Source organism: Homalodisca vitripennis, chromosome 2 (assembly GCF_021130785.1).
Source record: "Homalodisca vitripennis isolate AUS2020 chromosome 2, UT_GWSS_2.1, whole genome shotgun sequence".
In the NCBI taxonomy this organism is placed as follows: Eukaryota; Metazoa; Arthropoda; class Insecta; order Hemiptera; family Cicadellidae; genus Homalodisca; species Homalodisca vitripennis.
The window spans coordinates 51,404,683-51,526,578 of NC_060208.1; the positions used below are offsets into that span (position 1 = coordinate 51,404,683).

At 32.3% G+C, this 121,896-nt stretch overlaps 4 protein-coding genes and 1 long non-coding RNA gene across 5 annotated transcripts; 3 read left to right on the forward strand and 2 right to left on the reverse strand.

The window, feature by feature from the left end:
• Positions 1-5,946: 5,946 nt before the first annotated feature.
• Positions 5,947-30,595, forward strand: LOC124353928. The gene is made up of 3 exons (XM_046803990.1): positions 5,947-6,098; positions 28,322-28,618; positions 29,897-30,595. Exons 2-3 carry the CDS (start codon positions 28,323-28,325, stop codon positions 30,099-30,101), a joined length of 501 nt encoding a protein of 166 aa, XP_046659946.1. The 5' UTR covers positions 5,947-6,098; position 28,322; the 3' UTR covers positions 30,102-30,595.
• On the reverse strand, positions 30,153-32,796 carry LOC124353929. Its single transcript, XR_006921645.1, has 2 exons — positions 31,353-32,796; positions 30,153-31,269 (listed from the first exon to the last, which is right to left on the reverse strand). It is a non-coding gene; the product is annotated as an uncharacterized LOC124353929 (long non-coding RNA).
• Positions 32,797-61,828: 29,032 nt separating this feature from the next.
• On the reverse strand, positions 61,829-84,029 carry LOC124353930 (zinc finger protein 208-like). The gene is made up of 4 exons (XM_046803991.1): positions 83,204-84,029; positions 81,974-82,090; positions 80,942-81,082; positions 61,829-76,818 (listed from the first exon to the last, which is right to left on the reverse strand). The coding sequence occupies exons 1-4, from the start codon at positions 83,918-83,920 to the stop codon at positions 71,449-71,451; spliced, it is 6,345 nt and encodes a 2,114-aa protein (XP_046659947.1). The 5' UTR covers positions 83,921-84,029; the 3' UTR covers positions 61,829-71,448.
• A 3,347-nt stretch (positions 84,030-87,376) lies between these two features.
• On the forward strand, positions 87,377-97,267 carry LOC124355623 (evolutionarily conserved signaling intermediate in Toll pathway, mitochondrial). Its single transcript, XM_046806785.1, has 5 exons — positions 87,377-87,505; positions 93,697-93,898; positions 94,045-94,052; positions 94,866-95,073; positions 96,934-97,267. The coding sequence occupies exons 1-5, from the start codon at positions 87,377-87,379 to the stop codon at positions 97,233-97,235; spliced, it is 849 nt and encodes a 282-aa protein (XP_046662741.1). The 3' UTR covers positions 97,236-97,267.
• A 13,861-nt stretch (positions 97,268-111,128) lies between these two features.
• On the forward strand, positions 111,129-121,657 carry LOC124353931 (dynein light chain 1, cytoplasmic). The gene is made up of 3 exons (XM_046803992.1): positions 111,129-111,336; positions 119,069-119,186; positions 120,883-121,657. The coding sequence occupies exons 2-3, from the start codon at positions 119,079-119,081 to the stop codon at positions 121,042-121,044; spliced, it is 270 nt and encodes an 89-aa protein (XP_046659948.1). The 5' UTR covers positions 111,129-111,336; positions 119,069-119,078; the 3' UTR covers positions 121,045-121,657.
• The last annotated feature ends 239 nt before the right edge of the window (positions 121,658-121,896 follow it).

A 121,896-nucleotide genomic window follows, 5' to 3' on the forward strand; every position in this document is an offset into this window, starting at 1 on the left:
GCTTTTAAAGTCCCTGTAGCTCGGCAGAAAAATGTGTGGGAAGCCACAGGTAAGTGACTACAAAGATATAAATTGACTTCAAAGAATCGAATTTATTCAGTTCTACCCATCGACATAATCAATATTCTCGGCTGGCGTTTAAAGCGATTCGCTGCTTTTTAACTAAGTTATTCCTGTCTAAAGAAGTTTAATACCGTTACACGAATGAATACCTTAACCTTGAATGGACGGGAAGGGCGAGGCGGTACTTGACTGCTGACATTTCTCTGCTCCCCACCGCTTGACGCCAGTTATTACAATTGCATAGGATTCTTTATTGTATAAGAAAGGTTTTCATGTAAGGAATCTCAAATTGATTAAAGATAAAGTACCACATTGAAAATATATAACGAACTCTGTTTTTATTTACTCAATCAATGGAAGAAAACAGTGCGTCCAATTCTTCCAGTAATTTGTCGTAAATAAATAATCGACAATGATCAGTAGTACAAAGTGGTGTAACATTTTATAGTACAACTATTGATATCAAACAATGAAATGACGTAATTACAAGGTAGGAGTTAGTACGTCATATATCACGTGGCACGAAACAGACGTCACTGAGTATATAACAACAAGTGTTAATATGACACAAGTTAAAATGTGATATGATTGTACTCAATTCGTTAAAGAAATGTATTTATTCTGCGATTTTCTCGTTACCATCATGGTTACTCATAAGACAAATGTAAAGAAAGATGTTCACTAACGATCAGCCAAATGTCATAGAATGACATGCTCCATCATCGAATCCGGTGTTGCCCATGCAGAATTAAATGTTTATGCAACGGGTCAAGTCTGTAGGCCAGTTCGTTCTCGGGATACCGCCTAGAGAAACAGAACGAAAAGAACTTTTCAGCCCCTTGAGTGGTTGGCTTCGCTAACTCCCAGCCTATAAATAAATCACCTACTTTATACAGATGTTTTAGAGTAATGAGTTTACCTACACTGTGTGCCAAAAATATATTATTAATTATATTAATAATATATTTTGTAAATAATTTTTTGTATGCATATACTGAATTTTATTCTTCATATTTTGTTTTTTCAGGTACGGTACATTTAAAGAAGTTGAAATCATTATTTCTTATACGTTGTGGGATATTTGGGATATTTAAAATCAAAAGAAACAAACGCAATTGACATCAATTTTAAATTGATGGAAAAGTCTATATTACGTGCACAATAGCATTACTATAAAAAACACAAATTTACAATTCAAAGTTTTCGGAGGTATGAAACATAGTAGGTTACAATTACTTCTTCATCTAGGTTCACAACGTGATCAATTTTAAAACCAGTAGAAAAATCTATAGAAAGATCAAAATAAAATTTGGAGTCGAAATAGCATACCTATTAGGCAATTTCCAGTATTGGTTAATTGTTACTGAATGTATAATTCTATATATAGAACTTTTTTAAACTGGAGTGCCTCTAACATATATAAAAAGGTCACATATTCACCATAAGTCGTGGCTTTTTGTAGTTTTTTAACAATCCCTCAGAAAAAGGAGATTTTGTCATTTTCATATTGTGTGTTCTTAACTCTTGTTAATCGTTCAAACCTTAGCAGGAATGTGTTTACTGTTGTATTTTAAATCCTCGTAAATCCTCTCAAACGACCCTACAATTGGTCCAATGAAACCCCCAATTTGGAAGAATGTTAGCGCGGATAGTTTTACAAGTGTGACTGTGCCAATGCTGAAGAACACAAGTAGGGGACAGTATACAGTTACAGTTAGCAGCGAAAGTGTAATACAGCCGCAGGATCTGTCAGGCGGGCTACCGAAGTGGTTGCCCTTGGCTGGGCGTGGTTGTGGTTACGGGGCGGCCCTGAACTTCCCTAGCTTATGTAAATCGCTCGACATCGCCACAGTAGGCTGCAACGGGGTTTCTAATTGCAGAACAAAAAGTCTACAATGTCCCCAGCTTTGTTTTATCCACTGCTTTTGTATACTTAAATAATCCTCTTGCTAGCTTTAGAGCAACGATAATGTACATCGTAAGTATTTAATTGTGTGTAAAATGAATGTTAATTTTGGGAGCTACAGTACTACCAGCTCATCCACTGACTCTTGGAAACTGCTGTTAACTAAGACCAAAGCGACCAGACAAATCAAGACACTCAGTTTCATGAGAGCTCCGAACCACTGCAGTATTGGTCTGATAATATTGCTTATTAGCGGGACTTCAACATCCTTGAAGGAACCCAGACATGCCACTCATCACCGGCTGTGTTTGTAATAAACGAAGAACAACACGAAGGTCAGAACTGACCCAAGATTTGTGGCATGGTCCCTGGGGTGAGTAAGGCACTGGAATTGGGTTTATTTCTTGTGTCACGATCTAAACACCCCTTGTAAATATGTTCAAGTAATTTTTAAATGGTAAGGAAGAAAAATTTTATTTGAAATATAACCACAATACTTCAGGTTTGGCCACATTCCTCAAACAAACTACACATGAAAAAACGATAATTTTCTCTATAATTCATCTTTAAAATAAAACTATTATATTATACTGTAACTGTTAACTAATTATGAAAAATGAATAGTTCTTGTAATGAAAAATTTCTTGTTTGCTGAAACGTTTAATACATTTATTTCGATTGTATTTATGTAGAAATAAAACGTTTTGATATAAGTTTAAAATAGTAACGATCAAATGTAATAATATGCCAGTAGTAAGTCAGTTTGTATTAATATTTTTTTTATCTACCATAATCATTATGTTTTTTTATTTTTTATTTCTTTTTTATCTGATGTGAACAGTAAAATTACAATTTTTTTACAGATAGCGGACTCTCTATGTACATAATATGCTCAGAATCTCAAAATTTCTACTGTATGTAAACCAGAAATATCAGTAAAAGTATTGTACTAAGTAGTAAAAGCTTTAACACTTGGTTAGCGTGGTCTACAATCAGACTTCCATCGCAGCTTCAGAATTGAATCATTCATGGAAGTATGATTATTTTTGGGATGATAATGACCCTTAGGCGAAAAATTGGAAACAGTCTGTAAGGAAGGGTGTTTAAAATGGTATCGTTAAACGATCTAGTTTTAGCGTAAATTTAGTCTCCAGCACCACAAGGAAAGTTTGGTCTCCATTTATGTCACAAGCATGTATTTCTTTAACACAAAGATACCACTAGTTCCTCGTATGGCTACTTAATGATAACACAAGCATCGAAAATAAAAATCGTTAAATTTATGATTATGGGCATTGCACACTTCTTGATGCAGACTAAGCTATGAACAGATTTATCAATACACCAGTACGGTCGCAATATAAACAACCTGTCACCTCTTATGTCACAATGTTCACTTCTTCACACAGAATGATATCCTACGTAATCAACTGATTCGGTTTCCTGTAGATGTACTATGGCACTCACTAGAATACTAGTATGAAAGTTCTTCAGCGAATAACAAAATCAATACATCAGTACGGTCGCAATATAAACAACCTGTCACCTCTTATGTCACAATGTTCACTTCTTCACGAAGAATGATATCCTACGTAATCAACTGATTCGGTTTCCTGTAGATGTACTATGGCACTCACTAGAATACTAGTATGAAAGTTCTTCAGCGAATAACAAAATCAAGGGTTTTTTTATCTATTCGAACTCTTGGATATGGCGTCTTAGTCACCGCTTAGCCCACTCTCTGAAAATAAATTCATTGTTTAGGACTCATTTTTCCTGTCGTTAGACTTTTTTTGGAAGGGGGGAAGGTTACATAAAGGTCAAGTCAATAGAGATATAAGAATTTTGTTCAAAAAGCCACTGTAAGAAAGCATCATGGGGCATTTTCAGACTTTGGAAACATAGTTTCACCAGTTGAATGACATCTCAAGCTTATACTCGAATCTCTTGACGTTTTGGCGTCTTTGGATCAGTTCTAATTAAAGAAAATATAATTATATATTTGTTCAATTTTTATTTTACGAAAGTATAAATTTAATTTAGAAACGTAGCTTCTATTTTACACTCTCGCTCCACCTAATTCTAACAAAAACTAACGATTCAAAGCTTATTAATTAATCTGTAAAACAGTTTACATTATTAAATAACATCCCCGTGGAATGTAAAAGTTCTCTGTGATTCAAAATGGAGTGCTATGTCCTACTCTGACTGGTAGTTTCCCTCTGTGAGTTAAATCATTAAAATTGACTTAAACTTACTAATCTATAACGGAATATCTGTTTAACGCTCGGTGTATATTATTAACACACAATGTTATTACAAAATTTTTACTGTAAACAATATCCGAACAATGGAGAATTTAGAACGAACTCATATAATGTGTGTGCTTGAAAATGCTATACCTAAACATGAATTCTATACTATCTCCGCTTAACCATTAATTGCAATTCAAAGGTACACTATAACGACCAGAGGCATGCATCCATCTGCTGCCGCTACAATGTGACTGAAAAGAAGCCCAACTAAGTAAATACCAAGATGTGGAACAATATACCGCAAGAGGTAGAGGTAACTTCAAAATGATCAGTTCTCTTCACTGCCAGAAGTCCCTAACTGGAGATTTCCTCAACCGAGATCAACTAGGTTTTCAACCGAATTAAAAATTAACAACCGTCAATAATTCTACTGATGGGTTGCCGTGGTTCAGTAAAAGGATAGGTGACTGAGAGCCACGATACTTTAATATTTATGGAATAGAATTACATTATTCAACATCTCATAATTGATAGCTCCATAAAATTTGTATGTATACATAAAAGAAAATTACTAAAAGTATTACTTACATATAAAAGTGCTATTTTTTACTAGTTCAACTTTTACACGGAAAGAGAAGAACAATGAGTACTACTTACAAAATGTGTAAATATTATACATCACGTAAGTTAGTACAGAAGCATAAAAAGGTGTGCGCACAAAATTTCCAAATTTTATGTCTATGTTTTTTTTATTAATAAAAGCATCACCAAACTTTCTCATTTATATCACTATTTAAATTTTCAATTTATATTTTAGGGGAAGTTCAAAGAAATTTGCTCAAGAACTTCCGTCCGGACCTTTCATTAATACTTCATGCATCAGTTACGACTGAACATTTTGTATAAAGAACATTAGTATAAAGAACATTTTTAACAGGTTTCCGTTTTGAAAACCCCAAAGTAGGTCAACTCCTACAAATAAAACCATCCAAACGCCAGTTCATTAACTGAATCTGGCCTATTAGTGAATTTCGTCCCAAGAATTTGTCAAAGAAATGTATGTGCCAAAGTTTTGAAAATCTATTTAAATGTTGATCTATAAATGAAAAGCGTGTACTTCAAAAAGCGCACTCTCTGATACTGAGATTGGAATGTATTTAAGATCTCGTAGTAAAACGACTTATCATGGAACTACCACTTTCCCGAAATTATTTATCACTACGACTTCATTACGAAAGTTCATTTCCATAAGTGGAATTTGAAAAATAAGCCAAAGTGAAAGTCAGGATGTATTTTTAGTGAAATAATCATTTGATTAAAACAAGTATAAGTAGTTGTGTTTCATTAAAAAAAAAACCCAAAAAGTCCTGGTATTCCTCATTCTCGAACAATTTTTGTCATTGAAGGCGGGTTAAGTCACAACAACCTCGTACATTGCAGCATTTTTAACTTAGCAAACAAACAAAATGCAACAAACTATGCCTGGTGACTTAGGTAATGCTCAATTCAAGGAGTAAACCACACAGCTGGTAATTTTCCCCGCTCTACTTCGTCTGTGCGGACAGTCATGGTGGATTTCAGTGTTTGGCAACGCCTACAAAACACGCGTCGCCACAACAGGCACCGGTCAGCGCATTCGCATTCGAAAGTAAAAGTAATCGTTCTAAATCTGAACAGCTGATTTGGATCTGTTGCGCCGCGCCCGCGACTGCTACGTGGCGGGAGAAGTTGTCAGCTGTCTGCGCGCGCTGCTGGCGGTACTAGCTGTGGGGAGGACGACCACCGCGGACCCTCGGAGTCAGTCGTGCCTCGTCCTTCGTCCTGGAAGGTCGTCCTACGGGATGGTATAGATTGCCTGGCATCCTGCTATACAGGTAATACATTCTTTTAAATATTATACTTCAATTTAAAAAGTGTATTTGTTATATATTGTCAAATTATTTGAATAACATGAATAATCAACAGTGGCATATAATTGTCGATACTCAAGTTAAAAACATTTTTAACAGTCACTTCTTGGTCTTATATATACACAATTTACAAATATTACATATTCTAAATAATGATGAAGTTCACAAGTATTCAGTGTAACGTTTTTATTGTGTTTCTACACTCTTGCTCAGCTTTTTAAGTGCGAAAAGAAAAAAGCGAACTTTCCACGCACTCGTAATTAATTGTGAAGACCGGTTTAAAATTGGAGAATTATATCTCTATAAATGGTAATCCTGCTAAGCCTTACATTGCAAGTGTAACATTTGCCTTGACTAACGAATATTTATAATTAACAAATTAATCAAAAATATAGTATAACCAATCTCTGAAGAAACAAATAGGGCCTTATAAAGTAAATGTAGCTCCATTTTAGATTTTTTAAATATAAATTTTTCGATACCCAAGATATATATTTATTACTTTTAGAGCGTATATCTGACGTAACATTAAAATAGGTACTTCCATGTGTTTAATATGATATCAAAATACTCGTAAATCAATCTGCGGAACCTTCATATCAAAACAATACATTATTATTTATGATATGACGTAAAAACAGACTGGTATCTCAATGTTTATAATATTATGTCAAAACAAACACTGTTTATATATATATATATATATATATATATATATATATATATATATATATATATATTAATCTCCATAATTTGACATAACGAAATAAACTATCATAACATAATGGTTTATTTCATTACAATTAATATGGCATTACTGTGGCACAAATATTAAATTGTTTCAAATATTTAATTTTATTAATTGATTAAATTACGTTGGGTTGCTAAAAGTTAACTTATTTCTTTTTAATATCAGTATAAGCATTACCATTTCAGGCCTGGTTTAAAACAACAGCGAGGAATAAAACTTTGCTCTGAAATAAATTTAGTATGATCAAACTAAAAATACAATAAAAATCAGGTACTAATACAATAAATAAGAACATTATTTTATTTAGAGGCAATACCATAATTTTAGCTCATTTAGTGTTTGTAATATATATAATATATATAAATATATATATATATATATATATATATATATATATATATATATAGGATAACCAAACTCAAGTTTCTCTCTGGCTTTTTAATAACGGGGAGAATATCTTGACATATTATGAGAAAGAAGGCGCTTTGAAGTGATTTAGCTACCGGCAAGAAGTAGAAATTGCGTTTCAGCGTTAAAGGCGCTCGTATTCTCGGTTCGAGCTAGTTTATTAGGCCTATACCTGTACTCGTATCTTCCTTTGTAGGTGAGTTTGTTATGTTTCATTGGCGCATTCAGGATTTGAGTTTTGGGAGGTCTCAAACCGTTCTTACCCATACAATGTAATGAATAACATAAAGTCACTAATTAATACATATACTTTCCCTAACATCTGGAGTACGGGTCTCTTCGAAAATGCCCCCTTGTCACGTTCTAAAAGCCCCCAGACGTAAGTAAAAACCTTAAACACTTTAAGTATGGGATACTAACACATTTTACACAGTACAATATCTACATACGTCTCCGATATTCGTAATAACGCGCTTATAATAAAATTATTAATTAGTATCCTGTGTAAAGTGGAAGGAGCAAGATTATTATTTTACATCACGTAAAGAGGATTTACCTATTCGACTACTCAACGTCTCTTATAGCGGAGCTAACTAGACTTCTATTTAACCTCGTACAAAGGTGTGATAACTGGTCTGTTATTTAACAGTCATGTAAAGAGGAGATACCTAGTCGACTGTTCAATGTCTCTTATAGCGGAGCTAGCTAGACTTCTATTTAACCTCGTACAAAGGTGTGATAACTGGTCTGTTATTTAACAGTCATGTAAAGAGGAGGTACCTAGTCGACTGTTCAACGTCTCTTATAGCGGAGCTAGCTAGACTTTTATTTAACTTCGTACAAAGATGAGACAACTGGACTGTTATTTAACATCATGTAAAGAGGAGATAACTAGTCGACTATTCAACGTCTCTTATAGCGAAGCTAGCAAGACTTTTATTTGACCTCGTACAAAGATGAGACAACTGGACTGTTATTTAACATATTGTAAAGAGGAGGTAACTAGTCGACTATTCAACGTCTCTTATAGCGGAGCTAGCTAGACTTTTATTTAACTTCGTACAAAGATGAGACAACTGGACTGTTATTTAACATCATGTAAAGAGGAGGTAACTAGTCGACTATTCAACGTCTCTTATAGTGGAGCTAGCTAGACTTTTATTTAACTTCGTACAAAGATGAGACAACTGGACTGTTATTTAACATCATGTAAAGAGGAGGTATCTAGTCGACTATTCAACGTCTCTTATAGCGGAGCTAGCTAGACTTTTATTTCACTTCGTACAAAGATTACATAACTTGGCTGTTATTTAACATCAGAGCATAGACTAGTATAATATGGAAGGTAAAACACTGTTTTGGCTCAGGTCAATCTTTTTATGAAATTTAAAATTTACACATTTTCCCTCGACTACGAATTTTAGGCATTTTAAGTAGTATACTGGTCATTTTGACACTAACCCACACAAAATGCTGAAAATGTGGATATGATTATTTACAATACTAGTACGTATGGAAAAGTGGCAATAAACATAAATTAACTTCCAATCCATGTTGTAACATCCTCCGCAATATACTATATTTACTGTGGAATGTATCTCTTGCAACAAATGCTCTTGCACTTTCACGACAAGTTTCCTAACCACAAGTCACAATTATTTAATTAATTAGTGTTAGAAACCTTCTCTAAACTGTTGTTATTATCCATCCTTCAAGAACACCACGTGTATAGACCACTTGATATTAAAAATTTGATTAATAAGGTTAAGTAAAGTCATTAAAAATATTTAATTTTTGTGCTCTATTCAGTTCCAAAACCACTCAGAATTCAAGGTATCGCTGATCTCATGCAGCCAAGATTTCAGTACATCGCCTATGTAGAATGTGCCAGGTTTACTATATATTTCCACTTGGACTGTGTGGCTGTTTCCATCACCTTGGACATTGTAATTGGTCTGTGCCAAACCACCCTTAATCTTTAAGTGAGGTTGTAAACTCTGCTTGAAAAGGAATCTAACTTAAGATTCTTAGTTTACATTCTCGCCTACTGTGACAAGTGCTGATGAATTGCTCATAGTGCACTACAGCACGATACAGAATTGATTGAGATTTACAGCTTTAAATAATTGGCTGTACTATATTCTGAAAAAATACTGTATTTTTTACTAAACATTAATGTTTTCTAGTACATTCATATTACAATCATCCAGAAAAAAGAAACAAAAGCAATCTAAGAGAATGATCAAAGAGCTGGACCTGATTTCTCCTTATGATCAGTAAATAGCAAATGAATTAAGGAATACAGTGACCAGACCTCGTAGTCACAATATTCCAAACGTAACCTCTTAGTAGCTGGATTATAGAATCCCACCACAAAGGCTGTCTACCCGCCAAGGAAGAGCTGAACCAAACATAGGGAGTGCCTGATCACGGGCCGAGAACAAGAAAACCGATAGCGTAGGTTGGGATTACATCCATGCAGACAACCAGACGGCTAACGGATAAGAGCAGACTGAGTATCATTATTCAGCGTAGGGCCAAGGACAGGCACACCCACCGGTGACCGGTAACTCTACCAAGGGCGACCGGTCACCTTTTTGCGACCTAAGACGTGGGCAGGTCACTTATCTCGGCTTATAGGGCGTGAGGGTGGGGGAAAGTTGTCCATTTTAAGGCAATGTCGTCAATCGTCTGGAAACGCAGTTTCAGGACAGATTTGGCGTGCCACAAGGAATAACTCTCAGATCTACATTCTTCCCACATTCATTTTATTGAAAGATAAAATTACGTAACATCACATTTTTGTGTATACACAGAAATATAATACACAGAAATATATCAATATAATATAAATAGATTCTGGTAACCCGTGGAGTAACGTATAATGTTCCTTTGCCATTGTTACAAAGCACATCATATGTAGTAGTTATCTAACTGGGTTCAGCAAGACGAAATTCTATAAAAATAGGTTTTTAAAACTCACCCGGGGATATTTTTTAAACTACTCTTTTACCCTTGGAGGAATGTTGTATCCTCCAGACCTCCTGAAAACGAGCGGATTCGCTCCCTCTCTTTGACAACGAATGGTTGGATCTGCCCTTAGTTAGTTAAAGATAAAGAGCCGTAACACATTTTTCCTCGATATTGCAAAAATACTTTTAAATCAGCTCAGTATATCGTGAGAGATAATTGATGATTAATCATGGATTGTTTTGTAGGTATCCAACGCATTTAAAAACATTACATTCTATCAGCGTGCGATTAAAATACTATTACAACATATTATTGTGTATTATAATGTTTTTATTTTATATTTTTCAGTTATTATTATTTCGTCACGGATCACCATGAACCACAATCCTAAATTTTTTAGTTAAATACTGCGCAGCGTAAGGAAACTAAGGAATGGTCGCCTAAATATATAAAATTATTCACATCCCGGATCAAGGTACAGCGTCGTTGCCTCACGATATTTGTTGGTAGCATAGTACATTGTTCATTGTTTTAAATATGCATGAGGTTATTTACTAACAAGATATCTTACATTTATTAATATCCCAATTTCGGCCCCTATGACTAGCTTTGAATATGAAGTGGAGCATTTGGTTGTAAAGATTATAAATATCTCTCAAATTTGTTTCTTGAACACCTTCCCGAAACTTGGATGAGTTGTGTAAATGTCGATATATTCCATTTATAAGTGTTTTTATAAGCCATACAGTTTTCATTTGTTTTTTGTCAGAATCAAATCGATTATTTCTCAAATCGACGACCAGATATTTGTAAATAGCAGCAGTCATTTTTGAAAGTACTATTAGATTTTTATTATTGTCATTTCGTGTTCTTATTATGTCACGCTATAAAACGACTTGCAGTTTTTTCTCATTTCTTATAGACAGAATGTGGAAAAATAACTGTGTCTAACTAGATAATAAAAATAACTATTTATGTGCCCATTCAGTGTTTTACTGTTGTAACTTATTAAGGGTAGGTTCATTAAACTTGCCGCAAAAGGTTGAACATTTTATTGTGAGGTATTTTGTTGCGTAATCGTGAGTTCATAAAAACGTCGATTCGTTTCGCGTAAACCTTTAGCAAATGAACTGTGTCCTGTTAGTATTGCACACGCCCTACTACTAGTGGCAGTCTTATTGTATTAGTACAGAAATATATGGATATTGGATGTTGTTTGTGCACTCAATTACGCTATTTAGTATGAATGTTGATTTTACCTCCAGTACACCTTCCTCTTAATACTCTCTGACGCTGTCACAGACTTGACTCCTGGAGTCTAGAATCATGCACATCTGAAAAGATTAAAAAAAACTCGGTGACTAAGAACCTCAAAACGAACTCTTTTCATCACTTCGGCATCAGAGACACTTAGACAACGAAATATAGTGTGGTTTAGAGGTTTCCTCATCAGGTGAACAATTGAGCAACCGAATTTGCTACACGTAACGTAGCTATGGTGGGAAGGGTTTTTTTATTGCGAATTTTTAGTTTAGTTCAAGATCACCTTCGTCTTGGATCACCTTTGGCTAGGAGTGCCAAAAATGTCACAGTTGAGAGTTATCAGTGGTTTGTTGGTCCTGGCTTGTGCAAGGGTATCTTGAAAGTGGTCGTGCCCCCTTATGCACTGACTGATTTCGTTGGAACAAGTACCGTTGTAGTTTTAATAAAATCGGTCAAATAGTTTGTATCAAGTACATGTTTTATAATTATACGAGGTTTTTTTTGTTTAACTTTAAATATTTTCAACAGACGCTATTTTGTTAGTATTAAAGAAAATAACACAATTATGTTTTTTTTTTTCTTTTATCTATTCAAACTTATGTGTCACGTTTGGCTTCCTTAGCTTAAATAGTTCTAGAGATATTAACTTTTGTATAAAAATACAAAATGGCGGCTAGCGGCTAAACGACACATTTTTCGACATTTTCTGCTTGAAATGATGAATACTATCACCCACAGAAGTTTGTGACACCCTTTTGTGAACACCCTTAATATAATTTCTCTAAAACCTCCGCCAGGATTGTCTCCTGAGTAGCGAGAGTGATGTAAAATTTTTAAAGTTCGGTCTTCTGTTGGCAAATACATGCGGTTTACATAGTCTGTGAACCGAAAGTCAAATTTTATGTTGTTTAAGCACACAACTGAGGGCTTCGTGCCGCGCTTGTTTTGGTGGAGACGATATGAAACGGAAAGACACAATGCTAACATTAAACTATACATTTTTATGTCGTGTATTTTTAGCTTGGCACACTTTAAACGGATATTCAACCTCATAAATAAAAAGTTAAATCAGCATTAGACAACGAGATAAAGATATAAGTTACCATTTGGCTGTTATGGCGAATTTCTCCAGTTGACATACGATGATATTACTATAATGTAATTGTCTGACGTCATGTTGTAAGATCTATCATTTCATAGTGTTAATGTACAATAAAAATGTAACAAAATAATCAATGCTAAGTATTATGCAAAACTAAAATGTATTACCTATAAAAATGTATTATGGTATGTGTAACCCTTTTAACAACCTCCGATTCCGAACTCAACCAAAACTAGCGGGGCTGACGATTGATTTCTGCCTTAGGGAAAGTTTATGGATTTCACAAAAACCAGGTTGTGTGTTTATACAATGCAAATTGGCTCTGGTCCCGGTCTAGTAACCCAGACGACTGAGATATCGTGCAGGCGGGCGGACACGTTTCCATCTCAATTTGTAGACGTTTTCATTTTTTAAACAATCCTTTCTTCACTCAGTAGGCGCTTCTCTCTCCTGGTATGGCATACAAGGTACCATTTATCATATACGTGGGAGAAGCAACGTGGGTTTCGTGAATCAGTGAGTCGTTGCTCACGGATCTCTCCGCGTGGGAGGAATCTGTAAAAGGAGCGAAGGGGACAAATAAAAAATACAACGGAGCTATCCTTCAGAGGAAATTCCTCCTTAGTCTTGTTCGCGACTCCCCGCAGCAAGATGAGCTGCCGAGGGGTCGTCATCGTAGGTACCCCTATGATCGGGAGGTTAAATAAATGTTGAGCGATCTTGCTCCCTAGAACAGATTTTACATACTTTTCAAGAGAATATACTTGTATACTTGTGTGTTTCTCTACAGGCCTTTAAAAAAAATCCAGCCACATTCGTTTTTCGAGAAATTCAATTAAGAGATGTTCAATTAAGTATTTATATACAAAAATCCAATTATTGTACATTTTTCGTTTGGCTTCGTTATTATATAAATTTGAGGAAAGTTAATTAATTTTGAGTCTAAAGTGTCTGTCTAGCTGAAATAATTTAAAATAAAATTTAAATCATAAAATACAATTGGGGATTCTATCCCATGGAACCCAGCAACTTAACTTGAGTCATTGGCCCTACATTAAAACAAATAAAGATAGGGGTGTAATTTAATTTCATTCGATTCCGAACAGCTGCTCTTCTTCCATAATCCAAAAAATCCAAGGCATATTCTCTGCATTTAAAAGATTATTAGTATACAAGTCAAGTGATATAAAAAACAATTAATTATTGTTCTTGTGGTGTAAAAACTGTTTAAACTTTAGATTCTCTTCTACATTATACATAACTGATTTTAGTATACATAATAGCCTCTTTTATATTTAGTATTTTCACTCCGAATTAGCTGATAAAATTAGGGGTATAATTTAAGGAGAGTAAATAAAATACTTTTTGACGTGACAACGTCTTAAATTAGGTTGCGGCTCGGAGTCACTCATGAAAAAGTGTAACGCCCGGTAACGTTACGATGCCCGTCCAGTGGGTCCGCCGCACGGGATCCGCACGGGATAAAGCAGATAACTGTGGGTCCGCCGCACGGGATAAAGCAGATAACTATGTTTATTCGTGAAAATGTGGAGTGCTTAGATTCGTCATTTACAACAACTACAACAATAAAGGTAAATAATTGTACACTGATATTTCATTATCGTAAACTATGATTGATTGATTAATTGTTAGATTGACACAAAAGTTGAGAAACTGAGTTTATAGGTTATGTCATACTATTGACAAATGTTGATAGTGTTAAGTAAATTATTAGTTTAAATCACTCTGCAATCAATCGTAATTCAGTCGATTGAGAAGAAACAGCGCGTATTGCTAGTCAAACATTTAAAATAACAAATTATAACCTCTAACCTGTCATAACAGTGCGACCAAACAAACGAACTAAACCGACCAATCACCACGCGCGGAGTTAGAATTTAACTGTGTTTAGCAAGAATTTCAAATTCCAATTTTAGTAAATGTTTTATTCAACTTTACCATTTACAATAACAAATTTTAATTAATTTCAAATTATGTACAATGTTTTAGTAAACAAAATATATTTCTATAGTTAAAATTTGTGCAATTCTTATTTTCATTCAATTCCTTGTTCCTATTGTGCAATTTAATAATATTCATATCAATAAATATTCTACCGAGAAAAAGACGTTGTCACGTAAAATCTTCGCCCGTAAAACCGACTTTACAGGCAACCATAATTTTTTTACTTCTTGAAATTGGTGTAAACGTTATGGTTGATACTTGGGCCTGTTCATATAAACTATGTTGTGAGAAATGTTTAAAATGTATAGTATATGACTTCGTTTGGCTATTCTGTCGTGATGAGCTCTGTTTTTAAATTTAAAACACAACATTTTATATCAACACCGAGGATCGAAGTTGTAATTTCTCAGTTACACAGTCTCAGCATTACGCCCAGGATAAGGAAAGGTCAAAGGAGCGAGAACTCTGAAATTATGCCTTATATGGTATGCCTGCGAGTTACTAATTGAGGGGTCATGCGTTCGTTTCCCGGGAAGGTCAATACATTTTGCAATTGGGCTTGGACCTTCTCTCAAAAATGTTTAGTAATCAATTACAATGCCAATGGCGTGGAAAGAAATTCCCATTAAAAAGCACAGAGAAATGTGGAAATACTTTGAACATTATATGGAATATTTCCCCATGGACTAAAGTCTTCTTGGTTTGACACTCAAAACTGGATAATTATGTCAAAACTCGATTTCGTCCGTTCAATTTTGGGGTTTTAAAGAAAATAATTAAATATGTACAAATCTGTAAAAATGTAATCCTCTATGTTTAGTTTTGATTCTTTCTCTACATATTCCTTTACAAATCTCAAAATAATGGTTTAGTATAGTATTGTCGTTAGATATAAAATGGTGTATCAAACGATGAGTTCTTTATAGAAGTATTTAGCTTCCTTTTTATGTTCAGAAGGAAATTCATACAACAAAAAGTTCGTTTGAAAAATACTATTCGTGACACGTTGCAGCTTATATCGTTTATACCTCTCTATCCAAAACTTTATTTTTCTAGTTAGTTCTATGATAAAACACGTGCATGAAGTTATGCAGTATATTCTGTCAATTATACCCAAACATTTCATATGTTCACCATATCTTACAATGTTTTTCAAGTTTTATTTTTTAAAGCGTAATTTTTCTTGTTTTGATACGACGATGTAACTTAAGGATTGTTGCTATGAGTATTTAAGATTTCCATTGTCCTTCACGGACTTTTTTCCTGAAAAGATTAAATACCATCACTCGCATAAAAGGTTAAATTTCCAGCCTTTATTTGATGTGTAAAACTTCATTTTTCTCTGTATAGGTCTAATTAAGTTCAATTTATACCTCTATGGCTGCATGAGGTCACTCTGACAGCGCTTACCTAACACCTACGTGTTACGTCACAGCCGTAGGAGAAAGGTACCGCTCTGCACTTAACTTTCATATCTCCTTCATGTCCACAGCCTCTCGAGTTGATGCCATGGAACAGCCAAGACATGTCGTTCAGTGATCTCAGTCGTACCGTAATACAGTGGAAACTTAAAGGATCAGTAAACAGTGCAATAATTAAATTTATGCAAGTTTTATTATTACTGTCCTCCCAGGAATGCCAAGGAAACAAGGGAAAAGTTCGAAATATCAATAAAATGAACGAACTATCTCACTCTTACTTCGTTATAGATGTTCGATCCATCATCATCCGAGAACGCTGGAAGTGTGTTGTTCATATATACCATCGAGATGTCATAAACCAGTATTGAAGACTGACGTTCTTCCTTCGTTTGTGTTTAGAAAAAACCCTTATCAATAACAAAATTCTTTGTCGATTGGCAATTTGGTGGGTATTTTAAAATTTTTAATGCAAACGTGTATTTTCTGCACGAATTCATTATATAAATAAAATAGAAAATACTCGAATGTTTCGTTTTCCTTTCTTATTGGATATAAAAGGGTTTGGTATGTAGCGATGGCACAATAATTTGGCACATGTTAATGCGACGTTTGGCTTAACACATCATTCAAAGGTATTAACATAAACATTTTTTTTTCATTCAACAAATAAAACAAAAACTTAATTTAACTCGTAACAGACCACGACTCTATTAAATACGAATTTGTAGCGAACGCGCAAACCACCCTTTTACAAATTATTAAAATATTTATCGAAATGTTGGATTTAATTTTGCAGTCCGAAAGACGTGTGCTGGTATACATTGCATGGCAACCTGATACTACCAATATTCGAGTAAGTGTCAGCCTTTACCAAGGGCTTTGATAACCTAAGTGCTTTTCGCAAAAAAGTGTCAGAGGCATATTCTTCCCACTCGAGCAGAATTCTATCACAAAATCTACAACTCATAATTAATCGCAAATCTATATTTTAAATTAACTTTCGTTTCCTAAAGGCATTTCAAACTAACTAACTTAATTTTGTTTAAATAGATAATTAGTTTAGCATTTTAAAGTTTAATTTTGCATAGTTCTCTATTGTACTTACTTCAGTGGAACTTACTAAATATTTTACTTAAATAATGAAACCTTATTTGCGATAGTTAACTAAAATTCGCGAAGTATACACGTTTTGAACGCAAATTGTTTCTTATATTATCAGGTTCAGTCCGACAAAATAAAGAGGTCAGACGATAAAATCATGAAGAAACACTCTGTTAACATTACGACACTACGCCACTACCCGGGCGCCTCTTATGCTCGCCCCCATTACATCATGTTTTGTTAACTAGTCAAGTTGCTGACGCAGAGTTACGATGTTTTGTCTTCCTCTATGTAATTAAGTAGACTTTTTTAACTAACAAATGTTATTTATCCGCTTTCAAAAAGTGCTAAATAATTATTATATTCATACACGTACAGATTATGTCTTGTATGCGGACCATTAACACATGTGACTAGAGTGTTATGACGTGTGTACATTACATATAGCATAGCATACACATTGTGTTGTTCTTTTATTCATAAGCAACATAAGACTAAGCAGATCCTTACACATTGACTTAATTTTCACAAGTGATGGTTTTCTGTGTCTCGAATTACAAACTGCTGTGGCTCGATCTCTCTATCTTTTGAAGTGGTTTTGAAGAAAGCCTTGCAAAATTTAAAATATGAAGAATGAATGCTTGGATTGTACCGCTGTTTATCTCAATAGTAAATTTGTGCATCATCATCCATTCAAGAAACCATAAAAAGTATCCGCTATTCATTCACTTAAGAATGTGAAAATCTCCTTTCTTAAAAATGATAGGTGATTAATAAATAAACATTCCTTTGATTTCTCTTTTATCGTACAACATTATTTCTTAATAAATTTGCATAAAGATGTTATTTAACAGTAAATGATTAAACTTGAAAATGAGAAAACTAGTTTCATTGAAACGTAATATACAAAAGTATGCGAAGTTAGGCTACTATGTGAAGTGCGTCTAGCAATACGTAGTTGTATCAATATATACCAAAACCTTCATTTATTGGATTTAAAACTTCATTGAAATAGTATCGTGTGCAAATTAACGAAATATTCAACATCTGCGAGATGTGGGGATGTCCCCTCGCGAATCCTGTGAGATAGGTGCTAATCCATTAAAAACATTAAACTGATTAGAAGTATATGGCATCCATCATTACAGCTGTGAACAATAATTTGTTTCCAGTTTCGAGTTTTGATTCCTTGGTTTTCCAATGACGACAACCCCAATATTGTTAGCTGTAATGCCGCTACTACAGCTTGCGGAAAATATATTTAGAACAGCAAATCCAAACTGATTTAACATATGAGTATAGTTACGATATTTTATATTTGTGTGGATCTCTATATCAGTTTATTTACTCACCTCACAATCGGTTTACATGCTATCCCATTTTGGTGTCTTAGGACCATTTTTGTATGTCTATCTTAGCACATCTATATATATAAAAATGAAACTGTTCGTGTGTAACAGCATCACTCACAAACGGCTGGACGGATTCGCCTAATTTTTTTTTTAATTTGTTCGTCTTGATCTGTAGAAGGTTATAGGATACTTTTTATCCCTTTCCCGATTCAGGATTCCGCCCCACTGGTTACAGAAATACCCGTAAGAAATGCATTGCAGCAAACATATGTTATTAAGTGAAAGAGTCTTTTCAAATTTTTAATCAGCTGTTCTTTGTAAACATATATAATGCGACAAAAAATATATTTATATATAAATTTCTTTACACTTATAGTTTTAAAGCATAGAGAGTAAGCTTAAGAGAAACGACAAATTTTGTTTAAACTGTTTCTGCAATCATAATATATAAAAATGAATGTTTGTGTGTTTGTCCTTTATAGACTCAGAAACTATTGGACCGATCACTATGAAAATTTGTATTTTTCTATGTAGAAGGTTTATACGCAATGCCCATTGATGTAACTAACCACCAGGCTGTACTGCAAGATATAAAAGTTATCAAAGCGCCTGCACATTATAAACTGCAATTACAACACAGTAGTTACGTATATTAAAATATCCAAACACTATTTGAAGGCAAAGAAATATACGGGCAAAGCTTAAGAGACGCGTGCGAAGCCGCGGGAAACAGCTAGTATTAAATATTTTTAACAGAACGTTATTTAAAATCAATGGACGGGCAAACGAATCCCACTCACAACATTTATACATTCTTAATCCACGTTGGCGTATTTGACTTTACTCCGTTATATTTTTCTGCACAGATCGAGGTTACTCAATTCGTCCAACAGGAATGATCTCTGACATTCTGAACCAGTGTCGACCTTCGCCGTTATTGTGTCTGTCCGTCCGTCTGTCTGAGCAACGTGTGTTAACCGTTACCAAGGTCAAACGTGAATGCTGTAGACCTTGACTGAGGATCGGGCGGTCTGAAACCACTCGTTCAATTTCTAGTAATGACGGAGTATTTATTTTGCTACCCGATCCATTTGACATTTGAATAACTGCTCAGATTTCTTAAAAAAACATTACGACGAGAAGCATATGTGGTAACTTCATATTATAGTACGGAACAATATAATTAGTGTTTATAGCCAAATGTTGAAATAAATAAATTTATGTTAATTTATCAATAGATTATGTACGTTTTAAAGTGTTTATGTTTGCATTATTAAAGCTTTATATAAATGTAGGCTAACACTGCACCGGACGAATGACCATATTTTATACGGTCACAATATTAGTCCTTAATGAATGTTGAAACTTTTAGTAAAGAGACATTTCATTGCAAGACTGGCCGTTTTGATTTATTATTTATTAATAATGGAAAAATATATATAATATATCAATTATCAATTTTAATACTAGTATTATCGCAAGAAACTAATCTTCTATACTCATGCAAAGTTTAAACACTATATCTCATCTCTCAGAGAATGAAAAACAAATTTTTCGACAACCCAGGCCTATTATCCTGTTATAATACTTCACAACTGTTACAACTGCTTTTCCACAGCTCTACTCGTCTTTGGTATCTGGGAGTCGTAAAGTTTTCTTTAAATATGGTTTAAGAGTTACGCTTTTCAAATTATTCAATTGCTAATGTTATCCTTTTTATCGGAAATCACGAATAGTACTTATGTGCCAGAACAAATTTTACTCTCACCGATGCTTCAAATATTTGAGTGTATTTTGAATAGTACATTTTTTAAAGCAAGTTTTTAACCACCTGTATATTTTGAAATACGCTATGACTTACTTTTAATGCTATACTGAGTGACAAATTCTCTTCATAAATTTATAACTTTTCAAGCCCCTTCATTATTACAAGAGTTCACAGCTAGTTCCCAACCTAATTACCCAATAGATAATCCATTTTTAAATTGGCGATGAATTCTAAAATTGTACAATTGTGTTTAATCACGACTTTTTAAACATTTATTTTTATGTAATGTAGATCAAAAATATAACTTAAAATTTCTTTTGGAACAAAATTATCTGGGTAGTTTATTGTTATAGATTTGCAAATGGTTTTGAAAGCACCAACAGAGCTCGTTGGGTCTATAATCATCGAACAATGGTTGTTTTCCCTCTCTAGTTTCTCTGTATCCGTGATGTCTCCGGTTGTTGAAATGACGAGAGAAAGAAAAGAGGTCTCTCCAGGGACAATAGTCGAACTCCGCCTTGACATTAAAGCTGCAAATATGTCTTTACCCGCGCGATTAACTAACCGGCTTACAGTCGGTAACGGCGATCGCCAGTAAATCATCACCCACAGTATCATTAATATCCTGTAAAACATTATTGTAGAGAGATAATCTTATATGATTAGATATGTTTGTTTTGTACTACGCATACGCCTATACACTATTTCTGACTATAGGCTTTTCATATAGGAATACTTTCATCCAAATCATCAACCAAGTTTGACAAAGATTGATTTGGCAAGCAGAAGGAAACTCTCTGACCAATGCAGTTATTAGCATACTTTAGTAATACCGCTTAACCAATAAAGTTGAAACAATCATTGTTAGAATATAAATTGATATTAATAATATCAAGTAATATTGATATTAACGAAGGCTCTGTTCTATAAATAAGAACTTCATATGCAAGTAAAGTTCTTCCTTTAGAACCTCGTAGTGTTTTAAGTCTCTGAAAGTCATAATTATACATGAATCAAGGACGAAAACTGTTGTTGAAACTGTTGACAATTTCAAAGTAGCAATTACTCTGTCACGCAATTAGATAATGAACAGTTTAAATCTCAGTGAATTGCAAAATAAGTACCATACGGAAAAGGCTTTCAACTTTGTCTGGAAGTTGAATCGCTTTGCAATAAATAAAGCATTAAGGATTTGAAATAAATTAAACTCTAAACAATGGACAATTTTCTGCTCTGAAACTCAACTTTTACCTCACCATAATGATCTAAAGCAATTCTGTAATATTGCTTTACAGTACAAATATTATCGATGCAACGAATAATTCTTGTTATCGATACAACAATTTAAATACTATTCCGGCGTATTAACCGGTTAATGTCATACTATCGATGTTGAACAGTACAATAACGTTGAAAATATTATTTTTGGCTGCCTCTTAGAAGGGTATCTACTGGGCCCATATATCCCGTATTACACATCACTATTCCAGTTGAAAGTGGTGCCAACCAGTCGAGTAGAGAGAGTAATCAGGTCAATAACGACACTCGACACAATAAATGGGCCACTTTGTATGCAGGGGAGTTCGGGAGTACTCAAGCTGACAATAACAGAGGTTGAGTTTCAACAGGCTGTGACCTTCACGTGTTTGCTGTTGTCTAGCTCGGAATCATAATCGAGACTGATCCAGCATAGTGGAGGTTTTATAATGAATACTGATTATAAGAGATGTAATTCTTGTAGAAATATTCAACTGGAAGAATTCCGAAAACTTATTTGGTAAAATATATTCTAACAAGGTTCATTTTCCGCCATTTAAACGGTGCAGTCATTTATAGGAACACCAGACATGCGGATATCGTGAATTAGTCATTTATAGGAACACTATACATGCGGATATCGTGAATTAGTCATTTACAGAAACACTAGACATGCGGATATCGTGAATTAGTCATTTACAGAAACACTAGACATGCGGATATCGTGAATTAGTCATTTACAGAAACATCAGACATGCGGATATCGTGAATTAGTCATTTATAGGAACACTAGACATGCGGATATCGTGAATTAGTCATTTACAGAAACACTAGACGTGCGGATATCGTGAATTCAGTGCCGAACAGTTGCTACAATTGTAAAAAATAGATCTATACAAGTAAATAATTTTGTTTCAGAAATGCATAAGTGCTTCAATTACATTTTAAACTGTGTAGGTAGTGTTAATACATTTTTATTGGCATGAAAAATGTCATGCTTGGAGTTACAAAAATCTATAATTAAAATACTACAACAAAACTAGGTGTTTTATTATAGCACCCTATAGTTGGTTGTTAAAGCACGCTAAAGGTCCAGCGATAACGATTACGTCATTAACTATCATCAAAGCTAATGAACTAGTTAGTCCACCAGTTTTACCACGACCAGTGTCTTTATGTAAGTGCATTTTCTAGTTCACTAGTGTTGCGCGACTAAAGACAAGCGCCTAAGGTCACTTGTGTAGGAAGTTAATTAAAGTGAGTGCGTGTTTCGCCAGTTATAGTACATTATTTTTTTCACTTGGTTCAAGTTATAGTAAATATTTTGCATTCCAATTTATTTCTTAAATATACGATCCTGTTATACAACTATAAATAAAAACTAATAACTTTTATATAATTAAATGGCACCCAGTGTTCATGTATCTGTGTTATTTATATTTTCTGATATTAAAAAAAATATATCACATACGAATCATAATTATAAAGATCCATTAAAATAATTATACCCTTACATCTTAAACACGAATCAAATCATCCAATGTGTGAAACGCGCTAAAAACGTGCAGTTACTATTAGTCATGTACAAAGTCAAGTCAGACCAACGAATTATAATAATGGAACGCGCTCTGGGCCGGAGAAACCGAGCCGAAATCCTGGGCTGCGTTCCGAGTCTGCAGGCGCTGGAAATGGGCAAGAACTAACTCCGCCCATATGGCAGGCATTATAGTAATGATCTAATATCACTTTAAAACGCCTTGTAGACTTAATACAATTGTTAGATACTACAATTTATTTATTATTACAAATGTTAGTAGCTGCTTTTTACCGTGGATTTTTATTTTCTGTTAAAAAAACTGATTTTTGTGCAATATCAAAATAACTGAGATTTTGACTTTTATTTTTCTTACAAAGTCGGAAACAAATATTACAGGCATTAAAATATTACCCAGATGAAAAAAAAACAACTTTTTATTGACAGTATTTTATTTCAAAATAAACTACAAAAAATTTACAAACATGACACACTTAATCTACGTGTTAGAAAATAAAATTATTTTGACCAATATTTTTGCCTTATTTCTAAGTTGGTTTCTTTTTTAATGTCAAAAGTTTTTGTTTTTTCGATGTGATGAGATATTATTAAAAAAAAATAGTTTAGTCACAGTTTTAATTCAAAGTAACTCGTGGCTTCCTGTCAATTTAGAAGTGGTCGCATTTGTTTGAGATAACTAGAGTAAATAATAATATTTTACAATTTTCAATACCGTACATCATCACTTGATCTACTTAATTTACCCTTAGATTTAAAATCAATAAAAAGTTAATGTGTTCTAAGATCAGCATCATTGGCATGGAGTACAGAACTTGGTGAGTTCTTGCCCACTTTAAGCGCCTGCAAATCCATGGATACACCAGTAACGCACAGCTGTGTGCGACCGGAAAACACAACATGCTGCTTATGGGCAGTGCGCGTTCCAGTAGTATAGTTCGTTGAGTCAGACATGGCGACGTGAGTAAATAACGAGTGCATCGAGATACAGGAGGCGGTTGCAACTCGTGAGCTCTACGGCCTTGTCTACAGTTAGACCACTTTCACCGTCCCTAGAAGGCAGTGGCAGCTGTGCGCTTACAACATCGCCTAATTGCTGTGGCTATGGCTGTAGTGCAGATTCGAGACCTCACATAACCTAACTGTTTCGGTCTATTGATTAGGACTATTTTTGCTAGTTTCAACTATAAATAAATTGTATTATAATAAATAAATAATGTAATAACCTTAACAGATTTATTGGTTGATTCTTATTTTAATACACATAAATGATTTACACATCGGTTTCGGTTTCTACAGTATAACGATGGACAGTATTTTGGCGTTTCTAAATGCCTTACTATTTTAGTTTGTTAAAAAAAATGTATAAATTACGTATTTAACAAATAAAAGAATTTTATATTTTTATAATGGTGCCAAAAAACTAAAGTGGCCAATGCCAACACTGAAATTCGCTCTCGAAAATAACTGGATTCAAGGTGGTCACAAGACTACGCAGGGCATGCTCATCATTATATTCACGATTAATTTCTAACAACCCGTTTGCTATAAAATATTTAAGTATTCTTAGTATGAAAATATTGTAAGGAAACATTTTCTATATCTCAAGTTTTTTATATAACAAGTGCAAATATAAAATTGTTTTGGAATTAAATAAGTTAAATAAACAGATTTTATGTAGTGTAAATTTGATATGTTAATTACAAAACATGTTTTAATTCCTCTTAATATGTAATTAAATGATAAATATAGGATCATAAAACGCATCATGTAACAATTTCTGAGTTCAGTGCAAAAATTTGAATTATTCTGAGAGTTCAAAACACGGCCCTCGTAAATGAAGCCTGAGACCTCATACTTTTGTATTATCTTAGAGGATAAACATTCATGCATAAAATACGTTCATTGACAACCTTGCACACGATTAGATAACCTGATCATCGCACACAGACAAAAAACTACACATGACCCTCCTTATAAGACGTGTGTTCAAACAATGCCTGCAAAAATTGGAATTGGCGCAAGTCAGAACAGGTTCTTGCCGACTAGAACCCGATACCCGTGGCGTGGCGAGACTTGTGTAGCTGTGGCCTCGCTTGCGCAATAACCAGTCCCGCCACTCTGGCAGAGGGCGGATTTATGAAAGCGGACATCACATTTGGTAGTCTCACATTATAACGTTATCTAAGGTCTGGTCTACTGTAACACTGTGTTATCCAGCTGAGACAGTCTGAGTGACACCATGTGCAGGATAGCGTAAAGAGATTTAAAATGGATTAAGTGGATTTATAACGTGTAGTAATTGAATGTTACCTAAAAACGACTGGTTAAAGTATTTAATCTAAATAAATACAGTGGTAATAAAGCTTGTAATAAAAATTGTAGTGAAAATTGCTTACTATGATGAGCTGAAATAATTTTGTTAGGATCTCTTTAATATGTAACTATAAGATCGGTTATTGTACCTAAAGTTTTCCTAATATCTATATTTTCTGAATGTAAGCCTATTCAAACTTATTTTAGTTTTCTTTCGCTTGCAGTAGTATTATTGTTTAAATCGTGCCCAATCAATGTAAACCAAGCGGCAGTGGTAGAAATTGAAAAAATGTTAAAATAAAGCAAATTTGAGTTATAACGTTTATTAATGAAATTCTTCCTGTCATTTTCGTCCTAATTTATGTGAACTGTGTAGAATAAATACTGTAGCACGCCAATGGAACTATTTTAAATTAAAGTGTACTGCCCAAATTAAGGTACCAGTGACGATTTTAAAATTAGATATAGACTGAAAAAAGAAATAGAGGGGGCGGAATACCTCTATTCAAATCCTTTTAGACTCTCTTTTAGAAATCTGACAATAACTCTCGTTGTATCTATATACTGCAGACCAACATTTTCTCGACGAAATCTGATTTCGTTATAGCTCTATACATAGGCTACGAAATTAGGTAACCATTGGCATCTATACTCTATAGTATCCAAGATATTTAACAAAACTAGATTAAGAACATCTGGCCTCACTGATCGTTTATACCTTATTTTTATGATAGCGATTAATGTTTGGGCTCTTTTATATAGATATTTTAAGGTTGTTGTGTAAACATACATTTCTTATCTTATTATGTCTCTTTAATAGTACAAATAAACCCTAAATGAGAAAGTACAAGTTGGTTATTCGTCGATAAGAAGGGTCTAAGGAAGTGTATCCATGCTACAACGGAGTTCAATCAAAACCGACAAACAATTGTCGCTAAACACGTGGGAACAGGCGACGTGACATACTAGCAAAACGTGATGCGAATATCTTGTGCAAGAAATATTAAAACTGTCTCCTCCCTCGCAAGGTAGTGGAAGACACTTCAACGAAAGTGCAGCAACAAAACAACAACAGCACGCCACGCACCATTATCAGCGACGAAAGCGATCACGGCCGTCGTAAAAAGCCGAAACGCAAGAACGGGCGTGTTCTGTCTTGCAGGATCCGGCCACCGCTTTCTCCAGAACGGACCAGTTCGAGCGTGGCGGCGCGCGGCGTGGCGGCGCGGCGTGCCACGAGCAACCAGATCATAACTTCCTGTTAATTCCCTCATCAGACAAACCTTTCACCACTTCCACAGACAATCATGACAACTTTCTTTGAAGTCGTGACCCAGCGCATTGTGGCGGGCGGCGCTGTCAATTACCTACATGGCCTCTTGCCACCCTCAAATTCCACTTATGGGTTGTCTATTCCTCCTTGGGGCAATATTCGGTTGACAACAAGTCTCTGGAACAACAGGCACTATATTGTAGTACACAATCAACATATAATTATTTTGTCTCCTTCAAATTTCGTGAGATTCTTTGTACTTACCTTAAAATTGTCAAAAATGTTCTTATAACTGCATCATCCCGTTTTATCTAGCAATACGTTTGTTTATATATTTTTTCATAAACTTGTATTTAAAATCGTTGTCATTGCATTCTTATTTTACATGACTGTTGTAGTAGGTGAAAAAGCCACAACAACGCGTGTTCTATGCTGAGGGCAAAAAACTAAAACAATTATTTCAAACCATTTTAAAACTGTGGTATCAAATTTCAGGGGAATAAAAAACACACGAGAAAACACTTTCACGGAAGAGACAGAAATTTTGTCTTAATTTATTAACATAACTAAGTGCATAGTTGTATTAATCCAGTATAAATTAGGAAAATTAAGCTATGATTCATATCTAAAAAGTATCTAAAGTAAAAATTTATCTTTGTACTTATTTTCTTTACTAAACCTTTTTCTTTTTTCCAGTAATTTGGTATGTTATCTTACGATTTTTGTTTTTCTTCTTTTTGTTTTGTTTTCGTAGGTAACCTTGATATTAAAAATGTCCAAACAACTTGGATTTTGAAGTAATTGCAAACCTATTTGTCCTCAGTTAAGGCTGACTTTAATTCTGTAACTTTTATTAATAATTTTAATTTTTAAGAGTTTATAAATGTTAAGCACAACATTTTGATGACCTTAAACAGTTTTATGACATATATTGTCAGAATTTTTGTTTATTCGGTATAAAATATGCTAAAAAATTTGTCTGTATAAGTTAGAAATATCCTCTACATTCTTCTGTCAGGACACTTAAAAATATTCTGTTGTTTATTTCATCCACTATTGAAATAACACTTGATAATAAGTGGATGATCGATAATAAGAATTTGATATTTTCTATTCAACTACCCTGATACAGCTATCCGAACTGCAACTTAATATAAATATTCATCATCCAAATAAGTTCAATGTAATTCTCTATTAGTCGTTTGAATAGTATAATGTTCATTAGTAATACTTGTTACAATATTATCATTATAGCAGAGCTGTACTATTTGTGTGAGACTTAAAAGAAAAATGAACGATCTATACTAAAGAAAATGTAGGGTGAAGAGCGAAAAGAATATTTTTACTGTGAATCAAAGCATCCGAATATAAATTATTCTTTTATATATTTTGTATTAAACATTACAAACATGTTCTCCAATGTTTATGTCTATATTTTAGTTATATTAAATTATTTTAGGTAACATGTTTAGGGTATTCACGGTATCCGTGTTTTAGTGCGGTATAATGGCGTATCATAGTTGAAAAGGTGTAGGCCTAATTACGCATTGGATCAAACCCAATTGTTTTCCACATTGTTTTCTCCAAGCACTATAGTTCGAGTAAAGAAAGTTGAATTACAGTGGAACAGTTTCATTCCGAACTAAAGGATAGAACTAGGTCAGTTACAATTAACCTTGTTCCAGGATGACATCTCTCGTGACGGTCGCGCTGATGGCGGCCGCTGTGATGGCTGCTACGCCGGACGAGCCTAGGGGCGTTATAGGGGCCCGTAAGCTTGCCACCGCCGTCGACTGTAGCGGGGCGGTAGCCTTCTCTGGGGGCGGGCTGCGCGGCATCCTCCCAGGCGGTCAAGTCAGCTATCAGAGGGTCCTGAACGACCGTGGGGTCGGTTGGAGCTTGGAGACAGGGGAGTTCACGTGTCACTGCCCGGGACTGTACCAGTTCGCCTTCGCCGGCTACGGGGAAAAGCCTAACACCAGGTAAGCTAACCGTCTTATAATAAAGTAAACACGACCCGTGTTCTCATTTAAAATGGTTTGGACACGGGAATGCAATGTTTTTCGAACTTAAAAATTGCAAAAATGGTCATACGACATACCGTTTCAAAGCTTTTATTACGATCTTTCAAAAAATGGACACTCGCAAATGTAAGTACAAAAGGAAATACTAGAAAAAGAAACAATTTATAAAAAGAAATCTTTGCCATATGGACAAGGCTTACCATTTTCAAACATGCTTACCATATTTTTCAGCTATGTTTTTCAAACATGTTTACCAAATTGTTCAGTTCTAAGACCTTCAAAATTATATAGTACACCATGACCTTTTTTGTCATTTGAAGTTTTCGAGATTCGAAGCTATGACCCTAAGTTTCGGTTACAGCAGTATTTTAAGTGCAACAAAAACAATTGTTCGAAATTCGCCATATGAGATTTATTAGGGTTACAGTGTGTTTCATCGCTTTATGTCAAACGGTTCAATCATAGGAGATTGTGGCCAACTGGTCTTAAATGTATTTGCAGTCGAGTTTGCTACGCCAGTTATTCTTAAGTTTTGTTCAGAAAGTAAAGTACGATATACTTGTGTTGCATCTCTGAATGGCAGTATATTTTGAGTTTATGATGTTTTGAAAAAACTGTTGGCCTAAAATAATCATTCATATCCCCCCATGAGATGATCCCTCACATTGTTAACCAACAACTACGAAAACTTTTCTCTTATCGTGTATGTATATATTCTGAATTACTAGCCATTGTAAACAACAATACTTTCCACCATAACCTCAACAAACATTTTCATATCAGCTGTTAACTATAATAGAAAACAGCTGTTTTAAATTAAAACTTTGCCTCCGTGTAGAGTAAGCATTTAATTGTTGTTTAGTCCTCCTCCGTAGACTAATGGTTATAGTCTCGGCTATCTAACTGAGAGATCACGGGTTCAAATCCCGGGGAGGGCCAATCATGTATAGACACGAAACACTGTGTGTACTCTGAAAATAAGCCAGTGTACATCGAAGCCGACATAGCTAAGCTGAGGCTTAAAAGAGAAGGAAAAAATTTTGTTTAGAGGGAATAAAATGGTAAAATTTCAATAACATTATAATTTAGAAAAACTCTTCTATAGCACCATTGAAGCTAAACGGCCCATTATTGAGTGAATTCAAGGATCTAAATTGAGTCTTGTGAATTAACAGATCATCTTAAAACTACCCAATGTATACAGCATCGAACAATTGGATTGTCAATTATGTACAGACTGATGCTGAAGAAGAGGGAGGCGAACACTACGGAATGGGTCGACGTCGTCGCTGCAGGAGGTCCAGCTGCTGGAGGAGGCTCCAGCGTTGCCCTCTTGGACCTGGAGGTCGGAGACCACACCGCCGTCTGGCTTCTAGAGGGAACTCTCCTTTCAGACACCACATCCACGAGTTTCAGCGGATACAGGATCATCAAGAAATAGAGTCAGGAGTCCCTCAGGGTTAACTCTCAGCATCTGTTCTTTTTCCAACAATAGACATCACCGAATGCGATCGGAAAAGGAACAGCTCCGTGGGTGGACTCCATCAACGTGATATTAAACTATTGCTTTGTACATTACAACGTACGACTTACTTGCATGGCTATGTCTAGTAACAACCTGTGCCATCTTGTCACCCACTACCCAGTACAAATAACGTCCACCTTTCCAATAGTAACAATAGCCGTAGATGCGGTGTTCTGTATCAGCTGTGATGTGTATTAACCTAGTCAGTGTGTATCGGCGAGCCCGGGCCGCCGTCTTGTGTACCGAGAGTGACTCATGGGTAAGATGTGTATCTCCTATCAGAACATTGCATGCGGGCATGGCGCTGGCTGTAGAATCTCTGCTTGTTGGTGCCAGCACAGAGCTCCCTTTTTCTTGTAAAAACTTTATTGTGTGCCTGTACTTTTCCGATTAAACTTTGTCAACACAGACTGTACTGTTGTTTTCACTAACAAGCGGGCTTCCCTTCTCACCCCTCGCCAGGTTTGGGATCTTCCACTCTTGTAGTGCTTTCTAGTCTTCCGACCACGCTTCACTTCGCTCTGCGGCGCTGGGCGGCGGCGACAACCGAGAGCTTTCTACAGGTCGAGAACGAAAGCGTCCAATGAGACGTGTAAGAATCTATTAGGCTGTGAAACCTACTGTTCCAGGTGACACGGTGACTGCTGGTTACCGGGATCTCCACGGTAGGTGAGGTAATGGGCGATCTGGTTCATTAGCTAGTTCCTTTTCGACATCTCCATGGTCATTGAGTGGTAAGCCTCAATAACACTGGCTTACTTTCCATTGATGCTGTGAAAGAAAGTCACTGACTTTCTAGACGAATTTGCTCAAAAAAAGACTTATTTTATTTCCCACAACTAAATATCTAAGTATGAAGAAAACATTAACTAATAACAAAATTAATCACCATCGGCTGAATTGCCAACTAAAGAATCTCCGCCTTGGATTTGCAGCTCCTGGATCCTCCTCGTGTACAGTTCAAGAGTACTTCTGGCTTTCTATTTGCATGTTAAGTAATTGTTTATCTTGAGTAAAATTCTCTCCTAAACGTTGATTTAGTGGAATTTAGATGCCTCGAATCTGCCTTTTCTAAATAGTTTACCTTAAATTTGCCTTATAATTCTGAGCCATCGTTGATTTAGTGGAATTTAAATGCCTCGAATCTGCCTTTTCTAAATAGTTTACCTTAAATTTGCCTTATAATTCTGAGCCATCGTTTTAGTCCGCAGTTCTTTTATAATTTACTAAATTTTGATTAGCCTACATTTCGCAAGTTTGAATCCAAACAAAGAGTCAAATTTTACATAGATGTGCAATACATTATTCATTGTGTTCACGAGTGCTTTTGTTATTTACAACTCTGACGTTACAAATACCATAATTATCGCATGGTTCAATAGTAACTTATAACGAAACTATTTTTTCTGTCCATAGCTTCGAGTAATCTATAAAAATCTATCACACATTCTAAGTATATTTAATCTGATTGAAGACATGTAAAATTACAAAAATGTTTTTCTAAAAAGATATATTTTGATATCGTAATTTTACTGATCTCCTCCCTTTTCATGAACTGATCGTCTTGCAGATTTGAGGCAAATGGCATGTCTTGCATGTTCCATGTGTAATGTGTAATTTGTTTCTGCTACTTTATATGTGCAACGGACTTTCATTCCATCTCTGTATACAGTGTATATTGTTTAATCTGTTATTAAATTTATACCAGCAACAATAGTTGTACATTATAACTACTCGTAAACTACGTAATTTATATAGACTTTAATAATAGTTATTAGTATTGATAGTTTTAAACCTTACCTGTATGGTTGTTGACTTTTGACCACTGTATGAACTTTCCACATGATTTCTGCATGTCAGATAAACCGTAAATAAAAAGGAACATTTTTTCATTAGTTGATTCGTTAGTCGATAGTCTTTCATATTGAGCCAAGTTTTGTTCAAGTAAAATCGGCGTTAAAGAAATAACAATTTTCTATTTCGGCTAGAACCTAAACACGAATGTCTGTAAATTCTCTGGTTTATAATGTTGGAGGCGTCAGTGTTTCTCGACGCAGTTATCGGCTCTGACCACGTGACACCAGTTATGCAACCGGTTCAGCAACAGTGAACATGTTAATACGGTACGCGCTTGATGCAGACGGTGCAACCTTCGCGAGAAAGGGCACTTACTTACTCGTATACTGTGTTAAATGTCAGAGCACAGCGCAAGCCACGTCCTGGTTACATTCCGCTAATTTTTTTACTGCCAACAAAAATCCCCGTTAAAATTTTAACAAACAACGATCACTTCCACTTCGGATTAATGACGGTCTTATTTGTTTAATGTTAACAGATTTAATTAAAACTACTTTTAAAGTACAATTTATTATAATTCAATCTTATTCTCATTTTTTCACCACCAGTTAGTTACTTTTCATCCATTAACAATGGTTGCTCTACACTTAAGCTTTACAAAATCATAGAATTTAAGAGTTTGATTGTTTAGTATCTTTATTTATATAAAGATTACTATTTAATGTTTCAAGATTTGATAAGGTCATGTTTACATGATAAACTTATTCTTTACGAAACATTTAGAATATAAATATGTAATGTGTATCATACCGATTTTTAAGATAAATCTTCAACATAGATTTCAGGAAAATTTTGTTAAATTTATATACATACATACATAAACAGCATGACTGCACATACATCAATATATTTTCTTTAATACTCACATTTATATAACTAAATAAATATCTAAATAATAAATCAGAGCATCTTAAAAATCTCTAAATTTTGCATGGAATTATTTGCATCTAATTAGGTTATTTTACTCTGGTTTTCTGCACTTGCCCTGCTTCAGTATGTTTGTTGCAATACATAATACACCTACACAATACACACACATTCCTAAAAACTGTTTTTTTTTAATCTTGCGCAATAAACAATTTTATTAGAGCACGTCTTTTTAAATCACAGCTTATTTTTAAAAGATCTTTTATCATAATCTTTTTTTGCTAACTTGTTATTTTTATGCATGTCATCTAACATCTTATTTATCTCTTTTCAAACTATTTGCCTTATGAAAATGATAAATTCTTTATTTTTTCTCTATGCATGAAAATTATTTTCTGCTCACTATGCCCTATTATAACAGTTTGATGTCAATGTTGTACAACTATGAACATTTATCTTCCTGCATTGCACTTTTTTATACTTTCTATTATTTTAACTATCACGAATTAAGTATCATTTCAATTGCATACTTTATTTTTTATTTGCACACAATATGAGTATTATACTTCCACCTATGAAAGATACTTCTGAGGGTTACTTGTTTCAAAATCTTATATGAAATTGATTATACTATTCTTGTTTGAATATCCAAATATTATTCTTTAAGTGGCTTATTTTCCATATTATTACGTTTTATATCTTTATAATCTTCTTCCAATTATCTGCTGACAACTAAATTTTTAAATAATTAAAACTAACATTTATATCTTCCTTTCTCTCAGGGTCTTTTTTTCTTTTCAAGCTCTTTTTTTCTATCTTCTCCTGCATTCTGCAGTCTATAAACCATACTTTTCCTGTGAAATATTCATTTGTACATGCAGATTATGTGTCATTTCTGGTTTCCTGATGTACCCTTTCTCCTCTTTTTTCTTTATTATATATTCTAATTTTCACTAATCAAAATACAAGTGAATTTAGAGAACTTATATAGGTACCTTAATTGAATATAAGTAGGCTAATATATGTTCACGAAAACTTGCAATCTTTTCTTTAGATATGTAAATAGATCTATTGAAATTACAGTTAACTGCTTCTCTTGCCTAGATCAACCTATCACATCTACAGTATTTTTCACTTTTTATATCTACTTGAGGTGTCTATATATCTATGAACGTCTTGCTCTTCTTCTCAAATCAAATGTATTTCTTTTCTCTTATACTATTACAAATTCAGCGTTTAAATTAGTAAAAGACTTATTACTGAATGGATTAATCTTTTTTCAATTACCCTTTATTAAACATCTTATGTTTATTATTTCTTAAGCATGGATCTCAATGTTATAAATATGTTACTTCCACTTTTTATAATACTATCTTAAGGTATCTCTAAAATTCTTCTTTACATGCTTATACTAATCAGTTAGGATCTTCTATTGTTTCCTAAATGTATTTTATATAAATTATCTGCAATTACCTTAAACATGAAATGAATTTGGTATGAGAATACTTTCACAAACACATTTTTCATTGTTAGGTAGCGTTGATTTTCTTTATTTATTGTTGTAAGTATTTATATATATATATATAATTTCAATAAACATTGAATCACAAAGGTTTATATATATATATATATATATATATAAATTTATAAATTCGAAAACATTGTGTTTTCCAAAAGTGTTTAATATACAAGCTGAAATACTAGTGAATAAGGTTTTAATGAAATTCCATTTCGATAGTCAGAAAGTCTAAGATTTTATATATATACAAGTTTGTAAATCTATATATGCTACTGGTATTCTTCTTGATATGCATGCGTGTATGACATGAAAACTATTTATTATTTTCAACAGTTCACTGGTTATATTTACCTTCTTTTTATTTTCCCTTTTTAACTTCTGATTATTTTGATTCTTATGTAGCTATGCCCTTTGTGTTTAAAGTATTTTGTGAATATTTTCAAACTTGAAAAGACTATATATACTATACTTTGTAATCTTATATTCAATTTTTAATAATGCTATTTTTAGGAATATATTATACAAGAGCCTTCTTTTCAACATGCACACAAACCCACATACCCTAATGAGTATCTTTTTTAATCTATTTCAGTGGATGTCTCATGCTTCAATCAATGTTTTGCATGTTTAATAAATAATACTTAATTTTTTTCAATATCTATTCTTTCACTATTGAAAGCATGTATTAATTAATTTGTCAGTTATAATTTCAAAACTCCTATCCAAACTTCTTAATAATGCTACTCAAGTAACCCCTAAATAACTGTTTTTCATATGCACGCATCTTCAAATCGCACCTTAATATTCTTCCTGAAAATTTTTGCATGACTATTTTTAATCAATTTTGCATGTTTTGTCCTATAATTTTGTTCTTTTTCTTAAATGTATTATCTTCTCTCTTATAACTTAAGCATGTTCATTCTACTACATTTTATTCTAAATTCTATTAATCTTTTTAAAATTTTTTAAACGTAAATATATGTTTAAATATCCTGAACAGAATGTTTTACTTTTACGTGCACAACTGCATCTCTACAACTACTGTATGTCTTCTCAAATTACTCAATTTTAATTGAGGATTCATGATGTAATTTCATAGTCATAAGTATATGACCTTCCTAGTAATTAGATGTAAAGTGTTTAAATATATGAGATTAATTTCTACCATGATAAGCAGAAATCAATTAAGCAATCACACCTACTATATGCTTTTCATTGTCGGGATCTATAAATTGTTGTTTTATTTATTTTCATAAAATCCACATTTGTGCATGATTGCTAATGTTAGACCATATATTTTGTATGCTTATTCATTATTTTCTGTCATTTTACTGTCCATTCTAATATTTTTTTAGGAAGATTCTATAAATTTCTTATTATTAATTTTATAAAAGCTCTTGCCTCAGAAAAAGTTTGAGAAATAGTTTTACTGTAGATTTTTAAATCCCTACCTCAAAGAGACTTCTTTTCAAGACCTACACACCTCTAATACTTCCAGTTTCCAACTGCAAAATCCTTCTCCTTCATTTGCCTAAAATGATTATGCATGTAATCATTATTCCAAGCAATCTTTTACATGATTAATTCACACATCTTTTGCTTATTTTTTATGTATTTTATACTTTATTGTCTATTCTGTTGCTGTGCAAGCATACTCTTTCTCAATCTTTCTTATTTATACATTTATGCCAACTTTAAACCTTCACGATTATCACGAAAATAATGTTACATCTGATCTATGATCAACACTACATGTGTTGAAATTGACAATTTTTTTTATTAGGCTAAGTTATATATACAATTTTTATTTTATTTCCATTCCTTTGTAATGCAAGCATGCACTGAATGTATATTTCTTACTATTAAATTGTAAGCAACTTTAATCTCCAAAACTTATAAAGTCTTAACATCATATCAGATTTTTAAACAGTGATACACCCAAATTTCCAACAAGATTTTTAAGTAAGATAATTATCCATCTGTTTGTGTCATTCTTCAATCAAAAACAACATTTACAAATTTAATATATGTTTCAACTACTTTTTATACACTACATGTTCTACTTTCTTTTCCATATCAGTACAATGTGCTCTTTGTGCAGCTTTCTTACTTATAATTAATGTATAAACACTAACATTCTTAACAATCAAGTAAATTTTCAATTTTGTTACATATCAAAGCAACATTATATCTTAAACCTGTCTCAATAACTTCTCTTAAGTTTGTACTACCTATCCTTTCTTCCAATAAAAATGTCTTATGCATGAAATAACTGTTTGAAAACTCTTTTCTATTCTTCACCTTTTTTATTTTAAATAACTATTTAATACTACAGTACATTATTTCAACAAAGTCCTCAATACAAAAAATTATAAATACATATGTAGCTTATGATACCGTTCAACACCCTTTATTCAATTCTGTGTTATGTGTTATATCTATTCTTACTTTTCTTCAAACACAAAAGGTCTAATGCATGTAAGAACTGTATGTAAACCTTTTTCCATCCTTCACCACTCTATACTTTCTACTCTTTTAATTTTTAAGCACGCTCTTTTGGAATTTTACTCTGTTACAATATTATTAAACTGTTCTTATACATCTAATAACTTTTTGAATCATCTTTTCATACCTTCACCAACCATCATTCTATATTTTAGACTCTTCCTTTAATTGCTAACCAACCTTATTTATTGGATCCTTGAAGAATTTTAGGCCGAAATTTTTCTAACACACATTTTATTAATATGATAACTGACATACTGACTCAGTAGGGAGCAGCCCTGTCTCCCTCAGTAACAATGGCTGGGGAGGGGGTGGGAAGCTTACATCTGATGGAGGAGCACCAGGGATACGGAATAAATCTGAATATATTTAAACTTGAATTAATGAAATAGGTTTTTCAAAGTCAAAAATTAATTGTTAAATTGTTGAAAATAGGATTGATGTTATATGAATATTGTTTATGTTTTTAGGGCTCTGAGAGTTAGAGTTCTATTCCCCTTACTCCCCATTAGTTACAGCACTGCACAGTATATATCATTAATGAATGTGTTGCTTTTTGCATTCTTCTATATATTCCTTTATTCCAATACAATGTTTGTATGCATGTAATAAGCCTTAAAATCCCTGTTCTTATCAATACAATCTTTTTTCATTTTACCCTTTACTTAACTCCTAAGCATGTTCTGTCAGCATTTTCCTTATCTTACAAAAATTAAGTGTATTCATAATTTTTGTCTGCTAACTAAACAATTTTAATTTATATTTCTCTTAAGCACAATTGTATTATTTTTTTCTAAACGTTGTCATGCATGCAATAACTGTTTTCAAAACCAATTCTATCTATCTATTTCTTTCTTCCAACAAAATATTTTTATGCATGTAAAAGAACTACACTTCTTTAACTCCTAAGCATGTTCTATCAGCATGTTCTTCATTTAAAAACAATGATATATATCCATAATTTTTGTTTGATAACTAACAATGTATTTTCTCTAGTGCCTTTTTTATTAAGTATTATGTTATAATTGCATGTAATGGCTGTTTGCAAAACAATTTCTATCATTCACCTTTCTTTATTTGTTAACTCTATTTAATTCACTGCTAAGCATGCAGCTTGTCTTATCTTAAAACAGTTCAGAAAATGTGCAATATTTGAACATTACTATATCAAATTTTTCTTATACCACCTCTTAATAAGTACACACTTTCCAGCACGCTCATCAAAATATTCTTATGAATGTAATAACTCACTTTTCCACACACAAAAACAACACTTACATATCTAATAAATTTATTGGCTACATGTTCTTCTTTCCTTTCCTTATAAGTACAAGCATGCTCTTTGTGCATCTTATTCACCTATAAATGTAAAAACAATGATTATCATTAACAATCATGTAAACTTCTAATTTATTTTTGTACACATCAATCTATTCTTTCCTTGCATTAAAAATTCTTATGCATGTAATAACTGTTTAAAAATATATTCTGTGCTTTACTGTCGTACATTATTTACTCTACCATTAATTTCTAAGCATTTACTATTGTAATTTAACTATTTTTAGAACAGCTATATAAATATGTATGTTTTTAATTATTTGAATAGCTCTTTATAAAAATTGTTATAAATTATATTGTTTTAAGTTTCTATTCTTCTATGTACCCCATAAAAAGATCTTATAATCTTTTGAATCACTTATTCTATCATTCATCATTCAACATTGTGTACTCTTCCTTTAATTGCTAAGCATACAATTTCCTCCACATCCCCCTTAGTTACGCTTATTAGTGCTGTATAGACCAGTAATGGTGTTAAGTTTTACATTCTTCTATCTATCTTTCCTTCCCACAAAATATTCTTATGCATGTAACAAACCTGAAAATTTTTCTATCACCATGGTTTATATTTACTCTTTATTTAACTCCTAAACATTTCTTTCAGCATTTTCAGCAATATCTATCTCTTCACCCTTTTTTCTTAAAAATTTTTCTCATGCATGTAATAACTGTTGCAAAACCAATTCTTCTATCAATTTCTTTCTTTCAACAAAAATTCTTATGCATGTAATAACAGTGAAAAACTTCTATCAACAGCTTTACATCTTACCGTTCATTTAACTTCTTGAACTTTCTGTCACCATTCTTTTCATTTTACTCTTCATTTAAGTCCAAGTATGTTCTGTCAGCATTTTCCTCATTTAAAAAAATTACGTATATTCATAACTTTTGTCTGATAATTATACAATGCATTTTCAAATTTCGATCAAATCCTTTTCATTAATTATTGTGTTAATCTATCTACCCATACTTTTGTTCTAAACAGATGTACACATGCATGTAATAACTGTTTACAAAACAAATTCTTCTACCTATTTCTTTCATCCAACACAATATTTTTAAGCATATAATAACTGTGAAAAGCTACTCTTCATTTAACTCCTTAGCATGTTCTGTCTTTATTTTCCTCATCTTAAAACAATTAAGTGTATTCATAATTTTTGTCTCCTATTCAAACAATGTTATTTGCAACATTTCGCTTAACCACCTTTGTATCAAGTATTATGTTATATCTATCCATCCATTCTTTTCTTCTAATCTATTTCTTTTTTCTAACAAAATATTTGTATGCATGTAATAACTGAAAACTTCTCTAACACCATCCTTATCATTTTACTCTTTAATTTAACTCCTAAGTATGTTCTTTCAGCATTTTCCTCATTAAAAACAATTGAGTATATTCATAATGTTTGTTTGATAACTAAACAATGTAAGTTTAAAGTTTAAACTAAAAATAAAATTATTATTATGTATTGTATATACCAATCTCTTCACCCTTTTCTTCTAAAAAATGTTCTCATGCATGTAATAACTGTTTGCCAAACCAATTCTTCTATATATAAGCATTTTCCTCATTTAAAAATATTTGAGTATATTCATAATGTTTGTCTGATAACTAAAAGACGTTATTTTAAATTCCTCAAAAATACCTTTTTATTAAGTATTATGTTACATCTAATTACTAACCACTTTATTCTAAAAGAAAAAGTTTTCATGTATGTAATAACTCTTTGTGCAACTATTTGTACTCTTCACTTTTCATTATTTTTGCTCTTCATTTAATTAAGTGTTAAATATGCAACTCACAAAATCAAATTCTTACTATCCAGCATGTTTTTCAGCAAAATATTGTTATGAATTTAATAACTAATTTTCCCACCAAAACAATACTTACACATCTAATAAATGTATCAGCTACTTGATAAGTATTGCATGTCCTCTTGCCCTGTCCTCATCAATACAACCATGCTCTTTGTGTATGTTTCTCACTTATAAATGTATAAACATTAACATCCTTAACAATCAAGAAAACTCCTAATTATTTTTACCTATTAGAGCACTGACATCTCAAACTTCTCTAAATTCTTTTTATAAGATCAAACACATCTATCTATCCAATCCTTCTAATAAAAAATTAGTATTCACGTAACTGTTTGAAATATCATTTGAGCATTTTTCTCAATTAAAATTATTTTTATAGATATCTAGATTTCCTCAAACATTTGACCAATGCTATACCAAAACCCATTCATTGTAGATGCCTTTTATTAGGTTTTGTATTTTTCTACTTATCTATCCCTTTCTTCCGAATAAATGATTTCTATACATTAAAAACTGTAAAAAAACTTATCTATCTTTCACATTCCTATATTATTTACTCTGCATTGAATTTTTAATAATTCTATTTCAGAGTTATCCTTATTTTAATTGGGCAATATAAATAGATATTTCTCAGTTATTTTACGAGTTCTATATAAAAATTTATCGACATATTGTTGTAAGCTTTATATTATTCTATCTCTAAAAAGAAAACTTTTATACGCATCTTAAAAACTTTTCAAACACCTTTTTTACTATTCACCATTTAATATGTTTTAATCTTCCATTAACTCTGAGCATTCTATTTTGTCAGAACAGCAATAAAACCGTTGAGTTTTGCATTCTTCTATCTATTCCTTCTTTCCATCAAAATATCCTTATTAATAACTATAAAAAACTTTTTTATTGTGATGCTTTACATTTTACTCTTCATTTAACTCCTACCTCATCTAACTGTCCTCCCTTTCTTCTAAAACAAATGTTCTCATGCATGTAATAACCAGTGAAAAACCTCTCTATTGTGATACTTTAAATTTTACTTTTAATGTAACCCCTATCTCATCTATCTATCCTCCCTTTCTTCTAAAAAAATGTTCACATAAATAACCTGTGGAAAACTTCTATAGTGATGTTTTAGTTATTACTCTTCATCGAACTAATACATAATATATCTACCCTCCCTTTTTTCTACAAAAATGTTCTCATGCATGCCATAACCTGTAAAAACTTTACTATCGTGATACTTTACAATTTACTCTTTATTTAACTCCCATCTCATTTATCTATCCTCTCTATTCTAAAAATATGTTCTCATGCATCTAATATCTGTGAAAAACTTTTCTATCGTGATGCTCTACATTTTACTCTTCATTTAACTCTTATCTCAACTATCTATCAATCTCTTTCTTCTAAAATAATGTTCACATTCATGTGATAAACGTGAAAAACTTTTCTATTGTGATGCTCTACATTTCACTTTGCACTTAACTCCTATCTCATGTCTCTATCCTCTCTTGTATTCTAAACATATGTTCTCATGCATGTAATAACTGTGAAAATTTCTCTATCGTCATGTCCTACATTCTATTCTTCATTTAATTTCTATCTCAACTATCTATCAATCTCTTTCTTCTAAAAAAATGTTCAAATGCATGTAATAACTGTGAAAATGTTCTACCTTGCTGCTCTACATTTTACTCATAACTTAACTCCTATCTCAATTATCTCCCCCACTTGTATTCTAAAAATATTGTTCTCATGCATGTAATAAATGTGAATATTTTCTATCGTGATGCTCTACATTTCACTCTTCACTTAACTCCTATCTCATCTCTCTATCCTCTCTTGTACTCTAAACATATGTTCTCATGCATGTAATAACTATGAAAATTTCTCTATCGTCATGTCCTACATTCTATTCTTCATTTATATTCTATCTCAACTATCAATCTCTTTCTTCTAAAAAAAGGAATGTTCAAATGAATGTAATAACAGAGAGTGAAAACATTTTCTACCTTGCTGCTCTACATTTTACTTTTCATTTAACTCCTATCTCACCTATCTATCTTCTCCTGTATTCTAAAAGTATGTTCTCATGCATGTAATAACTGTGAAAACTTTTCAATTCTGTTGCTCTACATTTTACTCTTCATTTACTCCTATCTCATATATTTACCCTTCTTTTTTCTACAAAAATGTTCTCATGCATGTAATAACTGTGAAAAACTTTTCTATCATGATGCTCTAAATTTTACTCTTCATTTATCTCCTATCTCATCTACCTATCCTCTCTTGTATTCTAAAACTATTTTCTCATGCGTATAACAACTGTGAAATCTTTCTATCGTGATGCTCTACATTTTACTCTTAATTTATCTCCTGTCTCATCTATCTATTCTCCCTTTCTTATAAAAATGGGTTCTCATGCATGTAATAACTGTGAAAACTTTTCTATCATGATGCTGTACATTTTATTCTTTATATAACTCCTATCTCATCTATCTATCAATCTCTTTCTTCTAATATAATGTTCACATGGATGTAATAAATGTAAAAATTTTTTCTATCGTGATGCACTACATTGTATTCTCTTATATCCTATCTATACTCCCTTTCTTCTAAAAAAATGTTCTCATGCATGTAATAACCTCTGAAAAACCTCTCTGTTGTGATATTTTACATTTTACTCTTAATTTATCTCCTATCTAATCTATCTATTCCCCCTTTCTTATAAAAATAGGTTGTCATGCATGTTATAACTGTGAAAACTTTTCTATCGTGATGCTCTACATTTTACTCTTCATTTAACTCCTATCTCAACTATATCAATCTCTTTCTTCTAAAATAATGTTCACATTCATGTGATAAACGTGAAAAAATTTCCTATCGTGATGCTCTACATTTCACTCTTCACTTAACTCCTATCTCATCTCTCTATCCTCTCTTGTGTTCTAAACATATGTTCTCATGCATGTAATAACTGTGAAAATTTCTCTAACGTTATGTCCTACATTCTATTCTTCATTTAATTTCTATCTCAACTATCTATCAATCTCTCTCTTCTAAAAAAATGTTCAAATGCATGTAATAACTGTTAAAATGTTCTAACTTGTTGCTCTACATTTTACTCTTAACTTAACTCCTATTTCAATTATCTCCCCCACTTGTATTCTAAAAAAATTTTCTCATGCATGTAATAACCTCTGAAAAACCTCTCTGTTGTGATATTAATAACTGATCTGAAAAACCTCTCTGTTGTGATATTTTTACATTTTACTCTTAATTTATCTCCTATCTCATCTATCTATTCCCCCTTTCTTATAAAAATAGGTTCTCATACATGTAACTGTGAAAACTTTTCTATCATGGTGCTCTACATTTAACTCTTCATTTAACTCCTATCTCAACTATCTATCCTCTCTTGTATTATAAAATTACGTTATTTTTTATTGTGATGTTTTATATTCTATTCTTCATTTAAATTCTATCTCAACTATCAGTCTCTTTCTTCTAAAAAAGGAATCTTCAAATGCATGTAATAACAGAGAGTGAAAAAATGTTCTACCTTGCTGCTCTACATTTTACTTTTCATTTACCTCCTATCTCAACTATCTATCCTCTCTTGTATTCTAAAAATATGTTCTCATGCATGTAATAACTGTGAAAACTTTTCAATTCTGTTGCTCTACATTTTACTCTTCATTTACTCCTATCTCATCTCTCTATCCTCTCTTGTATTCTAAACATATGTTCTCATGCATGTAATAACTATGGAAATTTCTCTATCGTCATGTCCTACATTCTATTCTTCATTTATATTCTATCTCAACTATCAATCTCTTTCTTCTAAAAAAAGGAATGTTCAAATGAATGTAATAACAGAGAGTGAAATCTTTTCTATCGTGATGCTCTACATTTTACTCTTCATATAACTTCTATCTCATCTATCTATCCTCCCTTTCATCTAAAAAAATGTTCACATGGATGTAATAACTGTGAAAACTTTTCTCTTCTGTTGCTCTAAATTTTACTTTTCATTTACTCCTATCTCATATATTTACCCTCCTTTTTTCTACAAAAATGTTCTCATGCATGTAATAACCTCTAAAAACCTCTCTATTGTGATACTTAACATTTTACTCTTCATTTATCTCCTATCTCATCTATCTATTTGCTCTTGTCTTCTAAAAACATTTTCTCTTCAACTGTTTCTTTTTTATCCTTTATATTTTATTCTTCATTTAACTCTTATCTCATCTATCTATCCTCCCTTTCTTATAAAAATATGTTTCATGCATGTAATTACTGAGAAACCTTTTCTATTGTGATGCTCTACATTTTATTCTTTGTATAACTCCTATGTCATATATCTACTCTGCCTTTTTTCTACAAAAATGTTCTCATGCATGTAATAACTGTGAAAACTTTTCTATCGTGAAGCTCTACATTTTACTCTTCATATAACTCCTACCTCATCTATCTATCCTCCCTTTCATCTAAAAAAATGTTCTCATGCATGTAATAACCTCTGAAAAACCTCTCTGTTGTGATACTTTACATTTTACTCTTAATTTATCTCCTATCTCATCTATCTATTCTCCGTTTCTTATAAAAATAGGTTCTCATGCATGTAATAACTGTGAAAACTTTTCTATCATGATGCTCTACATTTTATTCTTCATATAACTCCTATCTCATCTATCTATCAATCTTTTTCTTTTAATATAATGTTCACATGGATGTTAACTGTAAAAGCTTTTCTATAGTGATTCACTACATTTTGTTCTCTTATTTTAATCCTATCTAATATATTATCTATCCTCCCTTTCTTCTAAATAAATGTTCTCATGCATGTAATAACCTCTGAAAAACCTCTCTGTTGTGATACTTTACATTTTACTCTTAATTTATTTCCTATCTCATCTATCTATTCTCCGTTTCTTATAGAAATAGGTTCTCATGCATGTAATAACTGTGAAAACTTTTCTATCATGATGTTCTACATTTTATTCTTCATATAACTCCTATCTCATCTATCTATCAATCTTTTTCTTTTAATATAATGTTCATATGGATGTAATAACTGTAAAAGCTTTTCTATAGTGATGCACTACTTTTTATTCTCTTATTTAAATCCTATCTAATGTATTATCTATCCTCCCTTTCTTCTAAATAAATGTTCTCATGCATGTAATAATCTCTGAAAAACCTCTCTGTTGTGATACTTTACATTTTACTCTTTTAATTTATCTCCTGTCTCATCTATCTATTCTCCCTTTCTTATAAAAATAGGTTCTCATGCATGTAATGAATGACTGTGAAAACTTTTCTATCATGATGCTCTACATTTTATTCTGCATTTAACTCCTATTTCATCTATCTATGTGTCTATCCCTTGATTCTAAAAAATATTTTCATGCATGTAATTAATACATTTTGCAAAAACCGTTTCTATCTCTTATTTTTCTTTATTTTATACTCTTTATTTAAATCATTGCAAAACATGCTTTATCGGCAGTTTGAGTTATTGAGTATTGATAGATCAAATTTTCTTCATACCACATTTTCTTAAGTTTCATGATTTTTCTGTATATCCATCACTTTTTTCCAACAAAACATTCTTGAGAATGAAATAACTATTCGAATGACCTTTCCTATTATCACCATGTTTTACTTCTTACCCTCTATTTATTTTTTCAACAAAGAAATCTTTATATATGTAATAACTATTTGAAAGACATTTTCTATCCTTCATCTTTCTTTACTTGGTTACTTTTCCTTAATTGCTCAACATGTTCTTTTGGCACTTTCCTAATTTTGTGTACTTTGATCAGATCAAATTTAAAACTTTTATGGTCCTCGTCTTTTTTTAAAGGTAAAATATTGTTATTAGATTTTCAAAAAATAAAAAATGTTAAAATTTGTATAAAAGAACGGTATTTATTTACAATACCGTGACCATGAAAAATAGACTTTTTTTCATGGGTTGGGCATTTATAGCCAAGTATTATTATCACAGGTGCATATAAACTGGGGGGAAAGTATATTATTGTATTATATTGATGCCTTTCGGGCATTATTACGTTTAAAAATGGAAAATAACCAACAAAATTTTGTCGAACAACACTTGGAGGGTTAAGGATCAGGGGCATCACGTGATCTGGGATTCGACTTTTGCAAGCTCGAGTTAATTTTTTTTCTAAAAGAGCAAGCAGTGCGCAGCACTGCGCAGCGGGCAGGCATCGTTGACAGAATTAACGTACTTGTCAGCATCATTTCAGTAAAATTGCCAGAGATACTGTCAAAAACAGAGTTTTCAAAAAATCGTAACTCCTTTGATTTTCGTTGCCGACGAATTTTTTCTTCACTATTGTTTTCAGGAAAAATTGTAGTTTTCAGGGGAAAAAAATGAACATACCTTTCCATGGTCACGTTATTGTAAATTGATACCAAAAGAACATCTGAAAAAAGACAGAACTCTTCCATCTACTAATGCTTCAAAATTACTGTTCTAAAAACTCTATACTTCCATATTTCCTCTACTCTTTTGCTGCCTTGCACATTTTTTTACACCTGCATGAAATTACGTCCAAGACATGTTTTATGCATTACCCTATATATTTTATTTTGCCATTTACTAACATTTACTTTCTTGCTTTAGAACAAAAATCCTTCTTTTTACTATCAACACTAACAACAATCAAATAGGCCCAATAAATTATTTGCTAAATGATGTGTTTAACCCTTACAAGAACAGTCACAGTCTCAAATGGAACCTAGACAATGCTGCTAGCCTCCAGAATCCCTGAGTATATTACTGTATTTTTTTAGGATTCTTCAATATCAATATACTCATAACTGCTTATTATTGTTTAGTTATTATTTTGTGAAGTTACAAATGAATTCAAATAATAATATGCATATGTTTATTTTAAAATACAATAATAATATGCAGTGACTAAGACACGTTTCTACTCCTTTGAAATGGTTATATAACTTATTTTGTTGACCCTTTCTTTTTGAACTCTATCATATTTATTATTTTGCTTTTCTACAGTATATATATGAAAATGAGTGTTCTAAAAATAGTTTGTGTGTAGATTAAGACTATAAAGAGTTTAGTTTTTGATTTATAACACAACTTTTTTTTACAATAAATCATAATATGGATTTCTGAGAATTATCAATTAAAATTTGTTATGTTGACTTATACATCCAAGTTATTTGTGCAATATAATGCATGTGTGTTATAAAGACATTGAATTAGTCACGCTTTATTTAGACTAACAATAATACATTTTTTGGAATGTTTTAAAAATATTTACTAACATTTCTATAATAATATGTTGCATGCCTTTCTGTGAATTTACTTTAAAACTGCCTCTTTTAGTGGTTTTAATAATTTAAACAGTACTTATAACTTGCTTAAAAGTCATAATTAGGCAAGTGTATTGAATTTGCATATTTTCTGATTTTTTAATTATGTTAAGAATGTGCATGCTACTCAAGCTTTTTGTTCTTCAAAGTCTGTAACATTGTGCATGTTTTTATCTTGTTATTAAATAGTTACATTTCTGCTGTTGCGACCACATGTTATTTTTTTTTTTTTTTTTTTTTTTTTTTTTTTTTTTTTTTTTTTTTTTTGCTAAATAAGTAATTTATTTACATAGCTTCTTCTGTGTTATTCCTCCTTCTTTCTTCAGAGCATGCTTTTTCTCACTTTTATATAACAACACATAATAATAAATTCTATAGTAGATATTAAAAAATATCTTAATTGTTATCTGACACTTCTGCTTAATTTCTGCTGTCTGTACACGCTACTTGCACAATGTCTTATTTCCATTATATAATAAACCCGGTAGGTCTAAACAATTTTCAAAATTTTCTACCCAGGTCACTAGTTTTTGCAAATGTTATCTCAAAATATCTTAAAAAGCCTACTTTTAATGTAACATACCATTATTTTTATATATCTCATGATTCTTTTGAAGCAAACATAAATATTGATAGTGCAAAAAGCTTTTATATATTTCATTTTTAGTCTTTTTATCTTCCTTGTTCTTTTAGTATCAGTGTGCTCTGACTATATTCTAAGTTATATGTCCGTATTCACATTGCAACAAGCTTTAGTACACTTGACTTTTTCCTTTGTTTCTTTATTCTTTTCTGTCCTAAGCATGAAAATGGCTGTTCTAAAAATATTGTTTGCACTCTCATTGTTGTAGTATTTATTTCCTTTGATTATTTGTTTATTTTAATTGTTTACTCTTTGTTGTTCGACTTTACAAAGCATTTCCTGATCTATCCATATAGGTAATTAATTTCTAAACATTCCATTTCATTGAATTATTAAATTGACATATAACAAAAAAGTATTAAGAATACATATTAATATAAGGACAATTTTACTTTTATTTATTTTATACCTACTACCTACTTTTTACTGCATCGCACATTTATTTAATAAATCTACTTATTATACTTCTTTCTATATCTTTCTTATATTTGTTCTGTATTTATCACCTCTAATAAAAATAAATACAGTGTGTACTACTGATCATAAATTTAACTTAAGCATGCTTTAGAAACATTATAACACATTAACAAGGTGAAATCTTTGCACTCTGCTTTATTTAAAAAAACATTCTTTATTCTTTCATTTATTCTCTTTCTGTCCTTCCATCCATCTAGTAGTCTTTCAATATAGTTAATAAGTTATAGTACCGTACATATAAAAACTTAAACTATATATATATAACTAGAATGGAGTTAGGTATATTCTAAATCCAATTTGCCCTTTAATTTAACTTTGTTTCTTATAAATGACATCAATAAGTTAATGCTTCAAATGGAGAAATGCCTATTTTATTATCAGTACATTTTATGTATTATTTGTATCTTAACGTGTTTATTGCTTGTTGCTTTGATAAGAAAATGTAGAACCTAACAGAAAAAAAGAAGTATTGTAAAAATGAATAACAAAACATTTTTCCCTAACACTTAATGCATTGGATTCCATTTTTAAAATACTGATCAATCATGTAAGGTATTAAATATATTTTTAGCTAACCAATAGACCTTCTATTATAAATTCTACCTTCTTAAAAATAAAATTACTTCTTTTACTGTATTCTTTCACATAGTATCTCCCTTGACAATTGTCTATGTCATTTCTGCACAGTTTTTCATGCATATTATTTATCACTGAGTGTTCTTTACTTTTATGTAACTCTTTTCACATTTCTTTTTCTGTATTTAACTCACTTTCATTTTCCTCTGTTTCAAGCTTTGTCACGTAACTGTTGTTACAAAACATTTTTTTTTAATTCCTTCAAACATCTTTATTTATTTATTTTGTATCTGTAATGTCAAGTTTGCTGGTAACTCATATCCGTTATTTTATTTTATTTTATTTTTATTTTAACAAACCTTCTAAACATATTTCCTCTACTATTATAAACAGTTAAATTGTTTGTTATTTTACTATTAGTTATTCCATGCAAGTTTTGTTAACTTTAGTTGTTTACTGTTACATTTCCTTTTTTTTATTTCTCAATTCTAAATATTCGGATTCTAATACACTTAAACAACCTTTAATAAAATGGACCAGGGTTTAATTTTGGTCATCAAGCTACAATGCCATGTTCTTACACAAACTGCAGCAGTACGATCTTAAAGAATATTGATTTGCATGTTTTTGAGAAATCTACTATATTTTCTCAATTATATACAAACAGTACTTACTGTACACTGTATATACCAAAATGTCTTCCATCAATATATTGCACAAACATAGAATTTTGTTATATGTCACAAGACGTTTGTTAAATATATTTTCGCATGAATAATACAAGTACTGTATTTGTGTTTATGGTTCCTATTTTGTAGATACATTACATATTTATATTTTACATGTATAGTTGTAACAAACATGTCTGTAATTTCATATGGATATTGCCTATGGGAAATACTATAACCGCATATTGCTTTCAATAAGATTTTGTTTTGAAGTTGAAAATGGTGAGCATAATGAGGATTTTACTTATCTCACAGATATCAGTATTTTAAACAAAAATTGTAATGAAAACCGATATCATTTTACAATTTTAGAGATGTCAATGTTTGTCAACCAATTATTCACAAGTGTTGATAAAATTTATACTTAGAATAGAGTTTAAAAATTTATATCCAGTGATATTAGATATGAGAAACACCATAATTGATTAGGTTAGAACAACTTTTTTACCATTAGCCTAGATTATTTACTGTATTACTTTTATCAGTAAGTTGCAAAGCAGAATTTTTGTTTGATATTATTGTATCCAAAGTTAAGTTTAAAAATTGTATTTTATCTTAGTATTTTCTATTCTCAATAAAAGAATTAGCAATCAGGTATTCATAAAAAAATTAAGACATAAAGTCATCGACACTAATATAGACGCACATTTTATGTGACATATGACACAAAGATGCCATCCAAAGGTAATTTTCTTCGTATTAATTAAAGTATTGTGATCTGTTACATAAAGTAAAATTTTAATTTCTGAATAATGGTCGCATAAAGTGGTAATAGATTTCTTCATTTTTATTTACTAATTTCCTTACATCTTTACTTGTCTTTCAACCATTAGTCTTTCATTTGTATTTTAATACATACTGTGAATTTAAAATTTAGTTTTATAATAATTTGCTAAAGTTTTAACTTTGTCTTTGTTATTTTTAAGGTTATTGTAATGTCACGGAATAATTGTCAATATTGGTATAGTGTAATCTAGTTTAACCTCAACAATGAATTTCCAAATAAAAATATGTAAATAAATATTTTTCTGAGAGTACATGATTAACACTTCATTTCTCTTTTTAGTAATTATTTTTGTTTCATAAAATGATTTTGTTTATATTTTTAAGGTATATATTCATTTAAAACTACTATTAGTTCCCTGATGTTTTATGATTTATATAAAGTCATACTAATTTTGTTATGGACATATTACAAACTTAAACATTTTTGTCTGTTTCCATACTCCCTTACCCATTTAATCTAAGTAATTTCACTTATATGGTTACCATAATTAAAGTAGTTTTCTATTAAATTCTTTTGTGATTCTAAAGTATTTATATTTCTTCATTTTATATATATATAATTATTTATGTGTCTTGTTACTTGATCCCAACTTCAACATGACTTTTTTAAACTTTCATCTAATTTAACTCCTTTGTCTGGGTTTTCCTTTTATCCTTGCCTTCTTCTATCTTCTTGGTATGTTTTTGTTGTTCTTCCATTTTTTCCATATTCTATTTTATATTATTATTAAAATGCACAGTATGATTACCTCACTAAGAGAACTTTCCAAGTGACCATACCAATTCTATTTGGAGTTGCTCTGTTTATTTACTAAAATTGTTGTTTCTATTTCAATTACTACTTGTGTTAAATTCAATAATAAACATGGCATCTAATTAAAATACCACAACCTAAATAATATTAGTTTTGTTTTTTTTTTACTTTTTAATTTGTATTACTTTCTTTAAAATTTATTAAAGTTGTATTTATAATTCTGTAAACAGTTATGTTCAGAAATGGATCTATTCTACAACTACTTTTCTATTTTCTCTTAAAATGTTTCTTCCCGCTGCAGTACTTCTTTTCCTCAAATTGTAAGTCCTCTACTTTATAGAAATATATATTCTGTATTTATTGTAGCCCTAAATCTATATGACCTTCCAACATTTGCAGTGTTTGAAAGTTTTCTATTATTATTCTTTTTTCTCCAATACTTTCTTCTGTCATATTCACTACACTATTTTTTCTATAACCTCATTTAAATTATTCATGTTTCAATTCTATTTAAATGATTGTTTTTCATTTAATGTTGAATCTTTTAAACATCCGCTATAACTGAACAGTTAATAGGTCTTAAATTACATGTATCTTTTTATTTTCTGTTACTTTCTATTTGTATTTCTATTATATTTTCATCCTATTTTTTAACCTCTTCAGTTTCTAATAAATACTGCTCAAATCTATCAAAATTTAATTCTATTTTCCATTTAAATTTCTTGATTTTTAGAACGTAAGGTTTTAGTCATTGGAATAAAATAATTTTCTTCTAGTTCTTAAAAGTTTGAATTTTATTTCCTATTTTTTATATTTACTACACTGAAAAATGATTGAGTGAAATGGAAGTATGATACAAAATTACACTCCCTCATTTGCCAAATACTTGTTTGAACTTTTAAAACCGTCTAAATTGTATGTATATATATATATATATATATATATATATATATATATATATATATTCTTAACCAAATTTTTAAACAACTACATTATTTGGTTCATTTGTGTCTTTATGACAATGCTAATTATTATTTCATTCCTAATTCTAATAATCCTTGTTTACTTTTTCTTCTTTCCTTTTAGATATTCATCTAATTCTGTACTCTTTTGTCAAATTTATTAATTTGAATATTGTGACTATATTTAAGGCATGTAACTTTTAAAACTCTCTAATTCTTACTTATGGCGTTTATAATTCCACATTGTTTCTTTTCAATGACTTTATACTTAACTTTATTATTAATTTATCAATATATTTCAGTTATCCTCAATATTTAAAATTTGTAATTAGTTTCATATGAAACAACAAATAAACATGATTACAATTGCCTATACACTCATATCTTACTTTATTTCTTCTACACTGTTCATGTTTTGATTTATTTTATGCTTCCCTTATACAAAAAATCTTCATTAAAAAACACGCCACCACTATCGCCAAAAAATTCAGAAACTTCTGTCGATAGCTGTTCTATCACCTGACTGGAACAAGTCCTTTATTTACCCTGCAAACCTTCCCCAGCCACAATAAACCCTGTGTAACTTGTTGAAGCCATGATCATACCTTCTAATTTCACCAGTTCCATCACTTCCCTTGAATATAAGATGCCTAGCAGTCATATATGTGACTCCAAACACTATCTACTGTCCACTATCACCGTTTGGACCGAATCTGCGAAAATGTACGAACAGTTACAGTCATGACTTCAAGCTCCAATATCTTTACAAACTGGTTGTCTACAGCATCATTTACAAACAAAATGTTGACAACGGTTTTATCTCAAAATAGTTTGCCAAGTCAATGGCTCTTGCCCTCAACTCAGCTACATTCCTACTCATTGGACTCAAAATCAGTACACATTTTTACTCACACTATTCTCCAGTTTTGTGTTCAGTGTGCAACAGCTGGCATGAACCACTTGAGTGATTGAGAAACTTTAATTTTAATTGAAAATTTTAAATTTAATTGAGCAGGAGTTTTACTTATCTTCTGAGGAAGCCAGCAGTACCAGTTACATATACAGTACTGCAATTGCAGGAATATAAAATGTCCTACTTCTTTCTCCTTATTTCCTTTGAATCATTAACGTTTTATTTCATGCATTTCCTCTCACAATAGATGTTAGATAAAACCCTTATTACCTTCCATGGGCATAGATTTTATTCAATTACTGATTTAATGCCAGCATTGTATAGTACAGTATTTCATTTTCATTATATTTCTTAATTAATATTCCTAAGAACTATTCATCTACTTATTTATTATCTCTTACATTCAATTTCTTAATCTGATTAATCCTAACTGACTTTTGCATGAAATCTTTAGAAATGTCACTGGTTTCTTGTTTCTGTCAGTAACAGTATAGATTTATTATTTCTTCCCAATAATTTCTGTATATATTTTAAATAATTTATATGCAGAACATTTCTCAAAATGATTGTTCTCATTAAGTGTTTCCACTGTTCTATTAATTTCATCTAATATATTGTAAAAATTAAAAATATCTTACTTTTTCCTTTCTCCTCTAAATTATTAAAATCTTTATTTGATGCATCTTATACCAGATATTAAGTTGAACTCTTAAACTTCCATGACTATAGTACATTTAATTCAATCTTTTTGAAATGCTGCGTTGTATTTAATTGCCAGTTAAATTTCTTATTTACTTTTCCTTCTTCACTACCAATCGTCTAGTTCTTTACTGCCTCTTTAATAAAATGTCTTAATCAATAAATTTTACAACTATTTACTATTTTGTCATTGACACTAAAAATCTAAGTTTCTGGAGTGAAACCTTTATGGATTTCAGACAAGTTTGTATTATAATGCAGTTTTAAACTTTGGCCTTTTATTAAAATCCTTCAGTAACTGTCATGGATTTGATTTAGATTTAATTGTTCTTTTCAATGCAATATTGTTCAAAATTTAATCTTAATTTATTTTTTATTTGTATTTCCTTCTTTCCTTCCATTCATTTTGTTCGCACTTCTTTATAACATTTCTTAAATGATATTAACTTTTACATTATGTTTTATGTGGATGTTTCTAATAATTTATCTGAATTCTTGCTTCTTTTAATAATAACCCCTGTATTACTTCCTTCAAGTACATTTTTTTAAATTTTCCTTGTATCTCTATCTCTTTTAAATATTTCAAAATAGCAGCTCTTGAAATTGATCTTGTTTCATGTTATAAGTTAAATCAGTTTCAAATTTCATCCTACATTTATTCCATTATTACATTTATGGTTTTATTTCTTTTAATTAATTTGCACACGATTTTAGCTTTTCTCTCCTTTTAAAATATTTCAATGAATTGTTCACATATTTGTAAAAATACTTTATAATTACACAATCATCGAAGTTGTTATTTTTTAATTCTTTGCATTGTAATAATTCTTGCTGAATTTTTCAATGATTGATGAAGTGATGTATATAATTTAAAAACAATCCTAAAATATTTCTGTCTTTTTTCTTTTCCTTCCTATGCATTCAATTTTCAACTTCTTCTTATACAATTATTTTTTTTTCCTTTTAACTGACATGTTGCATGTGCCATAATAGTATTACAAGACCACTTCTTCTATACTTACTTCGAAAGTAAGAATAAAATCTCACTTTATAATGTTTATATATTTGTTTTAATAATTTTAAGACATCAAATTAAAAAAAATTAAAGTATGTATAAAATTGTTGTACTACTCTGTAGTTTACGATACTCAAATAGTATACAAGCTTATAATAGATTGAATACTATCTGATTGAATTATAAGTTTGAACAGATTATTCTTGTCCCTAACCTTAAAATAGCTTGTTAATCATCTGAATTTGATTATAAACAGTCTGTGTATATCATACAAATTTTTCTTAATTTCATGTTTAGAATTTTTCACATTCACCACAGTAATTGTCTTGCTTGAACTCAATATTTATTTTAATTTTAGCTATTTTACAAGCACTTTAACTAGTACAAGAAACATTGATTATGTAACATACAAAACCTTTTTAGATGACTTTACTTTATGACAATTTTATATTTATTAGCAGAATAATATAATAATAACTATCAAGTGCTTACTTGAACATGAAATATATTTTTTCTTTCGCTCTTCATTTTATACTTGGTTTATGTGAGTTATGCTTTTTCTGTTCCTACTGCTAAGTCTGCCTTCCTTTCTACTGTACTGTAATTTACATTAGTCAATGTGATATGAACCACTATTGTTTTCTAAACTATTAATATCCCTCTACTTCTTTCACAACATATTTCCAAGTAGCAGTTCAAAAGATGTGCTCTCAAAGCTTAAATATTAGCACCAATTAATAAAATTTATATGAATATGTATATTTATGAAGTACTTCGATCCTATTTATTTAATATTTTATTGTTTTAATTTATCTCATCAAACTTTGTTAGTACTGTTTTATTGCTAGTATTATATTTCTATTTTATGATTATTATAGCAATTATTTCTCCTATTAATGCCTTGGAGTCTGAACTCACTAACTATAATTAGATTTCACTGATTCTTAATATACTAATGGTGTGACTTTAAATGACTGATTAAAGTAAAAGAGATAGTAATTTATAATAATGTGCCCATAAGTTACCTTAGTTTAAGTGCCTTCTGGTGTTCATAGCTTACTTCTTAAATAAAGTGCTTTCAATGTATCCACTGTCTCATATTGATTGTTTTATTGTTTATAGTGACAAAGAAATTTGTAAACTTCCAGAGCTGAGATATGTCATAACCTTATATGTATCCAATTATGGTAGTTTATTACATTAATTTGTTATAGTGCTTGTAATCCATAACAATTAACTACTGACTCATTTAATAAATTCTGTGATATATTTATGATTTGTAGATAACAATTCCAGTATGTTACAACAAATATATTCTGGAGTATGAATGACACACCTCTCTGCTGTAACTGATTTCCACTATTTCCTGTAATGAATAAATAAAAAAAAAACCAATGAAAGACAACAAAAATAGAACACACAATATTGTTACCATTTAACAAGAATTAATTGACAGAAAACTGGACAATAATATAAATATTTCACATTACAGGGATGAATAAAGTATTATATATAGTAGCCTATATGCATTTTTCTTACAGACGTATGCCAGACAATTCTTTCAGAGTTTGATTGGTTGGTTGTTCTGGTTCCATTTGTATGGCATGTGCAGCAGTATTGAAACAGCCATTCCTGAACTTGAGTTTCCAGCAGCATTGAGTCACTACACTGAATTGAAATAACCCTGGGTTGTTCTGGACCACATTATTCTAGTCCATAATGACATACAGTAATTTCTAAGTAGCTAAGTAAAAAGGGATATAGATATATCCTTTATAAATAGCATAGCACTCCTGAGACAAGTGATGGTCATTCGAAGATATTCCCACTATAGAATAAATTGGACTTAAGGTTTAAAAGAAAAAGTTTCTGAGCCTTGAAGTTGGAGAGCAAAACCGATTTTATAAGAGCCAATGATATAACTTATATATCTTTGCCCATTTCCAATATATTTGATCAAATAGCGCCAAAGATTACAGTAACCCTTGAACTATATTTTAAGTTTAACTATATTTAAGTCAGTTTGGAATCTGTAGCTTTCTTAGTGAGAGCACTTAAGATGTAAAAGTAATATGATGAAGCCCTATAAATCTGGGATGGAAATTGCCATATTGACAAACGTCCAAATCATCAAAGCTATGATATTTACGATTACTCTAAATCGCAAAAACAGTATATCTGCCCGTTTTATGAGCACCACAACTTGCTGTTCTCATTTATTTGTACTTGGTTTTCAACCTTGTAAATATACTGTCAAGGACATATTACATTATGTCCTCTGATCTCTGTTTGCTATATTATCCCACTTTTTTGGTTCAGTCTAGCAGTTATATAAATTTTTATATACCTAATCAGTATTGTATGTCTCTCCAGTCCTACAGTCCTAATGGACACATAGCCTGTTTTAGTCACAGAAGGAATTGCTTGTTCAGCCACGTGTCAGCTCCTCTGCTTTGATTCCTTCAGGTATTGAAAATATTTCGTGCCACAATGTCAAATGAACCCAATATCAAGTACCTTACATATATTCACTATATTAATTGAATTAATTTTATAGCAATATTTAAAAAATATCTGGATACACCAAGTGGTTTTAATTCATCTCTGGCACAATCTGTAAGAAAAGTCTGATATTACAATAGTTATTGTATTATGATTTGCAGTATACTACCACCTCTCAAAACGCTTGAAATTTCCCATTTCTGTTGACACTTGAAAATATATATGGGGGTTCCCATTATTTCACCCTCATCTTTAATTTTACCACTGGTTTCATGATATACAATAAAACTCAAATTAGTTAACTCAATAAAAATTGCAATTGCATGATTTGTATCTGGCCTTAAGTTTATATCAACAAAAAGTATTTTTTTCATCAGTTAACTTGAACAATGTTACCAACATAGATTTAGAGCTTTATGATTTTGACCCTGATTGTACAGTGAGTTTCCCATTTAATGGAGAGTCTACTAAAAGCGTAATTTAATTCATAGTTCTTAACAAAATTAAAATGTATGTGAGTAAAAAAATTTAGCAAACTCTCAGAAGTGACTATTTTTTATAACGGGCTTTGAATATATGTCATGAAAAAGTATGTTTGCTGATTATTAAATGGTTATTTTTTATATTATAAAATAATATGCGACTTAATTCTTTCACATAAAAAGTTTGATATATTCTATTACTTTTATACATTTTATATATTACAATGATCACTGACTTCTACGTATTAAATTAATAGATATTTACAAATTTTCATTATTATTGTTTATATTACTACAATTTGGTCAATATCGTTTTTTTGTCTATCGTTTTCTTGTATTTCTGAAATAATTATTTCATTTTCACTATTATTCTAAAAATTAAATAATGGGTTTGTAATAACTGAAAGAAGAAATAAAAATTGTGTAATAAAATCTTACTGAATACCTTGTAAACACAGCACCTATTATTGTCCCATACCCTGTTTTACTAATTTTTTAATAGTTTGAAATTATTTAATTTAATTTACCTTTAAAAAGTTAATTAATGGCTTTGACATTTCTTCGCAAAATTTGATTTAAATCTGTTTTTACATAATTTATTTTTGAAGCGAATGTAAGGTAAGGCCCAATGTAATTGAGTAAAGGTTATAATTATAATCTACAGAAAGACTAATTTTCTTGCAGGATTAAAATACAATACGGCTCTGTTAGCTAGAAAAGATCTAATACATTTTGTTATCCTTTTTTTAAATCTCGCCAGGGCACAAAGTAGTTAACTGGAATAGAAATTAATATTAACCGTGCTGAAATTCAGTTTAGAACTCTATGAGCTTAAAATACTCCTATTAAATGATGCACTAAATTAATAAATTTTACTTTGGGTTCGTTAATAAATAAAGCAGTAGTTCATAGATTTCTTCATACAAGTATTACACCATATTTTTGCAACGATTTTTTGGCATTGGGTTTTTTAGTGTGTTAAAGTCAACACAGCTAGAAATAGCAGAGTATGAATTGATTTTGTAAATTTTGACAGTTTTTAAATTGGAACTTAAGTAACCTAATTTGAAAAATTCCATAACCAATGAAAGTGTGCAGAATCTGTGATATATCCAGATATTTCTTACATTTACATCAAAAATAATATGAGAAAACTTATCAAACAACAGTTAGAAAACAAATCATTGTAAAACACTATTAGACTAAAGAAGCATTCCGTTATAATGTTGTATGTTATTGTGGTTTATATTTCCTTTTAAATCTTACCTTTGAACAGATTTTTCATTAACGTCAACATTTGTTAGTTCAGATCAGATGTTTACGTAACAGTTTGTTTATGTTGTCATTGTTGAAAGAAAGAACAGTAAAATGTTCCAAAATTATGACAGGGTTAAGAAAACTTGTACTTTTACAAGAGTACTTAGCACTGAGAATCTCCTCACAAGTCACTGAACTTCAGAGGAAGGACAAATCACATCTCTAAGGTATTGATAGTGATGTTAACCAGCAAAAAATACACTCTACTGTTTTGGTAACAATTTTGCAAGTAAGTTCCTTGTAGAGACAAGGAAACGTTATAAAACACTTCTCTCATACCAGGTACACTTCTCTCAGCAGAGGTCCTCTGCTTGTAACTTTTCTATATAGCACTTGAATTTGTGCAAACTCCTATCGCCTCAAATCTTCTTTGAAGAATTATTATACAAATAATAGACTCTTGGCTGATAAAGCACAGTCTGGACAGTAGGAAAATCTTGGTAGATCCGGTTTGCTTTGCCCCTAAACAATTATTTATTTAAGAATTTATGAACTGGCTAGAATAAGAAGTTTGAACACCAGCCACAGGCATTTTGAACTATCAACAAACAGTCAATAGCACAAAAAGAGATCCTAAAATGGTAATTCATGAAGTACATAGCTCACTTAACTGCCACCAAGTAAAAATAGCCCAGATTATTAGCTTCTACTCACTGCACATACCCCATCAGGGATCCAATGAGTCCAAACTTGTAGTAACATGAAAATCATTGCTATTTGGTAGCATTAACAGAGTTACATCTACTGCTACAAAATTTTGACCTGATAGATTTCACTAAGTAATGTGCAAGTCCTTCGATCAGTGGTAACTACCATACGATTAATTGTATGGTAATCATAACCCAATCATCTGGCCTCTCAACATGTATACTGAGATCCAATTAAGTCAAAACCAGTTTTAGATTGTGTTTCAGGGAGAATCACAATATCTTAAAAATTACTGTGAAATGGAAGTTCTATCATTAATATACCTTCAGATTAGTTTGTTGTCTACATTGTCAGAATTACAATGTGTACAAAGGTACCAGGAACATAGCAATTTGAATTGTACTTACAAAAGCAATAATCGTATAGAAAACAATTATTAAATAAATGTAAACTGTGTCAAGAAATAAATAGTGCTAATGTATGGGAGAAACTTATCTCTCAAACACTAGACTTGTATTAGGCATATTTCACACTAGCAGGTAGTTCTGAAAAAGGCCTAGTTTAAGATTGGTTGGTACCCATAGTTTCAATTAATTGTGTTTTTATACAAAGGTAAGATTAACTAACAAAATTTGATGCATAAAATAATTAATATAGGGGCTAACACATTCTTAGTGAAAGGATTCATGAAAGATATTCATAAACTGGAAATGCAGTTATATTTTATTAAAATATGACAATCTGTTTAGGCTCTATTACAGTGTTTTATTGCATTTTACCCAAATATAAATTAAATTCAGTCTTTGACAGCTCTTTTTAACTCTAGTAGTGGCTGTAATTTCATTAAACAGTGCTTAGTTTTTGGATTTGAGGGTTTAAAAAAAATTATTACAATTACAATATTTAAGACATTTGTCCTAGGAAAAGAAGACAATAATATTCTAGTTAAATGGAATATCTATTTAATATCCAATTTAAATCTTAGTGGGTGAAACAATTACTTAAAGGAATTATTGTTTATTTCACTGGAATTTAGAAAAGCAGATAGTAAATTATATAGCTATTTATACTGTATGGGTTTGTGAAAATACGAAAACAAGGTAGAGATGTGCATAGAAATCTGGAAATGAGTCCAAAACCTAATGATGAGCAATTCTATAATTAGTTTATTATCTATTAATCTAGTTCACATTCTCAGCACACGTGAGGCAATTCTTTATTAAAATAATTAAAAATTCAACCAATTGTGAGCATGTACTTAAATGTATCTCAATAGTAAAGGATAGAATCATAATAATTAACTTGGAATGGAGTTTAAAATAAAAGCCACTTTGTTGCATGCTATAAAATTATGTCTTTAGATAATGCAGAAAGTGATGTTTAAAAAGAAATGTTTGAATCATACTGTTATATATGATGTTTTACCAATTATGACATAATATAATATCATAATTGGATAGTGATAGCATGATGAACAAACGATTATCTGCTGATTGCTAAATGTAAAGAGTCTTTAACCAGGAGACCAACGTGAATTTCACACTAAAACAATATTTTTATAAAATTCCAAATAATTAAAATAATAATGATGTGAAAGTGTTTGGATTCTTAATGACTAAAATACTAACCATATTTTTTAACCATGCTAAATTGAGTCAACATTTGCCTGTTCATTTGGTTTTGGCTGATATTTGCGTACATATGACACAAATCTACACATGAAAATTGTAACGAAAACCAATATTTTTTACTTGGGAGGAAGAGACTGAAGGGACCCAAAACACAAATTTTTACTGAATAAATTCTGTTTAATCCCCCAGGAGAGTTGCAGAGGAAATGCACAGAATGATAGGCAAGACCTGATTTCCAATAAAATGTATTTGTCATTGTCTATATAAAGACAGCAATATGTGCATTTATATCTACGACAGCGATAACAACAAACGATGTGAACTCTTCTTCTCACCCTCGATCATCATCTTCAGTAAAAATACGACGATGTCGCTATAAAAAAGAAATACTTGGCAGAGATCTACATGGCAGGCTGAAAGGAACATGGCTATGCAACAAAACCCAACTATCAAAGACGAAACACTAGAATCTGTGGTACGTCTTGAAACAATCTATCAACTGAAAATAATTACAGGCAGTAATAATATTAGATAGTAAACATACGGAATCAATATCATTAAGTTATATTGACATCTATAACACTGTCATAAGCAGAATGGACTAACAGCTGTACAACAAAATTACAATGAATGTCTTTCAAAATTAATTATCATACTCTAAAAATAAACAGTACTATTAAGTTATATAACAAAATACCAAAAGACATGTATTTTAAAATATTTTTCCTTTTTAATTTAATAAAATAGGTTTAAATAATTGCAACAAACTTTGTATCTATCTCAAAATAACAAACTAACAATAAAACCTCTTCTAATTACATTACTGCTTGGTTACTATCTCCAGTTATTAAAATAAAATCTTACTTTTCATTACAGAAATACAATGTTTGTTATAATATGTAAAGAACAAAAATGATTTTTCAGTAAAAAAATGTATTCCTACAGCAAAATTAACTTTGACCTCTGTCCATTCTGCTTGCCTTAACCTATAACATGTACACCAATAGCCTACACTAATACAATAGTCACAAAGATATGTACAAAATCATATCTAATGTGAGATTATTGTGAAGGTATATGACAAGTTTATAATGATGAATAGTCTGTTGCACTATACAATTCAGGCACGAGTTCTGTCCAATAAACATGCCAACTAATCCAATCTGGCTATTGTCACTTGAGGTACAGCCACTCTTATTGGCTTGTGTGAGATCTGTCAACAACTGCCCAGAACTCTTCAGAATTCTGATGTAAAGCGGACTGGACCATAGTAATAATTTTTTTTTGGGCTTTTTCTGATATTTACATTTTTTTATACATTGAACATTTTTTATTAGTACATGTTTAGTACAACAGAAACTTTGAATGCAATCTAAAAACTTTCATTAAATTTTCCTCATTTCTAGTTCTAATGCTTAACAAAATGCACACATGAATAAAAATTCCTCTTTACAAATTCCACATATAAAGTAATTAAACACGAAATAGAGATAAGTCAAATTAATGAATCACTCTAGAATTGTTTTACATCCTATAGTTTTCTAATTGATATTGTTCTTACTCATAATTTTTGTTGTATGCTAGCCAAGTAAAAAAGCGTCAGCAAGTATTTGTACTTCAGCATTGTATCACCTTCTCTGCCACTTAATCAATTTGAAATTAGTTGTTTGTCATTGCTTTATCGCCTTAATCTTTCAATGGCTTCATGTGACAGTGTTGGCCATTTTGCTGCATATCTTCATATTAGTCATTTTTTTATACAAACCATATGCCTATTTGATCTGGCAATGACAGTTGTAATTTTCATTGAACTTATTTATTTTACATTCTGTATTCATGACAGATGATTTAGAAAAAAGCGCAATGAAAATTATCACAATATGCATTGTTTGACTGGATTGAACCCAAGCAATAAAGCCAATCTTGTGACATCTATCATGTTGAATTAGTTTGCTTATTCATCAGAAGGACCTCGTAAAGTGGCTCCTGATCCTGTGATGGTAACTTTTCTGCCAGGAATGTAACATGGAAGCCATACTGGTTTTGATTTGGTGGTAACTCTTTCCTTGGAAGTTTAAAACATTCAATAAATTTACTGGTGCAAATTTGTGGTAACTTGAATTCTTTAAAAAAATCTCAAACATTAAAGTCTGCAGGCAACAAAGAAGAATTTAAAATAAAATAATAAATGGAAAGAGCAGAAAAGAAAAATGTTTAAAACCATAAAACTATTATTAAAAAATAATGTTCCACTTTTCATAAACAAGGTTTTGAGAACATACAAAATTTTGACAAATTTACAATTCTCGATATATTTTACTGACAAATTATCATGCCATAAAAGAAATTATTCACACAACTGGTGCATTTTAAGTTTTAATAATCTATACTTAGTTTAATAACTTCATACGTAACAATTTCAAAGAATTTTCAAAAAAATCTTACTTGTAATTTTAATAGTGAATACAAAGTCTCAAACACTTTCAAAAATAAAAAAGATGGTATAATTTTTTTAATTCTGAAATCACATTACCTCCCAAATTTTCCATTGTTATTTTTATTCTATATTTTCACTAAACAATTTGTCTTTAATATTATTAATTTTAAATGTTAATATTAAATTATAGAAGTAACACTACTTTAGTGAAATTCTTACCTTACTTTTCCTCTTTGGTAGTTAAATGAACAGTGAAAGAAAACAAACTAATTATAGCTCTATAATGACATAAAAAAAGAAACAAATGAAAAGTTTAATTAGTAATTTTAATAAAAGTAAATTGTATTGCACCTAATACACCAGTATAAAATCTGTATAATGGAGCAAAATATATGGATAATTGTTGCATGTCTTAAATAATATAATTTTAAGCCTTAACTATATAAAACAATTACAGTATTATAGAAATATACTTAATTACAAAATTTTTAATAATCAACATAGCACCTGGTTCATATGGTAACAGTTATTTTAATCATTATCAATCAGTTATTATATTTATTTAGATATAAATTTATTACATCAATAATAAATCTTACCATTTAACAGAACCTGTCATATACAATTCTTTCAGTATCTGCACCAATTTTCAAATTGAATTTCCTTTATAAAATACATAAAAAAATTCAAACATATAATACATACATGATCAAATATACAATATTAACAAAATCTAAAATTTCTATTACACTACAGGTATATCGTTATCATCTTTAATAAAGTACATAACTACATATATTTATAGATATACACAGCGTGTTAATAAAGTCCCATATGGGCTTGATAATTTCTGAATTATTATAGATAAAGCAATATAACTAGGTAAATCAATACTGAACCTATAAAACTACTTTTTGAAGTAAATACCATTTTTTGTCATTTTAGGGGGATGGCCCATAAGTATAAGATTGTTAAAGCATAATCATTGCCTGCAAGGTCCTACATTGTAAATGTTTCAAGTAGTTACTTCAAAAAGTAGATTTATTGGTGAAGTAATGATGTACAAGTTTTATTGCTTTACCTGTAATCATTCGGAAATTATCAAGCCTGTGTGGGACTTTATTAACGCCCTGTATATACACAACAGGAGATCGAATCATGAGTCAAACACAATTTGTTGGAGCCCCACACTCCCCTCTGTAAAATGTATTAGACAGGGTTGTACACAATTCACAAGTCAACTTGATAATTTTTTTGCTTAGAAATATAGAATTTGTAAAGTTACGTTTTATACTGTGAGTTTATTTTTTGCCTCCACACCCCACATGTCCCATAAGGAGTCTGTAAATAATCTTAAATGTAAGTATAGGTCATTAATTTCTTGATAATATGATATATAAACAAATATAACGTTTTAACCCCATGTAAAATTTGGGACTATTTAAATAAATAGTCAAATGAATGTTTTATTCAATATTTAAAACTAAACAGTTTAAATAATTATTATAGGTGAGGTTCATACAAAAGAAAAGTAAAGAGTTACAAAATGTGTCACAAATGATCACCCCTAAAAAATATTTTGTCATACCTTTTAAGAAGGGGGGCTCTGAAGCAAATACTTCATCACATCTATAAAGTATACCAAATATTTAGTTTTAACTTTTTTTATTTTTTTTATCTTTTGATATTTTGTTTTAAAGTGTAGATCATTCACAACAGAAGAACAATTGCCCTAAAAACTGTGTTAGGTCACTGTGTAAATTTTATTGATTTGCCATTTTTTACCCTTATATGGTTAAGACAAACGTTATTAACAGAACAAAACTGACAGCTGGCCAGTTTTAGTAACACCTTAACACATATAATCCCAAATTTGTAAAACAACATTATAAAATTATGTATACATTGTTTCTTATGTTTTTTAATAAATAATAAAAATTCCATGTAATATTTGACCAATATTATTGTGCATTTATATTGTGCTGTAGTACAATATTAAAACAAAATATGTTAACCATTTATATCAAAATCAAATTATTTAAAAAATGATAAAAATCTAGTAGTTCTAAAAAATTATCATTTTTTAAGATATACATTGGACTTTCAGTGGTGTACACAATAGTTTTATGGACAGACAGATGATTTAAAATTGATATGACAGGTTCTTTGAAACTAACACAACATAATTTTACTAACAAATAACTATTATGGAAAATGTATTATTATTATGTAAACAAAATTACACTAGATCACAAAATCTATTAGACACATATTTAAATTTGTAGCACATTTAATAGAAAAGGTTATAAATTGTTAAAATTTGAGATTTGAGAAAAAATCTAGGATGTTTTGATTTTTTACAGATTATTACATTTTGATAACATATTTTTAAGATTTTATTTTAGATTTAAAAATAAAGTCTTAAGAAATAGAATTGTCTCATGTAACTTAAATAGTCCAAATTATACACATATTGCAGGTCAATCTGCAATTTTATATTTATTGACAATGCCTTTTCCTTAAAAATTGCAATAAACCTTTTGATTATTGAGAATAAACATACAAAACTGTTGGCTGGAAAACAAACATGTTTGTTACATAGGCATAAGAGAGCTGCCACTTTCGAGTACATTATCTTAGTACAACACATGTAAAAATAACAAATAGGTGCCTTAGCTGCATGCTGTAACATTTTTGACATCATTATTGAGGATTTAAAAAATTCCAAATGGTAAATAAACAACGAAACATACTTTTTAAATATCACCAAACCTCCTCCCCCACCTCACCTCTCTAGAATTTTAAACATTCTAGATCTTTCACAAAAAAACCTTTATCACACAAGTCTTACTCCTCCATTTCCAAATATTAATTCTCGTTTAAGCTATGCTAACTGCATTTCACTAATATGCTTCACACCCAATCTATCACTTGAAGAGTTGGATTCTGATACTCGATACCTCTTCTCTTTACGTTTAATTTCAGTAGCATTTTATTACAAAATATTGAATAAAATCAACAGAAGTGATTAAAAGATGCTTGGAAAGTCACAATTTCACACATCATTATTATAATTTCTGTATATAAAACCGTAGTTAGATCAAATAATTACAGAAGTGTTTTAAATAATATTTTGCTCACAGTTCATACTTCATATATTTATGATTTCTATGAGTCTGCTACAACTATTCATGAACAACAGCTGAATGGCATTATGTAAATTACTAATCACTAAAATACAATACAGATGGATAAAATAGTAACCATAATTTTGAAATAAAATTTTCTCACAATTCGTAATTTTTATCTGTATTTTTTGTAATATAAGTTGCTGCGCATTGTTGGATCTGTGCACGGACATTCACTTTTCAGCATTAAACAAACCGATGTCCACTAATTTTGGTTTATATCATAATCTGTTTAGTTGTGAATATATGTTCCTTTATAAGAATATATGTATGTATTACCTTAAAATATTTTATTATGGCTAAGGGTGGTTTGACATTTTTGGCTCGACACTCCTACGTGCCAGATTTGCTTTAAAATTAACAAAACAAGAACATTTAGCATACTATATTTTTGGTTACTATTTATGATTAATAAATAGTAGAGAGCAAAAAGCAAGGTTTAAAGATGACAATTTAGACAGGGTAGGGAGCAAGATTTACCTTTATCAGATTAGAAGGATATTCCTCTTCTTTAAAAAATTTATTTTTTAATATGTCTATGAAGAAGAGGAATATCTTTCCCATCTGGTAAAGTTACACACATTCCTTTTAATCTCTTCACATCCTATCTAAAATCTTTAGTAACTATTTAGTTACTAATAATATTTAGTTATATTTATACAGGAATCGGAATCGAATTTGTTTGGAAACGGTCCATCACTTATCTAGAACTTTCATTATATGCATTAAAACAAATTTGATAGCTGCAAGATATGGATACTATAATACTGACTTTAACACATTCAAGACAACGGCTTATTTCCAGACATTTTCATTTACCGTTAAAATTTTCAATAATAATGGCAAAAAACTGTAGTTTGTTAAGTTTTTTTAGATTATAATTGAGATTTAAAAAATAAACTTTTAACAAATAGAATTGCCATATGTAACTTAAAAAGTAAAATTGTATGGACAGATTACAGGTCAGTCTGCAATTTTACATGTCTAAGTATAATGAGAAAAGTATGCAGCTTCATAATTTTGCACAAAAATATATTTTAATATGTTTTTAATTTTTTATACATGTACCCCAAGGGGTGGCTAAAAAATTAAGCAATCGTGCGCCCGACGGGCTACATGATAGTCTGATGTATTTATTTAACTTCTGGATCAAATTTAACAAACCACTGAGGCAGGCAAACAATAAAAACACAATAAGGAAATGCATCCTATTAGGCATACAAAACGCTTTACAAACGCCCTGTGTGTACACAATGGCAGTGTGAAAGATTGTGTGTACCCGAAGATGTACACAATGCCGTGAACATGTTAAGTCACAAGTGTAATGAGTTTACAATTTCCTGCTCTTAGATAGTCAATTAAATTTAAATCAAGGAATGGAATCAACAATATTTCTTACAAGTATATTTATCTTATATGATATATTGACTATATCTTATTGACTAGATTATGTGTGTTCTTATAAGATAAAACATAATAGAAAGTCATTTAGTTAAATTTATAAATGGAGATCTTCTAATAAATATAGATTTTTGTTGATACAAAAGTTCCTCGGTTTTATAAATTCCGATTGATAAAAACCACTAATGCAAATGCTTAGCAATTTTGCTGTAACATTTTGGGTCAATATACTTTAGTTTTTTGAGTGAAATACTGAAACATTTACAAACATTTTTTAAGAGAATTGTTGTAGGTAATTATTTTACAAAATAATATTCTAGAAAATATACTAAACTTTAAATTTAGACTACCTACATTTAATAACCTCAACATACAGTATTAAGGTAATTATATTTTTTCATGCTTATAAATCAACTAATGTATTGACAATTTGTCAGATTCAAACAGGCTCACATACGCGGAAGTGCTATGGTATAAAAATAACTGTGCATCACAGTAAATACATTATGTATGAAAAAGGCCTTAATAAACCTGGTGAGGTTGGGGTTGACTTGAACCATGCCCTGAAGAGGTTTGTAACAAGCTTCACTCAATATCAAACAGTGCACTTAGGCTTCTTTATAAATTTAAGTAACGTAAATTAACAATCATAAAAATAAACACAAAAAGAGATAAATTTCCCACAATAATATAGAAAAATATTCCTATGACTAAAAAACAGAATATGTACAAATACAACAATAACGCATATAATAGTACAAAAAAACATAAATAAAAAACTACTTTTTCCAAATCATTCTTATAGTTATATTTTAAAACACTATCAGGAAATCAACTGTGTAAAAAATAATTAAGGCATTTTTAATGAATTATGATTATTTTTGTAGAAACGTTTGGAATTCCACATGATCTCTGATTTCTTACATAAGTTTTTTAAGATAAAAAATATTAAATCTCTGATAAATTTCACCATTTTTATCCAGCAGCATCACAATTGCAGGTAACTATTTAATAATGATTTCTTTAGTAACAAAGTTTGGAATTCCACGTAACCTCTGATTCATCACATAAGTTTTATGAGATAAAACGTGCTAAATTTATAATAAATTGCACCATTTCTATTCAGCAGCATCACAATTGCAGGTAACTATTTAATAATAATTATTTCAGTAGTTAACTTCAAGTAAAAAAGTTTGGAATTCCAAACAATCTCTGATTCCTGACATAAGTTTTATGAAATAAAAAAATGTTAAATTTCTAATACATTGCACCATTCTTATCCAGCAAATCACAATTGCAGGTAACTATTTAATAGCAATAGTGTTTATATCACCAAGCATACCACCAATAAATGATCTCCGCCTTTAAATAAAACATTTGAATAAAATTTCATCTAAACATCAATTGCTAAAACTAGCTAAACTATAGCAAACATAAATACAACAATAGAAATAACACACAAACATAATACATAGTCTAACTTATCAACAAGTTAGTTAAAATAATCTTACATTTTAAAATGCTGTAAAACATATATATTGTTACACTTTAAAATCATGTAAAATAATGTTACACTTGAATATGGCATAAAATAATCCTATTCATTAGAATGGCATTTCAGTCTTAATACAGTAGGTAAATTATTGTGACGAGCCACTATTGAAACAGTTTACTTAGAATAATTAACTTTTACAATTGCACTGAAATATATAGATTTTTTTACAAACACAGTCATCAAATGTGCTCTATTATGATAGTATTTAATTTGTTAATCTAAAAAGAAAAATTACAAATTAATATGAAAATTATGAATTAAGAATTATGACTGTGAAAAATTTACTATGTTTCAACACTAACACGACATCTTACTATCTGTACGTACATTGTCTAGCACATAATATCAAGTAATAATAATACTTAGCACTCAGAACTAAAGCTTCACCAAGTAATATAAACCAGACAACGAGCTAAGTTAGTTTATAGTTTTAAGTGTCTTACAGAAGAACTGACAATGGATGCTAAGTTCCTCAACAACTCTCAGTGCTGTCAAGAGTGTTTGATCACTAAATAGATTTTTGTAAAATCCTTTACTTTGTTCTCCTATGCTACTAAAAATTTACAACATTAAAACAATTCATAAGTTTTAGATGTATTAAAAATGTTAAATTAGTGTTCAGTTTTATTTAACTAAGCTAAAAAGATCAGTTACATACGACAAATTTTCAACTTCTGTTCATAAAAGTATATACTGTTGTTATATTCAAAAACAGTAAATTTGAAAAACAAATATTTACTTTGTATTGAAAATTGTCATAGTTAAACTAAATACCTAATAAGAATTAGATATACATTCAGTATGGAATAATCTTAATGAAAATATGATAATAATAATCAAAGTGAAAACAACTGTAACATGGATATGCTAGCAAGTGGGTGCAGTGAAGGTTATCACTCATTGGATGTACAACACCCATGATTGGTAATGTTATAAGTCGACTTATCTTGATTTTCCACAGTTTATTTGATAAAATTTATATTTAATTTTTAAACAAGATAGTTAGATTTTGAAAAATAAAAATCATTTTGACACAAGAAAATATTTTTCCTAGTAAAAGAATTTTAAATGTGGTAGCTAAGCATACTTGTGAATAATTTCTAAAGAGTTCATCTTAAATTATGGAAAAAGTATCACTGAGCTAGTGACAGGTGAATTCTATGTAAACACTTTCAGGAGGACAAAATAAAGAGATTTTAAATTGCTTTATATTAAAATCTAATTAATGAGCCCGTAACTTGGAAAAACCACAACCTCAAATTGACTTTCTAGTTGTAACGGTGGGTGGAAGGTAAAGTCAGGTCTATACAAACAGGGTCCTCTGGTGGCAGCCTCATCAGTGGGAAGGGCTTATTGGGATTATTGAGGACGAATCTTGAAACTGGGAATTGCTTCCCATGCATCATTTCGTGGAACATGAGTTCGCACTTCTCTTTGAACTTACACCCGCACAGCTTGCAACTAAATTCCTCCTCTTGTGGGATGAGAAAGTGACTGCCGTTGAACATGTTCTCAATGATGTTATTGAAAGTTCGCATTCGTGTGTTGTAAATGTAGCTTTCATCTCTTGAATGTATTTTCATGTGATTCTTCAAATTCCCCTTCTGACTGAACCGTTTGTGACACACTTTACACATAAAGGGTTTTTCCCCAGTATGCAGTCGGAAGTGACTCTCCAGGCCGCTCTTTTGGCTAAACATCTTCCCACAGATTCCACACGGAAATGGTTTCACGCCAGTGTGCAACCGCATATGATTCTCCAAACTGCTTTTCAAACGGAATTTCTTCTCGCACAATGAGCAACCATAGGGTTTCTCGCCGGAATGTATCAACATATGAGCATTCAGATTGCCCCTGAGATTAAATTTTTTGTCACAGACATTACACTCAAAAGGCATTTCACCAGTGTGCATTCGGAAGTGCGCATCCAGACTGCACTTGAGCCGGAAACTCTTGTGGCACACAGTGCAGGAGAAGGGTTTTTCACCGGTGTGAATCAAGGCGTGTGTGTTCAAACTTGATTTTAATGTGAACTTCTTATTGCATATCTCACAAGCAAATGGTTTTTCTCCGGTGTGTAGCATTATGTGGCTTGACAAATTTCCCTTTAAGGAAAAACATTTGTTGCAATGTGGACAGGCAAAAGGTTTCTCACCAGTGTGAATTCGGAAATGAGCATCCAGAGTGCTCTTAAGCCGGAATTTCTTATCACACTCTGAACATGAGAATGGCTTCTCACCTGTATGTATTCGAACATGAGCATCGAGCATCGACTTGAAACTAAAAGCTTTTCCACAAGTAGCACAGGAAAATGGTTTCTCACCAGTGTGAATTCGGAAATGACTCTCTAGGCTGCTTTTCAACACAAATCTCTTATCACACTCAGTACATGCATGTGGCCTATCCTCAGAGTGGATCAATGAGTGGATTTTCAAATTCCCTTTTAGTGTGAACCTCTTGTTGCAAATTTCACACTCAAAAGGTTTTTCCCCAGTGTGAATCCTGTTATGGCTCTCTAGACTTCCCTTCAGTAAGAATCGTTTCCCACATATAGGACAGCCAAAGGGCTTTTCGCCAGAATGTGTCAACAAGTGGTTATTAAGTGAAGTCTTCAGAGCAAACTTTTTATCGCACATACTACAAGCAAATGGTGCATCCACATTATGAGTAAGAAGGTGTGTCTTTAATGTACTATTTTGCAGAAACCTTTTGTCACAGAGGTGGCAAGCAAACGGTTTTTCTCCTGAGTGTATGAGCTCGTGTATCTTCAAATTACTCTTTTGCTTGAATTTCTTCTCACATACAGAACAGGAATAGGGTTTATCTTCAGAATGGACTAACTGATGTGTTTTGAGATAACATCTCTGAGTGAAGCCCTTCCCACATTCCAAGCAAATAAAGGGCTTGTCATCAGAGTGTGTTGATTCGTGCGCCTTCAGATAGCACTTCTGGGTGAATGATTTATCACATATGTTGCAGACAAATGGCCTTTCCCCACTGTGTATGAGCATGTGACTCTTTAAATAACCTTTCTGGCTGAACCTTTTATCGCAAACCTCACAAACAAATGGTTTCTCATCTGTATGAATGAGAAGATGTGTTTTCAGATAACATTGCTGTGTGAAAGCCTTATCACAAATGTCACACACAAAAGGCTTCTCATCAGTATGTGTTAACTGGTGATTCTTTAAGTAACACTTTTGTGTGAATGCCTTATCGCACAGCTCACATGGATAAGGTCTGTCGTCACTGTGAATTAATTCATGACTCTTAAGATAGCTTTTCTGCGAGAATGATTTATCACATATTTTACAAACAAATGGCTTTTCCTCAGAGTGAATCAATTTGTGTGATTTTAAGTAGCACTTTTGTGTGAAAGCCTTGTCACATATGTCACATACAAAAGGTTTTTCCCCAGTGTGACTCAACTGATGTGTTTTCAGATAACCTTTTTGTGTAAATGACTTATCACACAAATCACACTGAAAAGGTTTTTCTCCAGTGTGAAGAAGTTGGTGGCTTTTCAAGGTGGCTTTCTGTGTGAAAGCCTTGTCACAAACATCACAGATGTAAGGTTTCACACTGGCGTGAACTAATTGGTGATTTCTCAGATATGATTTCAATGAGAACCTTTTATCACATAATTCACAAGCAAATGGTTTTTCTCCAGTATGTTTCAACTGATGTGTCTTCAGGTAGCATAAATGTGTAAATTTCTTTCCACACTCTTCACATTCATGTGGAGTCGGAACATTGTGTCTCTTTTTGTGAATCTGAAGTTTTGTCTTATTGTTGAAAGTTCTGCCACAAACATCACAAGAAGGTAACACTCTCTTTTTATGTATTTTCATATGTGCCTCCAATTCTTCTTTTGTAAGAAACCGTTTCTTGCAATTTTTACAATTTTCAGATCCATGAGTGAGCCGATGGTTTTTTAAATTCCCTTTTGATCCAAAAGTCTTTCCACATGTCTCACACTCATAAGGTCTAATCCCACTGTGGTTCAACATATGAATCCTCAAATTTCCCTTGAACGCAAATTTTTTCTCACACACTGTGCACTGATGTGGTTTTTCCCCCTTGTGTATAATGATGTGACTCTTGAGTACAGCACGATTATAAAACTTCTTATCGCATAAATTACAAGCAAACAATTTTCCACTAATATGAATCTCCATGTGTTGTTTTAAGTTGCCTTTGTGATTATATCTCTTGTCACACAAATCACAAGCAAATGGTTTAATGCCGCTGTGTAAAAGTTTATGTGCTTTCAGAGAGCTGTTTTTATTAAACTTTTTTGGGCATTCATCACAGCTATATGGCTTAATTCCAGAGTGAGTGAGTTTGTGGTTTTTCAAATAGACCTTTTGTGTAAATTTTTTATCACATTCATCACACTGGAACGGTTTAAACCCGGTGTGTATTAACTTGTGAGCCTTCAAATAGCACTTCTGAGAAAAGTTCTTGCCACAATCTTTACAAGAATAAGGCTTCACCCCATAGTGAATCAGTTGATGGCTTTTCAGATAACACTTGAGAGAAAATGTTCTGCTACACTCACCACAAGAAAAGGGTTTGATACCTGAGTGGATCATTTCATGACTTTTCAGGGTAGACTTCAAAGTGAAGGCTTTCCCACATTGAGTACATGCATAAGGTTTATTTCCAGAATGTGTCAGCTCGTGAGTTTTCAGATAACTCCGTTTTGTGAAGCTTTTGCCACAAGTGCTGCAAATGAATGGTCGCTCACCTGTATGGATGATCTCATGACTTTTGAGATAGCAGCGGTGTGTGAATGACTTACCACATTGATTGCAAGAAAAAGGCTTCTCTCCAGAATGACAAGTCATGTGGGATCTTAGATTTTTTCTGGAAAAAAATCTTTTACAACATTTACTGCACTTGAAGGGTTTTTCCGCCTTATGTTGTAGAATGTGTCCATCAAGGCTATCCTGACTGGAGAGTCTCAACTCACAAATATGGCAATTGAAGAATACTACATCAGGATGTTCCAAAAGATGAGTTTTATAGTCAGACTTGTCTTTAGACTCATACTCGCAAACATCGCAAGGAAATGTATCCCTATTACTGTGCACTTGATAGTGCCCAAGAAGGGTTCCCTTTTGTGCAAATTTCATATCACAAATTTCACAAGAAAACAGTTTTTCACCATGGATCAATGCATGTGTCTTCAAATTGCTTTTGGAGGAAAATGACTTTTTACACACCTCACACTCAAACGGTTTTTCTCCAGTATGGATTATCATGTGTGTACTTAAACTAGATTTGCTTGCAAATGTCTTATCACACATTTGACAGTTATAACTCTGCTTATCTTTAGTGTGCGTCATTAAGTGTGCCGACAGATTCCCTTTGATGCTAAACCTCTTACTGCATACTGTACACTCAAAAGGTTTCTCACCAGTGTGTAACCGAAAGTGGTTCTCAAGACTTGTTTTCAGTCTAAACTTTTTCTCACACACAGTGCAGGAGAATGGCTTTTCCTCAGAATGTGTCAATATGTGTGAAGTCAAACTACCTTTCATGTAGAACCGCTTATCACACTGATCACAAGCATATGGTTTCTCCCCAGTGTGAATCCTACTGTGACTCTCGAGATTGGTCTTTAGCCGAAATTTTTTGTCACAGACTGTACAGGCATATGGTCTCTCATCTGAGTGACAAGTCATATGACTGCTTAGATTGGACTTAGACGTGAACTTCTTGTCGCAAACGTTACATTCAAATGGCCGCTCCCCCGTATGGGTCATTTTATGATTCTGAAGGTTGATTTTTTTGCTATAAGCTTTCCCACAGAGGTCACACTTGTATGGAAGCACTCCGCTGTGGACCAGGAGGTGACACTTTAACGTACTCCTAAGACGGAAACGTTTGCTGCATATGGAGCAAGGATACGGTCTCTCTCCGGTATGTATCAGGATGTGACTACTCAAAGCCATCTTACTACGAAATGACTTCCCACAAGTATCACAAGAAAAAGGTTTTTCACCAGTGTGCAGCAGAAGGTGATTGTTTAAGGATGCCTTAAGGTTGTACTTCTTATCACAATAAGTGCACTCAAACATGTTCTCACCGGTATGCAGTCGTTCATGTGTCTCCAGCCCCCTTCGATGCCGGAATTTCCTTTCGCACATCGAACAAGAGAAGGCCTTCACACCAGTATGCACATCAATGTGGCTATTGAGACTAGATTCTGTTGCAAATTTTTTCTGGCAAATCCCACAAGCGTACGGCAATTCCCCTGTGTGTAGGAACTGGTGGGCTTTCAAATTTCCCTTGAGCGTAAAACTCTTCCCACATTCATCACAGCCATACTGTTTCTCTCCATTGTGTATCTGAGAATGTTTCCTGAGTGCACTTGGATATGGAAACACCTTTGAGCAGACCTCGCACTTATACTCCTTCTGTTGGTCATCCATGTGAAAAGTGAAAATGTGGCTCCTGAGATTACCTTTCTGCAAAAAGATCTTCTTGCAGAAGTCACACTGAAAGGTTTCTCCACGTTTACGCGATGGTTTAGTTGTCCAGCTGTAATCCTTGTCCACCTGCTTTGGTTTTGATTTCTTCGCATACAGCAAACTCTTCATTATGTTCGTTGTCGAAGGTTTCTTCCATGCCTAGGACAAAAAGAGAGAGAGAGTATTACATCAATTAAATACATGGCATAACACAAGAATTTGTTAAATATGACCAAAGCAATGTAGCTCAACAGAGAAAACATATATATATATATATATATATATATATATATATATATATATATTCAGGCTTAGCCAAAGTTTTGGTTAGTTGAGAGGAACTCCAGAGAGGACTCTCTTTTGTAAAAATCAGTTTTATTGTTGATAGTTTTTGTCCACAGAAACCAGAAGAAAAGAAAACAGGAAATATCAAGATAAGGAAGGGACTGTCTGCCTGCATTTTTCTTATCATCACAATAATGACAGGTGGAGAGATTATCAACCAGCTATTGATTCTGATGCATTCCGAACTAGAAGTTCCCAGTTGCCTAGTGGTTGTGAAATCAGAACTTCTGCAGCCAGATCCTCCTTCTAGTTTGGCTTTCAATTATTGGCCAGCATCAACTTCATTAAGAATGCCAAAAACCTATATTTTTTCCATCGTTCTCATAGCAGGAACATTACCGATCACTGATACATAACAAGAGGATGCTAACTATAAATAGGTTAATTACAACTCCTCCCCCTTATCTGTAGTGCACATGAAATTCCTCCCAACCTGTGTAACGCAATAGCATTTTTTGGGTATTGTACAAAGCTATAAAGTACTATGCTTACAAGTCAAATAATAAGAGATATTTATTAATGTATATAACATTCTTCGCCCAGACCAATCAAAGTTATCCTTAGCAAAATATATAAGTAATTGAAGACTGACACATTTTTTATTGATTTGTAAAAATATTGTTGTATTTATCTGTAGTAAAATAAGTGTCCAAAACATATTTCATTAAATTTATAAAACGTCCCATAGGTAAGTAAAAGTAATAAAAAACTAAATGGACTACAAAGTTGAGTAAAGAAAATATTTAAAATTGTGGAAAACAGGATAATAGGAACGAAGAGAGAATACATATCATTACTTACATTTTCATTTATCTCCAAGCATATTAAGTAATCAAATCATGTCTCATAAAACTTTTCTACAAACATTTATATGAACCTATACATGAAGAAAATATCAAATTGTAGAACATGAAGTATTTGAAAATCTTTGTGTCTCATATATTGCCACAAACTTGATTTCCATTTAGATTCTTTACATACAATTTTAAAGAATTTTAAATCTTCTAATGTTACATATATGAATATGTTTTTAAAAAACTGAAATAAGTAACTAAAATATCTATTGATTTTCAAGTGACAGAAGGTATTTCCTCAAGACACTCGGCCTTTGCTAAGTTAGTTTAAAGTACAGACAAGAAAGTGAGTTAGTACAAACGCTCTGTCCACCCTATTTTTGAACAGTAATCTCAGTACACAAAAAACAGTCAAAAAGCCCACATTTTTAATAATTATTTTATAAATATGACTTACAGAAACAACGAAACTGTCCAACAATTAACAAGTTTAAATTTTAATTACTTGGATGTAAGAATTGTAGATGTTGAAAACTTGTTCAGTAAGTTCTTTTGTATAGCTCCAACTAATGTAAAGGAGGTCCAAGAAATTATTATCTCTTTTGATAATAAACTGACTTGTGGTTACGATGTAGTGCCATTAAAAAGTATAAAAGAAGCTAAAGAAGAGCTAAGCAAAATTCTTTTACATTTGATAAATTCTTCATTTGTTAGTGGAATCTTTCCTAATCTACTCAAAATTGCTAACATTATTCCGATATTTAAAGCAAATGATACATTCCTTAAATCAAACTATAGACCTATTTCCTTGTTACCATCTATATCAAAAGTGTTTGAAAAAGTAGTATATAATAGACTGAAGACTTATATAGAACAAAACAACATAATCGATGACACCCAACATGGGTTTAGGAAACATAAATCAACCATCACAGCAGCAGTTAGTTTTATAGAATCAGTCATAAATTAAATGGACAAAAGGGAAGTTGTTATTGGAATTTTTATGGACCTCTCTAAGGCCTTTGACAGTGTTGATCACCATCTTTTATTATCAATATTAAATGATATTGGAATTAGAGGTTTTGCACTGAATTGGTTCAAATCATATTTGACGGGTAGAAAACAGTTTGTTGAAATAGCTCATAAGTCGACAAATAGAACTTTAACAAGATTTAAATCTAAATTAGAGCAAAGCGTGAGTGGAGTTCCATAAGGGTCAAATCTTGGACCTCTTCTCTTCTTATGTTATTTGAGGAATATTGAAAGCAAACTATCTTATACTGCAAACAGTATGTTGTGTTTATTTGCAGATGATACAAATCTAAAGGTTTCTGGAATTTCTAAAGAAGAAGTTGAATTCATCTCAGCAATCGAATTGGCTAATCTGCAACAATTTTTTAACAGCAAAAAACTTAATTTAAATTACGAGAAAACTAAATTCATTAATTTTAAAACAAAACAAAATAATAATAATTATGATTATTATTATTATTCATAATCATTAGTCATAATGATTATGACTTTGATATTCTTATGGACGATTTAGAGATTGAAAATGAATCAAAAATTAAATTTCTCGGATTGATCATTGATTGTCACTTGAGCTGGGATGAGCACATTAAATTTTGGTAAAATTGGTTATGGCTTATATGCAATTAGGCAAATGTCTTGTTTATGTACTACTGAAGTGCTAAAACAGATTTATTATGCTCATATACATTCACGTATTGCTTATGGCATAGCCATATTTGGTGCCACACCTAAGAAAAATCTAACTGACATTTTAAAAGCCATTAGACAAGCTTAAAAACTTAAGCTTAAAACAAGCCATTAGAAGTATACTTAATCTTAAATTCTCAGAATCTGTTAGAAATTGCTTTAAAGAATTAAAAATATTAACAGTTTTTGGACTTTATATATATGAAACCATCCTATAAATTAAAAACAATATGCACAAATATAACACATGCGATAGGAATGAAATCATCAGTGATCATCATAGACTTGAAATATACACACAAAAAACCTATGTATATCAGGAAAAGATTTCTGAAAAATATTCCTCAAAGCATATAGATGGAAAATATTACCAAATTTGAAAGAAAACTAAAAAAACTATTTGATTGATTTAGTTTTGTGTTCAATAGAGGAACTTGAATATGTTTAGTAATTTTATATATAAGTAATGTATGACACTATTCGATGTACCTCATTGTAAAACTAATGAATAAAGAGTTATTGATTACTGGAATATCTCACATGATTAATATTCTATTTACTAATTTGTTTATTTCATTTTTTTCTTGTTGCCACCATGTTTAACCATAAGACAAAATTAATAATATTAATATAAACAACAGCCACTTTGTTACAGACAGAAAGCCTCCCAATGGCCTGAGTTACCACTTTAAATAGCAATGTGGAAGTACTAGAATTTCAAGTTTCGCACCAAAATTGAACGCTCTACAATAAACTTGTTCAACACTAATTGTGCCAAACAGAAAAATCTGATTTTGTTGATCAGAAACTGTTGGAGTGACTTCATTAAATGCTCAGTCAACAAATCAAATTTTAATTCTTCTAAACTAAATAACTACAATAAATAATAGAAACACTATTAAAAGAGAGGTTTTTATTTTAAGTGTTAGGAGGCAAAACTTAGGACTAAATTTAAAAATGTGTCAATGTAAATCTTTTGAGATGACCTGCTTTTAAAAAATTAACACCTAGTGTAAACTGGTTAATAACCTACTCAGCTATCCATTCCATCCATTCAGAATTTTCTATTTCTTTAGTTTTCAGGGAAGGTTTTGAAGGGTTGCATGACTGAAATAAAAAAATAACCCAAATCAAATCAATTTAAACTAAAAATTAGTGATAGGTCAAAACCGAATCCCGAATCTCAAATCCATTGAATCTTCAACAAAGATTCGTATTTGAGAATCGATGGACAGGATTTGACATTTGAATCTGCGGAAATCCGCTGCATTATTAATTATTGGTTAATTGACAGTACACAAATTACCGATTGCTAAAACGTGTTATTGCTGTATTTTTAAATTTTCAAAACAGTTTGAGTTATAAAAAATAATAATAAAGTAGACTTTAAGAATAATTAGGAATCTTATACAAAGATGGCTTACCTCCATTAATGATTTCTCCAAATCCAAGCTTCCATCTTTTGTTTTCATGTTCTTATTCTGTTCCTCCTTTGTGCTTTCTTCAGTTTGATCAGAATCAGAGGCCTCATCACTGTGAATTGTGGAATCATCTGGTGTATTGTGCTTAAAAATAAACAACATTAATTAGGATTAAATTACAAATACATTTGATTTTCTTGACTATATAATATATATAAATAAATTTACCCTGAGTCCCGGTTTGTAACATCGACATGCAATTGTACTTTTTGGACAAGAACATACTACTTTCACATCTTATGTTTAAAGTACAACAATTTTATTAAAATAGATTAAGGTATTATAAACTGGCTTCTATTGCAATTTTTTGGCTGCATAATTACAGTAGTTGAAGAAATAACAACAAAGTGACAGCAACATGACTCAATAAACCATTCGCTCCGTGACTACAATCTGAGGAAACAAGCGAGCACAACTAGCCCGTGTCCATAGGAAATGCTGTCACAATGCAATGTATCAAATACAACCTGTAACTTTTTGTATGACAAAAAAAAAACTATCAAGGGGGCAGTAGGTCCATTTTCCACTAATGGAGGATAAAATAACCTCAACTGAAGTATGGAAATGATGATGTCAAACAGAGATTGGAAAGCAAGAACACACACTGTACTGTATTACACTGTATAGTAACAAATACAGCGAGTGAAGTGGCCCACTAAGTAGGCATATGTCTTTTTTAATAATCAAATAATCGTAAATACTATTTATATGGTTAATTGGTTATTTTGTATATTTCAATGCCATGTTCAATTTAACTGAACTTTTAGAAATATGTATAAAGAACTAATATCCCTTTGCACCTGATGTCTGACAAATACCAAATATGCATATTGTAGCAATTTTTAAAGTTAATAAATATAGAAAGATTATTCAAAATTGCCAAATGTTATAAATTTTGTCAAGTTTTTGTGTTTTTTATGACGATTTTATTACTTATATTCAGTTAAATTATTAGTACTATTTTACCAGTCATACCTCCGGCTCTAATTTCATGTCATGTTCCTCTATAGATTCTTGTTTTACCTCCGAGGTACCGAATAGGCTCAGTTTGTAATCTTCACTGATTTCATGGGCAGGAGTGGCAGGGGGTTCCTGGAATCCAGAGTTACCATCAATGCTTATGTATGACAATAACTGACAACCTTTCATGAAACCGATTCTTATACAAATATAAAATTCAGAAAAATATAAATGTTAGAACACTTTTATATTTGTACAGTAATCACTTTTTATTAGTACAAATTATAAATGAAAATCTGCGCATAAATATAGAACCCAAACCCTCTTTTACTCCATTGGCAATTATTTACCTCCTAAAGCATATATCCAATGCATGTCATATTAAATGTCTTAAGGAGACACAGGATTGGTCCCAATTGTAAGAGAAAGAGAACTCTTTGTTCATGAACATTGAGAACAGAATATTTGACACATCATAGAATAGTAAAAAGTCCAAATCGGTTACATTACAGGGGATAAAATTTAAACAAGAGGGCAAAAATTAAAGGTCAAGGATGCAATATAATTCTTCTATGGTGTATATTGATTTCTTCACCAGTCAGTCATGCAGTTGTCTTTTCATCGTCTTCGGGTTGCAACTTTAAAGGTCCTCGGGAAGTTTGTTGAAAAGTTTGGCTCCAGCAAATGATGGCTTTTTGGTGTAGAGAGTAGTTCTGTGGGCTGGAAGATGATATGCCTGAGCTCTTCTAGTTTGATAAGCATGTACCTCTTCATTTCTTAACAAATTTTGTTTTGAAGCATACATAATTACCTCCATTATGTAGATTGAGGTGACTGTAAGGATGTCTAGATCTTTGAAGGCTTCTCTACGGCAGTCGAGGAGAGACCGGCCATAACTCTTATTGCTAGCTTTTGAAGAATTAATACCCTCTGGAGATTACCAACTGAGGAGCCACCCCATAGGGTGATTCACACTGACATTTGAATAATTACATAAATGATACAGAATCATCGTTATATTACATAGCGGAGGGATAATATAATGTAACAATAAATAATTGCATGGTTTACAGTAGAATGTTTCAATATTTTAAATCGATTAGTTACTGTTTTCTTTATTGTTTGAAAACTATCTTTCAACATTTAATTTATACTGTAACAACTTTATTGTAATTTTCACATAATTTTTTAGAGACAAAATAAAGGCCCAAAGCACTATATATGTACTACTCTAGTATGACTCACCTGTTTCACTTCAAATTCTGATGTAGCGTTGAAATAACCTTCCGGTGATGACTTAGTGGAATCAATGGCCGCATTCTGAACAACAGGAGTTTTAAGATCTTCAATGCTACACCATCCAAACATCTTTTCTGCAGGTTTGACATCTTCTTGTTTCACTGTTACCAGTGGATCATTTAGTTCTTTCTCTGATTTCAATTTGAACTCTTCATCTTGATCTGCTTTGATCTTCACACTGACCAGACTCATCGCAAATGACCTATCTTGAGTGTCATTACTATCTTCTACATCATCAACATCTGATTTCTTCTCAGTTTTAATTTCTTTCTTGCAACTCACTGAAGAACAACTTGTAATCTTCAATGTTGCTTCGGTAGAATCATGATTGTCTTCACCTTTTACTTGTCTTCCAGCATCATCCAGAATCTCGACATCAGTTTTCAAATCCCTTCTTTCTGAGTCTAGCTCTGTTGGCTGTCCCACTTTTTCATTGACTACTTTAAAGAAAAGATTGTCAATGAAATGCTCTAATTTTTTCTTCTTCATTGTGTATGTAATGGGTTTCTGAGGTGACTTTTTAATATTGTTTCCATTATCACTTATTCCCTTGCTGAAATCAGGCAAGGAGAATGCATCTACAATGGTCAGGTCTCCTTCCATCACATTACTTGACTTGTACACACCGTTGTAGCTTCTACTGGAACATGACCTTGTCTGCATACAATCTAGATGGATTCCATCCTGAAATCATAGGAAATATCAACTGTTTTAAAATTTTAAAGACTTTACTAGCATTTCCTACCAAAATGATAGTAACGTTTGTTACGTCAACATGAAATTCTCAGTTAATAAGTATTTATTTTTAAAATGTTATGGTACAATTTTTTAAGGTTGAGTTAAGTTGTCACTACATATTAATTATTATTTGCTGAAATCAATTTATTACAAATCACTAAATTCAGTAATAAAAACCACAAATTTGTACACTAAAGATGAACAAAAATTACAATTAAATAAATAATAATACTGGATCGTATTACAAGGATAGTAGTTACAATAATAGGATTTATGACAAGAAGTCTTCTTCAGTCCATTGTTCAGATATAAACTCACTAATTGAATTAAATGTTTGTTTAAGACAAAATTGACTAATCTTGTTCTTAAACTTAAAGTAACAACTGCCTTACAGTTAAAGGAATTTTATTGGACAACTTGCAGGACATTTACTTTACTTTTTTAACCTATGAGATGGTACATCAACAAGACAACTAAACATGAGAATGTATCTCATTTCTTAATTGAACTTTCTCAGGGTACTTATTTAAATACGAGACTTGTTCAGAAAGTAAGTACCATTTTAAAAAAAAACAAGTAAAACAATTTCTTTTCAACACAATTTTATTTCTACATGAAAGCCCAAACCCTAAACCATTTTTCGACAAAGTTTCCACCGTTGTTCAACACCTTGTGATACTGGATGATCAATTTGTCTATACCTTCTTCGTAGAAGGTTCCTGCCAACGAATGTAGCCATGACACCACAGCAGCTTTCATTTCATCGTAAGTTTCAAAGCGTTGGCCGCCTAGCTCACGCTTTATGTGCAGGAACAATATTGGTAGTCAGAGGGTGCCAAGTCCGAGCTGTAGGGTAGGTGATCGAACTGCTACCAATGAAATTGTCATACTAATATTTGAGTGTCACCAGCGGTATGGGGCCGAGCATTGTTACTGAGCATTCCTCTCTGTTTGTTTTGAATTGCCCGCCTTAGTTTTCCTAAGGTTTTGCAATACCTTGCCGCATTAATGGTTTCACCTCTTGGGAGAATATCAATCAGCAAAACACCTTTCTGATTGCAAAAGACAGTGCACATGATTTTTTGTGCAGACATTGTCGTCTTGAATTTTTGTTTCTTCAGTGATTGCGTGTGCTGCCACTCCATTGACTGCTGTTTGGATTCCGGAGTGACATAATGGATCAAAGTTTTATCACCTGTCACAAGTTTGTTTTAAAAATTTCTCACCATAATCACTGTACCGTGTGAGAAAAGTCGAAGCACTTTGAGTCTCTTGGTTTTGTGCATGTCAGTGAGCATTTTTGGAACCCATCAGGAACACAGCTTGAGATAATCTAAGCGGCCATAACATACAAAAGAATGCGTGAATTTTTTTGGAAATTGTCAGATAACGTTGTCAGACAGAAACATCTGTTTCTTGGACTTTTTTGCCAACCGCCCTTACCAGATCATCAGTGATGAAAAAAGGCCGACCGCTCCGATTTTTATCATGCAAATTTGTTCGACCGCCATTGAACATTCTAACCCACTTTCTCACACTTCCTTCACTCATCACGTCTTCCCCGTAAACATCTCGAAGTTGACAATAAATTTCAGCCGGCTTCACATTCCTTGTGTTCAAAAATCTTATTACAGAACGAATCTAACAATCGACGGGATCACTAACTGTCATAAAAATGTTAACGTTCAGAGAAAACTGAAGACACAACAACTAAAATGGAGTGAGTCGATAACCAGTGAACAAGGACGACTAGTGCTCTTGTGCGGAACGTCGATTGCAGCGCTACAGTGGCAGTAGAATGAAACGGAACTTACTTTCTGAAGACGCCTCATATAACAATCATTCAATAATGTAGAGGGAAAGCTTACAGCTTTTTTTGTACTGGAAATATTTCTTGTGATAGTGAAGTACCACCCCAGACAATTAAGCCATAATTAATTAATATGGTTTTGAAACAGCCCAAAGTAAGCCTGTCAGAGATTGTCCCTATCAAATTCACCACTAAGGCGCTTCAGAGCAAAAATACTCTGACAGAGTTTTTTTTAGGCCAATAATATGTTGATTGCAACAAAGAGTTGGGTCAAGGGTTAAGCCCAGAAATTTTGGAAAATTGTTATTAGATTTTTCTTTTGTGCCAAATATAAAAGTACTTGTTTTTTCTTCACTTACGACCAATTGATTTGCAGCCAACCAATTTTGAGCTAAATTTGTATTTAATTTTGAATTTTCCAATGCTTGACTGCAACTTAAAAGCTTGTTGATGATAGTGGTATCATCAGCATACAAGACAACCTCCGATGGCACATTCACACGTAGGTCATTTATCATTGCCAGGAAAAGCAATGGTCCAAGGACAGAGCCCTGTGGCACACCACAAGAGGCATCCAGACAAGTGGAATAAAGATTGTTAAAAGTGACATACTGTTTACCATCATGTTTACACTGAAATTACATAAGGTGATCGCAGTAAGGTTTCTTCCCTCAAAGTAATCTAAAACTTCACCAACAAGCTTAATCAATGCATGTGTGTTGACAATCATTTCCTGAAGCCAAATTGATAATTACTCATTAATTGGTTAAGTTCCAAACAATTTACAAATTGTTTACCAATAACAAGTTCTAGAACCTTAGGAAGTATAGGTACGATAGCAATGGACCGATAGTTATTGAAGTCATCTTTTACTCCCTTTTTGTAAATTTGAAAAAATTTTAGTGATTTTTAGAACCTTAGGAAACTTTCTCTGAGTTACAGTATCTTTCAAAAGCCTATTAAAGAAACCATAGTGATCCTCACTATTTCTGCAAGACGTTTGTTTTACTCCCCCCCCCACCCCCCCCCCCCCCCACCCCCCCCCCCCCCCACCCCCCCCCCCCCCCACCCCCCCCCCCCCCCACCCCCCCCCCCCCCCACCCCCCCCCAAAACTGAATTGTATTCTGAAGAAACCAATTGGTTTTATAAACATGCAATTCTTATTATGTTTGTTTCCTAAATCCAATTTAAAAAGCTTTTACACAACTGAAGGGTCGCGAGCAAGAACAATCAGAGTCAATTTTTTCACGAAATCGAGTTTTCAGTGCCATTCGATAGCTTAATAGAAGTAGATTTCTTAATGCTATTACAAACGTGCAAAAACAAGTAGAGTCACTAAGTTTTTCAAAGGGAAAGATATAAGCTAACGGGCAAGAAACATCATAGTCCATGCGGCGGCGCACAATAACAATCAGAGTCAATGTCGCTCCCCTCCACCTCACTCTAACTCAGATTCAGTCAGGTGCTTTGTTGTTTTGTTTCCAAAACATAACCCTACTTTAGTGGATGTGTGAATGTTGTGCGGACAAGTTTTCAAGATTGTTAGATTATTTTACTGTTAGTAAACGCTATGTTGAGTGATATAAGTGGAAGTGAGGGGGAGGAAGGGACTCATGTTGGTTTACAAAATGCAAAGAAAAGGAAGAAAACGGGGAAGATGAGCGACGTGATGAAAAAACTTCGTGCAACTACTCATGAGGTTGGTGATGATTGTCAATGTTCTCGTTACAAGTGTTTTCACGTTGTTTCACCGGAAAACCGACAACGTATCATCAATAACTTTAACGGACTAGGTGATTACAACGCACAAAATCAGTACTTGGGTGGTCTTATATCTGTTGTACCTGTTAAGCAGCGCCGCAACCGAAATTCCCAAGAAGAGGCTAATTTCAATCTTTCTTCTTATTGTTACCGTGTTCGTGCATATGTAGATGATAATTTACAGGACGTTACAGTTTGTTACAAAGCATTCATGTCATTACATGGCATTGGGAACAATCGCGTTCAAACTATAAAGAAACACCTTACTAGTTTTGGAGAGGTCAAGCCAGATGGGCGAGGTAAACATGCAAACAGATCTAATGCTCTGTCCGAAGAAACAAAAGCAAAAGTAATAAGTTTCATTCAATCCCTAAAGGGTAGAAAATCACATTACTCTTTGAAGGACACATCAAAATTATACTTACCTGAAGAGCTCAATAAGTCTAAATTGCATAGAATGTACAATGAAACAAATAAAGATAATACTGTTGGGTTCACTACATTTCGAGACATTTTTGATAGTAAATTCAATATTTCATTCGGGTACCCAAGGAAAGATACGTGCAGTACCTGTGATGTACTTAAAGCAGAAATTTCTGTTTTAGAAGAAAAAATCAATGGAGCGGATGACAAAAAAACTAAAGATACATTATCACAAGATCTAACAAAGAAACAAAAAGAAAAAGAAATTCACCTGGCTAAAGGCACAAAATTTTATTCAATTAAAACTAAGTGCAGGAAGGAAGCAAGAAGAAAAGAAGAATTTGAGGCCGTTACGATGGACTTTCAAAAAAAATTTGCCTACACCAAACATTACAACATCTGACGTATATTATCGACGCCAGCTCAACTTTATATCATTCAATGTCCACGTGTTAAGTGACTCTACATCGTTGTTTTACACATACGACGAAACCGTCGCCAAGAAGGGAGCAGATGATGTTGGTTCAATGCTTGAACATTTTTTTTGACAATGTACTAAGCTTGAATGTGCGACATCTTGTTCTGTTTTGCGACTCGTGTGCAGGACAGAACAAGAATTATACCGTCATAGTACGCTTTTTACATAACACAGTTGTGAACAAGGAACCCGTTTCGATAGTGTGAAAGTATGTGTTTCCCCATAAGAGGTCAATTCGTATATGGAGGGAGACAAAGACATGAGCGTTGTAAACACAAAATCCCTACACAGAGACACCAGATGACTGGAGGGATGTGCTCAGAAAATCGAGGGTGAAACCCTCTCAACCTTTCACAGTAATAAACTGTGAGCACTGATGGTTAATTTTCAAACCTGTACGAAGTACTTTTCTGACAAGCTACGTAAAAAAATGTCCCATCCCAACCGAGACCTATACAGAGTACTCAAGATTGACAAAAATGTAACCAAGATTCATGCTGCACAAGTCTAACTACTTTGGGTAGTTATTTAAAGACTGTCTTAGTTCCTCCAGTGAAAAAAAAGCAAAATTCAAGAAATCCTAACAAAAACAACTCTCCAAAAAGTGCTTAGTAAACAGTACAACGGACCATGGCCTATTTAAAGCGGCAAAAGTGAAAGACCTTTTTACACTTAAAAACAGTTTTTGACAAACCAGGAGTCAAAAGCTTTCCTATGAAGCGTTAGTACCTGACAGTGAATGTTTAGAGGAACCCTCGGACGGCGAGTTTGCAGACTACCCACTCATTGATGAGGCCCAGTGACGGGGAAAACCAATCAAGGTCATGACTCTTTTTTTTAAATATATAACACAACCTTTTATTGTCGTGACTAAAAAATGTTTTACTATATTTGGAATAAACTAAATACTAAATTTGTAACATGTTTGGATAGTTAGTTTTTTAGCTTTAGACCTTTTTAATAGTAGGTAGGCGACGTTAAACTTTAAAAACTGTTTTCTGGCAAACTATGTTCAGTTGACTCTGATTGTTCTTGCCCGCGAGCCCTTCAACTAAATTCCTACGCTAAAGATATTTTGTTTTCATTTAGTTTTGAGGTACAGACCCAAACTACAAGAGCCTGTGGGTCTAATAGCTCTCCTTGTGGAAACCCTAGAAATTGCCAAAACTGTATTCTTGGTTTGTTTGATTTTGAGGAATATGGCTGACGTATATTTGAGAAAGATATTTGTCTCTTGTAATTTGCTTAACATTTTATATGTACACCAACAATTATTTTATAAATGTTGATTAGCACAATGAGGAAAAATTAGATATTAATGGATTATTAATGGAATTTTGTTCCTTTTTATAGAGTCATTTTTTTTTCTAAAAACATGAAAGAGACAAGGTCTCAAATGTCATGTAGCAGTTAAGTTATTTAGAGTATGTCCTAAACAGGCAGGGAACATATCTGTTTCATGTGATCAATGGTGTGTAGTTATATTCATGATGCTGAGAAGACTTACCAACAACTCAACTGCACTATGGTGGTTTCCTTAGCCCTAAAATAAAATCGCATGGAATGGAACATGCTCTGTAAGAAAAACTAAAGCTCATTGTTTAAAGTTAAATAATGAGAATTTTGTTTAATACAGTGTGAGGGCAGACTATCCACCTGTTTGTACAGTGGCTGTACTGAAAAACCTATCTTACCTTTGTTTTAACAAAAAACCCTCCATAATTTCAAACCCTGAAGAATTCAGGAAAATTTGTAAGGCCCAAAAATACCTCAAAATTGTAACCGTTTGTGGGGGAGTAGGGGGTTAATTTTTTTAAAAAGATTTTTTTCAAATGTAAAGGTAGGTTTTGGATAGGCATACCTTTATTTATAAAAGGCTTATATCAAAATCATTTTTGAAAAAAGTTCTAATTTATTTCACTGGCATTGTATACTGGGCTGGAGTCCCAAAATGTCATAGCCTGTACAGTTTCATAGTTTTTTTTATTGTTTACCTTATAAGAAGATTTTTTGCAAAACCAAATTTTCAATACAAGGTCATCAAAGAAGTACTCTTTTAAAAAATGGTCTTGCAGTTGTCACTTATTTCAAGCATATTTCCCAATTTTTTTGAATAGATTCAAATATAAGATATTATTTAACACTTGTAAAACCTTAAGAAATCCAAATAGCCAAGGTATGACTTATACCTATCAATGGCTCTATTAAAAAATTAAAGTTTTTTTTTTTTGGTATTAAATGGTTGAGCAAGAATGGCAACAAAAAATAGTAATTTTCATAATGTTTTGTTGCATTTAGTATACTGTATGAGTTTCTCCTACCTTTTCCTTAGATTATATAAAAATATCTGCCTATTTTGTTTTTAAAACAACTTTCTTTTTCTTGTAATGAGATGTAAACCTGTAAACTAAAAAGTCCAAATTCCTCATCAAAATATAAAACAATTTTATCAATTAGTGACCTGTGATGTATTTGTCTGATAACAAACCAAATAGCAATGCTATGCTATGTTTTAAACCTGTTTTAATTAAACCAAAACACAAGTGTTTGTAACTTGTTCAGAGTTTACCTTCTACCCATACTGACATAGCTTATATTCAACTAATGAACCTATTTTAAACAAGTTTGGGGAAAAATGATGAGAATGAGGTCTTATCAGATTTTATTGTCCTTTTTGTTATGGTCCAGTTTTGAGTGCCGTGTCTGTGTCATACGTGTATTGTCTTCAAATATGCAATTACACTAAGAAGGAAGCCTTTCTCCCATGTTTGAATGGTGTTAGGTGAATGTTTACTAGAAACTACATAGAGCTTGCTTCTACCTCTGTATACGTTCCAATGTTATCCTGGGCTTTGTTTAACATTCACAAATTGTTTTTGAAGGAATTTGCTAGTCGTTTCCCGTAAAAAACCTGGATAATGTACAACCAAAATCACAACAAAAGGGAATTAGCCAACAATCAATACTCAGAATCCTTAAGGACAAGTAAAAATGCAGACCCATCAATCGGATTTCACTTCAATCAAGAAACTGCATGGAGATGACTACCTTCTAGAGAAAAGAAACCTTTGCTTGTAGCGTGCTCCATGATAAAAAGATGCAAACGAAGTACGAAGTATTTTTTTCCCGCAAGACTGTTATGGTGTAGACATAGCAGCCTCTGGAGCAATGGAGAATAACACCCGTTTACATGTAGGTTTGAGAATCCCCCGACTGGATATGAGAGGTAGAACAACTAAAAGTACTGGACTCAAATACTTGGTACAGTATTATTGGTAACCAAATTGTTATGTCTTTTTTGAAGGACACTTGGACGGAAATATGTACATACTTCATCTTCCACTACTTGCCTAATTTATGTATTGATAGACTATTCATGAACAAACTATCCATGGAATTGTGGTTTAATAATGCACGATGGGGTAAAAAAATAAAAAAATACCAGCTCACTACTTTGAAGCGGTGCAACAAACTGGATGAGAAATATCCTCATAAATGGATTGGAGAGGTGGTAACCAGTCCCAACTACCAACCCAGACCCTCGGATTTTAAAACGTGCACAAGGACTACTAACTACTTGTGAGGAAGGTTAAAAGACTTTGGTTTATTGCATTGAGGCCCATGACTCAAAAGGACATGATGCATTGAATCAGGGTAGTTCAATCCATAAACGGAGGAGAGGTCTTAAGAGGCAGTAGAAACCTTCAGCTTCCAGGGTAGAACTCTGTTTGGAAAACAATTGGATTATATTTCGATCATCGTTAAATCAGGTTTAGGTTGAATAACATAAGTCGTTGGTCCTAGAATCCTACACAATTGTAGAATAATAAGTAATGACAAATTAACAGCTTATAATGGAGAAAAAGTTTAATGCTGGTTCCGGGGTTTCAAAACGCTATTAATGCAACAAAACATCACAAAAATTAGTATTTTTTTATACCTTTCCATCAATCGTCCAAGATAAAAGCCAAAATATATATAAACATAACATTTATTATAAAAGTTTCATTCACATCGATGTTTAAATTCTTTAGTCAGAGCTAAAAAAAATATGTGAATATTGTCACAATCAAAACAACAAAATAAAACTCAATGAGAAATAAAAAGTACAAATTAAACACCTTTTTGCCCAAAAAAATTACTGTAAGACCAATAAGAAATATAAATAGGAAAATTAAGTATTTAAGTACTCTTTCCAAACAGAGTAATATGCCCTGTTTTATGAGGTAGCATTTTTCAAGAAATTTTAAAAAAAATTTTTGGAATATTAATTTTTTTATAAATTCTTGCAATTTATTGTAAAGGTTTAATGCAAGAATAATACACACCTGCTCTTAAGGGTTATAACCTATAAACAGTATAATGTAGTATCTGATTCCTTGTATTGTAAGGGTGGAAATACTTGATTTTTATGGAACTCCCCCCCCCCCCACCCCCCCCCCCCCCCACCCCCCCCCCCCCCCACCCCCCCCCCCCCCCACCCCCCCCCCCCCCCACCCCCCCCCCCCCCCACCCCCCCAGGAAATTTGATATTTAATGTAGAGGAAATGACATAAGAAATGACCATGTAGCTTGTATAATATATAACACAAATTTAAGCTACAAAAACTATAGAGAGAAAGAGAAATGTTTATGTCGACTTTTCTACAAAATCAACCCATTGCAATTGTCCTGATGATAGGACTGATAGGAAGCAAAGGACTTAGAAAAAATATATAATCTACTATGCTATATAACACAACTTGTGGCTACAATAGGCTACCCGTCCCAAAAAAAACTGAAATGAGTTGAAACTAGGTGAACAAATTGATCTTATAAATAACTCTACAGTAGAACCTCTCATATCTGACCATGATTGGACTGAGCCATGGTCAGAACAGCCAAAAGTAAAATATCGGGAAGAGCAAAAAATGCCTTTACTAGGTAGGAAAAAACTACATGTATGCAGTGTACTACAATAAGTGAACAACTTTGTTATACTTGTAAATACCAGCATTCGTATGTTGCTGAATACATTTTAAACATTTACAGTTTTTTAATTAAATGAAAACATGAATAAAATCTAAGCGTATGTACAATACCTTAGTTAAAGAATTTAGTAATGGATTTTTGTTTCAATTTTGTCAATATTGACCTTGTGAAAGTGTTCCTCTGTTTTTTTTTGTTTTTTTTATTATTATTAATACATCCATCGGGGTTGCATGTGGATGTTGCTCAATGTATTTCAGCACAATGTCGGAGGCGTCTTTAGCAACAGAATGACTCACTACATTGTCACTTGTGGTTTCCTCTTAATCCAAGTCAATTTCTTCTTCATCGGCTTTGTTGTTCTGCACAATAGCAATGATTTGGTCGTCATTTGCTGTAACTTCCGAAACATCACCTTAAACAAGCCACTCTTCTACATCGGAAGGAGTCGGATGAGGGAAGGTTGGATATGAGAGGTTGTACTGTACTAATTTCATTGACTAGTTTGGTATGCCATTTTCTTTCAATATGGCAGCCATTCAAACTTTACAAAGAACACAACTCTGTTATTTATAAACCTACAGAAAGAAAGCAAATTTGTTGTACAGTTTTGGAGGTATTAATCCTAAATAGATCCAAGAAACTAAATTAATAATATTTGTTATCACACAATCTACATACTTCCAACTGAGCCAAAAGGACTATTTCATTTTAATTTGGTCATGAATTTTTTTAGTTAACTCATTGATTTGTTACTGTGGAACAAAAATTGGAAAATTTTCATTCCTGAATACTCGGGCTTTTTCATAAATAGTACAAGGTTTTGTTGCTCGGTATTTAATTGCTGTTATGTCTCTTGTTGTATTTGTGTGTTGTGTTACAGATTTCCAGGAAATTAAATTTGATGTAGAAAGATACTTCATAGATATAAAGGCATAGGATTATTAACAATTTTAGCTTGATGCAGTCAATTCTTGGAGTTGGTCTAAGTACCACTTTTAGCGCTTCTTCAGCCATGTATACATCTTTGCAGATTAATGTTTAATGAATTCTAAATAAAATAAACAAAAGTTGTCACTCAAAGTTTAGTGATTCAAAATCAAAAGTAAAATGAATTCAAAATCAAGACTACAATATTTGTATCAGAATATTTTTTTTTTTTATTTTGTTACATATGTTCAATTATAATTCCCAAAATTAGAATAATTTTTAACCTGATAAATATTACATGAAATATATTTTTATTCATAGAAGATTGATATTCAAATGAAGTTCAATGAGATGTGTTTTTACAAATTTTCCAAATACCTTGTTCTTTAAAGTCATATTTAATGGATTGTTACCACCAAACACAATGGTACTTTTTAATTTTTTTTTATGTGCAGTACAGTAAAGATATTTTGACTAACTAAAGGATGATGTGTTATAGACAAAGGAAGTGAAAGATTCTATCGACGAGACATGGATAGTTTCCGGACAGAGTCCTTTGCAAAAGGATCTGATAGAGCGACATGATGTGACAGAACCTTTGTTTGTGGAGGGTTCCTTCCGTGTATGGTTGCGCGGCACTTCTGTCAACTACTTCATACTGCGTGCAGATCCTGATCTCACACCCAAACCTGAACAGGACAATGATGGTAGGCTTGCACGAGTTATATTGTGGAAGTGCTTTACTTAACTTTAGAGCTGAAGGACAGTAGCATGTGGATCCTGACCTCACACCAAACCTGAACAGGACAATGATGGTAGGCTTGCACAAGTTACATTGTAGAAGTGCTTTACTTAACTTTAGAGCTGAAGGACATACTGCGTGTGGATCCTGACCTCATACCCGAACCTGAACAGGACCATGATGGTAGGCTAACAGCCATTACTTTTGGCTTTATTTATGCCAAGGCATAGTGAGAGTACTCAGTATGCTTACTCAGTTTAGAGCCATACTGAAGGTGTTAATTCTATTACCGAAATATCCCTCACTCTTAAAAATTCTTCAAGGACCACAGATTTCTGTATGCCTTTATGCTATGAGCATATGCCACTGGCAACTTGTTAAACTACTGAATAATAACTGTCTAGCTATAATATATATATTTAACACTTTCAATGTGGCTTTACACTGAGTGATCTTGAGTACTCTTACTATGCCTTTGTGCCATAAGGTGTCTGGCACAGTCAATATGTTAAAATGTTCAGCTTTGAAATGTTTTCTTTGTAACAGTTATTATCAGCAACTTTTAATTTCCAAAGAGATTTTATTGATTAGCTGTTCTTTTATTTTGGTATTCTTCACACACACTATTACTAAAGGATTTTTACATCATTGTTTCATATAAAAAATATGAACAAAACCTGATTCAGATTCTTTTAAGAAGATTTCAATGAATTTGTGGAATCCAACTTTTTTTTCTTCTACGGTGCACATATTGCCAACTACTTATGCCTTAAGAGCCTACTGCGCATCCTGGAAGTATAAAATGTAGGCTGAACAGTTTATAGTTTTAGCAGTCCTATAATTATTGAAAAAACTGACCAGATCTTCCAGCCTAATGCTGTTTTCCAAAGTGCCAAAGATGGGAATAAATATCTTAAGCTAATAAAGGACAGTCGAAAAGCAAGCTTAGCTGTCCTCATGGCAGCCATCTCATCTCAAAGATATGTTCAGACTACATCCAGTTTGAAATAGCTCTAAAAGGTCAAACACCTGTAAATTCTACAGAAAGTCTTTGTCATGTAAGATGCTGAGGTCAAGTTTTGCAAGTATCAGCACATTTTCATTTCCCACAGTCTTCTACAGCTTTTTCTGCTAGCCTGGAACCAAGGAAACAGACCCATTCTTGATCCTGCCAAGAAAGAAAATAACCTGTTAACTATCCATACCATTTCTGAACGAAATACATACGAATCCAATACCTTCAAAGCTGCCTAGGTGAAATGTGACACTACCAACTCACTGAGGTGGTAAAATTGAGAATAACCATGACAGTCCCTCCTCAGATTAAATATCTCTCATAATACAAATCACTTTCTGGAAAAAAAACAAAATGTTGCTGGAGTTTAGATTCATCCCAGATATAATTCCACATATACTATACAAATCTTGTGTAATGATCTCAGTTGTGTTTTAACCAAAAGTAATAATTTCAACCTTTATAACTTTTAAAGTATGATATTCTATAGAAAATTGTATTTCTGATATTTTATTGTGTGTATAGTGGGTTAGGAATGTCGAGCAATCATCTACAATTGTAAGATAAATTGAATCTTTAGAAGTAAAATTATGTGCGTAGGAATACAAAAACTACCTCCTATGCTCTAAAGTAGCAGATATATTGAAAAAGTTTTATAAAACAAACCAATCTGATAATTATCTCTTGAATACACTCTGTAAGTGTGTTTTATGAGTTTTTTATATTACAGGAGACATTAGAATAGTTTGTTTTTGTCAGTTCCCTGCAATATGAAACATATTTAAATGTGGATTTTTCATCATGTTGCAGACATTAGCAGATTGTCACTGCCACTGTTTGAACCACCAACAGCACAGCAGATCGCTCGAGCGACTGTGGTACATGAGCAGGAGGACAGTGTAATACTTGCGACATGTGCAACAGGCAGTAGTAGCCGTGACAGTTTACTCTCCTGGATCCGATTGCTACAGCGGGACAACCCTCGGCTGGGTGAAATTCCAGTTCTCTTCACCCTGAAGAGCCCCATCGGAACCACGGAACCCTTGAAGGAAATCGAGGGAGACGATCCTGTCCCTGTTGTTATCAATAAGATACCAATAGACAAACCATGATTTGTACAGTAATATACAGTTTTGTTAGACTACCATTGTTTTCTGACTTAACCCCTACTTAGACATCTTGATGACGTAGCCTTTAGGTGGTGTTTTGGCACATTGCTGAATTGTATTTCCAACTAGGTAAACAAGACCAAATTGCTTAGTGTCATAAGTCCAAGGGGCTGCAAGATTGTTTCCTATGAGGACTATTCCAAAATGATGTAGACTTGCACTGTATTAAAATTAAATTCAGCTTATTGAACCTTACACTTTCTCCAACATAATTATAATTTTGTTAATTAATTTACAGCTTTATTTTATTTTCATTTTCTGTAATGTTTTCACTGTCATTCACTTCCACCCAATATATCACTTTGGTGACTTTGTGCATCATTGGCTAAATGACATAACACGGCTTTATTAAGTATACATTTATATTATTTTATTTTGCCAAAGCTGTTTCATACATCTTTTAATGAGGAAAAGAGCCTTAGTCTTTGTACTTATTTCTGAAAGGACCTTTGTGTCTCCCCTACTTATTTGTAACCCTCAAAATCTCAGGCTTTTGCAGAAACCTATGAGATTTGAGAGCTTCTGTTCACTGATGTCTTTTGTTCTCAAAAGATATGTTCCTTGACAATCTTTTTGCATATGGCGTGTTAAACATTTTTTATTACCTGAGCCCTTACTCCAAGTCTTGGATCTAATCTTTTTCCAAACATTTACTAGAGCTTTACTTTAGGAGACAGCTACATTTCAGCCCAGGCTACCAAAAGGCTTTCTGATCTAATTTTGGCAAGTGTTTTCTGTTTCATTCCCAGAAATGCCTTTATGGTCCAGCACCCAGTCTAGTACAACTTTGTTTATCTTTGCCAGTTCCGTTAGTGCATTCTTGCATTCCCATACTATCTTTAAGTCAAAGGAGTAGGCTTCAAGAGTACCTTTGTGTAAACCTTCTAGCACATGTTTCAATTGCCATGATTTCTGTTTGGAAGATCGTACATACATATATCTCTAAAGCAATTGTCAATTTGGCTCCTGGCCCATATATTCCAAACCATGCCCTGAAGTCTACGTGTAGGCCATCAGGGTAAAATTTCAGTATACATTTAGTAAGGTAGTGCTCTTTTGTATTTAATTTATCTCTACGTTCTATGTAAAGGAGATATGGTTTATCCTTACCATGTACTCAAACACATGTAAATTATCATTTCAGCCTTAGGAAATTCTTGTATTATTGCCTTCTGAGTAGGAAGTAGGCTTAATCACCTTTCTACTCTTCTTAGCACTTAATGTGACTGTTTTCTTCAACTCTTGCCTCAGTGGAATGTATCCCAGTACCACTGGAAGTGCCAAAGTTGGACGAGAGCTCATTCCCCTAGTGATGCTAGCCTTTGGAGACTGTAGTCTTTTGGATTTTGTATTTTGTTCTACTTACGGTCACTACACAACAGCTGCATATGCAACCATTGATTTTATAATGGTTTCATATATCCAATATATCATCTTGGATCTTAGTCCCCATTTATATCCAAAGTCTTGCAAGAACAAATGTCTTGCTTTGGATAAAATGTCTTCAATAAAGATTCCATGTAAGCCTTTTTGTTTAAAACTACTCCTAGATATTTTACTACTTCAGAATACATTATTCTAGTACCTTCCAGAACAGGTCGAGCTAATTCAAAATTCATTTTTCTCACGATGGTTATTATATATGTTTTTTATAGGTTAATTTTCAGACCCTCTCCATAACCAGGGCCTAGTATCAAGGGCTGCACCATTTTGCCTGCCGGCGTGACCCCCTGGTCACGTGACCGCATACGTCACGAACCTGACGTCTGCCGCGTTTACCCGCTTGCCACTATGGGAGCGTTATGGTTTACACGCTATTACACATCAGTAGAATAATATAATTAAGGACATCCTTATATATTCTTAAACTGTGTGATCTGCTGAAACTAGCAGTATAAATATATTTCAGTTTATATCGATTTGAAAATTGTACAACCACAAAAAGGCGTGTTTGAACTCCGAAATGCAATACATTGAAAGTTTATATAAGCGTTATTTTTTGGTTAAAAACAAACTTTTAGCGGCAAAGTTGTAGTAAATTAGTTTATCTATAAGTTTCATTGGAAAAATTGGAATAAAATATTATTAATATTCCCTTAGGCTTTTCTATACAAATGAATAATAGAATAATTTTAGAAAGAAATAATATCCGTCGAATCTACTTTTTTCAATTTGCACATATCTTATTGGTTAATAACTATTTAAATAATTTTATGGATATGTTTGAAAATATTTTGTGACTTTCCTAGGCAATGTAAATGTCTAGTAGAACCAATGACGAAAAGATTGCAAGTCCAAATAAAATTAGTTTGTTCATTTTACAGCATTATTTGTTTACTGTTTTGTTTAAGACGTCAATACCTAAAACTACAATTATGCATGTTAATAGATTGATACCACTTAATAGTTACAGCACTCTTTTATCTAGTTCAACACTATTCTTCAGTCTTTTTTTGATTGAATCCACTTCTTAGCTTTTTTAAGCTGTTTCCTCTTGCATTCCAAGTTACTATTAACGTTCCTTAATCTAATAAAAGTTCTCACTCTGGCATACACGTGTATGGCTTGCTTGCAAACATTAGGGAACTTTTCAGTTAAAATACTCTTCAGATTGGCTATAACATGGTTTTGTATTGAAAAAAAAAAATTCCTTCTCCGTGGAACCATCGCCTAAGGGTACTTGCTGATGGTAGAGGAAACTCCATTTTCTCCTTCCAAAAATCATAATATTTACGAGACATAGCCCTTATCATAACTGCCCGCGATAAATCCTCACTGGATCATCTAGTTATTTTGCCCTTTCCTTATAATTGCTTAATCTGCTGGGGAGACAAAAATTTAGAATCATAATCTGTGACTTTAGAATTTTGTTCATACCTGATTTTGTAATAAGAAAGTTTTGTCCTCAGGGTTTTGACAGTTTTTGCATGCCTTCTTAAGGTTTTAGAATGTATTTTCCTTTTTTTCGCAATGGATTTATACAATATATCATGCTCTCTTCTCAGATTAGTTCGTTTTTGTTCTAAAACATCAATGGAAGATTTCAGATTGTTGTTTTCTTCTAACAGATTCTCGCATTTTTCGCAAACAGAACTCGGTTGTACGAGGTTACTTTCGTCTAATCGGTTTGTATTTAGCGGCTCAATTCGAGGTTTTTTTGGACTTAAACTGTCTAATCGTTCAATTGCGTTTTACGAACACGTCGTTTTTCTATCCGTTCATTGCGTACATCGTCATCGTCATTACTGATAGTGGGAAGTTTTATTGACGGAACAACAAAGGGCTTTAATAACAATTTCTGAGGCAGCCCTAATAAGCGATTTTTCATGTCATCAATGTAGTCAGATGGTGCAAAATGATCACTACACACATAGGCATACTTACAATTTACCGCGTCTCCTCTTTTACACATTGATAACCAAAATTTACAAGTCTCACTGTCTTTTGGAAACTTATGGTGCACTACTCGCTGTTCACTTCCTTTAGTCTTTTTAGAGTTATTTGGACAAGTAGCCACAGCACAACAACTCACTTTGACACTGCATAAATAAACTAAATCCACATCAAATCACTGAGGATCAACCTCAATTAAATCACTTCGCCATGTGCAGCAGCGTATAAACGACAGTGCGCCAATGTAACACATGTTCAACGCCAACACGGCCAGTCCCTGCAAGTTGCAACGCGGTGCAGGCTCGGTGGCGGTATCTGGCCTGATCAGACCAGCGACGTCACGGCACCCCCCTCCCACCAGTCCGCCTGCCGTGGCGGCACCGCGCTGAGATCAAAGAAATGGCTCAGCCCTTGATACTAGGCCCTGCTCCGTAACACCAGTTGCTAATAAATTTAAGTCCTGAGTGAGGCATTCTAACTTATCCTTATTCCTTCCACTGACCATAAGCACTAGGTCGTCAGCATAACATTGTAGTTTTATACCCCTCTCTTCTACTTCAGTCATTCACCACCAACTGAGAATGATAAAAGGAGATACAGTACCCCTTCTAGGAGGCATCCTTTCCGGACCTTAATTGTGGCGGATTCCTCTCTGACCTTTGCTCTTACTTGAAGACTTTTTAAGAGGTCTACAATCCATTTGACAGCATCTGGGAAACTCCAATCCCTACCAGAGTTGCCTCCTTGGATTTGTATGCTAACTCTTAAAAGCAACTTCTATGTCCTTAAAGACACTAACTACGACTTCCTTTTCCACTTCCTCCACTAAGCTGTGGAGAGCAGTAATGGTTGACTTGCCTTCAACATAAGCATGTTAAAATTTACAGAGCAGGCATACCAACAAGGTTCAAACCTTATGAGTCTATTTATTATGTTTTCCCTATGAAGTAGGTTAGGCTGGTCAACCTGTATGACAAGTTGAGACAATTCTACCTTTTTTTAATAGATTCAATATTGAAAAAATTCAATATTGAATCTTAAAAAAATTCAATAGATTCAATATTCAATTTTTCAATAGACAATTCTACCTCCAATTCCTTCGAAAAAATCCAAAACTTCTGTTCCTAAAAAGAATTATTAGGTTATATAAGAAAAAAAATCCAACCCATATTATATTAAGGCCATAAAGACTCCATCCAGCCTGTGATTTGAAGAGCTTAAAGAAAGTAACAGCCCATTTAATCCTTTCACCTGAAAAGGTTTTCGTGATTGCTGTCTGGACGTAGCAACCTCTCAACTGGACCTCTTCCCTGCCAGAGAATAAGAATTATCATCTTAAGGAGAAAGTCCACCCTTGAAAATGCCTCTCCAGTAGCAATTCTAAATATTTTTCTTTTTCCTGCTCTTATTTAGGTAACTGTTTTACCTTTATCAATTACCCCAAAGGGTTAGAGTAGTCGATTTTGAGTTCTTTTAGTCTGGTAGCCTCTGGTAAGCAGTAAATATTTTTACAAAGATTCTTTTTTGTTATATTCATTTAGGTCATTCTCATATAGGCACCAATCCCCTGTCCTTCTTGCCTGTTTGAAGAGTTTCCTTATTTTTCCTTTTTTTCTAGCCTATGTGTCCACCAAGACACGTCTTTGCCAAGCCTATTGCTTATAAAGAGGCATTATTTCTCAGAGGTCTGTTATGGCATTTTTTACCATTTGGGTTGACCTTTCCAGGTCCATCTCATTTTTCTGAGAGATCTATATTTAGTGCACTCCCTGTATCGCCTCCAGTTAGTATATTAAGAAACCTTTTACGTCATATTTGCCTCTACCAACTCTATGTCAAACCTAACAAACTGTTGCACATTAGGAAAAACGGCTATTCAGGAGACCAAAATACAATGGTGCTTAGAAACACTTACTTTAATGATAAAAATTGATTTATTAGAACAGATATGCACAACAAAATTACTTCTGAACTAAATTTAAACTTTAACATTTCATTATACCATAGTTTACATAACATACGCCACACGAAATGCCATATTAATGAGAGAGAGAAGCACTTTGTAGCATTTAATATGTTATATTTTACAAAATTACTATATCACACATCAATAAGTATGTATATATGTATACTTTACAGAAAAATACAGTTTCTATCTAATCTTGTGGTGGAATTGGCTTCAGGTTAAATTGTAAACTTATTATACACAAGGAATGTCTTATGTTGATAGCTGACTTTCTTTTCTGCTGATTTATTGCTTTGAGGAATAAATATGTGTTATATGAGTATAAAGATTACTCTAAATTGGTTCAAAACAATTTGTATTTATCTCTATATTTGTAATAAAATGTGTAACCAAGTAAATAACAAAACATTTGTAAGTGTAAAATTAAACTACACTTTTAATTTTGTTAAGTTTTAGCGCTTGAAATTTCACGCACTATCCTTATTTTGTATCAAAGCGAGATTTTATTAGACAGGTCTTGTAAATTTAAAAAATCCCACCATTATTTTTTTCTCTTATTTATTACTAGCTGTTGCCCGCGGCTTCTCACGCAATCTTAGAACCAACGTCCTATAACGACTTGGATTGTAGATATTAATATTTAGACATCCAAGACGATATGAAATATTTTTTGATTAGTAAGCTAGATTTTATTAGACAGGTCTTGTAAATTTTAAAAAATCCCACCATTATTTGTTTTTCTCTTATTTATTACTAGCTGTTACCCGCGGCTTCGCACGCAATCTTAGAACCAACGTACTATAACTACTTGGATTGTAGTTATTAATATTTTAGACATATTTATAGGATAGAAATATTTTTAGGATTAATATTTAGACATCCAAGACGATATATTTTAGCTTACTAATCAAAAAATATTTTGATTAGTAAGCTCCGAGTGAATATTGAGTAAAATTTGTTACTAGATTTTTAAACTATTAAATATTATCTGGTTTGTCTTAAATAAAAATCACAGTTCTAAATTAAAATAATGGATTTATTTTAAACTGACAATTCAGAATTTTCATCACTCTATTTTCCACAAAGAATTGACAAACCGTTTAGTAAATTTAAAAGTTCCTTTGGCAAGAAATAAAAATATTAATTAAATATATCAAACTAAAATCAGAGCTCTCTTCTAAAATAAAATAATAAAGTTTTAAAATGAAAATCAAATACGACTTGAAAATAATTAAAATAAAAATGTTCACTTCTAAGTTCACTCACAATTCAAAAATAAAAATTTAAATTTCTCTTTCCACTAGTTGAACCTTAACTTTCAAGTCTCTGCAATTCAGATTACAACTCTCTCAAGCAATTATCAAAGTTCAATTAATTAACAATTCACAATAAAAAAAGTTCCAATTAAATATTAATAAATTACTAAATTTCCAAATTTTAAATAAGTTAATTCACTTTTCTAGCAAGTTTGAACCAAATATAACTTGTATGATTCTATTATGCTCTATTGTTCATCGAGAATGAATTATGCAGATTGCTCTGTAGTTTCTATGAATTTAATTTTTGCTATAAAAAAGACAACAAAATTAATTTAATATCAGATCTGGCAGAATATTTCAATATTACGTACAATAAATTTGGTGCTTACCTCAAAATCCCTCGCGGAAAAAAATTAATTAACTTAATTCGCGAAAATTACCAAAAGAAGGGCGAAAATTATGAGATGGCGCTTATATACTTCCCCTTCCAAGCAAATCTGATGGACATCCGCGGTGTTCTCTCATTGGTCCAGCTGTATCAAACAAGGAGAACAATAGCCGTAACAAGACAGGTTCTGATCAATTCAAGGCAGTGAACCGCCTTCCTAACAATTTAAAACTACCAGTGCTAACGTGCCAAAGGATTACATATTCGTTTTTATCCTAACTTCTCACAATCTAATTTAAAATTAAATCCCAATATTTCGTTCCCAAAATTTTAATTTAATTTAAGTTTTAATTAAAAAAAAATAAACCAATGTAGCTTTAAAAACGCTACAAGTCCTTATATTACTTAGTAAAAGCAATTATGATGTAATATGATGGGAGTCCTATAAAAATTTTAAAATGTAAGTTGGCATACATCAGGTAGATATTATTTAAGTTCCTGGTAAATAGTATCAGAGTTTAACTTAATTATTACATCGTGTTTGGCACGTGTAGGAGCATTTCTGGTTCTAATTAATTATATACATAACGTCACAGCTTAATCTGCCTTGTCATCCCGATCAAGAAAACACAAATCTCAGATCACACAGGTCTCGGAACCTTACTTCGGTCAAAAAGCGTATATTTCCAGTCCTTGTCATATATTTAAGGTCTAAGATATTTCCAGTACTATAGTAGAGCCGTGTTGTTCTGACGAAGAAGAAATGTATGTATATACTTACGTAGGACCGAGATGCCTACTTAAGACCATTTAAATTCACTTACCTACTATGTCACAGTTTAGCTTGCCATATTGCCTCGATCAAATTTTATATACGTTCAATTATCTAGTTCTCGGAAATCTACTTTGGTCAAAATCGTGTTGTCATAGTTGGGTTTACCTTGGAAGAAAATACACATATAAGTAGGACTGAAAAGCCTATTACGACCTAGGGGAGAGTCCTACCTACTTACTATGTACTTTCGGTATAAGAGGGAAATTCTTGTTAAGGTTTTGAAACTTTCCTAAATAATCGTTATTAAAGTTTTGCGTTACACTTGTTTTTTGGACTGTAGCCAGGGAATCAATGAACCGTTGAGGCATGTTAGTATTCATTTCTCTGTTTTTCCATTAGCCATTGTTAAAATGTAATATCATAATGTCAAGGAAGCCCGCCAGTTTAAATTAACTTATGTGAAAACATTCATAACTTTGTTCATTAAGGTTAGTTTTATAGCAGTATTTAATCCATTAGATGATTTTAATTCGTCAGACTGGCGCAATCTGGAGTAAAATTTATATATTAATGTTTTATTTACTATCTGCCTTACACTACCGATCAAGCACTGTTTACTTATTATTGATAAAATTCAAATGTAAACAGATGTTTCAGAAAGTTTGTCGAACTATAGCAGTCAACAGCTGTCAAAGTACGTTTCGTTTTTATCATAACATTCAAATGTAAACAAACTAATTTTTCAATTTGAATTCGACTTTATTTGGTGAAATGAATGTGTTATGGGTGGTAAAAAGCACTCTAAATGTTAATTCAAATCAAAAGCTATACCTGTTCTAAATTTCAGCACAATACGTATAGCAGTTTCAGTGTGATTCGAGGACAAACCTCAAAACATCTAAACATTCAAACTTTAATTTATAATATTAGTAGGACTACTTATGGTGATATCCGTAGCTTTAACCCTCCGGCTGGCAACGTCGTAAATTACGACTCATTTTTTCCCGCCGTGAACTGGCAGAGTCGTAATATACGACTCATTAAACATCGTCTACTAATTACGTCATAGTTCCGATAATTACCGCTTGAATCGCATAAAAGTTATATCACTTTAATCACAAGATCCCAAGCCTTCTAATAATGTATTCACTTTTATATATATATGAATATTTGTTATTTTACTGGCCGCTAAAAGCTCCCGACTATTTCCGCGTGACGCGACTCGGCAACTGTTAGTGCTTGTATATAGTCTTGTTTCTTTCAATTGTAATTTCATTTGTAAATAAAAGTGTTTATAACTATGTATTTTCTTTTTGTGCATAAGTAAGTGAACATTATGCATATTTTAGATTTTTAAATAAAATTAATTTTGAGTTTTTTTTAATGGCTTAATATAAAAAAGTGTTTTTTGAAAAAAAAAAAAAAGTTTTGAGTTCTGACAATCAAACATCCACCATTATTTAGTCAAGTCAAATTATAATTATGTTTATATTGTACAACATATTCTGCAGAGTAATTTGTTGTATACAGATTTTTTGTTTTCTCCAATAATTAATTGTACAGGATAAAAAATTAAAAACTCTGCACGAAGCTTCAAAACAGGGTGCCAGTCAAGGCTCAAATGCGCGCCAGCCGGAGGGTTAAATATACAAAATGGTGGCTAGTGGATAACAAGACATTTGTTGACCTATGTTCATATGACATTTTTTTGTTTAAAATAATGTGTACTGTCACCCACGGAATTTTGTGAACCCTCTGTATAATTAGCAGTAGTATTATATTTGAAACATATATATTTTTTCAGTGTTAGTAATTGCTTACAAATTTTTGTATTTTAAAATGTTACATAAGGATTAGAATTAGGTTCCTGCGATAAACCTACTTCCCAAGATGTCAGTAGCGCTCTTAGCATGGTGGAGGTTTATCTGAATGAGGCGTATACTTACGCCTTTTTACTACCCTCCCCCAGGTAGTCCATCTTTTTGGAGTGTTTGGGAACAGTTTCCTCGTTTTTCTCCTGGCCGGAACCGATGTACCTTTTAGGGTGTGTATCTTCTTCAGGAAAAAGGTTCCCATTTCTAATCCCTGTTTTGTGAACTTTCGTCCACTTTTGAGAGCTGCTAGAGTTCTTTTGTTTAGTTTGGATTTTTTTTATTCATTTGTACTCATTGTATTTCCACGAGTAGCGGAGATCTAAAGGTCACCCCAAGCAGTGGCCCGCTTTCCTTGGGGAAGGCTATATTTAAACTGGAGTTCACAAGGTATCCAGAGTTCGCTTATTAAAGAACAAGCTCTCCATTGGCCACGCAGCCTTCGGCATATGCTGTTCCGCCTTGGATTGGAGAGACATACGACAAGTTTGTTGTAGTAAAGTATAGTAGAAGTTAGATTTCTGGGAGAACATTTTCCCGAAAGCTGAGGGTAGACTGAAACGAAATAAGAGCGTGATAGATTATAGAAAAGAAGCCAGCCAGTTAAGCTCAGCCTGATCGGAAGACAAGAACTAGAAGAAGATAGAATATGGCTATGATTGTGCTTCGGGGACGCACTGACTTCAATCATGTGTTGGGGTATGAAGACTCCGCCACTTCGCGCCCATATAATTAATCTTGCACTTCGAGTTTATGAGATCTTTTGGAATACATCAACATTATTAATATAAAGCAATTAGACTAAAGAATGTTGAATTTTGCTCCAGTTCAATTTTTTTCTTGGCACAGCGTCTGGAATATTACGCTGTCACAATCTTGACTTCTGAAATCTGGACAGACATGTTTGTCTGTAGAGATCCAGAGTCGGTGACGAAGACGCTCGAAACCTTTTTACAACGTTTCGACATAAGAGACACCTAGACTACAAAATGTAGTATAATCTAGGTGAAGATGTATTATCATTGTCTCATCAGGTTTTAGACACGATCTCTAAACACGATGGAGCTATTGAGTTTTCTACACATAACAGCTATGGTGGGAAGAAAGAGTTGATTCAATGTGAATATTATTTAGTCCAAGTTCAACTACCTCTTAGTGCAGCGTCTGCCTGAGTTATATTCTTCAGATGAACATGACACCAGTTCCAGGAGTCGTCTATGACAGCGTCAGATTCCAGACGCTGCTCTAAGAAAAAGGTGTACTGGAGCTAAACATAACTTTTACATTGAATAAATCCTTCTCACGAGCTACGTTATGTGAAGACCAATGAATTGTGTTCATTTCCATTACATATGTCTAGCGTGCAGTGGCTAACAATGTAGGAGTTTATTATAGCAATCTGGTATATGCCGTCCATTATTAGAACAGAAAGTATCTTTGTAAGAGTATTGGACATCTTCAAAATAATTTCCAGTTAGTAGAATTACTGTGCTTGCATTTCTCTATTCTGTATCTTGTTTAGTGGGCCTACTTGTTCATTATGAGCCAATTTCAAGTTACTTGTAGATTTATGATTGCATCCTTGCCCTTTGCTTTACATACTGTAAACAACACTTCTCCGCCCATAGGTGCATTAAGGGAGGAGGTTTAGGAGAGATGTGATACAAATACTTAAGCTGTATTTAAACTTATTTTAAACGAAAAATATGCCCGTAATTCAAAATTTAACACATTTCAGTTTTATTTATTTTTTATTTGTTTTGATAATGTAACTATACCAACAAATAGACAGTCTATCACAAGGTTTGTGTTGGATCTTTCGTAGAAAGACGATTTATTATACAACCTTTAAGGAGATAACAATAATGCACTCTTGCTAAGCTTCGATCGAAATAGACATCGTTTAAGGGCAATCAATGAATGCCACCGGCTATCTCATTGAACGGTTGATTTTTAGTTCCTTTATCATAGTTCCTTAATAGTTCTAAAAGCTTACGTTGTTGATGCTAATCGTGTATTGTTGACTTTTGTTAATAATCAGTGCCGATAGTGGTGGTAGTAGTACATTTCTGATTGTAGTATAAGTATTTGAAGCCAGTTTATTTCTTATAAAGTTATTAAATTGCACATGCTATTACTGTATTGTTACGCTTTTCGGTATTGTTTACATCACAATAACGCGCGTGCACGACACCTGTTTAAAAACGTATACAAATAAATTCAATGTTTAGCAGAAAATTTTATCCTAGTCAATCTACGTATAAAAATAAAATTACTAACTTTTAACCACTTGACACCGAATTTCCGATTATATCGGTTTCCATCGGCAATACTTCGTTTATATTGATTTTATAAAATATTCACAAAAATCAAGGTCAAGGCATAGTAAGAATATATTGTGGTCTTTCAAATTAATATTTGACTGAATGTTCGTATATTCTATGTGTAAATTCATTCACTTCAGTGTGTACATTCATGGACGAAAAGTAATTGGCAAATTAGTTACCAATTATTTTAAAAATAATTACAATTATTATTTACTGAGCGTTTAGCAAATCCTCTACCGTTGTTGCTGATGAACGAAATTTGCTTTCTGTATGCCTGTACTTCGATAACTGTCGAACGAGTTGTCTCAAAGGGTTGACATTTTTAGTGGATCTTTACTTCAACTACCTTTATGGCAGTATTGAATATGATCGATTGGGGGGTCCGATCTATCTCTGTAAAAAAGTGACACTGTCTAACGTCTTATGGGTAACTCTGTTGGCAACGAAAGAAACACAGGATAAACAAATTGGTAGTCAATCAAAATATATTTTACGGGTTAATCGTGTGATTATTGTAGTAAATTATCAAACAAATGCTAAGACCATTTTCTTGGATTCCTTTGCTTTTATACAAAGCTTGAACATGTTAGCGTAACCTGCGATGCCATCCGCATAGCAAGTAAAATTACTGATTTGTTGACTGATGTTATTGATAAACATCGGACATTTAAATCTCAAGTATAGCAGTTTAAAAGTATAATAAACAACTGCTATAAACTCACTTTCTTGCTGTCTACCTGTTAGTTGCAATATTTTTTATTGATTTAACTTAACTATGAAAAGGTCTAGAGTCTTGAAATTGTGAACATAGCTGTACATGACGAGTTACTGCATATGCCTAGAATAATGTCATTACACACATTTTGCAGACGCAAGAGAATTCTGTTTGTGTCCAATTGTGTGTAGAATGTATACAAGGGAGTGTTATAATAAATGTATTGATAGTAAAATACAGGGGTTTGCCACAGAGACGTATAAATTTAAAATTAATTTTTTGTTTGGTTTTGTTTGGTGATGGAGGGTTTGTGAAGGAAACAGGATTTTTCCGATCATTTGCTACCGTTTAGTGATATAAAATTTGGTGTTACTGATGTTTTGTATCACTAAACGATGGCAAATGTCCGGAAAAATCCTTTCCTCCCAGTTGATAACGAAGTTAGATTTCTGTCATTGTGAGTGTCCGTCTGTATGCACGATAACTTTCCAAATAATTAATTAGAGGGTTAAATTTGGCGTGATACTCCATCTTCACTATTTTAAAATTAAAATTGAATAAGGTAAACTTAGTACTTATAGAAATCTGACCTTCCTTACCATAAATATCTTAAGTGGGTTTTGTCGTAATCGATGTATGAAAATCCATAATTAGAAAACAAAATTAATTATATTAAAAAAAATCTAAATAACATTTTCGGTTAATTAAAAATACAACATTTTGTTAAATAAATGTATGTGTCAGCCATATAATGCAGAAAATTTCCATACTTTTCTGTCGTTCTGACAATGTTTCACCACATGTTTTGTCATGGCCAGGTCATAACTCAGAAGATAAAAAATTAGTTTTGGTTTTTAACCTGAATAATTGTTTACAGTTGCTTATTGATATATCTTCGTGATTCGCCTTTCTAACACGCATTTTATTAGCATCACATATTGTAATAGATCTTAAAGCAAGTATAAGATGTCCTATCCATGGACTAATAAAAGCCTTAGGCTTACCAAACAACTCATAGTTTGATACATAATCAAAGGTTTAAGGAAAGTCTTAGTTTTCCATCTCATACAGTATGTCTGTGAACCCAGCACTACTAATTTCATACTCTTTGCATGTATGATTTGCAATGCATTGTGGGATGATAAAAGACCCCGATGGACCTTAACCATAGTTATCGGTCTTTTTTTACTGTTGTTTGAGTTTATGGTGATGTTTCTGACGTTTCTGAACTGAAGCGGTCAACTTAACTGTGAATGGGATCGTGAGAAGTACCTCGTGCTGTTATTATTGTTTGTTAATTCCCTATTAAGTGTTGAAGCTATTGGTTACATATTGTCTCCTTAAAGCACAGTAAGTCTTATAGTTAAAGTTTAATTTTAAGTATTTTTTTGAGAATTGCTATTAATTATACTATTGTAAATTTCTACACCGGTGTTTGAGCTTACAAGCTTAACTAAAATGCCATTAAAATTATGTTAGCTAAGGTAAAATGCATAACGTTACAGCACATTTGGAAACAAAAGAATTGCTTACATTTCAGTTTCTCTAAAATATTCTGTCCCTAGGTTTGTCCAGAGGCTAGCTTGAAAACTTAAATGGAACTGCAAGCAATTTACAAGCTTTTTTGGTATACATTGAGGGGAGGCTTTAATAAACGGCCTAGCCTACACTCATCGAATAATTCAATATATTATCCAGCTTCAATGTATGTAAAAATCGTAGACAATAAGAGTTGTAATAAATTACCGGAACAAGAAGAATCGAAATACACAAATTTTACAATAGGCCTAACATTACAAAACAACAATAACCAACTATGGCCTAGACTTTAGATATCAAAGAAACCTAACAATATTTATAAATTGCACAGCTTAACATCAATAAGTAACAGCTTTTGTGAAATTTTTTGGAAAGAATTCTCCCCATGTGTTACCAGGAGCCAAACCCACATGTTGATGCTACTTAACCCTAGAACTGGCGGTCATTTCATCCTGTAGTGTCGGGCTGTTTTGGAGCTTCGCGCAAGGTTTTTTTAAAAAAATTATTAAAAATATAAAATAAAAGCAATAGGTATAAATAAAAGTATATATTTTTGTGTTCAGGATTAAACGTAGAATTACACTATTCTGTAAAATTAACCATACAAATTTTTTTTTAACCCTTTGCACGCCAGCCTATTTTCCAAAAGTACTACCCAGAAACGCCAAGGGCATTTTCAGTAGTTTTGAAAGCTTTCACAAAATGTATCATAACTTTTTTATTTTTTAACAGATATTGATGATTTCTTTACCATTTTTTTGCTTATAAAATGCCCTTGTTCAGTTGCTAAATTGTAGTTGCATAAATGTAATTTAAACTTATAAACAAAATTAAAATTTAGAAAAAAAAAATTTAAATTTACAAAGAAATTTTTTTAGCACAAATAAATAAAAAAACATTTATGCTGATTTTCTGTTATATCCCAGTAAACTATATCTACCCCTTAACCTAATTACAAAATTTCAAAAGCCTACCTCATATAGAAGTCCAGTTATGATTTTTTTCACTAAATGTGACACGGGCACAGTTTTTGTAAGTTGCATGGACGATGTATGTTATGTTACAATATATTCACAAATCAATATTTGGCACTATACTAAAATAAATCGGTACTTTGGGATTATACCAACTACACCAGTATGAAGAACACAAAAATATAAATTTATAGAAACAAACAAGATAGAATTACAAAATTAAAAACTAACAAAGATTATTGTTAAAGAGGTCAGATTCGCTTAAACTTTTTTCAATGAACTTAGAACGTTATAAAACGATGTATTTGAGTAACAGAACCAACATTCCATCAATCAACAAGCATTTCCAGGTATTGTGATCAGTATTGTTGTCGCTGTTATCTTATCTTTCTCGAATCCTGATTACGGCAGGCCGCGCGGCATCATATGATTATTTACGTTTTTTGCACGGTACATAATTGCTTTTCCATTACAATTCAATTTATATTTCTGATCAGCCCCAGAATTGTGGAGGTGAGGAATATTGAAGATTTGGGGAAATACACCTGAGCGTGTTGTTGCGTTAATAGTCAACAAAGAATAAAAAGGTAGCCTAATAATTTATCTTATTCAATAATTTTACCTTTAATAACCTTGCTTTAATAACTGTATTAAATAATTAATGCAAAACTGAAGTGCAATTTAGCAAAGAAATTTATTTTACTATTCAATTAGGCCTACTCTTTATTTTTAATACCACACTAGCAAAAATAAAGATGGAGAATCTCCACTCCGTGTGTCAAACAGGGGGTAGAATACGATAAGAGGAACTGGATTTTATATCAATTAGTATAATCATCGATCCATAAGATTCATATATCGAATAAGGGTCTTATCAATATATCTACAGTGATACATGATAGCCACCCGACTGGAAAAAAACCGGCAATAAGCCAGGAATTTTTCTGAGAACCGGGAAAATTTAACAAATAATTTTTCCTATCCCAAAAACTTAACCCCTTTCACTGCCAACGTCCGTTTTAATGGACGTTGTAAAACTATACCTAAACTGCCCAACGACCTTAAAACCGGACGTCGGGTAATCTACGCCTAAACTGCCATCGTCCTTTTTACTTTTCCGGACGTTCGTAAAATAATTAATTAAGTTAATAATAGTAAGGTTCACATAATTGTCTTTTATTTGTTGTTTACTGTGTTCAGAATGAAGCACAGAATATGTAACCACATGTTGTATAAAGTAATATTCTATTAACAGATTGGGGGGGGATTTACACCCCCAAAAAAAAAAAAATCAGCTTGGTATAGTTGGCATTTGTGCCGCTAGTAAGCGCTGAGTGCAAACATCAGCATGGTCACCGAGTGAGCTTTCGGTTATATCGTGTTTGTATAACATTTGAACTCAGCAGTAATTAATTGTGGTTTAATTTGGTGTTTACGAGTGTAATTGTGATAATATCATTGAATAAACGAAGAGGTCCTCAGACTCGCCGTAAGTGAGGGAACCATCAGAAATATTTATTGAAAGAAGACTATTTGAGTGAACAGTTTTGTCAGTGACCATTTTCCAACCTCGGCATTCATTCAGGACAGCAGTTCTGATGTTGATGAATACGGATTGTAGAACACCCGATTTCGATCCGCCAATGAAGCTGGAACATCAATCAGTAATCGTGGACTAGGGCTAACCCACATAATTTCAAGTCAGTATATTTTCCCTTGATTCCGATTCTTGATGGTGCAAGTGACAATGACGTCCCCAATTAGAAATAGGCAACATATGCACATCTGAGGCCTAGCTACCCGTCGTACAATCCTATTTGGCCCTAAATGAGTCAGAATGCCCCCCTAATGAAGAAATAAACACCTTCCTAAGTGAATCAGAGGATGAAATGGGATGGATTGAGGTTTACGGAAGCTAATGATCATGTGTTGCATAGACCAGACCAAATTTTTAGTTTTTCATGAACTTCCAGGGCCCAAAACATTGCCCTGAAAAAGACCTCAACCCCCATGCTCTTATTTTCAAACTGTTTTCTCACGGCTTCTCTAATTGACCAGTAATAGTTGTAGAGTATACACTAATAAGTATGCCCAGAGAAATTTATTGAAGCTAAACCGTGACAAGCCTAAAAAGGCACTAGCCGAGCAACAAGTCCTGGAGATCAGTCCCACTCCCGTCAGAAATATATGCCTTTATTATCGTTTATTGATATAATAAATGGGAAGTTAAAAACATGCCTAGTATTGAGTCCTATTGGTGGACCTCCATCCAAAGTCAAATCTAATTCCCTGGTTCTTCGATCCTTAGTAAATTCACCAGAAACCGCTTTACCAGGCAATTTTTGTCAATTTTTCCACCTTGTTGAGGAAAGGAAAAAAGAAAACAACAATTAGGGTGCACGGAAGCACACAACACGAAAGAAATCATAAAAGACCACCAAACCCAACACAGAGAACGCGAGTAGAAAACAAGAGCACCAAAAAAAAGATGAGCAACACCCACGCAGACATAAAAAAAAGGCAAAAATCTTGCCAACACCAAATGAAAAATGGATATGAACCCTGTACTAGGTTTCAAACCTTTAGTCAATCACATGAATCATGTTTCAAAACTTCACTTCACACCTGGTCAAGAACATATCAGTAGGAATGAGAGTATGATTGGCCACAAAATCCATTCACAAACTTTTACAATACATGCCCAAGAAACACCCATCGCTGCGGTGTGAAGTTTGTGGATGCTGTGCTTAAGCAGCATCACACACTACTGTGTTCAGTTTTATTTAAGTTTACCAGAGAGTTCCTGAAGGTGAATAACAAGAGTTTGATAACCAGGAGAGGTTTTGGGGTTTTCAGTTGTAGACACTTCCTCATTGAAAAAAGCTAATCTTTATGAAAAAGGTATTACCACCACATTTTATATAGATAACTTTTTTTCGTCTACTAAACTGGCAAAATAATTTATACCAAGAAAGGTACATAAGTTAACAGAGTACACTACGTCACAACCGAAAAGTGGCATTCCAGAAGGAAATGAAGACCAACAATTATCAGTTTGGTGAAACTAAGTACAATACAAGAGGAGAAATCCTCTGATTCTACTGGGTTACCGTGAAAAAAAGAGCCAAAAAAAGCAGGTATTACTAACTATCAACCAGTGGCAAAGCTGAAGTCCCGTATCAAAATCCAAGAGAAGAGGTAACAAAGTACCATATTTCTACAAAGCCTGTCCATATATAAGAGCATATTAAACCTCATTTATGGGAGGATGTTGATGGTGCAGACCAGATGCTGTACCAGTAACCAAGGATGACACGAAAAAAATATGAAGTTCTGTGAAGAAAGTAGCCCCTTCAACTTGTTTGGTAGAATGATACTCAATGCATTACTTACTGTATAAAGTAAATCACTACGAAAGCCTTTAAGCCATTTAGATTTTGATATACGCAACAGTTGTAGAGGAAATGGGCACGGGAGTGGATATTCAAGGAATCAGGAAAGCAGACATGGACCACAGACCTCGGCCCCGTAATGCCGAGAGGTACTCCAACCAACCGAGGTGGTGGTGATGCAGATTCCCAAAGCAAGTATTTTTTGAAAAAATTGAACACAATAAAAGAAAAAAAAACTGACTGTGTGTGTCGTGCTGCCAGTTACAAAAAAGGCGGGTGGTAAAGAAGGAAAAAGTCTACCCCGTACCAAGTGTACAAAGTGCAAGAAGGGATTGCACACTAAGTGCTTCCCATTTCACACGTGCTAAATTTTATTTGGGCTAACATGGATTTCTTTTTGTAAATAATGATCAAGAATGATTGTATAATAGCCCTAAGAAAATATTCTAAGAACTATTTTTAAGCTTGAAAAGAATAATAAAACAGTTTTGGAATAGTTTGTATAAGACAATAAACTTGGTGAAAGCAGTTGTTACAGTGTGGTTTTTCAGATTGCCTTTTTAAATTTTGTGAAGTTTGTAATAAGTCATAAAAAACTATAATTTTAAAAGATATTTACATAATTTCTTTTTGGTACTTTGGGATTATACCGACCCACAGCCAGTATGAAAGAACACAAAAATAGAAAATTATAAAGAAACAAACCATGATAGAAACGAAAAAACAACTCTTTCAATTACAACATTACAAACTTAACAAGCATTTTCCATGTATTGTGATCGGTATTGTTGTCCGCTGTTATCTTATCTTCTCGAGAATCCTGGATTACGGTCAGGCCGCGCGGCATCACTTGATTTGTCACGGTACAATCATTGCCTTTTCCACATTACAATTCGAATTTATATTTCTGATTAGCCCCCTCTAGGAATATTGATATTTTACTGATAGGTACTATCTCGAGGGATGTTTTTCTTTCGTCGACATCACCAGCGCGGGGCAAGCACCGAAGGTGCTGTCGAAGCCCGCTCCTGATGGCCGGAGGCACTCGCCTTTTGGGTGGTCGGAATGTGGATCAAGAATAAAAACAAGTTTTGAGTGTTTTTTTTAATAAAAAGTTTAGTTTGGTAAATGATAGTTTTGTTGAATTTTTGTGTTTTGGAGAAAATGTAGAGGTAAAAACAACGAGAAGATACGAACACAAGCGATGCACACCAGCTTAGAACGGGCGGCGAGACTCTGTCAATCACGTTATCTACTAGACGCTCGACATTAGACCTCTGTCTGAGGATGGGGCGGTGGTTTGCGAATAGAGACAATATCCCTGTTTTTATATTGACCGAAATATTGTTCTAACGCTAATCTAGTAATTCCGTAGACAACGAAATGTGAAATAACGATTCATGGTCTGGGTGAGTGGTCGGTATAATCCCCAAAAAAAAGTAACCTTCTTTTTTTAATTTGCCTTAAAATAGTATTGTGCTTCAAAATAAAACACTTTAATTATTATATTGAATGACTTTACACAATATAATCTCAAGTCAAACTACCCTAACAAAAAAACAAATAATGATAAAAGGTAAGTACATATTTTGTTTCAAAAATATTATAAGTTCCTGAATTGTACATTTAGAATAATTGTATTAAACTACTACAATTTCTTGAGGAACAAAACAAAGCATTATTTTAGCTTATCCAATGACTATAAAATAGCAAAAGCAATGAATTTTTAATGTGAATAACATTGCAAAATGTCCAAAAATTGGCCCTGGCAGTTTGGGTACTATGCCCCATGAGATGAACATCCCTCTGGCAGTATGTTGGGGCGCATTGTAGTAAACAAAATTGTCTGGCAGTAAAAGGAGTTAATTTGACAGCTTCTTGAATCAAGAACTGATTAACCTCTAAATATTGTATTTTACGCGATGTGGTTCTTAAAATTGTGAATGAAGATCAACATATGTTTGTGAGCTACATCTGACACCAGTTGAGTTTATCTTGGTTAGTTCTACTTCTGTGCCACTGCAAGCCTCCGCCTCCCTCCCCTCAAAATACGTAACAATGCATTGGACAATTAAAATCGGCCGACCGAACGTTTTGGACATCGGCACTAAACAAGTGGTATGCTTTAAGCGGTAAAGCGGTAGTAACCATGATACAAATGGGTTTTTTGTATTAATCAGTCGTCGAAGTGGGGTCTCCGGACGAAGTTGTCCAACTCTTATTAAAATTAGTTACATAACTTCTTAGAAAGAGAAACTCCCATAGCACTTCACTCATCAATCTGTCATGTATAATTAATTTTGTTAAATGTTGTTGAGTATATTTATGTTTATGTGTTTATTGATAATTGTTCCTAAAAGTTAGTTTTATATTTCATCCACAAAACAAAACTATTTTACTAAGTAAATTAACTATAGTCGTGTAACTTTTTTGTTTTTTTAATAAATTAATAATTTATCAAGCTTTTGAAGTAGCTTTTTTAACTTTCGTATTATTTTTGCAATTTAGAAAACTACTATTTATGATTATTTTGGTATCATTGTATCTTGTAATGATTTGCAAACTTTCTTAAATATCTATCACTTTAGATCCCAATTGTAGGCAATTTCTGTGTATATAATAAATGCTTGGAGGTAGATTTTGCAATTTTTTAAGAGGACTTGTAACATTTTCAGTTTAAATGATTACAACATGAAACCAATGCATAACTTACCTAAATCTAACTTTAAAATTGGATAAAACAATAATATTATCTCAAAACATAAGTTAACTCATTATAAAGAAATCCTTGTATATAAATACATAATGTAAGATATGTATAATAATAAGTTCTGTCTTAAGACAATTATTCTTTCATGTATATTTTTACTATTACCTTGCTAACAGGTGATAAGTTAATTATAATAATAAATTCTGTTCCAAGATAATTGTTCTTTCATGTTTTTTTGTGATTAATTAAGCTTGTTAGTTCAGGTGATATGTAGATGCAGATATGTATATTAATAAGTTCTGTCCCAAGATAATTATTCTTTCGTGGTTTTTTTAAATTAATTAGCATGTTAAAAGGTGATATGTACAATTTTTGTAAATAAATTAACCATCTTTTATTATCTTAATCTTTTGAAGATATGTTACTTACCTTATTTTAAATTATGTCTTAATTTCTCTTTTGTACAGGTATTTCAACATGTCTGACCGGAAAGCTGTCATAAAAAATGCTGATATGTCTGAAGAAATGCAGCAAGATGCTGTGGATTGTGCAACTCAAGCTTTGGAAAAATATAATATTGAAAAGGTACTCATAGAATAGTACAAAATTATGATTTTGAATGATTGCTTACCAGTTAAATAACTTGACCATTAAAAACACTTACTTAAAAAATTTAATTTATCTGGTGAGCCACAGTAATCCTATGCTTTATCGGGTGAGCCACAGTGATCCTATGCTTTATCGGGTGAGCCACAGTGATCCTATGCAATTATTTGCACTACTACACTTGCATTTTGACTATGCACATGTTCAGCACAAAATATTATACAGAAACATTTTGAATTAATATCACAAAAAAAGCAAGAAATTTTTAACTATGCTTCAAATAGAGTCTATGTTTTGTAGTCTAAAGCAGGGGTCTCTAAATTTATAATGTGGTTAGATTCATATTAACTACTAAGAATTTAAAGTCTTACAGTAAATAAGCCAGTGTAGTAGGTTACTAAAGAAAACAAGCATTTCCACACAAATACAACCTTTATTTATTGTTAAAAAAAGATTTGTTAGAGTTGTTTGATAAAACATTAACTAGTTACATATTTATATTGAGCCGTCCCTTGTCTTTCTCGTGTGTCTGTGAGGAAGTTTGTCTCTAACTTGAATACGCCTATCATCAAAATAAATTTTTTAGTAGGTGTTAATCAGAAAGGTTCACTATATAATTAAATTTCACGAAGAGGATTTTGAGAAGTTTGTTCAGACATATATTGATTAAAAAACAGTGAGCATTCCATTTTCAAAGTGATTTGTTTTGTTCTCTAAAATTCATTACCTGCAACAAAAATATGTACACACATTGATGTGTAGTAATTTACTGATTGAATTAACAATTAATCAATAAACCTAAGTTACAAAATACATTTGTATATCTTCCTGCTAAATAAGAGATTATCTGCATTCATGTAGCATTCCTTGTAGTACTCATTCAAGTTTTCATTTGAAGCAAGTTCAATAAATACTAGTTGAAGAACTTAGAGTGCATTTTAAATTATAATTTTTAATGCAGGTTGATATATCTTTATTTCAACCTGTTTGTGGGCTGGTTGAAACGCTCTTGCGTTTGGAGAGCACTGGTCTAATTCTGCATCACAGAATAGTTAATGATTTACCAAACTATAAGCTTTTTTTCCAAGTTTAATTATAAATTTCTTTCAATTTTTAATTTACTAATGTTTAATCAGTTCTGTCCTACCAAGAGCTAGGGACCCAAGGGCTAGGTTTTGTTAGTTTTCAGCACCAATATACATGGTATCCCTATTCCGTAACTCTGGACGAAGGCATATTGCACTATTAACCTTAGACAAACACATTTCACCATATGAATATGGGTCTCCGTTGCTTGGTTTCTGTATGTGTTTTTAATAAAAAAGGTTAATATATTATTAAAAAGTAATAAATTAAACTCTACCAAATTTGGGTCACATTTAATAATGATTAAATTAACTCATCTTTAAAGAACATGCGTGTATGTCTGTAGTCTTTATGACAGAAACCAGTGGATGGGCAGTATCCTTTTTCATTGTAACTTATTCATTTGGATCTTTTGAGAACAAATGTTTTTATGTCTTATTTTTTTAGTTTATGGTGGAAATTTTCTTAATAACTTAAATGTTAAAATTTTGTTTGTAATAACTTAATTTTATATCTTAACGTTTACTTTTATAGTTTTATTATTTATAATTATTGTTTAAAATGTATAAAATATGATATTTTGTTTTAGGACATAGCTGCTTACATAAAAAAAGAGTTTGACAAGAAATACAATCCTACGTGGCATTGTATTGTTGGACGCAACTTTGGAAGCTATGTGACACATGAAACAAGACATTTCATATATTTCTACTTAGGACAGGTTGCTATTCTTCTGTTTAAAAGTGGATAAAGATTTTGGTTATGTACCATCATATTGTTCAGTGTTTCTAAAATAATTCATGCTCAACATGAATTAAATGTAATTCTTCTTCAAGTTGGAGATTTTTCTTGATTTGTTTATTTGTGTTTGTTTTCTGTTGACATAAAATTAATACCTTGTGTGTTTAAAATTTTGAGACAAATTAAAAGAGAACTATGTGTTTTTGAGTCTTCTAAATCTTGAAATAAAATTTTAAACATCCTCCTAAAGTTGCATAATTTTTACATTACATTCAAAACTTAAAAAATAACATTTTTGATGTTTTTGCCCTTAAATGTAGCTGGTATACGAAACTAACAATTATAGTGATTCAACCAATATTGTAAGAATTTTGCTCCTTAGCAGCTGTGTATACAGAATTATATTCTCGTCAAAATTATTGGTAAGAGATATCAACATCTTCCTTAAACAATTCATAATTCTACATAATGTAATATTCTTGTAATTCCTTTTTCTTTTGGTAAACATCATTTTGCTGGTGTTTAGTTTGAAAACTGGTTTACTCTGTTGAGTTATATTACCAATATTTCCTTTGTGTTATTTAAATTAATTGTTATAAGAATATAGTTATTTATTCCGAAAATAGTCCTTTTCTATTGATTTCCTCAACCTCTCTACTTATGTTGACATCATATGGATGCAAGGACTTACGATCCTATAATGTAAGTTGACTTCTATACATTGCTTGGTGACATTTTGTCATGTGGTTGTCTCTTGTGGCCAATTCTTGAATTATTCAGACTAACTATAAGAGAAAGATTTATACAAAACAAGGAACAAAATATTGTGTTTGTATTGTTTTTATTCGTTATTGAACTTTGC

Coding starts and splice junctions, on each gene's coding strand:
- LOC124353928 (XM_046803990.1), top strand. CDS start 28,323: ATGACATCTCTCGTGACGGTCGCGCTGATGGCGGCCGCTGTGATGGCT. Junction 28,619..29,896: donor GGGGAAAAGCCTAACACCAG/GTAAGCTAACCG, acceptor AATTATGTACAG/ACTGATGCTGAAGAAGAGGG.
- LOC124355623 (XM_046806785.1), top strand. CDS start 87,377: ATGTTGAGTGATATAAGTGGAAGTGAGGGGGAGGAAGGGACTCATGTT. Junction 87,506..93,696: donor TTCGTGCAACTACTCATGAG/GTTGGTGATGAT, acceptor AATGTATTTCAG/CACAATGTCGGAGGCGTCTT. Junction 95,074..96,933: donor ACCTGAACAGGACAATGATG/GTAGGCTTGCAC, acceptor ATCATGTTGCAG/ACATTAGCAGATTGTCACTG.
- LOC124353931 (XM_046803992.1), top strand. CDS start 119,079: ATGTCTGACCGGAAAGCTGTCATAAAAAATGCTGATATGTCTGAAGAA. Junction 119,187..120,882: donor AAAAATATAATATTGAAAAG/GTACTCATAGAA, acceptor ATTTTGTTTTAG/GACATAGCTGCTTACATAAA.
- LOC124353930 (XM_046803991.1), bottom strand. CDS start 83,920: ATGCAGACAAGGTCATGTTCCAGTAGAAGCTACAACGGTGTGTACAAG. Junction 81,083..81,973: donor ACATGAAATTAGAGCCGGAG/GTATGACTGGTA, acceptor TTTATTTTTAAG/CACAATACACCAGATGATTC. Junction 76,819..80,941: donor TGGAGAAATCATTAATGGAG/GTAAGCCATCTT, acceptor TTTTTGTCCTAG/GCATGGAAGAAACCTTCGAC.